This window comes from Aulostomus chinensis, chromosome 11 (genome assembly GCF_037954235.1).
Source record: "Aulostomus chinensis isolate RoL2024-O1b breed Wild chromosome 11, RoL_Achi_v1.0, whole genome shotgun sequence".
Lineage (NCBI taxonomy): Eukaryota > Metazoa > Chordata > Actinopteri > Syngnathiformes > Aulostomidae > Aulostomus > Aulostomus chinensis.
In genome coordinates this window covers 4,846,991-4,968,886 of record NC_141330.1, presented here as the reverse complement: position 1 = coordinate 4,968,886, position 121,896 = coordinate 4,846,991, and the positions used below count along the sequence as shown (strand labels likewise).

General features: G+C 42.4%; 7 protein-coding genes and 2 long non-coding RNA genes across 21 annotated transcripts; 1 reads left to right on the top strand and 8 right to left on the bottom strand.

The window, feature by feature from the left end:
* Window positions 1-874: 874 nt before the first annotated feature.
* On the bottom strand, window positions 875-8,339 carry rpz6 (rapunzel 6). The gene is made up of 4 exons (XM_086217854.1): window positions 7,816-8,339; window positions 7,450-7,694; window positions 4,990-5,486; window positions 875-4,270 (listed from the first exon to the last, which is right to left on the bottom strand). Exons 3-4 carry the CDS (start codon window positions 5,481-5,483, stop codon window positions 3,580-3,582), a joined length of 1,185 nt encoding a protein of 394 aa, XP_086073980.1. The 5' UTR covers window positions 5,484-5,486; window positions 7,450-7,694; window positions 7,816-8,339; the 3' UTR covers window positions 875-3,579.
* On the top strand, window positions 5,495-19,417 carry LOC147252926 (uncharacterized). 3 transcript variants are annotated; one of them, XR_015118510.1, is made up of 3 exons: window positions 5,495-5,866; window positions 14,513-14,571; window positions 15,315-19,417. It is a non-coding gene; the product is annotated as an uncharacterized LOC147252926 (long non-coding RNA). The 3 variants fall into 3 exon arrangements; XR_015118509.1 differs by lacking the exon at window positions 5,495-5,866 and adding an exon at window positions 7,125-7,891; XR_015118508.1 differs by lacking the exon at window positions 5,495-5,866 and adding an exon at window positions 7,125-8,524.
* Window positions 9,845-16,915, bottom strand: rpz (rapunzel). The gene is made up of 3 exons (XM_086217855.1): window positions 16,747-16,915; window positions 15,720-15,798; window positions 9,845-11,994 (listed from the first exon to the last, which is right to left on the bottom strand). The coding sequence occupies exon 3, from the start codon at window positions 11,938-11,940 to the stop codon at window positions 11,260-11,262; it is 681 nt and encodes a 226-aa protein (XP_086073981.1). The 5' UTR covers window positions 11,941-11,994; window positions 15,720-15,798; window positions 16,747-16,915; the 3' UTR covers window positions 9,845-11,259.
* LOC147252925 (uncharacterized) lies at window positions 17,670-22,255 on the bottom strand. Its single transcript, XM_086217853.1, has 4 exons — window positions 21,573-22,255; window positions 20,546-20,848; window positions 20,034-20,124; window positions 17,670-18,867 (listed from the first exon to the last, which is right to left on the bottom strand). Exons 1-4 carry the CDS (start codon window positions 21,952-21,954, stop codon window positions 18,444-18,446), a joined length of 1,200 nt encoding a protein of 399 aa, XP_086073979.1. The 5' UTR covers window positions 21,955-22,255; the 3' UTR covers window positions 17,670-18,443.
* Window positions 22,256-23,038: 783 nt separating this feature from the next.
* LOC147252923 (uncharacterized) lies at window positions 23,039-32,584 on the bottom strand. 2 transcript variants are annotated; one of them, XM_086217851.1, is made up of 7 exons: window positions 31,974-32,584; window positions 31,134-31,370; window positions 25,838-25,943; window positions 25,277-25,524; window positions 24,841-25,052; window positions 24,459-24,618; window positions 23,039-23,550 (listed from the first exon to the last, which is right to left on the bottom strand). In XM_086217851.1, exons 1-7 carry the CDS (start codon window positions 32,344-32,346, stop codon window positions 23,363-23,365), a joined length of 1,524 nt encoding a protein of 507 aa, XP_086073977.1. In that variant the 5' UTR covers window positions 32,347-32,584; the 3' UTR covers window positions 23,039-23,362. The 2 variants fall into 2 exon arrangements, with proteins under 2 accessions (XP_086073977.1, XP_086073978.1); XM_086217852.1 differs by lacking the exon at window positions 31,134-31,370.
* On the bottom strand, window positions 25,954-31,097 carry LOC147252924 (uncharacterized). 5 transcript variants are annotated; one of them, XR_015118507.1, is made up of 6 exons: window positions 30,522-31,097; window positions 30,112-30,158; window positions 27,878-29,271; window positions 27,611-27,697; window positions 27,191-27,326; window positions 25,954-27,108 (listed from the first exon to the last, which is right to left on the bottom strand). It is a non-coding gene; the product is annotated as an uncharacterized LOC147252924 (long non-coding RNA). The 5 variants fall into 5 exon arrangements; XR_015118504.1 differs by having other exon boundaries at window positions 30,112-31,097; XR_015118506.1 differs by having other exon boundaries at window positions 27,878-28,543; window positions 30,112-31,097.
* A 774-nt stretch (window positions 32,585-33,358) lies between the features above and the next one.
* On the bottom strand, window positions 33,359-38,602 carry il21r.2 (interleukin 21 receptor, tandem duplicate 2). 2 transcript variants are annotated; one of them, XM_086217078.1, is made up of 9 exons: window positions 38,490-38,602; window positions 38,145-38,240; window positions 36,319-36,436; window positions 36,029-36,201; window positions 35,237-35,394; window positions 34,962-35,139; window positions 34,712-34,808; window positions 34,448-34,585; window positions 33,359-34,246 (listed from the first exon to the last, which is right to left on the bottom strand). In XM_086217078.1, exons 1-8 carry the CDS (start codon window positions 38,575-38,577, stop codon window positions 34,489-34,491), a joined length of 1,005 nt encoding a protein of 334 aa, XP_086073204.1. In that variant the 5' UTR covers window positions 38,578-38,602; the 3' UTR covers window positions 33,359-34,246; window positions 34,448-34,488. The 2 variants fall into 2 exon arrangements, with proteins under 2 accessions (XP_086073204.1, XP_086073203.1); XM_086217077.1 differs by having other exon boundaries at window positions 34,501-34,585.
* A 692-nt stretch (window positions 38,603-39,294) lies between these two features.
* On the bottom strand, window positions 39,295-49,958 carry il21r.1 (interleukin 21 receptor, tandem duplicate 1). 5 transcript variants are annotated; one of them, XM_086217849.1, is made up of 12 exons: window positions 49,646-49,958; window positions 49,502-49,567; window positions 47,608-47,753; window positions 46,228-46,447; window positions 45,892-46,010; window positions 45,632-45,743; window positions 45,000-45,187; window positions 44,451-44,584; window positions 44,151-44,331; window positions 43,857-43,938; window positions 42,860-42,953; window positions 39,295-41,012 (listed from the first exon to the last, which is right to left on the bottom strand). In XM_086217849.1, exons 5-12 carry the CDS (start codon window positions 45,950-45,952, stop codon window positions 40,299-40,301), a joined length of 1,566 nt encoding a protein of 521 aa, XP_086073975.1. In that variant the 5' UTR covers window positions 45,953-46,010; window positions 46,228-46,447; window positions 47,608-47,753; window positions 49,502-49,567; window positions 49,646-49,958; the 3' UTR covers window positions 39,295-40,298. The 5 variants fall into 5 exon arrangements, with proteins under 5 accessions (XP_086073975.1, XP_086073972.1, XP_086073974.1 ...); XM_086217846.1 differs by having other exon boundaries at window positions 39,296-41,012; window positions 45,632-45,761; XM_086217848.1 differs by having other exon boundaries at window positions 39,296-41,012; window positions 45,632-45,761; window positions 47,608-47,711.
* Window positions 49,959-82,661: 32,703 nt separating this feature from the next.
* Window positions 82,662-105,196, bottom strand: nr2f5 (nuclear receptor subfamily 2, group F, member 5). The gene is made up of 4 exons (XM_086217845.1): window positions 104,095-105,196; window positions 91,740-92,020; window positions 89,530-89,776; window positions 82,662-84,787 (listed from the first exon to the last, which is right to left on the bottom strand). The coding sequence occupies exons 1-4, from the start codon at window positions 104,459-104,461 to the stop codon at window positions 84,468-84,470; spliced, it is 1,215 nt and encodes a 404-aa protein (XP_086073971.1). The 5' UTR covers window positions 104,462-105,196; the 3' UTR covers window positions 82,662-84,467.
* Window positions 105,197-121,896: the final 16,700 nt, after the last annotated feature.

Genomic DNA, 121,896 nt, shown 5'->3' with positions numbered 1-121,896 from the left:
CGATTGATGAAAAGCGTGTGTGGGCAGGCTCACACCTCGGAGTTTCTGGTTTTGATTGTTAAACTGCAACATTTCCTCGGTCTGCGGACGGGTTTTGTGGTTTGTTTGAAGACTGATTTGTTGTCTGGCACTCCTGTGTGTCTGCTCCGCGTTGACTGTTTTTGCAACGTATGACTGCTGATATATGAAAAGCAGAAATGTGAGTTAGTCACCTGTCTGGGGTTTCTATTTGCATAAACTGCGTCGTCTCAAGACAGCAGGTGCATATTCACGGGGTGACACATTTTCTATTGTGAGGGTTTTACCCTCCAGCACTTTTGGTTTGAAACAAAACAATGAAGCAATAAAAAAAAAACAATTTTTCATCCACATGAATAATTTTTAATACTCTAAATATTTGATTTTACTCGAGGGAAAGTTAAGTCGCTGCCAGTTCCACCTGTGTGTTATCAACAGTGTTGGTGAGGTTAGCATGAAGCCTGGAAGCAGGAGGAAACGGTTCATCGGTCAATACACATAGAGAGTGTGAGGATGTCCACTCTTGTAATTGTTATATTTTAATATTCTATGTCAAGATCAGGACTGAACTATGCCTGTTTTCTAGTTATAATGGGATCATTTACCTCATTATCACCCATCATTCATTAACCTTACCTACCATCTCAAAAAAAGAGCTCTGTTATCGGTATTCGTACCGTTGGATACTTTTTCTCTGATAAAAACGTTCTAACTAAATGAAAATTATGTTACATCATAAAACTTTGGATTTAGTTTTCAGCTCCTCGAATCGATTTCACACGATATAAACTGTTGGTTGCCAAGACAACATTAAACCACGCTAACCCTGGATTGTGATCTTTTAATCTGTGTCACATATTTCAGTTCAGGTGCATCAGGCGAAAAAACAAAAAATTGCGAACAAATCACATGATCACCGTGAATATGAAATAATATCACCATCTGATTTAAAGTTCTCCACATTTAGAGCATCAGTTACAAGAATATCAATAAAAATAATAAACAGTTGAATTTTCAGTTGAGGTTTGAGGCGGCCATGTTGCTCCACAAATCACTGCAGGGAGCCAAACCTCAGGAGGCATCAACAACTCGCCTCCTGCTACGCTGCGTTATATATTACAGACAGCGCTTGTTTGATTCTGGCAGGTTTGATCTATGACAAAACCTCTACAGACCCTCCACATCCGCTGGGATATGAAATGATGACAGTCTCCACCCGCTCTGCACCTTCACCAGGCATAATGACTGATCCCATCCTGCTAAGCCAAGCACTTTGCTGCTCGTCTGCAGCATATTAGCTCAGCCAGAGGATATTCATAGACTGTCAAGCTGGGGCTGCGGTCAGGAAACGCTGACTTACGTGTAAATAGCAATTAAATTAGTCGGAGTCCTGGTTGCTGAGGGTGCACTGCCTGGTTTTAATGTGTGCAGACATTAACAGTGTGGCATAAATCACATTTATACAAGAAAAGAGAGGCATATTAAATTACACCTGTTAACAAATCCATTAACTGCTCCCCTGTCTTGTCAATTGGTTGTTACTTTTCATGAAACTATGCTGACTTATCATGCGCTGATTATATTTTGATTGTTAGTATGAACGTGCATGCGGTTAGAGTTGATAAAATGGTGTTTTAAATGTGCTATCCTATAACTTTATCTCAGGTATTTGTGTAATGGATCCCTAGTTTAAAAAGACGGTACATTTATGTAAAAGATGGCCCTGGAAAATTTAAAATAATACATCGGTGTAGATGAATTTTGTGTGATGAAGGAATTTGTCAGACACAAGAAAAAGGACGGAGAGTCAGAGGCGGCTGACGCTGGACACTTGAACGGACGTCCACCACAGATGTACAAGGTTGGCCGTGAGATGAGGTTGAGTCACAACAGCCGAGCTCCTTCCCTCGTAAACAGCCACACTTGCATTGCTGGGCACTATCAGTAATACCTCATCGGAACATTACGCACAGACGTGACCTTCACGCAGTCTGAACACAGCTACGCTCAGTGTCAGCTTCACTATCAGCAGGTGTTCTAGCAGCTAAGTCACAATTAACAAACGACTCATTGAAGACACCTGCAGCCTCACCCCCGGCCTCAGGTCAAGGCCCCGGTGTCGGATTGGCTCTTCGTCTTACAGACAAATTATGACAATAAGACCAAGAAACTTCAAACAAAGGACACCAGTTGAAATTCCTTATCAGTAGAGAATTAGGGATTTTAAGGTTCTGAGGCAGAGTTTCGTGAGAGCCACACTGTTGTAAACCAGAACTCTGGACGTACATTTAAAAAAAATGATAAATACATTTAAAACGATGATTAGCGTCCTTACAAAACCACGAGACTTCACAAAATGAACTAAAAGGTCACTTATGTGTCCAGTGATGCGTCGTACTAACGAAGGTATTAATGAACATGTTATGTAATCATCATTTAATCACACTTAACAGTTGCAAGACTCACAAATGCCTCTTTACATTTACAAAGTGTGGCGACTGAAGGTTAGACCGACCGTCTGCACAAAGACAGATGATCAATACAAAGATGGGGATGAGGGATTTTGTTCTCTGATCTCAACTTTTCCTACTAAATAAGTTTTGGGATGGACGAGTGGACAGACACGCCCTTCGTTATGGATAAACATTGACACGTCTCTCTTGATGCCCAAAAGCCTTAGCTGGGAATTCTGTGTACGTTTACCAGACACATAAAACGCTTGATGAATTCCAACAAAAGAACATTTTTCATCTGTTGTTTTTTTTTTTTTGTGGTGTCAATTCCTTACTGTTATCACACCTGTATTAAGTCAACAAAATTGTTAACATGTCCACCATTAATAAATGATTATAAGACACAATTGTCAACTGATGCCATGTTGTGAAGATGAGATGTTTTCTTTTCCAACACCAACCGTGACATTATTTTAGGCACAGCACTGGTAGTTTTCGGTTCAGCATCGAGAGGCTGAATGTGTAGCGAACACAAGGCACATTGTACCATCTCCAAAAGCTTTTTGTCTTTCATGCCTGGGAAAGTAACCTCTGCACTCTCTTCCAGAGTTATGTAGGCCAGCCTGCCGAGCACAGACAAGATGGAAGCAGGGCTCGGCAGCTGCAGCCTCAGCACAACCATCTCTTTACAGCTGCCGGTGCAGAAGCCATTTCTCACGGGAGACTGGATTATTACCGCATGCAGCCGAGGTAAATGCAGACACTTTTACAATGTTAGTGAAATACCTTGTGGTAGTAAACAAATCGGTTAGTGTGTTACTGAGTGGATACACAGACACGGTTCATATGCAGGCAGTTCATATTAAGACACATCTGTCAAATAATCTACACCAAATAAAGCAAATATCCACTATGTAAGGAGTCGAAGCTTGAAATCTCAAAGGTGCATTAAATATTCAAATATTTTAACAGTAAAAGACGGTATCGTCAATATTTCATGATAACTTAGATATTCTCAGCGCAGGATTGCTGTCTGACAACAAGCACAAACTCTCCTTGACAGCTCTACTTGTTTCGAGATCATCCTAAACCTCTAAATGTGTGAACTCTACTCCGAGTGCACACACACTGCCACATTCTTGTGTCTCTCCCAGTAATGACAGTCTTCCGGAAAGCTCCATGCAGCTGCAGACTCCTTGTGGCGACTGACAGCGTGAACAACAAACCCGCCCAGCTGCTTTTCCAACACTTTGACCACAGCTGGGGCATTTCCTTTCTTCCCCTGGCCCTCCATCAACTGCTGGATGTCGTCTCGCGGCACCGGATGGGGTTTGGTGCTGTACGACACCACCAGGTTGATGTTGTTCACCTGGAGCACCTCGAACCAGTTCTGTCCAGCCACATGATGAAAGTGCTCTCCTGCACGCCAGTTCCGGTAGGTGCTCCCGGAGTGGTTGATCAGCCGCACTGACCAACTGACCCAATCATACTTTTTCACCAAGAATTCAAGAATCTGCTGAGTTGTATCTTGTAGACTCTGGTCCTCCTTTGCTTGCAGGAGGTGCTGAGTGTCTATTTTTGCCTGATCTGGGAAGGCAGCAATGCAGGACTCAATGGTCGTCTTCATTTTGGACTCCACTCCGTCTATTTTTATGCTCCACTCCTCTATTTTGGACTGTTCCTCCTCATGGTCCTCAGTTAGGGCGCAGTGGCCCAACAGAGCAATCAGGCCCAAGAAGAAGAGCTCCTTCATCTGCACGCAGAAATCCTCCAGAAGGCGGCGGTTCCTTGCTACATACCTACAAAACAGATGACATCATAATTAAAAGTACCCACGCATTAGCTACCAAGCATTAGCTAGCCAAGCATTCGCTAGCACCCAAGTATTATCATTTCTTTATCAGTTCCTCATCCTGAGATACCACAGATTCCTGAAGATATTTTTTCCCTTTCATGACTTCTTGGTGAATCCAGAATTCAGGAAACTGCTGACCTCATAAGGGAAGCGAATGGAGAATGATGATTAACAGCAGCCAAATTATACAAAGCACCCAATAACAAACTCTCAAACACGTTCACCTAGTAAGCTGAATATTTCACAAGTCCTTTGGTGAGGGAGCCGCCTGACTAGAACAGGTTTACATTCCACAGTGGAGAGTGGCAAGGTCCCCTTATTTGAGCTTTGTTTGCACATCCAGTTGAAATTCCACCTCGTACTGCTTTCACTTGCCATGACAGCATTGCCGGGTACATGGATTTATTGTACATCACTGTGAGTGCAGTGTACTCTCAGGGTACTTTTGTATACTTTTGCTGATGTTAATCCTGCATGAATATTTATTTTCTGAATCCTCAATTTGCCAAGATGTCACGCAAGAGGAAATAGATATCTAATAATAAGTGATTGATAGTAAAATGATCATTCTGGGGTGACATATTGCTTTGAGGTATTTATTTGTTGCCCCTATCCAGAGACACCTGCAAAACAACATGTATGGACATCATGATTTTGGTTTACCTTTCTACTATCTTTAGAATGGACTCTCCAAAGGTGTTATTCCCCATCAGAGCGTCATAGAGCACAAGCAGGTTCTTCTCTCCACCTGTTTTAGCAAAATGCTCCAGAAAAAGCTGTCTCTTCACCTCCCGAAACTGTTGTTTGGCCTCTATGATGTCAACATATTTCCGGAACTGGTTCCTAATGTTCTCCTCTACAGTAAAGTACTGGGAATCCAGCTGCACCTTCTTGATCTCACTGTTGATGTCTTCCAGTTGGGTCGAGAGGATGTCAAGCTTGCTCCTCACTGTCACAAACTGCTCTTTGACGTAGAGGACCTCTTTGCTCTGGACATTATCCAAAGCCAGCCGTAGAACTGGAGCAGCAGCCTCACAGAGGGGGAAGAGTTCCCCCACAGAACTGGCTAAAACCTCGGCCCCCCTCTCGAACATGTCCATCACCGCCTCAATGGCCTCTTTCTTCTGGGCCACAATCCTTTCCAATGAACTGGTCATTTTCTGAGAGACAAGACAAAGTCTGGTGTTGAATATAAACGAGTCAGGGGAGAAGATGTGAAGTGTAAAATCAAAACTGGGGTGTTAGTCTTTAACCGGCAGGTTTAGGGACACGACAGTCCTTTTTAGCCATGTTTTGCTTTTCCCAGGCAGGTAAATGAGCCATGAGCAGGTCAAGCAAAGGGAGATTTGTTCCTGTCGTTTCTCAGGTCTGTTGAAATGAAAAGGGGATCAATTGAGTCTCTACTCGGTTACACGTTTGTCTATTATCACTGCGCATGGAAGTTTTCTCCGTCAGAACAAATGTCTAATGTCTCCTGATATGAAAGTGGAGAGGTTTTTCGATACGCATTGGAATTCAAGCCAACATCCCGAACCAAAAGGTGAGAAAACGTGAGACTTTTTAAGAAAAACACTGCTTAAAGGTCTAATATATTTTTGTGTCAGGGCAGTGTTTTGTTTGTTTTTTCCTTTTCCCTGATATTTACTTTGAAACCTCTTTGAGGGTCCCCAGTTTGGAATCACTGAATTCCAATGTGATTCCTTGTCTACTCAGGTCGAGGCTTCTGTCACGCTTTATTTGCGGCGGTTGACGATTACAAACAAGTTCAGGGACATTTACAGCTGCGGCTCCGTGCGCTGAATTGACAGCTTGCTTCGCGCAATTCGGCCTCTTGCCGTTATCTTGCAGCATCTGCAGCACCAGGGTTTGAGACGGGTGGGGGATTTGGGGCGACCTTCTTTTGACCCCATCATAATAAACATCTGTGCATTGGTCACCATCAGCATCCTGATGTGCTGAACCTGCACAATAGATTATTTTGGCAAGGAAAAGGGTCCCATCAACAGTGATAATTCAAATAAAATTATGGAAAAGTCTAAAGAAAAAAAAACAGTAATTACAGGGATGTTACTTAAAAAACATGAAAAATTGCAGCAAACATGGAAGTATTGGGTTTGTGTTTGTATTCAGTGAATAATGACCATGGTCCCACCATTGATCACGTGACTCTGCATCGTCAAGCAGCGCCCTGGAATGATTTCTTTTTTAATTATTATTTTTTTAAACCATTCTGGTCTCTTTTCCCCCTCAAAGATCAAATTAAACTACACCACTGAGAAGCTTTTCAGGATTTAACATTGTAGGATATTTCTGCAAATGCTTGCTATCTGAAAAGGTTTGTCACTAAATTAGAAACTTCCAAGAAGCTCCTTGCTTGTTATCATTAAGAAATGAATTTTATTATTATTATTATTATTATTTCAAATGTCTTTATGCTGACAGGTTTATTGTCACTGAATTCAATCTTCTGAATTGCAGAATTAAAAAGAAAACACCCTGAAAGATGCAGGTAGTGATGTCACAAAAGCAAAATGGGTGGCTGGATGAGAAAATGTCCTTGGGTGTTGTGTGTGTGTGTGTGTGTGTGTGTGTGTGTGTGTGTGTGTGTGTGTGTGTGTGTGTGTGTGTGTGTGTGTGTATGAGTCACGTCAGACCAGAGCAGTTCAAGACTAAACTGTGTTTAAAAAAAAAAGAATCCCTCACAACCCTGCTGGTGGCCTCACGCACATAAAGAAGTGATTCCTCCACGTTCACATCTTCATCTACAACTCCAGATGCTGCGTCACTCAACTCCTCCACGAACCAACATTCATTTTGTTCATCTAAAATGCGCCTTTTCTCTTTGTGATAACAACATTCAACGAAGCAAATCGAATCATGAATAATGGCAATGGAGAGAAATGGATGCACTTGCAAAAAAATGAGGAAACGAAAGGGGGAAAAAAAGGAGAAGAGCGTGTTTTTGTCTCCCTGTCATGCGCAACCAGCACCAGAAATGCAGTGGAGGTCTTTTTACGCACGGGTCTGTCGGGAGCAGCGGACACACCTTACAGCATTTTTACCTCTTCAGATGTAGGATAAGGACATGCACAACATTCCTCCAACAACAGCGTGTTTCTGTACCTGAATGACGCCGATCAGCTGGTCGTTCACGACTGATGAGCCTCAGCAGCTGCAAACAAGTTTTTTTGGTGGAGTTTTTTTTTTTCCCCTTCAAGTTTGAGAAAATCCCCACGGTTCTCTTTTCTGCTGTGGAGCTGAGGAGAGGTCTGAAAACAGGTTTGACAGAGAGAGAGAGAGAGAGAGAGAGAGAGAGAGAGAGAGAGAGAGAGAGGGAGGGAGAGAGAGAGGAGATGCGCGCACAATATCTGCAAAGGATAGAGAGACAGACAGACAGACAGACAGAACATGTTATCTGTTTTCCTATCAGTGCTCATGTCACCATTTCGGGGAGCTTTACGGCATCTTTTCCTCTAAACCATCATCTACCTCCTCTGAAAGAAGTCTCCTTTTGCGCACATTTGGCGCAAATATCATGATCTCCAGCAGTTAAAGCATCCGCACGGTAAGATTGCTTCTTGAGAAAAACAAAATCAAAAACAAATGACTGGCGTGTGTGTGTAAAAGTGTGATGATCCTCATCGTTATTTACATTTGCAATCACAAGAGCGTTCCAACTGCTGAACAGATGCGTGACTCGGGGCCTCGCCTGTGCTGAGATGATGGCTCATCCTTCCGAATGGCAACGAATTTGTTAACCGCGTAGTGTTTATTTATAACTCCGGCACAGGTCCGCGTCACCTCTCCCTAGTCACACGTGTCACAGTGTATAAATACACAGTGTTGTTCTGTAACGTCCCCTCAGCGATGGGACAAACGCCGTCACTCTTCATCAGCCTTTCGAGTTTCTGAGGCTCTGAACCTCCTCGCTGGTGCGCACACGACGCGCCCTGCGAGCGCTCAAGCGGATCCTCCCGCACCCGAATTGATTCTTCTCTTCCACGTGTCTTTATGCCATGTTGGTCTACTTTTAACTGAAATATTTTCTTTGGCTTAAAAGGAAAGGATGTGGGGGGGGGAGAGAGAGAGAGAGAGAGAGAGAGAGAGAGAGAGAGAGAGAGAGAGAGAGAGGATTATCTGACAGCGAAAATAAGCTTCATTGTGAGATCCTCCTCGCAGCCTCCAGCCAGCAGGGCAGGTAAGTCTCCCAGATACTTCCTAATCTGCATGTCAAACGCTTGGAATCCGCATTTTACGCTTTTGAGTCGCTATCTAAGAGCTGAGGGTGAAACCTGTTCAGCTGGATGATGACATGAGAGGCGTACACCCCAGGTATTTATTGTATGTGCCCATTTGAATTCTCCTGGAGACGTTTGTGTTTTGTCTCTAATCTCTCAAATATCTTTCATATGGGAAATGGAGTTGTTGTTGTTTTTTTAAACAGGCTTTAGAAAATCGTCAGTTTAGACATGTGATGCTTGAGTCAGTGAATCCTCCTGGAGCTCAAGAAACAGGTGTAACAGCGCATCTATCGGAGTGCTTGCGCCCTCTGGCGTACAATTGGGTAAACTGCTATTTCACGTTTCCTCCTGGATCTGCGGCCTCCTCCTGAACCAGCTGAGGACATTCATGAATACCAGTGTGTTCGAAACCTTGGCAGAAAAGGAAAAACTCGAATATGTTTAACCCAACAACCAACATTTGTGCCTGTTTCAGTAGGTTTTGTTTTTGCTTGATTTATTATCTTTATTTCTATGTTTGGTTGAGCTTCTTTTACCCCTCATTCTGTGTCTACCCGTGCAGGCTTGCCCTCAGTTTAAATACATGTACCATAGCTGCATTTGGGAATTTGTCTACTGCATCTACACTCAAACTGAGCCATGCACTCTTCTGCTGCTCATTTAAAAGGCGCATGTTTCTTTTGCTACTGATATTGCGGTATTATGTCTGACTGAGGCGGTCACTCAGGAACCATCTCGCCATACAGTGGAACATTTATCAGCTGTTGAATTTTTATCAACCACACCAACGTGTTCCCAGTCCGATCACTGTCCTGCTCCTCCTGGGAGGGGCCTCATGGATGCGAATCTTAGGCTATGTTACATAACTAACAGTTCTGGAGGTGGGAAATATTTATGGGTATGTTAGAAGATGCCGGCACGGTGGTGCAGTGGTCAGCACTGTCACCTCCCAGCAAGAAGGTTCAGGGTTTGACACCCGGCTTGGGCACAGGATCTTTCTGTGTGGAGTCTCCATGTTCTCCCTGTTCCTGCGTGGGTTCTCTCTGGTACTCCAGCTTCCTCCACAGTCCAAAGACATCAAGAGGGGACGAGGCTGATTGATACTCTAAACTGACTGTAGGTGTGGCTGTGAGTGTGCACCACCGTGCCGCCACATTCCACATCTCAAAACATGAATTACTTTCAAACATATCTTTTTACTTGTTCTGGATAATTGATTCTGTTACTAGAGTGACAGAACTGGTGTCCCGTTTGTTCATTCAAAGCTTGAAGAGGTTCATTTATTTTGAAGTGTTTCATTTATTTTGAAGCAAATGATGAATATGTAGTGTTCATGACAGACGTGGACCAACACCTGAAACAAAAACTTCCACTTCAGGACAGAACTGTTAACAAGTGAGACCGTCGGAATCTATTCGTATTTTTGATGCAACCCATATGTTACCACTCAATTATACATGCAGAATATAAATCTTAAATTTAAACCTTAAATCTTAACTGTAGAGTATGAACATTCACTCGACACTTCATTCAACCCAAGTCAAAGACTAACATGATAACCCTTAAAAAACACAAGAATACAAAACAGCATTTTAGGCACTGTTGGGCAGAAGAACAGCCAAAACATTTATGATGCAGAGGCTTAAGTGAAAAAAAAAAAAATGAATATAAAAATAATATAAATTCAATTTCCCCTCTACACGTCAAGATCTAAATCCTCACAATGATACAAAGCAGCAGCCCACTGACGATAATGAGTAATAATTGCGACAATTGTTTATGCACGACGCTCAAGCACACCTAAAATATGAAGATATATCAAATTTGCAAAAGCGTGGAAGGAGGGATACACATTTAGTTTTGCATAAACTTTAGAAGACATTGCACTTGTGATTTCTTTGTATGTTGTGTTTTAACTGAAGCTGGTTCAACGGGAGACTGATAACTGTTGGCGTACGCAGCAGTTGATTCACTAGCGTGGATAAGTGATGCCCTCTAGTGGTCACACCTTCATATGACAGTAGTCTGAGCTCGATTTTATATTCTTTTTTCCTTTAAGGCCAACTTGAATGTGTTTTGTTGTAACACATGTAACTGCAATGTTGAATAACTCATTACTTTTGTAAATTTTAGGATAAAAACATAGTAAAGAGGGTGTGTTCCCATTCAGAGTCTGATTTATGGACAGTGTTTCGATGAAGGACATCTACAGCAACGTGATACTGCACGTTATGGCTCAGCTTAGTTTAAAGAGTGGATTTGGAATCAACATAGCCGTTAACGCCAAAGAGACCAGTTGAAACCCTGGTTTATAATGTTTCAAATTGCCTGAAGAATCAATGTCTATGTGAGCTGATGGTCAGGGTAGCAGACATCAGAGACCTCCGCCTGCTGAAGTCTACCTTTATCTCAGTCTTGCTACTGGAAATGACGCTCACCTCCAATTATCCTTGATTGGTTCTTCCCTAATTGCTTCCTTTTGTTTCTTAGCAACAGGAGGACACTGTCCCCCTAAGAGTCCCGCTGTTGTTCTCAAATCTCAAAGACTACTTTCATATGAAGTTAGGACAGGTAGGGATTGAGATAATATATTCAGAGATTTATAACAGTGAATGTAGCTGTGTAGGAAGAGCAGAAGCTAGCAGGAATGTCGACATGCAGGTCCTGAATCAGGAGAGAGGGACCAGCTTCTTCATTTGCACCTGCTGAGAGCCTCTTTCATCTTCTGTTGCACCTCCTCCATCCTATCCGCCCACTCCAGGGTCAGCGTTTCCTCGTCGTCTTGGATGATGGCAGAGTAGCCCATGAAGGCGATGAGCCCGATGCAGAACAGACAGTTCAGCCGTTTGCAGAGGTTTTCCATGATGCAGCGGTTGCCTTGCGAGTGCTCCATGTAGACCTCCAGAATGGGCCTGCTGAAGAGCTTCCGCTTGCCCACCACACCATCAAAAAGCGTGTGGAGATTCTGGTCACCAAAGTCAGTGGAGTAGCCCTCTACAAAATTCTTCTTTCTGCACTCGTGTTGGTCTGGCTCTGCATTCACCATCAACATGAACATCCTGTACTGGTTCTTCAGGTTCTCTTCCACATGGCCATACTGGCAATCGATCAGGCCCTTCTTGATCTGTGACACCGTGTTGCGATTCTGCTCAGAAAGCTGGTTCAGCACCTCGTTGACGAGGCCGAACTGAATCTTTAGGGTGCGGATGTCCTCATCGTCCACGTGGTGCAGCACCACGCGGATCAGGGCACCAGCCACACCAAAAATGGGGTTAATGACGGCTGCTGCTGAGGAGATAGTCGACACACACCTGAGCACATGGCACAGGTTTTGCTTCAGCTTGGCCCGGTCCTCATTGATGTCATCTTCCATTGTGGTTTCCAGGCGGAGCAGATGCCAAGGTCACTTCAGGAGGTGGCGATAAGCCTAGACGTCAGTGAGAGAGACAGAGGAGAGAAAGATTAGAGTTTAAGTGAAACTGTGGCATTCAGGGTTTAAAACAACAATAGGGGTTAAAAACAATATGAAGTTGTAGGGTCAGCCAGTCTCCCCAGCACACCAGTACTGGGAGTTTGCTAGCTCGCGCCAACATTTACTCAAATGGTCCTCATCAGGACTCAAATCTATTCTAATTGTATCAAGTCAGAACAACTTCGCATGGAGGCCTGCCAGCAGTTCCTCAAGGACACTCCGATGCACCTACAGGCATTTCCTGACTGTGCACTTAGATGCTGGTGGCGGTGGAAGAACGTTTGGTTTATTGCTCATTATATTTGAACAACTACATAGGATTTAAATGACCAGATATGCTTATTGATTGACTCGTTCTTCCCCTGGGATGAACATGAGGGAGTTTGTATGCTGGGGCACACAAACCTGCAGGCTCCTCCAGCATGGCCAGCAATGTCGCTGTTATGTTACAAAATGGCACAATCTTTTATTATTATTATTATATGCGTTCAGTTTTGGTTTTGTATGATTACATAACATTTCCTATGAAAGAAAACGGCATATTTGCCATTCCAAACGGGCGTGTGTGAGTGTGGACCTTTAGCACTGCTAATTAAAGATCCCAATTATTAATAAAAAGATCTGCAAGTACAGATTTAAGATTATTTTGATGAGGGTCTGCATGAGATGTCGCTTAGCTGAAAGACACATTGTTTCATCCTTCTGGTGTTTTCCGTCTTTTCTTTATAGTTTTAGCAATAAAATGCACGAGGAGTGTTTTTTTATATATAAACAATTTGATGTCAGCTTGGGCTATGGGAAAATCTAAAAAGGTACTATTTTCTGCTAATTTTCTTTTTGACAAGATATTCGAGGCATGTAACAGTATAAAAAACAAAACAATGACTATTAGAATTAACTGCATCAATAAGTGTGAGATTTGTGTGCAAATGTGTGTGGCCATAAATCTGATGGCCACTGAGACGAGAAAAAGGCCACAGTTAAAGCCTCGTGCAGCTGTCCACCAGCTGATGTCATGTCTGATAAACACATCGTCTTACAGACAAGCAGAACAAATCCTAATAGCAACATTTAGCCGTTGCAAAAAAGCAGCTGACATCCATCTGGCTGGTATGCTATTCAGCTCTTCAGTAGCTGATCAGCACAAATGGATTTGTTCAGCTCTCCAAAGCCTGAAACACTTGAAATGCTTTGACAGGCACAGAGAATGAGCAGTTTCACGGCACTTCCAGCAACATGACAAATGATCGTTACGGCGATGTGCTGGACTGGTTGAGTGTTGGAGGACAGAGGACACAGTTTACACCAAAGTCTCCTCTTCAAACTCACACAGGAAGCCCGTCCTGTGTTGGTAGAGTGAGGAAATTGTCCCGATCAGATGAAATGAAACAAAAACTCAGCTGCTCACATGCAGTCTCTCTACCAGGAAGTGAACAGGAGATTTTTTTTCCTTTGCTTGCCGCAGTTGTCAGCAGTGAAGGAGTTAACAACAAGCCTCTCTGACAGAGTAACGCTGAAGCTTTTTCAGCACCAGACCGCCCTCAATGTGTTTCTATGGGCCAGGCTGATAGCTCCTCAGTCAGCAGCACTATTGGCTTCATGAGGAAGTCGTGCAGGGAGACGCTGCAGGAGAAGCTAATGGGTGGACAACGGCAGTCTCAGCTGCAGTGCAGCTAGAAAACACACGTCACAGTCTAGGAAGCTGGAAGACGTGTTTAATATACAACAGGAGCTGCTATACAAATTGTCTTAAAGGGTTGTATGAGCTGACTGATGGCTGAATACCAAGAGAAAGTACATACTAGTATCCGTGTTATCTTCTTGCACACCTCTGTGTCTGCTCGGCATGCAGCCAACACCCACGACTCAAACATAACACCATAATCTCAACACCAGTGTGGTGCTGACAATAGTGACCCAGACAGCTAGTGTCCGCAAGGCAGAGCACGCCCAGACAGACACCCCTGAGAGGGTGTGCGTGTGTGTCTGTTGTGTTCTCTCCTCTAAATCTATATACCTGTGACCACCAGAGGGGGCTGTAAATGACTTTTAACGACCATCAGATTTCAGCACCACGACTGCAGGACTGAAAGCTGTGACACAGAAGAACGATTTAACCCTTTCATTTCTGATTCAATTTAAATGATGGGTTTAAATGCATAGGGAAAAACACTAGAACAGTCTGAGGTTTAACTCCATTTAATCCCTCTCATAAATCTACTTGAGTTCAATGTTGGAAGAGCAGACCAAAAAGTTCATAAATGATCCCAGAAGGCCTTTTTTACAAGGTTGCTTCATATAAAATTGCTTCATTCCCTATGTGTCAGCCCTACAGTTTATTGGTCCATCTTAATTTATTTCTTTACATGTAATAGTTCCACCCAGCTAGGTGTTTCTGGTTTTTGTATTGGAGCTTCACAGCAACTAAATTACCAAAGGATAATGCATTGCATTTATGTCCTTGTGTTCACAGGTCACGCCATATGATAGACGGAACATGTCTCCACACCATACGGCAAACTACGACAGCAGGTAATTGAAGGGTTAAATTATTTTAAATGATCTAATTGATGCAAAGTAATTCTCTGGAACATCATCATTTTGTGATTCCTACATTTGTAAGGGTTCGTAAATAAGTTGGGCAACACTAAGATACAAAGAAAGGAAAATTAACCCTTTGTGCAAGTTAAATTCTTTATAAACTAGGGTGTCACCAGCAAATACATTTATTTACTATTGGACTTGGTTGTTTAGTGTTTCTTTTTGAATCAATTCAGAGACGTGAGGACAAATGAATGGTCATACAGGTTGATATATTAATAAATTACTATTTATTAAAATATCTAAACATTACAACTGCTGGGTTTAAGACCTCTATGTGAGTTAACCAACCCCAGCATGACCTCAAGAGAACTCCGACTAATCAGCCTGCCAGTCTTGGCCTAAAGTTGTGGTTCTCGCCTCTCCGCTCACCTCCGTTAGTGAGTGCATCATATACACAGAGTCGTGATTGAAGAGATGAACACTTCAAGTTTTATCTGGACGGAATTCACTTACTCTAGATCGTAAACAGAGCAGCTGTGTGTCTCTAATCAGGAAGTGTGAACCTGGGCAGTAGCCATCTTGAATGCTCTCTTTCTGCATAGCAAGGCTAGGCTAATACCAAACTTACACATTAAGTGTCATTAAATTCTCAATAAGTAATTAAATTGTATTTCCGTTGAAATATAATTAGTCATATGCTCTTTTAACATAAGTTTGCTCCCTAATTTCAGGGAAATGAGTGTGAGAGTTGGACACTTCCAAGGAGGCAGACCCTGCAGGATAACGCAGTTCAGACAATAACTGTAGAATGAAGGCTTACATATCACAATGGAGGGTCTTCCGGAGTTTTTCTACACTAGTAAGTACTTAAACAAGCAAAGTATTCCCCCTCCTGAGAGCTCAGGGCCAGCAAGAAGCCTCCCAGCCCCGCTATGGCTCCCCCTAGCCGTCCCTCCATATTTCCTTGTTAATGCACTCCACTGCCCTGACCCTCCCTACACTGTCTCATGGCAAAGTCACCAAAAATACACCTGAAAACCTCCATCTAAGTGACCAAATGTGGAATATAAGGCCTCCATCCTCATCCCAGCCAACATTAAGCACCATTGGCCCAACCAGAACATAGGATTTCTTACCTTTCCAGCAGTGAACCAACCTAGGACTCTCTTCTGAAAGTCCCAATCTCGACAGTCTCTTTCTTCTACCCAGCAACCCCTGCAAAAAAGGACACTTCCATGTATGTTGGATATGTAGGGGTGATCCAATTCTACAAAACCTTTATCTAAGAGCCCAGAGCCCTCCCCAGACCAAAAAAATGGCAATTTTGGACCCAAATATTAAGATGCTCAGATATATTAATTTATAATATCATATTTGTGGCCTGGAACTATAAAACCCATCCTCTAAAACACCATCATGTACCCCTATGATTTGAATTTATTGTGGTCCATCCAATAGCCATACAGTTAGAACTAAGAAGAAATTGTCAGTCAGTGCGCAGCTGAGCTTTAAAAATACTTTCCGCAGCCGCTTGTGTGTTTGCCAAGCCCCGCAGCCTCTATAGGAGGCAACAAATAGCCCATTGATGGGATTTAGGAGTCAAAGAGACCCTTTTCTTGTGGACTGAACCAAATAAATATCAGGATATTTTTCCCACGAAAGTAGAATCCAACAAAGCTCGAGGAAAAGCGTGGATCCACACGAGCCTTTCCAAAAGTGCGCAGGTGTATCCAAAGGCAAAGAGAAGTCTTAACATGCTAAAGGAGATGGAAAAAACAATATTATCCAGCCCACGAGGTAAATATCACGATAATTCTATTCAAGATCTACAAATTGTGTGATTAAATTAAAGCTACGATCAACTAATTCCGTATTGTTTGGCAATTTAACAGCGGAGCGCAACAGAAAAGCAGCCTCCCAGATTGCGCATATTGCACAGCAGATTGCAACTTAGTATTTTGCACGTTGATCACATCCCACTCAAAATTTCTCTGCCACCCCAAAGCACCTTGATAGCCGAAACAAATCCGAGTTCTTGTCAGACCGGGGACGCGACGGTTAAAGCTGTTGAGTTAAAAAAAAGCCACCTGTGCAAAGTGTTTTGGCTTCTGGCAGGAAGTTTTACAGCCTCTCTGAGATCGCACTGATGTTTGTGGCTCCCACCTCGTTTGTTACAACCACAGCCACTGACAGGATCTTTGCGTCTGCCTTCTTTCATGTCATGTCGAGACCTGAGCCAGCGTCAAGAACCCGCATCCCCCCGATGATATAGCGAGCCTCGTGCTACAGAAACCAAGGGGGAGCGCTGACATTCCTCCCCTCCGCGCGGGTTGTCTAGAAGCAGCAGAAAAGAAAAGCAAAACAAGAAATTATAACGCAAAGTCCCCAAGAGAAATAAATAAGTCTTTGTTTGCAGCTTGGAAGTGGCGGTCCTCACCAACCGTCAGACCTGCGGGGTAAACCATGTGCAGTAGTCAGCGCAACAGCCGGACACGCGCCTGTCCTCCTTGCGCATTTGACGCGGCAGCTGTTTAACAGATCGCGTTTCACAATGATGCCACTGCGCCATGCAGACGCTCTGACCTGCAGTAGCACGCATGCAAAGTCAGTTGCGGGTCGGTTGACGTGCGTAATAACAGTCCCTGTGGCAAGACGTTCTTGTTTGTCATGTAAAAATGTGTGTGTGTGTGTGTGTGTGTGTGTTGGGGGAGGGGGCGGGCGGCGCAGGTGTTCTCCAGTGTTGACGGTCTCAAACCGACATTTACAAACCTGCACGTCACCACCCGCTATATTCCCTCTTCACGTGATTATTACCCAGTACCTTTAATCCCACGTCATCATACCCCGCCATGGTCGACCGTCTTTGTCATCATGTGTTTTATGTATAAATGCGTTGTATTGTTTGTGTGTTAGTTTACAATCTGCCAGTGGTGCGCAGATGAAAATTAGCTGAAGCTAAATCTGCTACAGCGCCCTAAATGGCAGCAGTTCCGTTTGTCACATGGTCCCTTCGAAATGAAGAAACGACGCACTGCTCTCATTGGATAGACGGTTTTCTTTTCCTGTATTACTGGAAAACTTGACCTGCCGTTTGTAGCATTTAACAAGCCTAAGAATAAATGAGTACATGGGAAAACTGTCTTTTGTTGTACTTCATAATTTTCACAGTTAAGCACATGTTTTGGACTAAAAAGAAAAACGTCCAGGGTCAGACTTGCACTCATTTAATGATGAAAGGGAAAAAAATCTGGTGTGAATTGAAAACTTGCTGAATAAAACGACAGAAACACTGTTGATAAAGACATGATCTTTTGGGGACAAACGAAACACCAGAGCTGTATTTAAAAAAAAAAAAATCTTGATTTTATTCTTTAACCTCAATTAGAAAAGCACAGAACAATTCTTTGTGTTACTACAAAAGAGTAAAATAACAAAACTAAAAAGGAGATCCAGATATGAGCTGCTGAACACAAAAACATGATGCCTGAATTGTAGTTACAGTTATTGGACTCCAGGGGCGCTGCAGTGGTACAACAGTTAATAGTGTGTATACTGTACAATTTATGAATATACTGCCCTACATTTCCTCAATCATTTAAGTGTTTCATACATGTTTGTGGCGCAGTGAGCATAAGGAAGAGGAGATAAATAGAATTTTGCTCCGAGGTGACATGAATGCAATCAGGTGATTAATGCAACAAAGAAACATGAGAATTTACAAGGCAGTTTCTTTTAAAACAAAACTTATTCGGCCCGAATCAGCAGAAATGTCATTTTCAGAAGTGTATATCAACCAAAATATGACAAAACTCAGTCATGTCGTCTGCTGTTAGTCCTCTGAATTAAGTTCTATTCTTGTATCAGCTGCACAAAATTCCTCCCAGTCCTCCGCTGCTGGTGTGGGACCCTCCTCCGTTGGTTCCCTCCGGGTCTCCAGGAGGCTCCATGTTCTGGAGCAGTTGTTCATACTGTGTGGGTTCCGTCTGGTGGCGAGCCAATTTGCGTGCATAGTATCTCTTCGATGAAGCTCTCCACGCCTCCCTCTGAAGCGCCTGAGACTCAACAGGCAACTCGGATATCAGCGTCCTCTTCCTCTTGTCCACAAAGGAGATGGGATGTGAATACTGGGAGTTCGTATGGTGGTGTAAGGTAGCAGAGGGGCTGGCCTGCTGGCGGGCGATTTTCCTGGCATAGTAGCGCCTGGAAGCTGCTCTCCAGGCTGCTCGCTTCAATCTCTGGGCCTCCTCTGGCAGCTCTGACATTGGGACGCTCTTCTTCTTGTTCCTGAGGAGGACAAGAGAGGAGACGGGAGATGAGGTAGTGTACCGCTCAAAAGCAGCAAACACATTCTCACCTGTCACTATGAGCTGAAAACTATTCTAGTAAAAGGAGATTGAAGATTAGTCGGCCAATTTCTGCTGGATCGGCGTGATAAACGTGTGACGGCAGCCGGCTCAATGAATGGCTGCTCTTTGTATCAGCCGACGCACTCTGAAGCTGCTCGTCTTCACGGCATCTTAGTGTGGCTAAAGAGTTCCACACACATCTCAGACACCGTCAGCTGCTCAGGAATTATTCCATTTACTGATTCTGGTCATTTATTCGACAAAACTGAGAGGACGAGCACCACCGGCAATTCTACAATGAAGTCGTCCTTCAAGGTTTTTTTATCAAACAAAAATGGAACAATAACTGCTTGTTTTCTACTTTTCAAATGTGTTTCTGTTGTAACAATGGGAATAAAAAAAACTGTTTGAAAATGTCTTTGACGCAGAGCCAAAATGATTGAAGTCCTTGTGAAATGTCGGCATGCACTGGATCAATAAAGTATCTCGAAGCCTGACTCTGCGTATGTGTTTGTTGAAAGTAAAAGCACGAGCCTGGAGGCACTGCCAGCAGATTCGGCTGACCTTTATCTTAGCCAATCACAGCAGCTAAAACGGCCACTTTTCTGCTAGCAAACGCGTAGAAGACAATTGAATTGTTCTCCCCTCAGACATCCCAAGTGTCACCGGACCAAACCGCTCAACTTATGCTGTAATTCCCCCACTGTTCAACAGCCTCAACATTACCAAGTTACAGAGCAACATCAGAGCTCTCTGCTAATATGACATGAACATTCATAATGACGAATGTTTTAACCGTTCAGATATTCCTAATGTTATGGGACTAAACGGGTTATTCCACACTCCTTAATGCAGGGGGAGTCATCAGGTGGGGTTTTTTAAATTTTTAATTTACAGGAAGAGGATTCTAAAGTGAAGACATCTACCTTTTTGACACATAGTCTGCAAATAAGGGATAAACAATCACCCCTGAGTTTAATACTGGAAAGATGCATCCCACCTCTGGCATACATACCCTGCTATCAACATCTCTAGTGTTTCTAACTTTACTAAAACACACAGGTACCGACTCTTGATGAGGTCACCGTGGCCTCATGAACCCACCTCAGGTGCTCTGTCTCGGCCGTCTGCGGTCCAGCCAGATCTGCCTGAGGTATCTCCCCGGTTCGTTTACCTTCTCTGTTCTCCAGTTTTTCTGACAGAATCAGAAGGAATACAAGTCTTAGTCACGCAAAGACAAACCACACAAAAGAATGTTGCATGTTTTGGCTCGTCGAGCAGCTCCTCACACGGCTGGAGGCTGGTTGAAGATATCTGCATGACTTTATTTTATTTGACCAAAATAAGCTAAATGCCTCTCAACTCATATTGAATAAATGGATGAGAGGCTGCCAACGTCAACTGAATGAAAATAAAGCTTAAAATGAGCAACATTTGAGTTTAGGTAAACCAGTATCTGATAAGCTCCCAACTGTTAAAGCCAACTTTAAACACTTGATATCCTTGGATGGTGACTTAGACAAGGCTGTGGCTCAACACCCAATAACAGAATCATACATCAACGTGGCCATTGTGAACATTACCATATGATAAATCATCAAACTTAGTTACATTACTTTTGAAACTGCTGCTGTCTTTGTGGTGACATGGACTCGCTGCCCTCTGCTGGGGCTCGCAGAATCTCTCTTCACTCATCTCCCACTTGATTAAGACCGTGTCGATGTCACATGGCTCTTCTTTGATGATGATGCTGCTGGGTGGAGATGGCGGAGGATTCCTGATGACCTCCAATACACCCACGGCTTCAGCAGAGTGGGAGGTGCAGCTCTGGTCCAGATCCAATCTGCTGGGGGACGAGGGGAGAGCTGCCTCCAGGCTTTGGGAGGAGACGTGTGATGGTGGTCTGGCGTAAAGACCCACTGTGGAGAAAGGACACAAATGTGAAATACTCAGGGATGGAGGTTACATATTCAAAACACACACACACACACACACCCTATTTAAAGTATTGCAGTAGAGTTTATCTTATTTGTCCTTTTATTGACACAGATTGAGAACGGATCAGTCAACTGACAGAATATTGATCAGGTACTATTTTATTTATGCAGCAAAAACGGAACATTTTCTTTCAGTGCAGCTTCTCGGATGTAACTCTGATTCCCTTTGAGCACAGATAATGAATAGAAGATCCACTTGAATGATCCTGTCTAATCTGAGGTTAACAATATGTGCTCATCGGCCTCTAAAATGCAGAGTTGAACTTGATCACCGAGGTTTAAACAATGGGCCTGTACAAAATGAGACAAGGATCAGAGTAATGAGGGAAAAAAAGTATTTTAAGATCCTAAATAAGGATGGGGATGAGTCGAGGGGAAGGCTGTGTTTACGGAGCCGAGCATGGACGAAATTAAAGGAACTCTCATTATTGTGATGTCAAAGAGGACTAAGATGGACAACGAAGAGATCATATTTTGAATTCTCACTGGCTGTCAGGCTGTCACTGGGGAGGGTAACTTCACAAATAATTCACTTCATAAAAGAAATAAAGCGTTTAAACTACCGTTACAAACACATACTGTAAAATAAATGAAGCAAAAATGCAGAAAAAATTCCTTAGACTGACAGGATGTTTAACTTACTTACAGGAGCTACTCATGTCACACTGCTGCTCCCCTCCAACCAGCTCAGCGTCCATGCAGTCTTGACTGAAGCCGCTCTGCTCGCCCTTCTGCCGGTCATCGGGGCTCTGTGAGCCTACAATGCTGCTGCCAAACAGCCCGCAGGAACATCCCTGCTGGCGCAGGACCTGCAGATCCTGCTCGATCTCCCCGAGTCTGCACTCCAGCCGTTGGATCTCTTTGTCCCTGTCGGCCACCATCCGCTGGTACTCGCGACTCCTGGCACTGTTGACACCGTAAAGCACGTTTATGATCGAGTCTATCGCCAACCGAATGGCGTTTTCCACCACAAGGACTTCCTCGTCGCGCAGGTGTTGATGCATACTTGTGTTTTTAACTAAATTCATCGTTTAAATCGGCCTGTGTTTATGTGGAAAAGCGTCCAACAAGGAGGCTAAGCTATCAGACGCCGAGACTCACCGAGACGCGAGCTCGTAAAAATACACACATCTAATAAAAAGATCCAAAGCGGTTAGGTGATGTACAAAACGAGACTATGAAGCAACAAATATAGTCTTCTATTTCCCTAGCTGTTTTATCCATCATAGGAGTAACTAAAACATCCACCCATCCACTTTCAAAGATACGGCTTTGCTTCCTGCCTGCGTCTTTCACTTACTCCCCTGCCTGTCAGGGAACGTATGTCCGGTGCCACAGCGCCACCTGGTGGCTCGGAGGACTGCAGGCACGTAAACGAGATCGGTCTGACAGTAGTTATATTTTATCACTTTAAGTACACTGGAATGTAACTCGGTATTAAAAGTACTTTGATGTACCTTAATTGTCATTGATTCTCGCTATACTTTTACTTTTACTGTTAAAAAAAATCAAATCACAACAATGAACAGCGTAGTTAGAACAACAACAAAAAAATCCAGCTAAACCAAACGTGTCCACACAATTCAATCAGTAACACAACTTTAGTGATACACTAGATAATTTGGGCTTTTGTCTATACAAAAATTACCCTTGTTCTACTTTTGTACATTTCATTCATTAACTAGTTTTTACCCTATTTGCCTTCACTCATGTGAAATAACTCAATATTTCTTCCACCTGATGTTTTAAAGTTCTCAAGAAATACTAACATCGCTTATAGTATTGATTACCTCTGACCGTTATTAGGCTAATGCACAAAGTGGGTTAATTAATAAACTAGTGTGTGACATTATGAAAATATCCAGTTTCCGAATACCAAAGAAAGGAAAAATATTTTTCTTGCAAAAAAACACTGTTTTATGAGGAAATGTGTAGGAAGTTAAAAATACCAAATGTGTTTCCTTTTTGTTAAGTAATTCCTAATCCATGTTAATACACTAAATTGCATATTTGTTGATGAAACTTTCAATTTCATTTTACTATCAGACCTGGAACGCATGCAAAGTTAAAAATGGACGTGGACTAAAGTATGACAGGTATAATTTTACTGGAATAATCAGTTAAACAGTAAAAACGACAATCTCCTGCAATAAAGTACACAAGTCACAGGCGTACATTTGTTCAGCTTCATTTCTTACATTACCACTTCAACAATGGCAGTTTATTGATTTATGGTCAATGAATATACAATGTGGTTAAAATAAATATGAAGGAAAACATGCATGCATCTATGTGGCTGTAGCGCGCTTCTATGAGAGCATGTTAGGCAGTCAGACATTAGTTCCAGAGATTCTCCTGCCGTGTCAGTATTTGTACTTAGCGAGGCTGAAAGTGAGTGTGCATGTCTGTATATCAATGATACACTTGCGTGATATTCTAATGTATCACATGAGCAAACATGTCGTCCATACAGTAACTGCTGATGCTATGTGCTTCCTTGCCCTTTTCTTGTCGTCTCTTTCTCCCTCCGTCTCGGTCTCCTGCCAGCTGCAGCCAGCGTTTTATGTATCGCTCAATCTCTTCGTCCACGGCGTCCTTGCAGAAGGAATTCTGCCTGACAGCATCTGCAGGAGGGGACAGACGACAGGGACGTGAAGGCTTAAAACTGCTGGCAGTTGTTGGCTCTTCTGAACAGGAAAATGTGCTCCGATGATGACGACGGCTCTGTTTTACTGAAGTGTACTGCCTTTACCAAACACATGTACATGAAAAGCATGGCTTCTCAACCACTGGAATGTGACCCATGGGTGGACCATGAGCGCCTTCTGGTAGGCCATGAAATGCTTTTCAGTTGAAGCTTGCTTTCAGCCAGGGAAGTAATTTTTTTAGTCTTTTAAAAGAAAATAAATCTACAAATCTTTTGGAATTATATGTTCAACCCTTATAGAGTTAATAAAATAATAAATAATGAGTAGGATAAAATCCACCTTCTACCATCCATCCATCCATTTTCTACCTCTTATCCTGTTAAGGATCACGAGGGGTGGAGCCTATCCCAGCAGCCTTCAGGCAAGAGGCAGGGTTCACCCTGGACCGGTCACCAGTCCATGGCAGGGCCAACACATAGAGACAGACAACCATTGGCTCTCCCAGCCTCACCTACGGTCAATTTAGAGTCTGGATTAACCTGGTCCCTCTTGATGTCTTTGGACTGTGGAGGAAGCTGGAGTACCAGAGAGAACCAACACAGGAACAGGGAGAACATGGAGACTCCACACAGAAAGACCCCGTGCTCCAGCCGGGGCTCGAACCTGGGACCTTGTTGCTGTGAGGTGACAGTGCTGACCACTGCACCACCGTGCTGCCCCCACCTTCCACCAACATCACCAATTTGAGACGCTCAGTTGGGCAAGTAACCGCTGAGCTGTGATGTGAATAACGGTGAAGATTCTGAAGAGGAGCAGCGGCATCGACCCTGCTCATGTTTCAGCAGTAGTGAAAACATCAGAACTCGTAGTTACATGTTACTCACCTACAATAACCCTTTTGATGGTGAGGTTCTCAATCTTCTGCTTGTTATTTGTTCCCCTCCAGTTGATGTTTTTGGCCAAAGTGTTCGTGAAGAGCTTAGCCATGATTCTCCACACACTCTCTTTAGTTGTCATTCCTCCAGTCAGACGGAGGTACGAGATCTGAAAAGCACATTTTCATCAGAACTATTTAACTGATCAATGCGAGTTTCCGTGCATTTATGCGGTCAGCTTCATGACAGAGAGTAGAACCACTCTAAGTTGGATTCCCTTTCCTGCAACAACTTATCCGCTGGTGTGATTGTACTCTCTCGTCTAATTCTAGTTGGTGGTAAAGATGAGCCCTAAAACTCTAAGTGAAGGTGAGGAGTGAGGGGGCTGTACCATTTTCTTCTTCAGCTCTGGTTCCATGCTGAGCCTCTGCTCCAGACTCCTTAGATCCTGTACTGACTGGAGCGGCAGGGCGAGCATCCCCACATCAGGTGGTTCACAAACCACCGGCGGCCCAGATGAGTTTCCTGACTGCAGTATTTGAAGGACGGTTGTGTTCTGTTGTTTGATGGTCTCCAGAGACACCAGGACCTCAAGGAGTATCGCTTTAGAGGAAATACAAACATCTTAGTACGGTAACACACCTCAATCCACTTTCATACATATTTTAACTGCTTCATTTATTGGCATCTGGAAGGCGTCTTCCTCCAGCTACTTTCATGATCTTTAAGCTGCCAGAGCCTTGCAGACACACACACACACATACACACACACACGCACGCACTCTTACACACACAGCGTCCTCAAAGCCAAAGTTGTCAACTCTTACGGTCGCATGTTGGTTGTGGGGCTGACATGGTGCAGTACGTCTGTGGCTGACAGGCGAAGGGGTCTTGCGTGTTTAGATTTGCAGTGAAGGAGCCATCTGAGCTCAGCCTGCTCAGCTGCTGAGAGACGGATTCTGCCAGGCTGCCTTTCAGAGTCGTCAGCCTCGGCGCACACGGCTGGGCCACACGATGCTTCTTCACAACAACCTCCTCTTCCTCACTCTCAGCTGGATGGAAACTCTTTCCTCCTCTGGAATCAAAAGAAGGAAAGTGAAAGAGAAACATTTGAATCCCAGCTGATAGGTGACAGAAACGAATCCTGAGCTATGATTGGTCGAATTCATCATTGACATCTTTTGTTTGTCAGCAGGCAGGACAATCATTTTTTTCACAACTGATCAAACTCAAGTGTGTTTCTTAGAGGCCAATCGTATCATGACACATACAAGTCTCCAGTGTGCCAGTAGGGGTGAACTGGGTACGATACAGAACTGTGATTTGCTCCAAGTAAAACCCCTTTTTGTATTCATTCCTATATTCATGTAGGATGCAAAACTCGATACCCTCCTTTCCTTTTTAGATGCGCGATGTGTTCGTCTTCATCTTGTGTTGAAATGGATTTATTCACCGGGCAATTTTTCATTTCTGCTTCAGTTTCAGGCGGAGTTCCTGCAAGAGAAGAGCGTTTCAGCTCAGCTGTCGGAAAATATAACAAAATGTTAAGTGGCCTGTTTTTATCGGAATCACCGCTGGACATATTCTCAAACGCCATCCTGAGTAGTTCAGTTGTATTCAACATAAAGAAAAGTGTTTGAAATTCTCCCACAGCTCAGTTTCAGAAAGTATTAACCATCTTTGATTTAGACCACCAACAAAGACGTATTTTAATTTATGAGGTTAGATTTCAGGACCCTAAAGTCCTGACGTTTCCAGGAACACTTGCAGCATCCACCGCTGGAGCCCCTTCCCATCACAACAAGACGTCAGTTTCATTTGGAGATTATGACTAAGGTTACCTTCACTCTTAGTTGGAAAAGAAATACGGGCTGTGATTATGCATCCACATGGGAAACAGGGTCGATAAAATGATTGCAATTAAATGTATTTTTTTCTCCCTCTCTTCTTCCTCACTGTATTTCTGGTGCATTCATCAGTTCATTTCTCCCGAAAGCTTGATTTTCTGATCTATTCCCCAATCTAAATAATTCATTGGAAGATATTCATTTGTCCATAAAGGTGTCAGCAAAATGTAATAAATATTTGTATAGATTCTGACTTCAGTTTCTGATTTCCCAATGTTACTGCACTTGAAAACAATGAAACCCAGTATAAACTAGAAATCTACCCAGTAACACAATGTTTCATTCCATGATTGTTCTTTAAGGCCTGAAGTGAGAGAAAATGGAACTGTTTGTTCTCTCAATGTGGAAAAAAATGTGGCTGCGTCGTTAACAAGGGGGACGTGACTCAAAAAGACTGAGAACCACATCAACATATATGAAAGTTTCCACAGCAAAACAGCAGTGCAGCAGAAGTTTTCACGTGTGACTCAGTGCTGTGGACCTTTGTAAGTGTTCACAGGAGGACAAATTCAACAAAAGACAGAGACGCAACAAAAGGCCTTTATTTGAGGAAAAAAACCAAACAGTTGAGGCAAACGCTCTCTTAAGAAATAAAGCCAAAATATGGACATTTCCTGTCCAGACTGGGGGACACGAGAAAACATCAAGGAACAAAAACACAACGTCCATTTCTGCTTCTCGACAGCGCTGCTCGGGGACTGGGGGTTGCCAATGGACGTCCCCCGCACGCAACTCTTTCCAACATCAGATATCTGGAAGAAAAGAGAATTTGGTTTATCACAAAAAGACTGCAAGATCCATTTTCATTTTCTTTTATGTCTGCTGTCATCTTACCTTCTACTCTCGGCACTCAAACTCTGCAATTTTGGGAATGAGCATCAGCAGCACCTTTGGGTTGACTGCGTAGCGGCGCCTTTCCTCTTTGCGTGTGACTTTGGTCTCCTGGACCAGATTGATTTTAAAAAGGCATCTGTTGGGAAAACAACAATCCTTGAAAAGTAAAGCTTTCAGAGGGATAACAAGTCAGCATGTCTGTGTATGCAAAGTTAATTATTTAAGTTTTCTTGAAGCTGCACTAAGACATTTCTGACTACGTAGTGTTGACAGTTAATAAACTAAAAAACCAGGAATGTTTAATCTTACATGACTCCTGTTCAATGATATGATTTTGTCTAAGAGATCAAATTTTGAAACAGACCGATCCAATTTATTCAATATTGTTTACTGCAGCGTTGCAGTGCATGCTGACTGTACCGCTTTGAGAACTCCACTGTAGCTGCTGGCTGACGATGACTCGCGCCACCGCAACCGTGAACCTTCTGGCCGCCAGTGGGTCGTTACCTGGGAGCAGAAGACGGGCAGGATTAGGTGAGGAACAGCAAATGCTTGCGTGAGCACGGTGAAATGAAAGTCATGGCACTTTCGGATCACGTAACGTATTTTGCAGAAGCAGCTGTGTTGTGTCTCTTGTCCAACTGGTGCCTAACCAAGAAATAAGAAACATTTATAGGCACAACCTACCACAGGCCACAATCCAAGGTGTCCATGGTAACTTGGTGGTCTCAACATCTGCTGACATTCAGGAGCATCAGAGAAGCCGCACAGGTTTCATCACCGCTGCCAGGATTTGGCTCTGAATCACTCTTCCTCTGCAGGTTTGACTGAACTGAAAGTATCGCAGGACCCCTCTCAACTTGGTGGCCAGCAACTCCTCAACACTGGCATCACTGTGGACTCCTGTTAGATCCCTGAAATCAGGCTTCATCCCCGTTCCTGGAAGAGGAAAGGCCAGTCCCTGAGGACATCTGCTGTCTCCTTCTCCACCGAGACATCAACCGCTTCAGAAGCAAACCGTGTCTGGCGCCGACAACCTGGCCCCCAATCTCATCTAGGAAGGATTTTGGGTAGCGAATAACCATCTTCCTTGCCATTTCATGGATGTGCTTCTTTCCCGGTTTCTTGCACACAGGCAGTATCAATCCTAGTGACTTGTCTTCTACCTGCAGCAGAAGGCCTCTTCTCAGAATCCAACAACTCTCTTGTTTTGCAGGGGATCTCAATTTGTAATGCCAGCCACTCTCTCCTGTGGAGACGGAGGAAGACCAACTCGGCTTGATCGGGCTCGGAGGGTGAGGTGATGACGCAGGCTGAGGTCCTCGCGGCGGCGCCTACTGCGAGGGAATCATCCTGTCATCACAAGGGTTGAAGCTAAATAACACAGATGTGCATTCACAGCAAGATCGCCGTCACATTTCAACTAAATAGTTTTGATTTATATGAACAGAATCATGTCCGTCTTCAAGACAGGCATCATACATGCCACTTAGAACTGTACATTTCAAATGAAAAGGAAGTTGGATTATTTTCTCACTATTCAATTTAGGGTTAATACAGGCAATAGCCTTCTGGATGTCTACGGGGTTCAGGGTGCCTATAAAGTCACCCCCCGCCTCAAACTTCAAGTCGTCAGCTTTGCAGACCCCAAGGATTTTGAGGAACTCAACCACTCGCTGTATGAGATCCTCTCTTTAAGAACCCACAACTGAGGGATGAGGTAAGGTCACCCACCCATCCATGACTGCAAGGAGGGGGGGGTACTGGTGACTGGATTACACAGCAATCAGCACATTTAACTGGAATAGTTCCGACCTCAGGACTTAGGTTCATGACAATTTATCTTCGGCGTGGTTAAGAATATCAAATGTTAGTCATTTACAGTTTGTACCAAAAAATGAGGAATGTTTGATTGCAGGTTTTTCACCTTACATTTTTACATATTGAATCACTAAAGATGCAGATTACAGTTACAAGTGTCTTGAATCTGTTCCGCTAAGCATTAAGAGACACATTTCATCATGGCTTCCAAAATGGCCTTCTGCACGTGTTAACACTTTCCATGGGACTGACGGCAGGAGCTGAGGAGAAAATGAGATGATTCGGATTGTTATTAATTTTTTTTTTAAACTGATCTTTTTCTGGAAATAACTGATTGACACTTGAACTCGGGCCAGGCAATTTAGCTGGAAAATGTACCATATGTTTAGTCTAACTTCACAATTGTTTTTTTTTTTTAATCATTTTTTTAATGATCCAATTTTATTTAAAAAAAAAAAGAACATGAGAAAAAGTTTAATTGAACAGTTCATTGTGATTGTTTTTTTAAATCATGGTACAGGAGAAATAATTTTGAATGCAAAAACAACAATGCAAAACACACACACACACACACACACACACGCTCAAAATTATTATTTTTTTTAATTAAAACCCATGAGGATAAAAGAATCAACTGATGTGATGGGTGTATTTGTCATATTTGAGGGAGGAGTGTGGAATGCTCTCAGAGGAAGAGGCTCCTACCAGTACTTTAGAATGGGATACTGGAAAACCCCATTCAGACGATCTAAAATATGTGCTAGTTGCTTGTAATCATTGGTCACAAGCATTGCTGGACGGGATCTGGTATGTAGACCAGCCCGGACTGACATCTGGATCGGATGTGATCAACAAATATGGATTATTGACCAAAAATGTCACTGTTGAATATCTCTGTGTGTCTGTTTGGTTTGATAGTCAAGAGAGACATCCAAGAACAGTCAAACCCAGTGTCACGATGAGATGTACCAGGTTAGATTTGAGGGTGCCAGGTCAGTTTGTCTTCTGATAACAGATCAAAAGTATTTAACGTATGAAACAAAACAAAAAAAAAATCACATTATGCAACTGAAATCAAAATATGGGAAATCTTGACTTACCTTAAGAAAATATTAAAGCGAGGGCTGCCACCCAAATGTTCCCACAACTATAAAAGTGAAAGATAAATGATTTTACTCAGGATTGTCAGACGAAACACAGAATATCTTTGGTGACCGCTTGTGCAGTCGTGTTGCTGCTGGGAATAAAACGACAGCCTGCCGAAGGAAGCGGTTCTAAACCTCTAGAAATCAGCAGCACTACTGTTCAACTACATAAAATATTTCTCATTTGATAAAAAAACAAACTAGAATATCAACAACCAAGTTTGGGTCATTACCAGTACAACAATAAACTGGGCTGATCGGCTTTGCAAAGCAAGGAACATCAAGTGTGGCAGTTAAAACAAATTCCCGCGTGATTTTAGTGGTCATGTTAAAATTAGGCATCTTGATACAAGCATTCGACTTACCTCTCGCTGCCTCAACAAAGACGAATGAATTGCAGCAGGAAGACAAGAGTGCTCCAGCGGCGGGAGGGGAAAACGCTCCACGTGCTTCCTAGTCAAACTACCAGAGTCTTGAACTCCAAAATAATGAGCCGCGACCAGGCTAACTGCTAAACTGACCAGTGGTCAGCTGGTCTCTGAGGATCTCAGCTGACTAATACACAAGTAGAGGCGGGAAGGGAATCTATCTTCCTGTGTGATTCCCAATAAGTTGCTGTGTTCCATTAAGCTGTACTGAATACGGATATTTTAATAACAATTATTTATGGACTTTGTGCATCCAAAACCATCAAAGTGGTATTAATGTGTGCAATTGTGTTAATCCAATGCTAACTTCCAGATTTGACCTTCAAAAATCTGTCATTCCCACAGCACTCTGTGTTATTTGGGATATTTTATATGAGCAGTGGGGAAAATTACATTTTGATGTCAGCTGCTAAAATCAAAACCGCCACTTATCAGCCAATATTTGCCCTCCCCCAATGAAAGCTGGGGCCAGATATTTGGCTGGAGGGCAGGATGCATCCCCCAGGCTGCAGTTTCCCTGAAACTGCTGTGAGCCCTGACAGAGCTGACCTTTTACTGAAGCTTCTTCTTTGTGTTGAGACTCCGCTCCTTGTTGACCCCCCTGCTGGTCCTGCGAACTTCCCTCACATACTTCTAATTTAATCTCCAGGTCAGATGGTTCCTCCTTCACCACGGGGGTCCTGATACCAGCTGCTTGCTCACCCTCCCTTGAATTGGTCTGTTTCCGGGAGTGTTGGTGGGGAAAAGCTCCTGCTGGGGAAAACTGTGAGGGCCCAGCACCCCCACCTGATGAACAGATAAACGGATGGTGGCAAAATGAGGACTCCGCATCCGCATGTAGCTGAGCAGGATGTTGTGGCCTGCAATCTAGGGATTCACCATACCCTTTTGCTGATATTTAACAACCAATTTGACAGACAGATTTTGACATTATCAATATTAAAAAATGTAAGAGCCACATCCAGTAGCATGCACATGCACGCGCACACACACACACCACAGGCTCAGTATTGACAGGTGAATGCTGTAATGTTTTATTGCGACATCGTGTAGATTTCTTGCATGCAGCTCAACTCATTTAAGACCACTGGTGATGATTTCGCTGGATATGATACATCAGTGCTCCAGCCAGCTCAGTAACAGTCAGACACCCTTGTGTGGCTTCAAGTTTAGTTTTAACAGCTTTACATAAAACAAAGATATCAACATAATGTCTGCATACTGGGAAGTACATTCAAGGTAGCATTTTATCTTAATTCCAGCAGCCCATAAATCATATTTACTGGGCATTCTTTGCTTTTCGGTTGATATCTCGGCTACAGGACCAATATCTGCCGATACTGATGACAAACCGATATTATCGTGAATCGCTGGTGCGACTCTGCTTACCACAAGTCTCCGGGGCAGGCTCGTTGTCCGTGTTGTCTTCGGAGCCACTGAAAACATCATTTGAGGCTACTTCTCCAGCATTATTCGAGCCCGGGGAGGAAAGTTGGTCCTCAGGCCTTCTGTTTAACTGCAGCCGAAGAATCTTCAGCTCATGCTCACTTTTCTCCAACTTACACTCTAGTCTTCGGATCTCTTTGTCCCTGTCTGCTACCATCTCCTGGTACTCGCTCACTCTGCGGCTGCAGGCGTTGTAGATCACCGTCATCACGGTGTTTACAGCCGTCCTGATGGCGTTTTCTATGGCCACAGCTTCGTCTTCATTGTGCAAACTTGGGGCCGACACTGACACATTGTGGCTATTATTTCTACTCATTGTTAATAACGGTAAGCAGCTCCGCTCTACTTGTTTGGCTCACTTTCTAACGAGCGATCAAAGGAGATAAAAATCTTGACTCTGCGGTTATTATCCACATGCACCGTTTTGTTATTTTTTTGTTAAATGCTTACAGTTTCCACAAATGTCGTCTGATAACTTGTTCTAGCATCACAACACACCCAAGTGATGACCGTCTCTCAGACTTCACCCCAAGTTTATAGCTTGCTAGCGTACTTCTTCTTCTACTGTGTCTCGTTCATGTTGGCGGCATAAAATACTCACTACCGCCATCTAACGGAGTCCTGCGTAATTGCAGATTTTGATGCACGCCAGTAGGACAACATCGAAGGAAAAAAGGAAAGAGAAATTGATTTTGGGGCAAGAATATTCTTATATAACATTTTTTTCCTCTAAAATGTAAATGGCCTTTTACTTGAGTTTTATGGGCTCTTCTTTTTTAAATGAATCTCTGCGTCACCACTGACTCTGTTACACAGAGTTCAGCTATGTCCCTCCCAGGACCCAGACAGCAGGCACATTTTGGCCTAATCTGGTACAGTTCTACGCTCAGTTATGGTATTCTAAGAGTGCAGAGTAGTCCAAACGAGACCAAGATGTATTCCTGATCGCATAGGCTTTGTTTGGGTCATATATGGGCCATATAAGGTGGAACTGTGGCTCACTTCAGACAGCCACACCCCCGTCAATGCCACCATTCAAGACCTAATATGGGCCAAAGCAGAAAAGAACAGAAACCAGATGTGGGCCATTTTTGGGTCGAATGCTATTCCCCCCTAAAACTACAGATGCTTTTACTTGCTGTGATAGATGGAGAAATTAATCAAGACTTCTCTCTTTTTTTTTGTTTTGTTTTGGCTGTTTTCATATTTTATTACTCCCTGGACATTAATATGAACACATCTTTTACCCTACGAGTCTTCTGGTGTCACCTGTACAACGTGGCCTCACATGAACTTAGAGGCATCTTTACGGACATTTTATTGAATGTTCTTCATTTAAAATTTAAATGCAAACACCAATGCCTGACAAAATTTCAGCTATATATAAAAAAAAAAAAAAAACAGTTCCTTGGGAAAATGATGGCAAAGTCAAACACGTTCATTTTCTCACACTCAAGTGTAGCAAATGCGCCAAGAATGCAAGCTAGCAGAAGCCTATCATGTATGCTGCATGTTCTTCACTTAAAAGAAGAGTTTGCATCATAAAATCACATAAAACCATCATGTGGCTGATTAAGAAGTCTTATCTCAGTACAGTCAGGTAGCACGACAACGCAAGAGGCCTGTGGCCACCCGTCCCTAAGAGTTCCCTCCCTCCGAACAACCTGACGGCATCATTCAGATTTTTAACTTTCATCAAATGGGGTATTTAGACAACTTCCTGTGGATACGAAAAGAGGAAGAACACCCTCTGCTGTTTTTTTTTTTTTTTAAGGATATTAGTAATCATTTCAGTGACATGTTGGAGGATTGTCATTGACAGGACTATTTGGTAAACTGCACTCTGGACTTTGGCTCAGGTCCTCACAGCTGCAGCCAGAATCGGCATGGCTGATGTCAAAGAAATCTTTCGGTGGAGTGCAGACCTCTTCTCCTTCTCCAGTGCCGACTCCCCAGACGCCACAAGGCAGTTGCATGTACGACATGTCAACTGGACAGGCTACAGGTAAAGAGGAAGCCTCATGTAACAGGGGCAGGCCAACATAGGGATTCTGCCTCTGAGCAAGTGTTAGATGCATTGCCAAAGGACTGTTGAAGTGCAAGTTCTCCTCTGAGTCCTTTGAGATCGGTTTTGGTACAACAGTCACAGCCGTGGTTGTTGAGAGTTCCTCAGTTGTGTGTATTTGTACACATTTTCCATCAGGTGAAAGCCATTCCTGTAAATCAAGGAACATTTTAACATGATACCCTCCCCTGGCACACATTGCAACAACCTGGAGCCCCAGAGTGGTCCAAGAGAGAGGCAACAATGATTATCATGTGCACAACACAACAGATTTTAATTATTCCCATGTTTTGAACATGACCATAAATCAATAAATTGAACAACAAAAACAAAAAGTTTCAGTTTCCCATACGATAAGTGAAAATGGCACCAGAGGGTCGGAGGGACATCGTATCACCACTTAACCTTGAGATTGCCGTCGTGTTGTTGAAACAAAGGCTTGAAGAAAGGAGCAGGAGACGGTGTGTTGGACAGCATTTTCATCTTCATTCTGTCAAATATTGAATGTTCAGTGAGATCGGATTGAATGTAGGCACACAGTTATCATCCAGAGCAGAAAACAGAACGGGACTATTTCTCTTTTTTTTCTTTCTTTCCATAAAACATGGGGAATTACCTCACAGTAGGACTCTGGAACGCAAACAGCAGAATTCCAGCAACCACACACAGGGGGCTCAGGTACTTGGTCAGTGTGACTAATATCAGTTTTAGTTCTGAGAGAATAAGAGAAGAGTTTGATTCAGAGATGGAATCAGAGCAACATCTGCTCTGACTGACATCAAAAACGCTCCTGATGACAAGACTCACACTGTATGTCTTCATTTACATTGACAAAGCTCTTCTACTCAAGTAAGGAGGCTGTTTACCCATTGGTTCATTGATTTTCCAGCATGTCTGCTTACTCCATTCACTCCAAGTTGCAGTGTAATCACTTACACCAGGTTTGGATCTCACTTGAAAGCAGTATGCAGCATCGGCTTTAAGCTGGGATCTTTGAATCAATATCGATTTCCTTGATTTCTCTTCCGAAGTTGGAGAAAAAATCTGATAAAAAAAAAGAATAAGAACAATCGAAGAAACAGTTACTGTTTGATCGCAAAACCAAACAACAAATGGACAACGGATACATGTTCAAGCTCACTTTGTCTCTGTTAATTTGAGACGCAGTGCGATGAAGCACGAGTTCGTAGTCGAGGGCTTCTTGGAGGAACATGTGTCCCTCGTACCCGCTTTTCCAAGAGATGTTGTAATTCCCAGACGTTAGTTGGACTTCAATGTCGTGTGGGGGCGTCAGCTGAACTGGTCACACACATTCATCCAATTATATTCATACATTTGGATCTCAGAATAAAGCACATTATATACATGAAAGCACAGAGCCCTGGAGTGGCCATCGACTGAGTTTCTTTATTTTAATGTGATGAGATTTTTATGATCATTTTGAGGCCACGAGATGTAACTCGTGCCCGTAGTTTCATTATTTCGAGGTCACAAGATGTATCTTGTTCCCTCAATGTAATTCATTTATGGCTACAAGGTATACCTTGTTACTTTAATCTTGGGGGGGGGGGGGGGGGGGTTTGTTTTGTTTTTTTCTGGTCCTGAAGATATGACTTATTCCCACAGTTTAGAAATTTTGAGGCTGTGATTCTATTCCCTCTTTTTAATTAACTTGTGACCACAATATAAAGTTGCTACCTCGTTTTAATTAATTACTGGCTATGAGATATAACTATTTAAAAAGTGCTTTTTGATCAAGATATACCTTGAGGTCACGATTGTTTTTCTCTCTCTGTAGCCACCAAAAACCCCAAAAGAAAACCACCAAAATCCCTCTATGGCCACTTCAGGGTTTCGTAGGAATTCATGCATCGATGCATTCATGTCACTCAGAAACTATAATCAGAATGAGTTACCATCCTTTGACACTTACTGCCCTCCGATGGTTTAAAATCCCTTGTTAGGTTTTGACAGTCAGTGTCATGACAAAGGTTTATGTCATAAGCATCCTCACGTATGAAGGTATCAGAGTCGGATTTGACCTGGCAAACACAACTGTAGCTCTGATTCATCGCCACCACGGGACACAAATAACTTTTGTTCTCCCTAAAGGATGAACAAACAACCAGAGCAGATTATTATCATGCATTACATTTGAAGTTCTGAGGCAAAAAAAAAAAAAGAGGACGTGTATTCACATCATTCAGGTAGAAGTGCAATTACCACAAATCAAGGAATTGCAGCTTGTAGCTGTTGTTGCTCTCATCCACAGCATCGCCAGAGATGTTGAAGACACAAGTGATTGTGTTCCTGTAGGAGCTCACACATAAATGTCCATCTACTACAAGAGTGGAAACACAGGGGGACAGTGTCCAGCACAGTGAGACATGTAAATGTAAATGTACACGCAGAGCGGCGCCTACCTCACCTCACGATAACAAAGATAAGGAAAGACCACAAAACAAACAAACCCCAGATGTGAAACTGTTGCTATCATTTCCCTACAAAATGAGTTACAATGGAGCGCAGCAGCACCCGCAGCTGTGACAGCGCTCTGTCTTACACTCATGATGCAGGAGGAGCCGGACCAGGAGGGTACGTTTAAACTCACCCCACATAAACTTTGTGCGTACAAACTTCTATGAAATCGACTCATGAGCCATCCTGATGACTCAAATTTAAAAAAAAAAAAAAAAATCACAAGTAATAACAATAGTGAGGTTTAAAACCTGGTTTTTAGTGCATGAATTTAAACCTGTAAGAGAGCTGTCTGTGAAACGCTTCAAAACTGAACCCCCTTTCGGATTTATTTTGCCATTTTGAACTTGGATGGCAAATGTCTGGTTTGTGAAAATGTTACCATCTCACCGCCATATGAACTATGACAAAGGGACAAATACATCAAGCGTTTTTTTTTTTCTGGTCTTTTTCTGGAAAGCACATCAAAGATGAGGCGTGAAAGAAGAAATGTCAGGTTGTATTATAGAATCAGCCCAGCGGGGCACCTGGAATCCTCCCGAGATGTCACAGATAACTCTGGCCTGCCAAGAAAAAAAGGTCAAGCATGTGATCGGTGATCCTCGGGTAGTTTGCTCTGCAGAATCCAAAAATCATGCTCATTTTGTCCAATCAGGTCAAGTTTTTGAGATATGGGGTTGTAAAGTAATTGTTATTAACTCCCTTTATTACTATTTCCTACCTTTTATTCTGGATAATGTGCTTCACAAAAAGCAAGCATTTCATCTAACGAACTTCAGAAAATAATGACGATACATAACCTAAAAGCTAATCATGGACGAAGGGCCTTTTGAGTGACTTTCTCCTGTGCTGAGTAGCCACCACGTCCCGTTTTCAACACCAACAGTAGTCGGCAAGAAAATTCACATCCCACCGGCCTTGGTTGCGTTCCACCATGACACGAATGTCCTGGTGGAGGCGCTCTCCCTGTTCCTCACTGAAGTCTCCGCAGTTTTGAGGGAAATAGTCCAAGTGAGACCCTAGAAGGTGCATTTTGACTGACATGCGAGCCCCCAATTTTTGAAAGTTCTTCAAGAGTTCGTCAACTTCTTTCTCGTATTCTGCACTCCCATTGTTTCCACGAAAGTTTGTAATTACTGACTTAAGCGACAACCAACCAAGATGGGGCCGGCTAAAGCCTTGTTTTTCTTGAATTAGTACTACCTGAGGGTCAAAATGTGCACTTATCATATCTCAAAAACTTGCCCTGATCAAAGAAAATGGGTGTTCGTTTTGGATTCAGCGCACCAAAATATACACAAATCAGGTGAAAAACCTTTGACCTTTTTCAAAAAGTTTTTAAACGCAGGCCGGTGTAATCGGTTGAGTTACCCTCCTACTCGACAGTTCTGAGATTTCCATTGAACTTTCTACTTTGACAGGCAAATTCCAGTTATGACTAAGTGCAGTGGTATTAGTCATGCAGAGGGTAGAATTTGACCACATGAATAAAGAAGATGAAATACAAGTGGGCTTATTGAAACGTTCCTTGGAAATACGGCAGCTCGGAGGGAAACATCAGTGAGCCGTACCTCTGGCGCAGCGCGTCACCACGAGGATGTGGAAGCAGCAACAAACAAACAGGAGCTGCGGAGTCTTCATGTCACCAAGAGTGTGTGACATCCACGCTGTGGAAATCAATACAAAATTTCTTCTCATAGCCTGCTTTTTGTTTGTCTCATTCTTTCTTTTTTTTTTTTTGTAAAATACATTTATCATTCCAGTTTATACCCACATTCACACGAATTCAACACATAGTAAAATAAGTCTGTAAAATGAATTTGATAATACATGAATAAACCTCAAAATTAGACTAAAAAGGCAAGAATTGTCAAATGTTTGATTCAGTCGTATAACATAAGGAGGTATGGTATTACCTTTGAGCTGCCCGCCTGCTCTCGCTGTCTGATCGTAGATGACAGATGGCACTGAGGAAACTGAGGTAGAATTTATCACTGCTTGCATCACAGGAAGTCAACCTTCTTTTTACATGACATTTTTTTCATTGAGCTTTTGGTCCTTGCTTGTGTTTGCAGAGCCAACAATAAAAGCAGGTGTTCTAGGCTTAATTTGAGTCGTAAATGGGATTTAGAAATAAGACCTTTTCCTTGAGGGCAATACTACTTAGACTGAGTCCTCTTGGAATCCCATGTTTTCATTTATGTTGGAGTCACTTAGCGAGAAGATAAAAGCCCTTTTTTAGGCTTTCATAAATGATTATTCTATTAAAAGATAGTCCTCCTTTGGTGTTCTGGCTCACATTCATTTGGGTCTTTAGGGACCACAGGCAGACAAATATGCAAAATATGCACATGTAAAGCAACAAAGCACTCAGTGAGTTGATACCTCTGCCATGGTGGACCTTCAGCTCCTGGTACTTGGGTGTTCAGGTCCTAATCAAAGTAGCAATAAGAAGACCTACACACACACACACACACACACACACACACACACACACACACACACACACACACTGGAGTGGAGTAAGAGGCTGGTGAAAATGATAACGTTTGGATTTCAGAGCAGGTTACTGCGTGCGCTGTGGTGAAAATATCCCTTTGTGTATCCACTGGTGGTACTAGAAAACACTGTGCTACTCCTGCAAACACGATGATGTAGCACCAACATAATAAACATTTATGTATTGATGTTATGTATTTATTTACGGTGCCGCTGTGACTAATCGGCTTTGAAATTTAATGAGTTCTCCCTTGGGCCGATTCCACGATGCTCCATCAAGTTTGGTGAAAATTGGCTTCATAATATTTTGTTTTTGCAATCCTGCTGGCAGACAACCAAATGCTTCTGAAAAATTACCTCTTTGTTACAGGGAACGAGTAAAAACGTATACCCAGAATCTGTGAAATACATTACACAGCTGCAGATGCCTAAACACAGAGCATTTACTTTACTTCTGCGAGTGTTTCCCCAGTAGAATACAGCACTGCGGGTTGCACACTGAGAGAGCAAACGTTCTCTTCTCCAGGTCTAACAGCAGAACAACTCGTAAAAGCCTTCAGAGCAGGTTCCTCTTCCTCCTTCACAGGAATGAGGTCAAGCCAGAGAAATAATCAGTCTATCAAAGATAACGTTTGGCCCAAGTTTAAACTTTTTACTGACACTGCAAAGAACAGGATGGTTACAGTACTTCCTGTCAACAACGTATGAACATGTAAGGAAAGCAATCATTATCAGACAACGAGATCTTGATAAGGCCGCGTGCGTGCTGATACTACAGCTAACAAGCAAATTAGAACAAATACATCTTCCAAAACAACGCTGTTATCACATCCTGGAGTCTGCAGTGCCTCAGAACCACGAAATTAAACACACGCGCATACAAAGCAAATGGTTACATTTACATAGCAAACATACAACTTTCTGAATGACGATTTAAAAATCTGTAAATTGATAAGAGAATTAAATTCTTATTTTTTTCCCCTCATACTATCAGTTAATAGTTGTCTAATTATAAACTGCACACTTTAAAGAGCCATGAAATTTAAAAGCTAAAGCAGAAACTTTGAAAACAGACATCAGACTTCATTTTCGGTACAAAGTACAATTCAAAGCATGTAAGAAGAACGAAAGGACTAGATACAAAATCTGTTCTGGAAAGAAGAGCAATAGTTTTTTTGTTTTTGTTTTTTTTTTACGTGTCCCATAGTTGTGAGGGTCACAGTGTTTCATTCATCTCTAATGTCCATGTTTTCTGCCTTGCTCAAGTCTTCTGGAATGGAGCTATCGATCATCCACTGCTTAACATAGTTCGAGTTTTTGTGCTCCTGAAATAAATCATTGTTTCTGTGTCCTGCTGGATCTGAAACTCCAGGGCTGCTGCACTCTCCAAAACCACTATCAATGGTGTCCAAGTCCACCTGAGGGTAGCCGTCTTCTGAATGGTCATTTGAGGCAAAGGAGTCCAGTGAAACCCTCTCTGGTTCATTGAACTGAGCACCAGGATCTTCAATGTGGTTGTCAAGTTGCGCTACCATCACGGACACCTGAGGCTCCTTTAAATCATAACCTGCAGCCTCACTGTTGTATGAACCCAAGCCTTCTCCATCCTGGAAATTTCGGATGGTGTTTATAGAGCTCTGTGCCACGATGTCCTCCTCAAACTGTACATCTCCATACAGAGTTACAGTATGGATGGATATGTGTCCGGTGGAATGGATGGTACCCTCCGAACTGCTCCCATTCCCGAAGAGCAGTGACGGAATGCTGTCAGGTTGCAGGACATGGAGGAGACAACGACCTTCCTTCATCTCACTGCCCCCGCTGTAGATTTGACTCCTGTTGTTCAAATCCAGGACACCATGCTGCCTCTCACTTAACATCTCGGCATGTGTGTTGTTCCTGAAGTAATCATACTCTTTGAAGACAGGCTTCACCCACTCCTGCAACAGAGCAGATGGAAGGGAATCAAAGTACTAATTAAAGTAAGTTGTGGTACAGCGCAGCAACTTGTGTACAGAAAGAAGACATGAGAAATGTGTCAGGAAGAAGATGATAGGATACGAGGTGCCTGAAGTGAATATGAGTTTCTGGAGGTTTATTTTTTTTTGTATATTCTTTTCAGGTAGAACTAAACGTTTCTAACTGAAAATATTGACATAGTGACAGAGAGACATTTAAGGCATATCCAAGCACGATTTTTGAGGCCTTTCAGAGTCTTCAAGGCTACTGACTAACCGGAGTATCAGTAGTACACGAAGAAGCTGCAAGGTATGTCTTTGAGTTCATCAAGATATTTGGGGAAAACTGCATTTTTTAAAAAAAATTTGTTGTTGATTATCTGCAAGTGTTATGCAGCATTTTTTGCAGACAGTCATAACCATAAGCAAGGTGGTGATGCCCAGATAAGCACAAGTCATCGTCGTCATGCAGAGGCCACCACATCCTGGGGGAGTGACCTCATCAACATCTATGAGATCTGCACTCTGATCGGAGATAGTTGGCATGTCCGTACCTCGAGAGAACGACAGCTCAGTCTAACTAGAACAACGATGTCTGAAAGAGCTGGTGGAAGATTGGTGGGAAACCAAAGAGCTGCAGTGGCGTCATGAAGAATTTAGTACGAAACACCGACTCAGATTTCGTGAAAATCCAGATGCTTCTTTTGAGAGGAAAATAACGGCATCTGAGCCATTTGTCCATCTTTAGTTATTTCAGTTGCATAAAGACTTTACATATTATTATCTTTTTAACAGTTTGCATGCTGACTTGCTGATAAAGTGACACATATCAGAAGGTGTGAGATTAGTGCAAATGCCCTAAGTTCGTTGTGCAGCACTGCAAACAGCAGCGGCCTGAGGAACTGATCAGTGCTTCCCCTCTTGTGCTTTCGGCTCCCTCTGCTGACTGATCTTCGTAAGCAGACACAGATTCAGTTTGTTGGTTAAAGACGTTATTGGCGAGACCTATGGTGTTTTAGCAGATTTTGCGTCTCTTGGGAATCTTAAGTGGACATGTTTGCCAAACTACGGGGACTTATTACGTCTTTCACAGAGCCATGATGTCAAATACATCCAGACGATTGTGTACTTTTAAAGTTATAAAGTTATTATAATACCACAACATGCTCTGTATATTACTGACAACATGACATGATAGTGATAACCTCTAGTGCGCAGCACAAGAGCACGACTCAACTTGGAAAAGACACTCATGCCAAGTACACGTCTTTTCATTCTGACTTTTGAACTGTTCCATTCTATAAAAATTAAAATGGTAATTTGAGGCAAAATCTCTCAGACTCTGTGTATTTTTCTTTTGGATGGGTTTTCCTCAGCAGACTAGCGCTGAAATATGGTTAGCAATCATAAAGAAGCTGGGGTATATTTGTTTTCATCTTTATCTCTGAATGTTAAGAAATTAAAAAAGAATTTAAAACCTATGATGGAAAAGGTTAAGGATTTCAACCACACACGTCTCACAAACATGCTGTTTTGAACACATGAAAGAGCTGAATTGGGCATTCCAGGGGTATTTTCCACTGAAGGGGAACATGACATGGCTGTCATACACAAACATCTGCCCACAGCATGATACATAGATGAAAATGAAAAGTCTCTTGAAGCCCCTGCACACTGAATCACACTTGATGAAGGCCCTCACACATGAATTCAGGGGAAATTCCCAGCAAACAGGTCCAGATGTACTAAAAGTCCCCTCTTCTGCAACACCTGCTGGTCGTCATTTGGAAATACACCCAGATCCTGAATTTACTTGCACTTTCTCTTACCTTAAAGTTCCCTTTGTGGTTTTGGTAGAGGGGCTTGAAAAACTCCTCTGGCTTGGAAACATAAGTATACAGATGGAGCTTTTTCTGCCAAAAGCTGAAAAAAGTTGACAAGAATAGAAAGGGAGACTTAGAAACAATGCAGGTTCTTCAGATACAGGAGCACTTTCCTTTAAGCTCTTCAGTTCTGCTTTGTGTTAACCAGCAATGCTGAAAGCCCAAAATGGATTTGAGGTGAATTATTACCATAAGCACAAGTCATTAAAGTTGAAGTCATTAAATATGAAGTCATAAGTCAGTAGATGGTTTCATTGATACATGGGGGTTAAAACCAACATTCATGGCTTAGGCTACCATTATGCAAAGATTACTTCCACAAAACGAATCATGCTTTTGCCCAAATTTGTTTGTATTCATTTAAGAGGCTTAATTGAGAAGTGTTCTGATATTCTGCGTGACTTCCTATTTTTGCTAGCCAGTTCAGTGCAACATGTTACTGCATGTACAGCACACCAGTGGTTTCTCTACATGTGGGAGGCGATGGCAGGAAAAGCGTGTGCTGAAACAGTGTCAAGTTTTGCTAATCACTTACTGGAAGGCAGCGTTTGCGACCTTCAGTCTTAATTTGCTGTCACTCTACTTCGTTTTGTGTGATGACCAGGGATGCTGTTTAATTTATGTGTGATTATTTGATTCTTCAGTCCAAACATGTTCATCACAAGTTACTCAAAAAGCGAGTTTAGGACCACAGGTCTCAAGAGACAAATGAGGTCCTCTGGTAAACATTTTCAAGTAGAAACAGTCTTTGTCCTGTAAACATAGAAATGTGGTACATGTAATGTTCAATTGATTTGGACAAGTTATTCTAGTTCTGTATACAGCTGGAAGCCTAAAACAGCAACAGAGACCAAATATCTCTGGAACCACGCAGGCTTTATAAGAGCAAAAATCTCTCACTTGAAAAGAAGATGAAATACACTGCAGCCATGAGAATACTCACAATTTTTGTGAATAACCCAGCACCAGGAGACTGAGGACAAGAAAGATGGACAGGGGGACGTACAACCAGCATCTATTAAATTCTGCGTAGGACACAGAAATGCGAATTACATGAAATGAAAAAATGAGCAAAACTCAAGATAAGCAAACTTCTAACTTCAATTAGTCAAGTATAAAGAAATGCAGTGAAACATATTTTTATGAAAGGGTAAATAATAAAAACAGACTTATTTAGCCTGCAAAAAGGTTGAAGTGATATCCTGGTTCCAGGTCGGAGGGTATAGTTCTCTACTACCTCTGATCTCTGAAGAGGTCTTCATCTCTGCAGCAGAACTCCACTCGCTCCACGGACCCAGGTAAAAAAAATGTGGACACATCTTGGCTTGAATATCTACCATATAGTTTTGGTGTGGTGGCAGTTTCTTGTGGTCTAACAGGATATAATTTTGATCCACTTCAAGGACGTGGGCTGGATCCTGCAGGGAAGGAGGCAGAAACCATTTTGCACAGGAGATGTCAGTAAGAAACACAACGATGTTCCGCAGCAGCACCGGAGATCAAATCTTCATTTTCACGTGTTTCTTGTCCACGTTACCTTTGACAGGTCTTTGCTGTCTCTTATGCGCACCCTGTAGGTGAGGCAGTGTCGTTGGTTGTTGCTGTCCCATGTAATGTTGTAGAAGCCATCGATGTTCATCACATGAACATCAAAAGGTGGCAGAGGTTTTACTGTCAAAGGAAAGACCCAACAGGGGGCAGGGAAACATTCAGAATTTAATAAGGTGTTCCACCAGAAGTGATGGTTCTAAAACTTTTTTTTAAAAATTGTAAAACTTTGTCTTGAAACTTGATGGATGTGCTTTAAGAGGTGTGAGACACATGAGCAGAGGAAGGCTCAACATGTGAGGAAAATGTAAGACATAGCTGGAGGTTTCATCTCTAAGAGAACCATAAGCATGGTGTTGATACAGTGTCACGTGCTAAATTCAAGAAAAAAAATCACCTTTTTTTTTTTTGCTTCATTATACTTTTATCATGAAGCTGATCCAATCATCTCTGTATAGATAAGTTCTCCCCGACTTGAAGTTGTATTCCTGTACACGAGGATCTGATCAGTCAAAATGATGTCCTCAGTTCAACTTACCCACATCACTCAGGGCCCAGCTGGATGACTCACTCGCTTTGGTTATGACTCCATCACGTTGATGACTAACTGTAGCAGTACACATGGTCCCGATGACAGCAACATCATCCAGCTTCTCCGGATACATGGCGCACCAGGACTGAGGAGGATTGACTTGACAGCTGTCGCTCACGTCAAGTTCCCCATCACTAAAGCAAAAACAGAGTCGATGTTACAATCAATAATTCCTGATGACATCGGTCAACACCTCAGCAGCGGATGTTGCAGTTGCTGTGAGATGTTTCAGTGCAGAAATGATGCAATGCGGATGTACGGAAGTCTCGCTAGTTCAAGCTAACCTTTTCTGATTCCACACAGACGGAGACTTCAAGTTTCTTTCAGTTTAGAACAAGAGCCTCTCCACCTGCATACAGGTGCTTAAATGTCCTGACAAGGATCTGAAATCAACTGATCGGTATTAAATATATCAGCCCAAGACGTCACCCCAGCATTTTTAGCTTCATGATCAAATAACTTAACAGCTCAGCTTCACTTTCATCTGAATTAAAGTAACAGTGCTACAACAAAGCCACGTAACTTTATAATATACTCAGATAATAACAATGAACAGCCTTGCGGAGGGCGACCCGTACCTGCAGTTGACTGTAAGAAGGACAGGCGGTGTCGGAGCCGAGTCCAGAGGACAGGAGCAGTTCAGCAAAACTTTGTAGTCCGTCGAACAGGTGACGTTGCAAGAGGATGCCACTACAGCGGAAAATAAAGCTTCAAAACACATCAAAATAAAGATTACAAGAGTAAAAAAAATGCTCTTCTAAAATATTTAAGTTTATAAATGAAATTATCACCAAAAATTTCATTTCAATTCATACAAGTTGATGAGGAGATGACTTACCGGCATGAATAAATAAATTTAGGTTCCAGAGCAAAACCAGGGAGACGGGTGTATGAGCCATGGGGACGACCCACAGGTCTCAGCTGCTGGGGGGAAAATAGGAGCCACAGCAGCTGAAACTAGAAATACAACAACACAATCAGTATGAATCTGTCTTGAAAATGAAATTTAAAAGTGTATTTCACTCTAACAGAAAAGCAAATGTGTGACTTATTCTGAGGCAAAGCCTTGAATCAAATAACAAAATCAAAAAATCTATAGCAATCCAACGAGTGGCACAAACAGTTCAATACATCAGCACAAACTTGATGTGAATTGTAAAGTGAAGAATCTTACCTTCTCCAATTAAAAAATTCTGCCACTGAATTAATCAACAGAGGCGACGAAGCTCTGATGTGTATGAGAAAATGTTTGGTGGAACAATGTTCAGCCTTCGCATCAGCGCAGGCGTTGACACATCAGTAGCATGTTGGAGGATGTGGTTTCAGACCCTTTGAGCGGTGTCTGTGCGGTGCCTTCCCACCACATCCACGCCGATGCTAAGAATACGTAACAGCTAACCAGAGGAAAGAAACAAGTCATTAAATGAAGGTAGACACACGACTGCAGATGGAATGTAGATGTCTTCTATATCTGGTGCACACAACTTTTTATTCCCTGCGAATAATTAATCTTAAATTAAACACTGTCCTTTTCTAAATAAACTAAAAAAAAATACATTTCAAACATTACACCTGGAGGAAATTCTATTAAGACACGTTGTTTAAATTCCATTTAGCAGTAAACTATCCCTACAAGTTCAAATATTTTGGTCTATTTACTAGGAACACAACCCCCATGTTTCAGTACTGAAATGATCCAATGAACTGACACCTGTGTTGTTTACTTTTCAAAAGACCCTCATCATCCTCCTGTGTGAGGCAGATTATCAGGGGTTTCACGTCTGTAGCCGAGCGTCTCATGATTGAAGCTAAATGAGTCATGCTGCCTCTGTACAGCCCCTCGCTTGCTTGTAAATGTTAATTCAGTCCGTGACTTTGATCTTAGGAAGGAACAGTTTAGCCACTTTAGTGTACCGGGATTATTGTGCACGGCAAAACAATGAAAAATGTTCCTGCCGTCGATCCTGCTGGAAGATTTCTCCATGAGAACAGATAAATCTTACTGTACGCAGGCTAAATGTTCCAGATAGGAAACATAAAATGATATCAGAATTCCTTCAGGTATTTTTTTTGCAGGGCGGCACGGTGGTGCGGTGGTCAGCACTGTGGCCTCACAGCAAGAAGGTTCTGGGTTTGAGCCCCATGGAGCACAGGATCTTTCTGTGTGGAGTCTGCATGTTCTCCCTGTTCCTGCGTGGGTTCTCTCTGGTACTCCAGCTTCCTTGATACTCTAAATTGACCGTAGGTGTGGCTGTGAGTGTGAATGGTTGAAGACAGACTACAGTCTCGTGCAATCATTACTAGGCCAAGGAAACCTAAACCGTCATGAAATACTTGATTAGTGGTGCATGGTCGAGCGAGCCCATGGCTCAACTGTGTCGCTGTTTTTGGTTTCAGTTCATTTGGAACATTAAAGAGAAAAAAAAACACACACAGCAAATAACCATAAAATGCACAGACACTCAAACTCAGATGAAATGAACTCATGGAATGAACGCAGAACATTTTCACCACTGTGTTTTACTATCATTTATGTGCAACTCTATGCTAATACCTGTATTCATGTTTGTGCTTTCTGAGGAAGGGCAGAGCTGACAAGCCGATCGTGGTCATGACTTCTGTGATCGACGTTTCCATCAGCAAACGGAACCTGCACTTCTGTATTTAATGGTTGAATTCCTTAGGTTTGGTTTTGCATCTCTAACGCCAAATGGGTTGACAAAAATATTCATACATGTAAAAAGAAAAAAAAAACTGATTCACAAATGGAAATTGCACTGAAATGCGAACAACCTAAATCACAGGAGTCTTTGTCTGTCCCCAGGACAAACACAAATGTGAGGACACGTTTCTTCGGTAAGAGTGAAATTAACATTTAAACAAAGCAAATATACAGTTATCACAGGGAGTATCTTTTTAAACAGACATTGCTGTTCTGACAGAAATGTCACATGATTTTTAGTGTACATGGCAACACTTTCATTTAATTTTCACTGATAAAGAAATGAGCACGATGCCAGTTCTGCTGCAGTCTGTACCAAACAAGCACGTTGGCTCATATTTGCAGGGTTGGATAAGAAGGATGAAACATCTCTGTAACGCTCTCTTCGCATTGGTGTGTTGGGACTCTGTCATAAAACTTGCATCTCGTGTGATTTGCAAGGAAAAGTTTTAATAATGTTTGAATTTATTATACAAACCCACTTGTGACTGACAACAAGGAGGATGCATAGAAGCTCAGGTGCAGTTTAGAGTCTAAAACACTCGGGAGATTTCAAATGGGTTGCGTGTCTTGCAGGCTCACTTCACGGCCACTAGAGGTCCCTGTATAAGAGGTTTAACTCTGAGGTGGGAAGTTTCTCAGACCTCACTTTGAGTGGTGTTTCTCCATGTGAAGGGCCTTTTTTTTTTGCCTTGATAATCCTAAATGTTCCATCGTGTCAGGTATTGAGGTACATGAACTAAAATAATGATGCAGGCATTTCTGTCTCCAGACAGACACGTGATCGTTCTCCATTAGTCAAGTGACTTCATGCAACAGGAAGAAGGTCTAGGCTAAATAAAACCTTCTCCTTCAGTGGATGTCAGGGTGAAATGCTACATTTCATCTAAAAGGAGGCTTTAAATAAGTCCACTGGGTTTTCTGCCTCATCCCAGGCAGGATATTTATGTAATTTTTTGGAACTGTACACTATGAAAATAAATTACATATATATATCATACCATGCATTTTTACCTCACTTTGCTGTCTAAGTCAGTGCTACAAATTAAATACTGACTCAGATGTCTCACAAAATGATTTCTTAAATGTAAATGTAAATATGTAAAGTGAAAATTTAAGTTTCAATTGACTGTATCACACCTATTATTTCAGTGACCAGCACTTACAATGGATTATCTGGCATGATTTTCCAAAATAATAATAATAATAATAATAATAATAATAATAATAATAATATTTTATTTAAAGGCACCTTTCCAGTCACCCAAGGTCACCGTACAGACATTAAAATTCAAATAATACATTAAATACATGGAATACAAAGTATCACAATAAGAATCAACAGGTTTAACCATACTATAGCAAACATTATAATGATATATAAAAGGGCTTATCAATGTCGTGATAATACATTTTCTCCAAATCTCCCAGCCCCATATGGAGGTGAGGATTTAACAGAACAATTTCCAGTTTGCAGAAAACATCATTTAGGAAACTTAAATTAATAACAATAAGCCTACATTAAATTATCTTTATTTTCACGTTTTGTGGCATTCCCCCTTGTAAGATTTTATTTCAACTCTTGTTTTTTTTAAAAAAAAATTTTTAAGCAATTATCAAGAGAATGTTCAAAGGACAATTACCCCAAATGACACACACACACAGAGCTGATCTTATTAAAAGGGAATATACAGTGTAGAATAATATTATCCCGGAATGTACTCACTGGGGAACTCCAGTGTTGCTTGTTTCGTTTTCACATCATGTCCTCCTCTGAATTAGATGAACAAGCCTGAAAGTAAAGTCAGTCTCTATAATTCTAACTGAGATGATAATAATAACAATAATTATATTAGTAGTAATACTCAACTCCATGTCCTTCTCGACCGCTGATAATCATGGACTTCCACTGACTGAGCTCATTCTGGATTATCGCCGCCTCCCCCACCGTTTACAGCTGTTAGTCGTCTTTAACTGGCAGCTAACAAACGCTCGCCCGTTTAAAGTTCTGTTTGCTAGCAGCTAGCAGCTAACGCGAACTGCGAAGGTTTAATCTCGTTTAAAAAAAAAAAAACGTGCAGAATGTCAACAGGCGCTAATTAGAGCCTTTTTCACGTGTGTGACGATTTTGACATCGGACAAATCAAACTAAATTGCCATTTAGAAACTACAGACCAGCCCGGTCTTCTTCGTGCTAATGTTCTTGTTTTGAGGCGTTGTAAAAATGACAGCGCCACGGTGTGGTAAAATGATAACGGTGCAACACCTATCTCAGGTCTATTTTGTGCCCATTGTGTCTTAATCTCACATTTATTAGATAAATCCAATATGAGACTTCACACACAATTTTGGGAGTGTGTGTGTATATATATATATATATATATATATATATATATATATATATATACACACACATATATGTGTGTGTGTGTGTGTGTGTGTGTATACATATATATGTACACACACTGCTTTCTACCTCTCATCCTGTTAAGGGTCGCAGGGGGCTGTAGTCCATCGCAGGGCCAACACACACACACACACACACACACACACACACACACACACACACACACACACACACACAGATATTTATATCTCTATCTAGTTATCTATCTAACTATCTATCTATATGTTATATATATTATATTACTATTTTTAACAGATATCAATTTCATTGATTTTTCGGATAACAAGATAAGAAAACTAGAAATGTGAAAAATGAGAGCAGCAATAGTACTGCAGAAGTTATGCCACTAATCCACATTCTGACACCTGCATGTCAGCTGGACAGAAAATAACACAAATCATAAAGAGAGTAAAAAAAGGTTACAACGTGTTTCTGTGTGACCTTTTGCAAGTTCCCTTCATTTCTCCGAGGGTGTTCCTGGGGGCAGGGGGAGTCGGGGGGTGGGAGGGTCTTGCTCTTTTCAGTAGAGGTGGCTGAAACAGCTCTCCTCAGGTTCAGAAGGGGGTTTTATCCCTCTGGAGGGCTGCAGGCTCTCGTCAAGTTGTTCTGTGAAGTGACCCGCACACTGAGGCAAAGTGGTGGAGGTGTCTTTACTGTGGGGGGTAGCAAGGGTGGTGGTGCAGTTTACATGTTCAGAGGTGGTGGTGATGGTGGGGGTGAAGAAGCTGACGATGTATATGTGTGTTGGGAGGGGGGGTGGAGGGATCTGAGTTGTAGTGGGTGGATATGCAGTCTTGCAGCTGTGCATGTGCTTGTCCATGTCTGAGTGAAGGGGCAGGGGTGGAGGGAAAGGATTCAGGTTTAGAAGTGTTGAAGCATAAAATCTCTCTCTCTCTCTCTCTATCTCTCTCTCTCTCTCTTTCTCTCTCGCTTCCTCCCTCTTTCTCCTTCACTGTCTATCTCCCCCCTCTGTTGCTGGGCCAGACGCAAAGCAACAGCAATTTGTGCGATTTCACAGCTCACCGGATCCCTAAAACTCTGACAGCCTTGTGCTAAGGTGGGGGGTAATGAGGGAGGGGAGGGAGCGATGGATGGAATGAGGAAGAGCGCGGTGATGGAGGGATGGAGCAGCAGAGACGAGTGCAAAAGTGACAGCGGAAATTGAAGATGGACAGATTGGAGGATGAGCAGGAGAGATGAGGAGCTGATGGCTGATAAGATGGTAAAGAGGTTTCAAAGAACAGACCGGGTCAGGAGGGGTGGGAGTCCCTCAGATGAGAATAGCTGGTCCACCTTTAGTGAGACTGAGGGCCCTTTGACATCAATGGTTCGTTTGATGAGTCTGCCAACTTGGAACCTTTCCCCCTTGAAATGGTTTGTTTTCACACAGAGAAAAATCCAAGTGAACGTAACACGTCACTACAAACCACAGTAGGAGGCGGTAGCACACCTACACACAGAAATAAAGGTACTGGTTTACTATTTAAAGAGATTGAAATCTCAATGGGAGAAACATTTTTGAAAGACAATTATGTCCCCTTAAGTTTATTTGGTGGCCTTTCAGTCTGCATAAAGGAAGACTTCAAGCCTCTGGAGGACCAATATTCAACCTTTGAGGTAACAAATGTACCTTTCAGGAGACATTCTTCAGAAATGCTCCTTTAAGTACAGAAGCAGGCTTGAGTTTTGAAAAGTTTTACCATTTATTCGCTGACAAATAGCGCTTAGCATTTGTGTCACTAATTGATCTGTAGAAGTTTTATTTCAGGAGATTCAGATGTGCTCGGATCAATTAAATAGACATGCTAATGAAAGGCTGTTTGATTCAGAAACTAGCAACTGAGCGCTGCAGCTGCTGCTAAAAAAACTGTTGAACACACTACACCGCTACAGTCGCAGCTGTGAACATACACTGACAAAACCCACATTCACTGAGTTGCTAACAAGAGGGAGTGGGGACTTACACAATGCAATTAAAACTTCTTAAAATGCATTTTTCAAGCAGTAATAACATGTCATGCAGTTGCCACTTCACGTGAGAAAAACTCTCTGTCCTCTTTAGCAGGAAAGGACAGTCCCATGCTGCCCCGTCCTTCCCTCTGTTTAGTCTTTTTGGGAAATGAACGCAGTATCAGCCCACCAAAGAAGGTATGAATACAGAAAATAATTATCTAATCTCACATTTGAATTATTCTCAGAGGATCTATGAGGGTCTTTACTGGTTGAAAGCAGCCTTTGATTGTGCCCTGAGAATGATCTTAATCCATTCATTGTCCATCGCGCCCCTCTTAGCCTCAAATGAAGCTGATTGGGTGGCCGTTATTTTGAGCAAGACATGACTTATAGCCTTAAAAAAGGGTCATAACCTCGAAGGACCACCAGCGACCTCAGAGGACCTCTTGGCAATCTCCATATAAAGTGTGTACTTCCTATTTTGACTGAGATGATTCATCCAAAATCTCACGTTCAGTGTCTTTGCTAGTGCCTTTTGACCTTTGGTCTGAAAACACTCCATAATCAAAGGGCAGCAGTGTATAGAGATGGAGAGAGTCATTTCCATCCTAAGGTCATTCAGAAGTCTGACCATGCTCGGTGTCATAGTGACAGCTGACACCAGACGGGAGCCCTCTCAGGACCGGAGGGCAGACAGAGGGACCAAGAAGGAGAAAGATGTACTGCAGTGGAGATGAGATACTTGAGATACCAATTCAAAGAGTGGCTGAGTGCTCTTGTGATAAGAGATGTCACCTGAGTGCTTTGTTTTGGTTGTGGGGTCAAGAGAGAGTTCGAGTAGAGGGGTGTGTGTGTGTGTGTGTGTGTGTGTGTGTGTGTGTGTGTGTGTGTGTGTGTGTGTGTGTGTGTGTGTGTGTGTGTGTGTGTGTGTGCGTGTGTGTTGGTGAGAGGTGGGTGTGTGGAGGGGGATCAGGACATCTGTGCATGCTTTGAAGAGGTCAGCCACAGGACAGGAACCAGTCTTAATCCTCCCAGCTGGGCCTGCAAGAGAGGATTTGGACCTCTACGCGCTCTCCGCCTCAACCCACAACAGTAGCTAATTGAGCTCCAGAGCTCTGATCGCAGTGCTTCCATGTAAAGCCCTGCATGCTTTCACAGGGCTTTGGAGTCTGACCAGGAAATCCCTTTTACTGTCTACCTACTATCATCGGCACTACCTGGCATGGAGATTATCCCCATTTTCCAACACATGTCGACATTGGTCCACGCCTCATAAGTGATTGATAAATAATCTCCAGAATGTCTCGTTAGAGAAAGACCAAGTTCATGGCATGTATGTATGCGTGTAGTTCACTCAGATAGGATTAAAGGTACTATTTGTAAGCACCTGAACAAAGGAGGCAAGTCTCTACTCCAATCTTTCCCCAGGGCGCTTTAACCAGCTAACAGAACCTGGAGTTACAGTGTACAACTCTGTGCGGAGCTCTTCATCAAATGATAGTGAGCCCCTATAGCGTGAGGGAGCAGCGGCCCAGGCCAGCCACGTGCCAGAGGAATGTCATTTTGGCCACTTCTTCTTGACTATTGAAAAGTATGTTGCCATAGTTTTGAAACAATTTTTATCCCTCAGCTGTTAAAGAAGTTAGTAATTCCTTGTTTCTTACACCAGGTGTGGACTACCGACCTTCTGGAAGAATGAAATGTGAAGTACTAGAGTGTGGAGATTACCTACAAAATGTACTTTTAAGCAACTGAGGAAGTTTAAGGGGGTAATTTTGTACGCTGTTAATAAAAAACAACAACAACACACACACACACACACACACACACACACACACACACACACACACACACACACACAAGTCTACTCCAGGACTATTGGGACACACTGACTCACATCTCCTGCAATGGAGGCTTGCACACATTCTGCCCCTTTGCTCTTTGGCCCATACTTATAGGACACAGGAGCACATGCTTTGTTATGTGTGGCCATTGATTATTTGAGAGCTGTAAAATTGTTAAGGACATGCGAGCGTCATATTAGAACACCTCAAATTGAGGGCTGGTCGATGATGAATGTACTGTCTCCCTCCATATTAATTCCTCTAGTCCGTAGTTTCCATGGGTTCTAATTATATTCACACGAAAACGAAGTGTGACCACAGGCCATTTGAGTGGTGTTGCTCTTGTCATCAGTGTCCCGCCACCAAATATGACATTACCATACAGGCAGAGGGGGTCAAGTGAAGGTTCTAGCCCTGATCAGCCAACTGGAAAACCCATAAGTTCAGAGGTCATGGATAAGCCGCCCTATTGGCTGGTTGGTCAGACAAATCAAATTAGCATATCCTGGTGATCCCCGCTTAAACTGCCACCCATGAAGAATTAAATGAGGTGAATGTGCATTTCATTTCATTCATCATGGTACTATTTGGTAAAGTACTCACAATGTAAATTGTTATTATCTTACAGGTGAATATTAGTGATTGATATATATTGTACATAAACTGTGTACCAGGATTACGTTTATTCCTCGACCTAACCAGTCACAAAATGAGAGCATTTCCACAGACAATAAACGGATGACTGGCCTTTTGCTCAGGTTTCTCGCAACAGAGGTTTGTGCAAGCAAAGTAATTGCTTGTGTTGCAGGACATTCATGGGATTATGCACAAAACAAATTGCTGATAAATTTGTAAATTTATATTTATAAAGGTACCTTGAGTATCTCATGAGAATAGGAAGAAGGTTAAGCTTGTTAGAGGTTGGCAAAACAATGGGCTGTTTGGCACCAAGTTGGATTAGCTCCTGCCGAATTAACGTTAATCTACGCTCAAGTGAATACAGTCACCTTGCATTATGACAAATGTAGGTATCAAATGCTGGTAAGTCTGAATTTGCTGAAAATAGATTTTCCACAGCTGCACCACATTTGATCCTGTTTATGTCCCTAAAGAGACGGAAATAAAACTAAACTGTGTACTTCCTCTTTTGTGGAAGTTTTTACAGAAATAAGAAGCGCTAACTGTGTGTTCATCTGCAGCTTAAATGTGTGGAGAATGGAAAGCCGGAAAGGGAAATCCGGGTGACAAAGTGGTGCAGTGGTGAGCACTGTCGCCTCAAAGCAAGAAGGTTCTGGGTTTGAGCCCCGGCTGGAGCACGGGATCTTTCTGTGTGAGTCTCCATGTTCTCCCTGTTCCTGTGTGGGTTCTCTCTGGTACTCCAGCTTCCTCCACAGTCCAAGGACATCAAGAAGGGACGAGGTTGATTGATACTCTAAATTGACCGTAGGTGTGACTGTGAGTGTGAATGGTTGTCTGTCTCTATGTGTTGGTCCTGCGATGGACTGGTGAACCCCGCCTCTCGCCCCTTGCCGCTGGGATAGGCTCCAGTCCCCCCACCACCCTTTACAGGAATAAGTGGAAGAAGATGGATGGTGGGAGAGCCATGGGATGATTCCTCTAATTACCACTATGTATTATGAAAGTCTAGATATTTTCATGCACATGAACAAATAAAGAAAGATTCTAGATCACTTTATGAAACCACTTCTCTAAAAAGACACTGGCTGTGACCTTCTGCCTGCTCCGTGTGCAACTCCTTTAGATAAACCCATGCAAGAAAATTCAAATCTGCATCTAAGTTGTGTTTACCAACTCAGAAGACATAGATGTTGGCACTCATCTTGACCCACTATCTCTTAGATTTCATTTTTATCCCCTTCCGCAGCTTTGACCTTGCACTTCCACCAGCATTTCATAAGCAGTGATTTATCTGGCAAATAAATGTGTTGGCTCCATTGGAATATGTTTAAAGTGTGGGGTCATTCACTAGGTCAAAATGGCAGCTCATAAATTGAAGCTAAGCATGACTTTAAAAAAGGGAGGGGGGGGGTGGGGATTTTCGAGGAAAAAGGTTTCGGAATGAAAAATTTTATGACTTTAAAACAAAAAACATAAAACAATCAAGAGTAGAATATGGTGCAATTTTGAGATGCATAAAAGCACGACACATAAGGCGACATCATTGGACACCTTACCTTGAGTGAGTTCCGGCGCTAAGATGGTATATCACTCATTTTGACAGTGTGAGGTTAGAGGGCTCATTTAAGACGTGAAGGCCAGTGTTCCTCCTCGTCTTCTCGTGTTGCTTTAGTTGCAACTTACCTGCCTGCAAAATCGACTCGGCAAAGGCTCATTCATACATTTAAGCCTCGTTGGAGTGGGAATAGATTGATGATTCACTGTAAACCACTAAACACATTCTGTGCATTGATTAATTAGTTTTTGTAAGTCCTTGATTGGAAACAAAACTCCTCCAAAGGGCTGTGACGCATTGTTCTCTAGATTTTTCTGAGCTCTGCCTGCTGTATGCAAATATTGTTGCTGGTGAAATTAAATCATGATTGCAGTTATGACATTTACCCCCATATTCTTCTTTTGCTAGGAGGTATAGTGCATCAATTCTAAGGTCATTGCTTACATTTAATAACATATGGAATTTGTATCTATGGCGACATTCGTGTGCCCCCGGGAGGACGCCTACCTATCTGATAGAAGCAGACACTACAGCACCTTTTAAATAAAGCTTTTTAAATATACGAGCTAAAAGATTCTTCCAATTTATGTTTGGTAATATTTGCATTTATAACTTCTCTCACGGACCCATATGGCAAACAGTTGCATCCCTGATCATTTTGATCTTTAAAAAGAGACGGACAAACATTCATTTAAAGTTTTTTATTTATTTCTAAAACAGCTTTGCAACAAAGTATAAAGCAAACTAAAACAGGAGGTTTCTTTTTTGCTTCTTTTTCCTTCGATTATTTATGATGGCAGGATAGAGTGTGGGGGACGGATTCAAAACAAACTGCCCAGATCCTATTCATGGTAATAAATTGTAACAGTGTGGTTCATTTATCTCTTTTTACTAGTTTTTGGAGAATAATAGAGGTCTCTGGCATGGAGAAAACACTGTAGAGAGCTTTGGTTACACAGACACTGTTACAGGATCAATTCATATTTTGCTCTTGTGATGGGATTTGCTGATGATAAAGTGACAGAATATCACCATATCTGTCCTGTATCCAAAAAATAAAAATCCAAAAACACCATGTTTTCACAAAGACGTAATGCTTTTTAGCAACTTACAACAGCTCACGTGCAGGTCGACACTGTCCGTTGGGCTATTTAGAAAAAAAAAACCAACCAGATTGCTACTTGTGCAATTAAGTTCAATGGGATCGATACATTATTTTGTGATTCTCCTAGCTTGCATTTCATTCATTTTCAGTTTTGCATGCACTGCAGATAACAATTACTTCCACACACTCCTGTCCAACACCAAGGTGCTGCTTTGCAGAGGTAAGCACAACAACTGCAAAAGGAGTGAGTGTGCACATAAAGACGGTATAGATGTTTCAGATTGTCAGTTCTTGTATGTAAAAGTCATTACGCATCCTTTGACACGTATTCTATCTATACAGCTTTCTAGGTGGTGTGATAAGTTTTCTTTTTCATCTCACCTCATTAAGCAATATTCCATGCATTTACATAAAACCAAATGATTCTTTGTAATGCAAATGTATTTAATATTAGAGCCGTTCCCACTGGGAATCATCACCTTCATCCGCACAGAGCTGAGCCGCCAATCTCAGGTTGCCCTCATGCCCGCCCTGATGTAAAGCTGATTGTACTCCACATAACCTGCTCAGCATAAAACGTTTTGAAGATTACATGAAAAAAGGTAGAGAACTTCTGAAATGTTTATGTAATTAGCGGGGAAGCTGTTTAAGCCTTGGATGCAACATGAAAGCCAAAGCATTTACAGGGCATTAGGCTTTTTGGCATGTGAGCGCAGCCTCAGTCAGCCAGCGAACGGGCCTTTGTTTGCTCTGATTTACCACCTGCAGTCTGGCCAAAACTGAAGTGGCTACAGTGGTGCTAGGGGTCGATCGACACAGCTCAAGCCAGACTATTTTGCCATGGGAGGGGATCAGAGAAAGTGCACAAAGCAGATGTTGAGAGCTGTACATTAACAATGCCTAATCACTAATTAGGGTGGGGTTCTAATTGTGCTAATAAAAGCCCCAGTGTAGGTTTTACTCTGCCATCAAAGAGGGCAGAACTGTAATCATGCAAAAATAATTGCTTTGTGGCTGAGGTTAGCCACATGCTAATCTAACAAACCAACATACACACAGGCTTTAATAAATGGAAGGAAACTCAAGGAAGGAAAATAAAGCTAATGCTCTCCATTGTTGTCTTTGGGTTGAGTCATGGGTGCTGTGACTGGTGGGGATTTGAACTGTACATGACCTCAGGGTCAATTTCACTGTTTGTTTGTGTTGGAATATGACTGACTTTGGTCTGATGATGCATTTGCCCTGTGGACCATTCACAATAAGGAAATCAAAAGTGGGAGAGTGCGAGAGAAAGAGAGGACCAGATGGGAGACTGAGATGGATTGGCTGGGCTAACAGGCAGATGTTTATGGGCCATTATTTACAAGCTCTTTAATCTGGGCTATTTCCTCGCCCTTGGCAATGGATAGGTCTATGGGTCATGCTGCCTGAACCCCTCCACCAGTGGTCATCCATCTCCTTCTCTAAAAGGGAGGGAGGGAGGAAAGGTGGGAGGGATGGCAGTTGTGAAAATTAAAGGATTGCTGTTATTTCATGGGATGTTTGAATGATTATGGTTATTCGTCAGAGCAATCTAAGAAATGTGAAACTATGGATCATGTTTTCGTCCATTGTAATAGACGCGGGGTGAAAAATATCCCATCGTGCTAATTTTAAACGACATCACATGTAAGGGGACACCAGACCTCAGCGCCAATTTTTGTTGTTTATTACTAGAAAACAAACCATGCAAGGAACCAATTGAATACCTTACAACAAAATCCCTCTGGAAAGGGTGGATACAGGAAAAGAGGGAAAGAAATACACCCATGAGGAAAGAGAGAGATGAAGTTATTATGCATGATGAAAAGAAGGAGAATATCAGGAGAGGAAGGCGTGCCAAAGTCTGATGAGATGTTGCTTCTCTGAAAAGCTTGTCACTGCTATTTCCCTGTTATGCTTTCCCCCATATTCAGAGCTTTTCCTGTGCAGTGCATACATTCAATTAGAGTCGGAGTGATGCTATGACCGTTAGGCCAACAACGTGCCTCTTCTCTATCTCCTGCAAGCAGACTTGCCCCTAATTTTCCCATCTGCTCGATGAATATTAGCCCAATTGCTGTCTATGTCGATTTGTGCTAAGGTTAAAAGCTTGCAAGACCTTGGCTTGAAATGGGTTGCCTGGCAACTGCTCCATTCAACCCCCTTGAATCCCACCCTGCTCCAGGCTGCATGGACAGCTTCATGTGGGTGACAGGGGGTGAGGCAGGAGGTGATGGGGTGGGCGGGTCAAACCCAGCCAGATAGCAGAATCCCAGGCCTTGATTTCCAGCCCCATCAGTGATTAAAAGTTACCCCTTCTGCCTGACATTTTGACCTTCACCCCTGGACCTCCATGCACCAGGGTCATTTAACCTTGAACCCAATTACAAGATAAGGTTACTTAAGTGTGACCCGCACCGTGCTCCTCCGTCATTTAATAGGACAGGCTCTGGGAGAAAAGGGCCAGCGCAGCTGATACGCCTCTAGGTTAATTCGCTGGGTTGAAAAAGGTCGCGGGCAGTGGCCATAAAGAACGGGACGGCTCTTCGATTTCTCATGCAAAGTGAGACTCAGCAATACGATATCGCAACGGGAGCCAAAGAGCAGAGGCAGCAGAGCTTGATAAGATGGTTTCATCGCCATCACCAGGTGCCATTGCTGAGCCCACAGTTCAGTGTAATATGCAAAAGAGCTACCTGTCCCACAACTTCCTATGTTTCCCCATGCGCACACCATATGAATCTTCAAAAATGTATCTGTTTCTACTCGGAATAACTCAAATTATATAATTTAGGTGAAAGAAAAAGGTGGCATCTGATCAGCCACAAGCTCCAAACCTCCACTGCTCAAAATCCTCGCACCAAAATATTGATTTCAATAAAGAAACATGAATGGATAAAGAACATGTGATATGATCAGGAAGATTAGGAGGAAGTTCTTTGGCTTTACCGTGTTTCGTCTGGGAAAATTCTGGCCAATATTATCCCTCAATTTCTTACCAAATCTATACAGCACAACATGTGTAGAAGGAGTCTGTGCTTTACTAAGCCTATAAAGTGTAACTGCTTTGTTTTGTCCGGTGTCACGTCCGGGCTGTATCATGTGCTAGGCCTAAACTCTTACCCTGTCTCTAACCCCTTCAATCTGGCATTATCCCTGTTGGATCAAAGCCAATGGGCTGGTTTAACAAGCTGGGCAACATCAGAGCACACAGGCAGGGTGGTGGGGAGGTGGGGGGGAAGGGTCGACTACGGTGAGAAAACAAGCACCGTCAGTTATGGCAAAGCCCGCTGAGAGATTGGCTGTGGTTTGGTGAAACCAAAACAACACTTGATCACATCCTAGCAGTTGCCTTTGTTCTTCCTGTGGGAGTCCACAACAGAGCTGCGGCTAAAAATGACACATAAAACAAGAATTTAAACAGTCAAATTGAATTGATGTCAGTGAAAACATTTGCTTGATGAAAATAATCAAGCTGCAACTTATTTTGGACTTATTTAAGATATTTTTCAGCGATTTCTGGTGGTATTGAGTCACACAGCCAGGGCAGACAGGACGCATCTGCTTAATAACAATAACGATGATTCAAAAAATGTTTATAATAATATTATTAAGAAAGCAAATGCATTCGTATAGTACTCTCCTTTACATAATATGCTCAAAGTTCTTAAGCATGTCAGTGCACAAAAAAAGATAAATATATACAGGCAAGTTTTGTCGTTTAAGTAGCCACAGACTGACAGACAGACAGACAGACAGACAGACAGACAGACACACACACACACACACACACACACACACCAACAGACGTAAGGACAAAATACATAAAAAACAACATTGTTATTAAAAGCTAAATTAAAAAGTTTGTTGTTCTTGTCCTCCATTAATTGTGTTTCTAGTACTTTTTGGCACGTTGATCCCCATTTAGGTGTGTAGTGGATGAAAGTAGCTTCCTAATTTGTGTTCTGGGAGACTTCTGGAATCTTTAGAAGACCTGCGTTAGTTGACCCAAGCTCTCATGATGGATTATAAAACAACAGAGCGTCGGTGATGTCAGAGGGACCACGACCATCCAGAGCTTGAGGTAGGACTGGAGCCGATGCGATGCGGTTAAAAACTGAGTGATATTCTGTGTGTTCCTTGTTAAAAATCTAGCAGTATTTAATGACCTGAACGTAATCATTCACTACGTGCTAAATTTATATTTTGAGAAGATCAAAAGTGACGTCAAGGCCAGTCAGGATGAAAGCAGTTTCTGAACTTTTTTATTTTAAACAAGATCAGTGTCATTCCTGATAATCTCACCGCCCTTAAAATCAAATTACATCAGTGTATGTGACCGGATGCAACATGATGTCATTTAGTGTTGTCAATAATTCTAATTCCTCTGTGGTTTTAATGTTGTCAGTCTAAGATCGTTCACTTAAATTTCCCCACAAAAAAAGGGGCTCGCAAATGGAGACGCAAAACTCTTGGCACGGTTTTATTCGAGGTCAGCTGCTGAAATAGGTCATCCTTTTGCTGTAATGAGAGACAAAGGGTTTCTGATTAAATTTTGCAGACATAATGGTCATCAGGCTCACGGCACATGCTAGTCAAGCAGAAAAGGACTCATCAAAATTCCAATCATAAAACCAAAACAAAAGCTCTCAGGTTAATTTATATGAAGTGGATAAATGACCTGAACGAAAAAGGATTAATGAGTTGAGTCAATTCAAGCCAACGATCAAAATCTTGGGTTTTCAGTGACAAGCGAGTTGCCTTTTTAACACAAAAAGGGGAAAAAAAGGGGAAAGAAGAGCATTCAAAAAATTTCAATAAAGCAGTGAAATACTTTTTGAATCTACACGTTTTCATTTTCCTCTTCCACGACAATATTTAACTTTTTAACTTGATCTGATTCTGTATAACTACTCTAAAATGATAATGTGATTGTCAAAAACAATATGATGCAATTTGACCCTTGATTTATCCCTCGATGCAATTATTTGTATTATTTTTAATTTATTTTTATGCTTGAGCCAAAGTATGAATAGTTTCAGGCAAACTATATACTCCATATACACTACTATACTCTAAGTGAAAGTATTTCAAAGTGTAGAGTTAAAAATAAGCGGGCGTTTTGCCCCCTTAAGAGAAGTTTTTCAATGTATTTCTGTAGCTGTGTGAATTCTGTTGGTAGGAGGTAGAGCACACATCACATGAGTTAAAGTGTAAGCAAAAATAATTTAGGATTCAAAAATCGTATTTTTTTTAAATGTATTTTTGAATACTTTATTCCTTTCAACCCCTGTACTGTAACTGGGGTGGTGTACTTAAGCATCCCTGCTTTAGAGCAATTTGTTTTACACAAAACACAGTTGCATACAAACATACAGACAATGTAAATTAAAAGAGCAAGAGAGAATAATCACCAATTATATTAAAAACATATGGACCATAGTAGTAGTAGTTGCAATGCAGGGGGATTTAGATTTCTAGTGAGTTTCCTAAGCTGGTAAATGATGCAACAGAGAACATTCACTTGCAAGAACATGTTCAGGATTCACCAAACACAAAGTCTTGTTTTTATAAAGCTGCTTTGGCACCTGACTGCTCCAGCCAGGGTCAAACAGAAGGCAAAAGATCAGCTAAGTTAAAGAGAGACAGGAAGCATGTCAGTAGAGAGCTGGATGTAAAGAAAGGGAGAGTGTGTGTGTGTGTGTGTGTGTGTGTGTGTGTGTGTGTGTGTGTGTGTGTGTGTGTGCGTGCGTGTGTGTGTGTGTGTGTGTGTGTGGTGGTGGGGTATTAGAGAGAGAGAGAATGAGGCTGCTCTACCAGTGGCCCGCTGACCGGCCGTTGAACCTATCTGTGAACTGAGGATGAACCCTAAACTTGAGGATCTTCGGTCATGGATCTCCCTGGGAGCTATGAACCACGGCAGCTAGCCCACAGAATGATGTGCTAGTGCACGCGCACACAAACACACTCGCACACACACACACACACACAAAACAAAGTCAAAACTTGCACATGCAATATTACATGCTAATCCACATCAAACAATTCTGCAGTTGTGATGTTAGTGCACACACACACGCACGTGCGCGCGCACACACACACACACACACACACACACACACACACACACACACACACACACAAATACAAACATCAATGGTCTGAACATACAGGTTAACCTTGCCCTTTGCCCAGCAAGTGTTTTCTAGCTAGCACAAGCTAATCCACAGGGATTTGCTATCATGTAGAAAAGTAATGCACATAACCTGAAATGTACACACACTGACACACACAGGAAGAAATTAAACCTCTCATATACTGGAGCAGACATGTCACACACACACACACACACACACACACACACACACACACACACACACACACACACACACACTCAGCAGAGGGCACAGCAGAATACCCGTCGGGGTCACGGACAGGTCACAACAAAGCATTATGGTCCTGGATCTGCCTTGTGCTCAGCAGACAGACGGAGTTAGAAAAGGGGTGGGGGGAGTTGGTGGTGGTGGTGTGATGTGTATGTGTGTGTGTGTGTGTGTGGGGGGGGGGGGGGGGTTGGGGGTGTTGTCTGATGTGTGAGCAAAAATAGAAAAAGGGCACATTACTGTTTTTCTTGAGTGAAACCTGCAAGCCTTGCTAATTTTAATACCAAAAGAGAAGCTCAGGTCTCAAGTTGTAAGTCAGACAAGTAAAGAATATTTGGGAAATCCTTCAACTCTGTGTGTCTGAGTCAGAAAAGGTTACATGAATCTTTACATTCACTGATTTAACACTGATCAGAACTTCTCCTCCTTTTTAAATCTTACTGGATGTAGCTGAGCTTAATGCTCATTTATTTTAAGTAAAAACAAAAAAATCAATCGCGGATGAAAGCAGGCCAATTTATATTTGTGCTGAAGGACAAGAAAAGATAAAGAAAAAATAATAAATTGCATTTTTTTTTTGCATGAAATAAACTGTGTTACCAGGAACCTTGGCAAAACATTGTTATTTCTGCCAGTGAGGTGATGATTAACATCAGTTTGTGTGTCTGTTCGGGGGTAGCACACAAAATTGGGAACTGATTGTGACTGAATAAAAGTGGGTATGAATATGTTACCCCCCCCCCAAAATTTTCTCCCCGACTTTGCCAATTCACCCGATCAACACCACGGACAACCACGTGCTTCCCCTGTCACAAGCGAAGTCTTCGGCCACATCTACTGTCCAAAAGCATGGGAAGATCATACTATTCTCTCCAGTTCCTCACCCTTAAACAGGCGCCTCAACTTTCCAGAGGTGGTGCTAGTACAGCAACTAAGACACCCGATCACATCTGGCTCCCCACCTGCAGACCCATCCCATAGAGCAGGTATGGACCCCCATCCAGGCCAGAGGAAACTAGAACACCAGAACTTCGGTTAAGGAAAAGCTCGTTTCAGAACTGATCTTGATCTGATGACATCATAGCGCTTTGGAAGAGGTATTCATGTGTGTTTTCTGCCTGCAAGTTACGGCTGTGAGCGTGACCCATTCATACAGTTGGGCAAATGTTGCGTTAGCTTTAATTTACCCACTATTTCCCATATAAGTCCCCTCTGTCCCATCAGTATTTTTGCTCACACCATAATCACATTAGCTGCCCACACTCGTGTTCTGCAGCTAAAAAAAACAGTCCCTGGCATCAAAGTAAGTCACTGAACTCTGAATTATGAATGAGTGCTATATCAAACACTATTTTTGACCTGGTGGGGGTTATGTTGTACAATTACAAGGAAGTAGAATTAAAAGTAAATAAAAGAAATTTCACAGCAGCAGAAATGCAGTAAATGGCTCCTCTTGTGGGACAAAACCTCCCACTTACCTTCCACTCAGCTGGGGTGGGGAGGGTGGAAGGGGGGGGGGGCACCAGCGTTTAACATTCAGCTGGTTGACAAAATAAAGACTTTTCCTCTGATGACTTATTCATATCCCACAGGTACAATGTGAGGAAGAAAAGTGCCAGGAGTGGAAGTCCATATTCCTACAAATGGACCTTAAAAGGAAATGTAAAGTCACTTGTCAGTGTTAAAGAATTTTTTAACCTTTAACCACAGCAGCACGCATGCTCATTCTCAGCACCAGCATACCTCACAGTTGTTCATTTACACACACACACACACACACACACACACACACACACACACACACACACACACACACACACACACACACACACACACACACACTTACTCCCCGGTGCTGCTGCGAACAACCGAAGCCAACGGCTGAGAAGCTCCAGCAAAGCAGCTGGGGGTCAAGGGCATCTTGACGGCAGTTGTTCGGGGGCAGATTGGCATTTTGGTTAAACAAACATTTCTGAGAGGCAGAGCTCCTCTGGAAGCAGATATAACGTCCTTGGCTGGGTTAACCCCTGAAGTAGAGTCGGAGGACTGCAGTTTGTTATGTTTGGGCAGCAAACATTAACTACTGGGAGCAGTGAGAGAATAATTTCACGTTGACATTTGATTGAATCTATAGTTGACTGCATTTTACAGAAACTAACGAGTGAACTGTTAATGTATGATTTCATTGTTGAGGGCAGATATTCCGAGGAAAACGTTGGCATTTTGAGAAATTCTTTGAAAAAGATAATCATAAATCCTGTCCGACTTACCTCAACCAATTAGAACCATAGACTGGTTAGGAAAGGGATGAGGCCAGTTTCACTTCTTTTAAGAGTAACTCATTACATTACAGCGTTACTGCCATTAAAAGGTAGCTTGTGACAACACTCTTGAGTTAACAAACTTGAGAAGCTCTTTGCAGTCCATATCCTATGACAGAAGCAAGATTCAATACAACAATGATTACTTGAGACAAGTAATCATAAAATCCTCCCCTCCCCAGTCACGCCATCCATCATGGATTTCTCTTTTGGAGCTTTGAAATTTTTTTTTTAACGTTTTGCAATCGTATTTGGACTGAGAGAGCCAGGCGTGCTGGTTACTTACTCAAAATAGGGACATAATTAACAAACTGCTGCGGGTTCGAGCCCCGGCTGGAGCACGGGGTCTTTCTGTGTGGAGTCTCCATGTTCTCCCCGTTCCTGTGTGGGTTCTCTCCGGTACTCCGGCTTCCTCCCACAGTCCAGAGACATCAAGAGGGGACGAGGCTGATTGATACTCTAAATTGACCGTAGGCGTGGCTGTGAGTGTGAATGGTTGTCTGTCTATACGTGTTGGCCCTGTGATGGACTGGTGACCCGTCCAGGGTGAACCCCACCTCTTACCTGAGGGCTGCTGGGATAGGCTCCACCCCCCCCCCCCCCCCCCAACGACCCTTCACAGGATAAGCAGCGGTAATTAGAAACATCTACAGGCTGTGTTCCTGTCACACCTAATATTTGGGGGTAGCTTTACTTGGATGGCGTGTTAGGGCATCCATTTCACACAAGCTAGTTTTTTGTGTGTGTGTGTGTGTGTGTGTGTGTGTGTGTGTGTGTGTGTGTGTGTGTGTGTGTGTGTGTGTGTGTGTGTACTATGAACATGAAGAGACTGGGCTTAATTACTGCATGTTTGCTGTGATGTGCAGTTGTGGCCTACATGCCGCTTATTTTAGGCAGGAAAATTGTGTTCCAGATTGTGGTTCGAAGTCAGGACCGTGTGAGACTGAAAGCTGCTGTTCCCTCAGTGCTCACAGTCGCTTCATCGGTTCCACAGTGAAGGATATTCTGAAATGATCACTCCTCAGTCTCCATTCCCTCATTTAATGTATTCTTTGCTCTGGCGCCAGGAAGCAGAAATGCTCACAGGGTATTGCATACACTTAAACTTAACACTTTGACACAGGCAGCTTAGATAATAAAGAACAACAAGGTCAAGCCCCGCTTACTGCCATGCACACTGGGAACACCCTGTGACCAGGAGACAGCAATATCTTAGATGACGTTCTTTGTCCAGCATAAAGGCCGTGTTATCATAGAGATGAGGCCATTGTCTCTCACCCAGGTCACAATGCAGTTAAATTTACATAGAAGTCCTGAGGGGGTTTTAACATACGTAAGAGCCCATAAGAAGAGAGTCATGACCCAGGGCATGACCCAGACTGGGCTGATGAATTGTACCACCCTCATGCAGCTACTCCTGGTGCCGGCAGTTACAACTATTACAGATCCACCAGAGATTCAGTGCAATCAAAACATGTGTTGAAACCATTTTTACAAAAAATAAAAAAATAGCCGGCATATCGTACCAGCATCTATGCTGATATAATTTAATATTCTACCTAGTGAGCCATGTGCAGACACAGCTCTGGGTAGAACAAGGAATAAAAGGGAAAAAAAAATCATATCATTCTACATAAATATTCTGTAATTAAAGTAAAATATTATTGTAATACAATATATGATATATATTTATGCATGTTGTACGAGTGTAGTTTCTTTAGTGGCACCTAGGGGATGCAGGGACTGATATTAGCACCACAGTGCACGCATTAGCCTGCTCCCTCACGCTAAACCCAAATATCAGGTTCCACCTCCCTGGATGGAGTTCAATATGTTCACAGTTACAGTCTGTAGAACTTAAATGTTGTCTGACAATATCCTTGCCTCCAAAACCCCCCAACTGCCAAGTCAATTACGTCTCACTAAAGTCACATGTGTGTATTAATCTTTCTCACCGAGACCCAACACCCATGAGAATCTTCTTTTCCAACACTGAGGAAAAGAAAAACAAATCTCACGAATGAATAAAAATGACATCTAGACGGCGATGGATGGTGTGACCGGCCGTCTGCAGCTTTCACATAAACATTTGTAAACAGTGACCCTAAGCTAATTACTGAGGTAATTGAGAGTCAAAACCTGTTACCATTTCAAGGCCGTATTGAATCCATTAACCCAAATGATAATCAGGATTTTTGCATCTCAAACAGGCTGCTGGTTATTAAGTCAACTACTGTGTGGTATGAAAAGAGGATTTCCCATTGATCCCTTGTTGTTTACTAACTCGACATTAGCACTGTTCTCTAAGGTCACAGTGTGCCAGCCACAGATCGCAGGAACATTGTGTGTTTGTCTCTGTGTTTACATGCCTGTCTGTATGTCACATATGGGCCACCTGCTGGTGTCCAGCCTGGAGGGAGTCACAGAGCTCTGTTACCTCTGCTACTCATCACAGCGGAAGGAACTTTGTAGCCTACGCAATAATCTAAAGGATGCTAATGCTGAATGAATACATCATCAGACATCAGTCCGGAACATCTAAACTGTTATTTGAAGCTTGTTTTAATGCTTCGACGCAACACAGCCAAGGACCGGGGGCATCACATTTGCCTTTCAGACCCCTTTTTTCAACACCGTATCTCAGGAACACCTTGAGAGAAAAGCTTCAAATTTGGCACAAACGTCAACAGAACTCAAAGATTCACTTACAAGTCGTGGTGGTCAAAGGTCAAAGCCCTGTAATCTAACATGAATGCTACATCTCAGGAGGAGGTTCTTGTTTTTGTTTTTGTTGTTGTTTTTTCAAATTTGTCACAAACATCCACCGGTACTCATGGATAAAAATACTAGTGGTCAAAGGTCAAGGTCACTGTGACCTCTTCCCATTCTTATAAAAGTGATATCTCAGGAATTATGTCATTAAATGGGCCTCACAAATGACAACTACTCATAATCGCACCAGGCTATAGTCTATCTTTGAGTAAAATTAGGTACACTTGAACCACAGTAAGCCACACATCATGGAGTCATCCAGTCGCAGTGCAGAGTTTCTAGTTTCTTTTGTGCCATTGTAAAATTTGTCATTCAAGAACTGACTCACTAATTTCTTTAGCTCCGTCCATGTTATGTTTCATCTTACACGCACAATGGCCGCCTTTCGCTGGTGTCCAACTCTTACAGCTCCTTATAACAGGTTCAATCGTCTATTGTTTGTGTTCAAATAATGTGATTCTTTATTACTTTATTGTTAGAAGTGAAAACTAACCCTCAGCACTCGACCGGTAAGAGAGAGCTGTAGAGTTATTGGGTCTTTTTTTCAGCAAAAGTACAGAAAACATGATTGGGATTCAATTTAAATCTTCCATTCAGTGCTATCTTTGACATCATGCTCTGGTTAATGATCACTTACTGGAAGCTGACAACCAAACACTTCACTCTCATGAGCAAACTGTAACCGAAATCGTCCTTTTGATGTTTCATCTTCTGAAGCCGAAACCCGACTGTTATGACTCACCTTTGAAAGTTAAACACATGGAATGCAACAGTGATTCATTACCAGACTGACTGATCTCTCTTTTTACAGGAGTAAATAGTTGACACACTTTGTTCCTCAGAAGACATAAAATATGTTTCTCAGCCTTTCAGACGAGAGATACAGGTTGCTCTGTTGTTTTAATTAAAGGATTTCTCCCCAAAAGTATAAATCTACATGAGACCAAACCCTGGAGCGCACACCGGAACGCCCAGCTTGTGTGGTGATGACCGGTGTCTGAACTTTGTTGACAGTGTTGAGTAAATTGGCCGGAGCCATGGGTCAAATCTTTGTCAATATCCCCGGTTAAACCCAGGTCCAGTAATGTAAAGAGGATTAGTCTCCATCTGGGAAATCATGTCTCTATCTCTCAATGAAGGATTTAGAAGTGATCATGCCAAACCACTTGAGTGCAAAACATTATTGGATTTAAATTCCTAATTCCAACACCAATACCTCAGTACCGCTCTCAGAGTACAGGTGAGTAATCCATTCAACAAAGAAACAAGGAATTTATCCATTCATTTATTTACTTTTCCAAGCAGTGCTCCCTGAGGTCATGACAAGCAGCTGCGTCTTGAGGGCAACATCGGTGCAGACAACTGTCCTGGAGACTAACTGGACAGCTTCTAGACGGGTGGTCAGGTGGTGGTGGTGTGGGGGGTCTTGTCGGTGGCACCTATCATGACCTGGGATGGGGTTTCAACCCTGGGGTCAAACTGAGGTCACTGTCTCCAGGGATCATGCCATTATGTCAAGGAGGTCCTGTTTTCACTTGCTGGGTTTGCTTGTCTATATTTCTGTTAACAGAACTGCACAAAAACTACAAGGGTGATTTTATATCAAAATTGGCGAGAGCCTTCCATATAACATTTTTCTCATTTTATACCGGCATTTGCAATTGTCAGCAGGTTTATGCATAATCTACCCCGCAAACTGTCACAAGATGTGGTGGGGAGGTGGAACACGGGCCAAGGAAGATCACCAAAGATTTTGGTGTTTTAACATTGACAGAAACTGCACATTTTTAACACTGATGCTTGCAAAAACCTATGAGCAGAGTGTTCTTTAGTCAGTTTAGTCAAATTTCTTGGACAGTTCTTAATTAAGGTGGTGGAGAACACAGGGGCAGACCTGTTGAAGTCATGATAAACTGCATTTTTCCACACTGATCTTGGATTTTTCCTTAATCTCTTCACACACTTGTCTTGTTTTGAATGTAATTTTGCTGCACATCGATTCATTTCACTTTTGCTCCTTTTTTATATTTTGCTCTCGTCAGATGCGACGGTAAAAGAGTTGTCAAATTACAGAGATTTGTTAGGGAGAGCTAATTTTTACACTCCACTGATTAACACTCCACTCCACTTAGAAAAAGGATTTCTAATGATGATACAAATAAATCCAATTACATAAAAATAAAAAAGATTAGATTTAAAAATATAATGAAAAAAAAGATGTATGTAAAAGACTGAGTTGAACAAATATGTGGGAAATTAAATAAAGATTCTTATGATTATTGCTTCTATTTTGGTTCTTGACCTTTCGTTTCAACATTTAATTATGTTTTTAATTCTGTTACTTTTTGCTTTTAGTCTTTTTACCCCTCAAACATGATTTGTCCTCTTCTTTTACATTTTTATATACATTTTAATTTTAGTATAATGAGACAAAGATCGAACGCAAATCCTCCTTGGTGGACGTAATGAACAAAGTGAAACAATTAAATTGTTTAAATGTGAAATGTTGTATGCAGCTTCTTATTATTTTATCTTTGGACTGCTCATGGTGAGGAGTTGTGTGTGCGTTCCACGGTTTGTGTGTTTATTTATACCCTTAACCTTAATCTGGAGTGCCCTTCACTGCTGTCAATGTGACAACATGCAGAGTGACACTCGGTAATGCAGAGCAGGTGGAGAGGAGGCAGTTTGGGATCCAGCCAAGCTGAGTTTTTAAACTTCTCCTACCTAAGAGGTACATTACTCTTAAATCCCTTTCACACATGCTCCATGAACCTGAATGTATCTAAACAGTACCTGGAGAAGCTGTACATGAGAAGGCAAACATTTTAATCAGTGGGACCGGACATGAGAGACCTGCCAGCGCGTGATGTCTGAATGAGTCCATCTGTGAATAGAGACGGTAATTGTCTGGAGTATTTAGAGGGAACGGGTGGGTGTCTGGATTACGTTCCTGTTGTTCAACCGGCTCAAAACCAGTAGAATACAAACATCCCAGTGTGAAGAAAAAGGGCCATTCACTCTAAGATGTTTCCTAAACCCTTAGACTTACAATGTATCACTGTTTCAAACTCAAAGTGAAGCAAATTTTATGCAGCTTTAGAAATGTTGAAGGACCAGAAATTGGGCACATTTCCATCAACTGGAAACTAATTATAGGTTATCCAACGCGCATATTTGTTTAGGATGCAATGAGACACGTGACTTTCACAAAGGAGATGAAGAGCCACCTTTGTTTTTAGTTGGTAACTTGTATTTGTTCTTGCATGCACTCGTATTGGACAAGTTGCATGTTTTCCAGAGATATGCGTAATAGTACAATGGGACAGTACCTGTTCGTGAAACAGATTCATTCCATTTGTTGTTCTTCCATCCTTTAAAATCCCAAATGTCAATCGAGGGCTCCGATTGTGGGGATCAGATGAGGAGGTGAGACGTTTTCTCACTGACACTGAAAAACATACATCGGAAACACACAAACACGTCACAAAAGAAGCTGCTAACACTGATCATACATCATCTGTGTAATCCAGAACAATGGCACATAGAGTGTACTGTATACACACACATACATACACACACACTCACACACACAGATGCACGTACAGGCAGCTCCATCACCCAGCACCAATTACTGCAGCTGTGACCTCACATGTGCGGGTCAGTGATTCCCACAAAACAGACAAAAAGAAACTTGTCCTGGAATCTCTGCTCCCAATTACTCTGCACTGAGCTCCCCAGGCGGACAATACTGCAGGTGAGAAGTTGGACGGGATGCTGTCACAGTTTGGCAGAGACACACTGGGGCCCTGTGGCATCACTTGAAACGGCTGCAAGCCTGTTTACAATGAAGTGAAAGGATGAAAGGAGCCACTGTCACTACAGTAGCAAGGGAACTCTTCAACTAGTGATAGGGAAGTACTACATTTCAAGTAACATCATGTAGTTTTGCTGAGCAGCAAAGTTGTTAATGCCAAGTGGAAAAATACCGGACGATGATTCACTCATAATTGAGAATTAGCAGAGTTCCATAAAAGAAGGCCGACCCTCATCTGAGTATCCACCGTAAGCACTTCTCTTCTCTTTCCTGCCACAGTAACAGAACTAACAGTTCCAAGCTACAGCCTCAAGTTCATGAAATAAACACCACAAACTAGTTCAGAGCCTGACGGGTCACCTTAGATTACATAGTGCTGGATCAGATGTACGGAGCACGGAGGAAAGAAAGAGGCTCCATTCTCCTGATCTCGAGTCAATGTGGCTTTGAAATGATGATGAAACTTTTAACCCCACAAATACCCCCAATTTCATGTAATGATAATTGCATGATAATTATAATAATAACAATAATAATACCACACCACCACCACCATATTCATGTCATGAATGTTGACTTCAATGCAGAACAAGTTGGCATGTTAATTCAGTTTGGTAAATTCAATAAAACATCACATCAGTTGATTTATAAGTATGTTCTGTAACTCAGAGCTTCCATAGATTGTCGGGGAGCAAAAGGGGGTCATTCCCCCTTTTAGGATTAAAACATCTCAAGTAAGTTCCAGGAAAGATCCCAGTGTTGGCGTTCGGTAATAAAAACATTACGGACCATCATTATTCACATGACTGCAGAAGGTCAAACACAGCTTGTTTTAAGCCCTTGAATTCATAACTAGTGTTGTAATTCTACTGCTAAAGTTTCTCAAAATTAGTAATATTTCAACTTGAACTTAGTTCAAAAAAGTCCCCCCCCCCCCCCAAAAAGATATAAATTAGCAAAAAGTACCTGAATGGAATCAGACAACACAGTAACATTTGACAGACAGCTACAGACACACGGGTATGTGTAAACAAACGCTGGCCCTTGGCTTCATTTGGCAGACAGCTCTTTAAGACTCTCCAATGAGACAGGTCATTATAGCCACTACAAAAGCTGAAGTATGTAAGGGAAAGGTGAAATGTGGGATGAGCAGAGAAACTGTTGGACTGCTGTCTTTGGTAAACAGAACGTAGTATGTGTTGAACAGAACGGCTAAGGTCAACAACAAAGCTCTGCATTGATTCCTCTATGTGATAAGGTCAAAAACTGTCATGGGACCTTTGCCCCTGGGCAGTTTCCAGTCATTCTGTTTCTCATAATCTGTGGAAAATTTATTTGCTTTTTACAGTTCAATGACCACTTTACTCTGCAGCAATTACAATGCCCTCTTTGCACCCTGACGTTTCAATGTTCAAGTGATCTAATGTGATGTTGTTCCCCCGCGGCTCTAAATACTCTGGATGTATTAAAGAGTTGGGAAAAAATATGTGCAATTAATATGTGTCTAATTCAAAGGGAGCTCCACAAGGAACAGCGCTCTTCAGCCAAAATTTGAGAATCTTGAAAGCTGTTCAACTGGATCGGTGATATTCCACCAAACAAAGCCTGGAATGTTTGATCATCACGTAATTGCTTGAAGTGAGGAGGGATCGGCCTCAGTGCAAATGAAGCTCACAAACAATGGTCCTCCGCAGCAGCAGAACAAAGCCATAGACAAGACAGTAGAAAACCACTCGCTAACTCGGATTTAGAAACATGAAAAACTCATGTCATGAGCAATATTGGATTATTTTATTCAATGTTTTCAGTCCACAGGATTGTTGCAGTTAAGGATTTACAGCAACTTAGTTTAAGCCAGGACAAGAAAAACAATTTGGCTTGTTTACCGGGAAAAGTTTGACCTGTCGAGTCTAACAAACTTTCTGTGACTTTTTAACACGGCAACAGGAAATCCATGGTGCTGGGACGCTGGTCTCAGCGCTCATTCCTGCTCCCTGACACGTGTCTGAAACTAGTTCAGTAAACAACTTGAAGGTAAAAACACCTTTCTTGCCCTTTTCATTGATGTCTTGTGGCTCTATTTCAAATATTTCCAAATTTTGATAATACACTCGTTAAGATTTTATTAAGAACCCCCCCCCCCAAAAAAAAAGCCATCTATCAAATGACGGAAAGAAGATCAAAAGTTACAACATGCAAAGAGCACTGATGTGGTGAAATGACCCGTCACTCAAACACATGTCACTCAAACATAGATTATTGGTAGAAAATGACTTCAAATCTTAATATTTTTACAGTCAAAAAAACAACAAATACATTTTGGATATTTTAACCCTCACTTGGTAACTCATTCCAATGGCTCCCTTCTACACTCAACACTCGATTGATAAACGCCGCGGGCCATGTGAAGATGACTTAGTGGGTCAAACGCAGCCTGCAGACACCACAGATAGGAAGCGAGATGCATTAATGTGTGTACGTGTGTGTGTGTGTGTGTGTCTGTGTGTTTGCGCATATATACACACACCAACGTGCAGAGCACACACAAAGTGGGAACAGACGGCGCTAAAAATAAACCATCTGAAATATTTAACTTAGTGACCCAGAAAACAACCTCAGCGTAATCATTGTGTTTGCACAAGAGGAGGACACCGCGACAGCAGGGCCATGATATCATTAGGGGCTACTGCCGTCTGCAGCTAAGGTTAATGTAACAACGCCACATGGAAATGAAGCATGTGTGTCTGATATCGTTTGATTAATTTAACAAGTAGGACTTAATAAATTAAGTCATCAAGCATCAGGTCATACCTCGGAGGGGCATTATGTGCAACAGAAAATGCTGGAAATAGCACGTGGAGTAACATTTTTAAACATAGCAAATAATTGCTTTATGCTCTGTTTTTGCAGAGCTTCTGGGTCAAATATTTTCCATTCCAGTTCTCCTGAGCTTTATTTTATGACATTTCATCTGCAGAGGCTGAATGGCATTGAAAAATAAAACCGTTGTTGCCACATGAAATTATTCAGTAATCTCGATGAATCCTCCTAAAGAAAACAAAAAGCGGTGATGAACTGAGACGGTGTACTTCGATTTTAAAGTGCTCACAAATAAATGTTTTGAGTTCTTAAAGATGTTTTTTTTTTTCTCATCTGCATGACTTCTTTGTGTCTCCAGAATACAGAATGAGCCAGCTACTCCAGCTCAAAGCTAATGCTAACATCAGCTTCTGTATAACAACCAAACAACAGCAAGTGTCAAGTTAATCAACTCTCGTGTACATCTTCCAGTATAATCCACATCTCTTCCATCCAGCTGTATGCTCGGTAATCCACAAATACTTTTGTCATACTTTGATTTGAGCTAAAAACAAACAACTGGTTATCTGACCAAGCACAGGGCTGGTGTGAATGAGCACCGAGCCTGAAGAAATGTAATTTTTGTTGTTGTTGTTGTTGTTGTTGTTTTTAATGTAAAATCAAAGTGATTATGGACAGCTGAGTTTATGGCTGGATGGAGAAGACATGGATTATACAAGATGATGCGTTTTAGAATTTGTAAGAGGACATTTTAGGGCAGTTTTCCTGTTGTTTTGTTGCTGTAGAACTCTGTTAGCTGTTAGCCACCATTAGCTCCCAGCAAAATAATAATTGCTCGCTTTTTTCTGTGTTCTGGAGTCACAAAGAAGTAATGCAGGAGGGAAGGAACATCTTTGTGAGCTAAAGACACCTACTGTATTTGTCTTCTTTGAAATATAAATTAAAGACAAAATACACTTTTGGGGTGAAGTATCAGTTCTAGCAGGGTCCATCCTTGCTTAAGTGTATTAGGAGATTAAAATTAAAATGAAGTTAAAATTCCTTGGTGGCCCCAGACATGCTTTTCCTCAGCTGGTCAGGTGGACGAGGAGGACATGGTGATTGGCATGGCCCCCTGTCCTGCTTGCAGCTAAACAGCCATGTCCATATTCAGCAATGGTATTGGCCTCTAACCCCCAGACCAGATGCCATTACCATTTTAGAGTCACACCAAGTGTCCAGGCTGGTGCACAACACTATCAATATTAATGTTCTGTGACTGAGGCGGCTTTGGAAGAACTTTCTCCCACATCAATATTGATGGTGTTGCTATACATTGGAGTCAGCGCCCTTTTTAAGGATTTATAAGAGGAACGACAGTGGGGGTGGTGTCTGTACGTGAAAGGGGCCGGTGCCATTTTTGGTCAAAAACTAAATGATGTACATTTTCCTGCAGAGCAATTTCCATGGGAGAGGGGTGACTCCTCCTGCTTGATGAGATCTGAGTGGAAAGGGGTTGTGAGGAGACAGATCCAATTCCCCTGCAATGCTTTGCCGGAGATGATAGCTATGGAAAAAATGAACGTTTCATTTCAGGGCATCAGGGAATACTAAATGGGGTCTGTTGATTCTGGAAATGGGGGTATTGCTTTTGGGACATCTTCACAAACAGTCCACTTTTGGGCCACACACAGAGACACAGATCCAGTTCATTATAATATTAGCTTTGGAGATGCATGGCTCTATATATCAAGTGTCAAGAGGGCGTGTTTGGCAGATAGTTTCATGCTAAGTTCTTTTGTCATGCTTTCGAATACAAATCATAGATAAGGGAAAAAGGGAGAAAATTATTGAAGTTTGGCTTTGTCTAGTTCTCATAACCCATTTGCTAAGCCTTTCTGGTGAGATTTTCAGCTGCATTTGTCATAGTATACAAATAATAATAATAAAAAAAGCTGACTGACTAAAGACAGATAATGAGTATTAAAATGAGAAAGCAGCACATTAGCTGAAAATGGTCACTTAATTGGACTGTCACTGACTATCATTCAGGTTGACAGAACACACGTCCCCATCGATAGGGTTAGCATGTTAGTGCCCGGCTGATAATAAGTGTTGGTCAGCTGTATAAAAATCTTTAAATGTAAAGGAACACTTAACAGCTGAGCATGGCTTCCCAAAACTGGTGGGGACTGAGGCCTGTGGCTTCCTGAGGAGGAGAAGGATGCCGCCAACGAGGCTAATGGCATCTCTAGACAACATAATCACGCACAAGGAATGCAAAAGGCATGGCAAGAGTTATGCAACAAGTTTTTTTTTCTATGCAGTAATGCTTCATGTGAAAAAAACCCTTTTAAAGTAACATTATCTAACACTGGTCATGGGTCAATTTAGCTCTCTTAGGTCATTTTGGGTTCATCCAACTCATGTTAGTAGGAAACAGAACTTTTAGCACCACTCGCTCAAAACCTGATGACGTGACATTTGGATCTGATACTGAGCCAGCCATTGCTAAACTGGCTCAGTGCTCTGATGTGTGTTGCCTACACACAAAAACTGTATGTGTGCCTGTCCAGCAGTGATAGATAGGAAGAAACATGGCAGCTAAACACTAGGCTACATGTTGCACTTCAGTCATGCTAATGCTGCAAGCTAAGTAGCTGTCAGATGCTGTGCAGGAGACAGCGCTCCACACCTATCAGCTCATGGATACAATGATAGTCATGTCCTGATTTCCCTCTACTGACACTGGTAATGACAATCACTCAGTTATACCATGAAATCTGGAAGTGCATTAACTCTTGTGCTTTCTTTTAACTGGATCAGTTCATGAGGATACTTAGAACATTTTTTTTCTATTTTATCAAAGAAACTACTTTTTGACCTCGTGGGGCTGAAACATTAAATCCACTGTGTGCGTTATCTATCTGGCTGAGCAGAAAGACTCGTCATGAAGAAAGTCTTTGTGTTTAACATTTAGATAGAATTGAACAACAATGGTCTGATCAGATCTCATCAGATTATTGATCTCTCAGAAAGAGCCGAGTGTACACCTTCACTCTGGACAAGTGACAATGAACATGTTGCAGAACAGAAAGCACTGCTTTGCTTTGACAAGGTATGGGTCACTAGCGTCCAGCCACACACACACACACACACACACACTTACCAGCCCGCTATTTTGATGGTAAGCCAGTAAGTGAACAAGACAAAGAGTGACCTCAATTCAATCTGACATCCCACCTATTGATCTGAGCAGCCGTATCCCCCAGAGATGCACGTCTAGCTTGCCCTTGCTACATTCACATCTAGCGACAAGACAAAACACACCTTTTTATTAAACAAAATCCCTCCGCACGTCTCGCCTTGTCCACCCAGGTCTAAATTACACCAACAACGACCTGCTTTTACAAGCCTTCCTCCCACATAGGGCACTGTTCATCTTTGGTGGGGCCCTTTTGCTAAATTGAAATTGTGTCATAACAAATAGAGGAGGTGTCTGGCATAAATGCATGTGACTGCCGCCTGTGTCATCTCTGTCAAAGGAGCATCCCTTGTATCTTTAACAGGGGGACGGTGACATGGACCCAGGACAATTACTGTCAGAGCACAAGGGGTGATGAATCTGCTCCTTTATTGTGTTTGTCATCTCGACCTCTGGCTGAGATCTGATTGCTATGGCCGTCTAGCCTCAGACGGCTCCGACAGATGCATTGTTTCTGTCGTGTATGTGTAAATGTGTGTATCATAATGCTACAATGCAACTCTTGGTGGTAAAATTTAGCATTTAGATTTGTTCAGAAGATCATAGTGGGATACCGTATGGAATACCATGTCTGGAGCTTATTGTTTTCATGTTATATCTACATTTCAAGGGATCTGATTTACTCTGATGACTGTTCAGTCTGTTTGCTAATCACTATGTCTAGCTAGTGGCCTGGAAAAGTCTTCAGGATCCAAGATCTCGGATTTGATCCAGATCACCTCCAAAAGTACATTACATTACATTTCTTCTCACTACATTTAATCCAAATCCATTCATCAGATCTTGAGATATCCTGGTAAACAAAAAAACGTACCAATGATTATATTATCTCTTTGGCAGAAGTTATATGTAGAATAACAAGTCAGAGTGGCTCTATTGCAAATGTCACTTATTATATTGAGAAAAATATACACAACCTGTTCCAACGCAGCACAAAAGTTACCATAAATGCACTCGGGTGCAGAATATTAACAAACAATGACAATCTACTGTAATATCCACACATTTGTATGCAAAGAGGTAATTTACCTGCCAAGAAATATCCTGTGGTAGCTGTACCTGGTTCTGTAGATTTTGATATTTACTGGCTCTGATTTGTATATTGAAGCAACGTATTTTGCTTTTATGGTTTATGCTGAGCCCAGTGTTTGCCATAAATGGCAGGTGTGCAAAATTGAAGTGCAGAAGTAATTCAGCTCCTGCCATTCAAAGGAGCTATGGCAGATTGATTTACCTGTACATATAAACATGCACGCACGCACACACACACACACACACACACACACACACACACACACACACACACACACACACACACACACAGAAGCACACACCTTTGGGCCACATGTGTTTTTTATATTCATATGGTGAAGGGAAGGGAGAAAAAAAATGCACGCCTCCAAAATGGAGGTTGAGGGGTCATGGTGTTTGGCCAGGAGTGACAGCTCTGAAATGAAGGCATAAGTCATTCGGCTACTCTTCATACACATACACGCACACACACACACACACACACACACATACACACACACACGCATGGATTTGAACAAGAGGCGGGATGGCGGTGGGCGGTAGGACAGAAGGTGGGGATTGAGGAGTTGGGGGGTGGTAGCTGGAGGAGGGGAGGTTGGGAGCAAAGGGCGCAAGTTGCCATGTGGAGGGTGTGTGTTTGGCCTCTGTATGTGTGTGTGTGTGTGTGTGTGTGCATGTGTGTCAGCAGGGAGAAGAAGGAACACAAGATGAGAAGAACTTCATGTTTGAGATACAAAAAAAGAGGATCTACAGTCGTCCTCTTTCACGTCTCTATCTGAGACCTACTCCGGCTATATTTACCCAAACTTGAACACACACACACACACACACACACACACACACACACACACACACACACACACACACACATCTAGTGACACACCTTGAACCCAAGGGTCAAAGACCATGTGTGTTCTTTCTCTGCCTGTCACACACACGCACACACCCACACTGGGGGATCCTGCTTGTTTACTTTCTGTCATGCACCAATCAGCCCTTTATTAACTTTTGGGTTGAATCCCAGCATGAGCTCAGGGAAATCTTCATTAGGTTTAAAATAATTAACTGATCTAGACTATTGATCTGAACATAGGCCTTCTAATACACATAGATAGAGGAACATGTCACCAGACAACTGCAGGCAGGTGGTCAAAGCAAAATCATTCTTTGTGATGGTGAGTTTTATCATATTAACATTTGAAGATCTTTAAAAGACAAGATGAAAAACTGCAGCCAAATTTACCACAGTAGTACAGAATAAAGGTCCTATATCCAAGTAATTTAGTTTAAAGCATAAAAGTTAAAGACAGAATGTGAAGAAATTACAGCAAAGAAATTATGTCAAAGATGTTTTTTTTTTTTTTGCTGGATATCTACTGAGGTTAGCATGCTAACCAGCTAGTGCAGTCCAATCACATCTTGCAATTCCTCTTTTAACCTCAAGGGCTGATTGTCCCTGTAGTCTTTACCTACTTAATTGTGTCCCTTCAACTCAAGGCCTGCTTGTCTTGAGTTGCTGATGTTTAAACAGAGCAAGCTGAACCTGTACACACTCAAAAGTCTAGAAAAAGACAAGAACTGTTTTATACTTACAGGTAAATTTTGGAGCGGGTTGGTTGCATGTTCTCCCTGTGTCTGTGTGAGTTCTCTCCTGGAGTTCCTCTTCAAGTATCCATAAAATGGTGGATGTACGTTCGATTTCCTATGAATTCGTCATGAAACAGCATAATCAGAAAAAGGCTGAGTTTTCATCAGTAACAACACAAATTCTATACAGCTAAAAGTGAGTATGACTCAAAGCGTAAATCAGTGTGGTATAATTTGGCATGGCGCTGCAACAGTGCTTAGGGGCCTCTTTTAAGTGGCAAACAAACCAGGTGTTACTGACCTTGTTTAGACAACTCTAAACTGAGCTTTAGCCAAAGGCATCCCTGAAAAAAACATAAACGGTGTCAAATAGTGGTTTTGCTGGGGGTGTTTCTCGCAACTGTGATTACTTTCTAAAATCTGAGTGAAAAGGAAATTTCACAAGAGACAATAACAGCTTAATCTTGGCTGACTCAGATTTTCTGTGGTTGGGGTAAGATTTTAGCATTAATAGCTTTCCTTTTTTTAATAACTGCTTCTTATAATCTGAGATTTATTGAACCAATAAATGGATCAACTGTCATATGCTGATTCATATTTGTTAGATTAGCACACATAGCTGCAGTGATTGGTGCGCCTCATGTCTCATTATGCTGTGACGAGGGACGGGTTGCAGGTGATCTGATGTACCGACAGTTAATTGCCTGCAGTGAAGGACAAGCTGAAATCCAAGCTATTTCAGAAAAAAATAATTTATAACCGTTCTGTGCGTGCGGTAAGATGTACTTGTGCAGAAATCTGCTTTTAATTAGTAAAACATTAAAATATTTAGAAATGGCACAAGTGAAGATTTGTTCATTCAATTTCTTAAAATAATTACTTAAAAGAAGTCTTTCTATCTGGAAATGCTACCTGTTAGGTGATGGCTGGAGGGATTGGGGAGTGCAATTAAATATTAGCAGTTGTTGCCTGGCCACAGATTAATAAAGAAGCAAGAGTATGTAAATATAAATGGTCTCTAAAGTGTTTTGCACTCTCCCCTCCAAAGCATGTCACCCTCCCAGTCAATCAACCCCTCCCTCCCCTGCTGCAGGCTTTGCATGCATGCTCAAATACACACACACACACACACACACACACACACACACTGGAACTTTCCTGGCTGCATCTGAGACACGAAGGCATTTTGAGGACACATCATTTGAGGTTTAGGTCTCAAACCCAAGCTGAGATAACCCTGATGACATCATCAAACTTTAATAAGCTCCGCTCGAAAACCTCCTCCAGGCGACATTGCACTCTTCCTGATGAGTTGATTCCCCTTGCGTTCTAATCACAAGACAGCAAAAGGAAAGAGAAAACTTACTGTGAACAACAGCGTTTTATTTCAATAACTGGATAGTCCATAATTCCAAACAAAGGAAGAGGGGATTAAAAAACAAACTCATAGAAACTTTCTGTGAATTCATTTATCAACAGACCATGTTCTAAAAGTCCCAGATGGCTTTTCCAATACCAATACTGGATTTGATACTACAGTGCCATGTTGGAAATGTGAGACAGGTTGCCAAATCAAACATGCTTCCACCAAAGGGAAGGGAAAAAACAACTTAAAATAGTCCTAAACTAAGTCACAGTCATAAGTCCAACTGGGAAAATATTGTAACATAGACTGAGGTTTTCAGAGGTTAGTGATACATTTCTCTATTGGTACGATAAGCTCCAATGACATGAGTCGAGGGGGTTTTCTCTACATGACAATATCATCAGGAAGTGGAAAAGAACTCGTGCACGGTGCGAAAAATGATCACAGCAGAAACATCTGCTGTAATTTTGTCAATTGAGACATTCAAATCAAACATTTCTGTATTTTACGCCTCCTTTTCTGTTGACTTTATGTGCATATTAAGTCATTTTTACACCGCATGAGTTCATTTCCTTTTCTGACAGGACATAATACCTGTTATAACAGGTAACGAGAGATTATGGCACAGTCATAAGATAAATGTTCAGTGACAAAATCTTTGTTCTAAGGCAAGTACAGCTAGTTTGGTAAAATGTTCCCTCCCTCCCACCCAACCAAAAAAGTCCAAAAGGTCCATTCTTGACAATCATAAGTAAAAAAAAAAAAAAAAAAAACGGGAAAAAAAACAACAAGGATGAATTGTATCACTCCTGTGTTAACATTACAGTTACGATTGAAAAACTTTGATCAATCCAACAGGATTTGGTAGCAAGAACCTACCAGTGCTGAAGTTTTACAGGAGTGAGTAAGTGTCGGTCCTGACTACTTTACAAAGCAAGTGCCTAAGCTTTTAATTGTATTTTATTTAATTCCTCTCACCGCCCCCCCCCCCCCAAAAAAGTCAAATTATAGACAAACAAAAACCAAAAAGAATTTTTCATCACCAATATGCCCACAAAAATTTTCCAAATAATGTGTGTTTTGTAGCTTTGGCACAGGCTGCTGATAAGTGTAAATTTAGCTGGGTTTTTGCTCTTGATTTGATGTTGGTGTGTCTGTCTGTCGTCTGTCCACCCTTTGAACCTGAGCTTTTCCCATTGAACCCTAATATGCTATAGGTGCCTATGAATCAATGATATACTGTACATATGGACACAATCATGAGTTTTCTCTCCATATAAACAGTGCTAATACAAACACACACGATAAAACATGTCCTCTGCAACAGTCCAAAACATTTTGGCATTTGTCCTTTTTTAATGGCTTCTGGTTTACTTTTTCCAAAGTTGGTGAATATACAACGGGCCTTGTGCTCTTGGTTGTAGAGTCTCAGTGGCAAAGCCCTTGCTCAGTATTCGTAATACTGGGATGCTTGTAGGCATAGCACCGTGATGTAAATGTCTTCTGCCGCCCTTTTCGTGGGGTTTGATTCTGACATCTGAAGTGAGTCCAACAGACCTGCTGGTGAACTGCGCAATAACCCGTTCTACCAGCCCGCCTATCTCTCGCCACGTCACAAATATAGGCTGCACCATTGGCTGAGGGCCACCGAGTATCTGCGTTGGCCCAGTGGATGTATAGCTGGCTTGGACGATAACTTATTACATCGTCAAACTGGGTTTTTGAGTGGAATGGTGAGGGAGAATGAAGGAAAGGAGGGATGAATGGATGAGTATTCAGATGTTCAGCCTGCAATTCTCCCGCTGCTTCTCCTTCCTCGGTCTTTCTCAGGGCCCGTTCTCGTTGTAGTGGAGGGAGATGGGCCGCTCGCGCTGTACGGCGGGCATGTAGGGCCAGTTATAGCTGGAGCCCGAGAGCAGCATGTCACGGAGCAGCGTCTCGATGGGTGTCTTCCCAACCAGGCGAACAAAAAACAGCTGCTCGATGACTGGGGAAGAGACGATACGCAATGAGGGTAAACGGAGGAGGAGGCGTCCGAAGCGGTTTGGCTGGCTGGGGTACTGGTTCCTCACGTACTCCTCCAGGGCGCACTGGGACTTCTCTTGGATGCTCTCCACATGGGCAACATCTGACAGCCCCATAGCATCTGGACAGGAGAAGGCAAAGGTTTATGGTTTGTCAATGGAACATTTGAGACAGTTAACAGCTTTGAAAACAATTTGAAACAACCAGTCTGATACTGACCATGGCTACTAACTTCATATTTTATACTGGAAGTCATGGTTGTTTCAGTGGTCACTATTCTAAATCATTTGCTCCAGTCTGATTTCATACTCCATGTAGAGCAAATGCAAGATGTTAGCAGTTGTTAGCAGGTTTTCTAGCCAGCTGGAAAGGATTCCGATGGCCGATGATGGTTCGGTTTGTCTGATCGTGAGTTCGCGGCATGTTACACGAGATGCTGAGCACCGATTAAAGGTGAGGGAAGAGAGGCGACTGGAGACAGAACTCAAGGAGTAGGAACATGAACAATCAAGGATCACAATATCAGGTAAAAAGGAAAATTAAAAAAAAAAAAAACTTTGACATTTTTGAATCCTCTGCGAAGCATCCAGTACAATCGTTCAATCATTACAGCATTAAATAACAAAATAAATAATATCCATGAAAGGTTCTCAAGAACTGCAGAGAATGGCTGCACGGCAACTGAAAAAAAAAAAAAAAAACTACATTTTTAAACTACTTTTAATCACGCACAACCACAAATGTTACGTATTTTTAAACACATTTCCCAATGATCTAACATTTGAAATTTGATTTGTGTAGTTAAAGTAGCAGTTTGAACTAAAGAGCAACATCGGAAAGTTTGATGTCGGTGGATTTTTCACAACCCGGCAAACCCAAAACACTTTTTTTTTTTCTCATCAATGGCTTAAAGGCAATTGAATGATGGCGTTTCACCTGTTTCAGTACAATTAATCTCATTAAGCTGGTATAAAGAGATGAATGAGAAAGATGAAGGACGGTGATAAAATGCAATGAAAGGTTCAAATTTTAAGGTTCAAATTCCTTACCGAGGCACCAATTTATATCGAATTACATTTTATAATGTCACTTCTAATGATTACCGCCTGACTGTGCAGCTCCCTCAACTTTTTTGTAGCTTTATTGTGAGTTTCCCCGCTTAAGATGTATCGTTTCTGGCTGCAGTAGGCAGCTGTTTTCAGAGAAAAAGCCCCAGAAAATCCAGCGTACTGAGCCAGATCCGTCTCTTCTTCTTCCTCTCAGAAGTTCATACAGACCAACAAAAGGAGAGTAAATATTGGACTTAAATTCGAGCAGGTGGACAGAAACACGACTCCAATAACTGATTATACTGCTTGAAAAGGTCAAGTATTGTATGTCAGTACATGTGTCAGTGGTATATTCACAGCATGTTTCCACGGCTCCCAAGTGGCAAAAAAAAAAAAAAAAAAAAATCAGTTAATGCAGCTTTAATCAGCAAAATCGTACTCGTACTTGAGGTAATCGTGGTTGTCACTTCAAATATATGTATCTACCACACCCCTGTGGTCTGTGTTCACAGCAGAGTACAGCGTTCCCTCTCCCTCAGCTGGAGGTCATGTTCTCTCCCCCCCGCCTTGGCAAGGGTCTCGCACAACTGAGAGAGTGTGTAACACTGTGCACGATACTTTTCGCACCTTCTATGTGCAGGGGGATTTATTGAAGGAGGTCAGAGATGTGTGAACTCAAAACAAAGACACATTTTACTGTACTCTGCCACATACTGTATGTTCAGATGAGAGCTCTTTGACTCTGCCCGCTGGATGAACTCTCATTTGGAAGGCAGGTTTTTGATGAGGGCAATTTCTTCTCAAGCATTCTTTTAGTCTAAAAGTGCTGGCCCGTAGGTTTTAACCTGTCACCTTGCATCGTAGGTCCCCTTTGTCATCGCACACTTTGATCTGTCCCCTGTGTAAACCCTGCCCTTCCAGGCCCCAGTTCCGCGCAACAAAAAAAAAATTTAATTTACCTCATATTTTAATCGAGCGTGTCAAGCCCACCCCACCCCCAGTGGCCACTATTCTCATCACTCCGGGTGAATAATTGCTCCCACTTCAGCTGTATTTTTCGCCACTCAGGGGACAGCTGGAGTGCTTTTTTTTTTTTTTGGCCACCATTTTGGGTCCTGCGTGACAAGGCAGTCACTGCCTGGTTGGGATTAGCGAAGCTGTCTGTGCGACTGAAACCACTTCGCGTGCCGAAGCGACAGCTCTGTGGGCGCCCTTCCACGCCAAGCGCTGTGTTCTTTTGTCTAATCCTTGGGCACACACCAGGTCAGTGGGGGTGAGGGATCAGGGTGGCAGGACTGAGATGCCCGTTCTCTGATGTGGCTTGATAGGACTGGGCTTTACAGGGGGAGTGAGAGGGAGGCAACTCAGAGGGAGGTGAGAGACGATTGGTGTTTTTCTGAGCTTGTTAGCTCATCTTGCCAGGTCTGCAAGAGTCAGGTTTGGGTCAGTCCAGTGTCTACATGTCTGTCTCCATTACATTTGAATTTCTTTGTTGGTATCTCCACGTTTCAGTAAACATATTGTCTTTGGGAGTCTTTCATTAAGATGGGCTGGATTTGGTGATGTGTGTACAAGTGGGTACATCTGCCCATGTACAGGGAAGTCACATGGGATGCTCAGGGCTACAGAGGTTATGTAGGTCACGGTCGGGACTGTGGCCAATCCTCTGTCTCACTGAAACCCACCATACATAATTCAAGTCCTGTGGTGGGGGGCAGGGGTCCTGGGGCCTAGGCTGGGCTTGAGGTTCGGTTTAGGGAGCATAGGGAGGAGGGGTGGATGATTGGTTTTAATAATAGATGGGCTCATGAAGGAGTGATGGCTGATGAATGCATGGAAACGAAGGAAGAGGTGGATCCAGAGTCACCCACATACATACGTGGTGGAGAAACACGAGGAACACACAGAGTGAATCTGACAAGCCATGCAAGGGAGAAGAAAAGCAATAAAAAAACAAGAGACATCTCAGTGTTGGCTTCTTCTTTTTCCCCCATGGGTCACAAGGCATGATTTCTTAGTGAAGCATCCCAGATGTGACAGTATTTTGGCTGCGAATGGAGCCCAGTGACTGCTGAGATAAACCTCAACAGACTCTGTGTGTAAGCAGTATCAAAACAATGTCTTTCTCATGGGTTTCCTCAAAATGTAAAACCGTTGTATTTTGATTCAACCTTGTTGGTAGCTCAGCGGAAGCTCCAGTTACTCTGGTTTGGTAAAGAGCTTTAAAAAAATATTTTTTTTAAATAAAACTCAGAATAGGTTTATTTGTAATACATATACCCAATAAAAAAACCATAATGGCTCAGGTAAGAAATGAATATCGTCAAATATTTCTGTCAGAAGCAGGCTATCTTTGCAGATCACGGCTTTTTTGGTATCATTTTTGGGAGGTGTTAAAAGTATTAATCAGCAGGTTTGGAAAGACATGTATATTTTATTCTGTCTGTATTGCAAAGAGTTTGTATATCTTTTTAATGACAACATGTTCGGAATAATCCATTATTTAATTTAAGAATCAAAAACATTCCTCAGAACCCTAAAAAAAATGAATTTGATATTGTCTTAAAATCAGTAATTTATTGTGTCCATCAGTCATTCTCCAACAGACTTTGTATACGTTTAAATACAAGAGCAGTCAGACATCAAAGTATTTGTTTAGCAGCCAGGATAAAGATAACATTTTTGGGTTAAGGATGATTTAAGTGAGCTATGAGCAGCTAGTCAACGGGGTCAATAAGAGCTTATTTTGAGCAAATGAAGATGTTCCAGTAGAACTGGGTGTAGGTCCCCTGACTGACCAGCGTAGCGCTGCAGCAGCAGCGTTTACATATGGAGCCAATGAGAGAATATCTGGTGCAGCATTAGAGGTCACATCTGGGTCAGGCTGAGAGGAGGTGAAAAGGTTGCGGGGTTAAGTACAGTTGATGTTGCCTTCATGTGTCTGTGACGACTACCTGTGTTTCAGTTCCTGCGGAGGAAGGGAGCGGAGGAAGGGAGCGGCGTCTGGAGCGATGACGCGTTGTGGCGTAACTTCAAATGTTTGCTGACTGAGTGAAGGTTATCATCAGGGAGTGTGATGCAATCAGCCATGGATTTTAAAAACCTTTTTTTTTGGTTGTTTGTTTGTATTTGAAACTTTAGTGAACACACTGAGTGTGAGGAATCCTCACCTCCACTCCAGCAACACGAATGTCGTAAGTCATTCTGCTGCTTCCTAAATTAACGATTGTAAAGATCCCCATCAGTTTGGGACCTACCTAATTAACAGACTGATACTCACATTACTCAAAAGAAAATGTTCTGGTGACAGCAAAATCTACCAATAATCCTGAGATTCTGGCTTTGGAAAAAACATATGTGATAGAACTGGTTCGTAAAATAGTGGGATTTCTCAGCATTTCCTCTTTCTGGATTTCTCTCACTTTCTTCCCCCCACGTTTTCCCAAAGCCCTTGTTTTGTTTTCGGATCTGGATCCGTTGCTAAAGTGAGGCTTCAAAGTCCATGATGTCTAACTGCGTCGAAGGTAGAGTTGAGTGATCCTAAAACTTTCGACTTTGGTAGTTGCATGGATCAGTTCACTTTTCAGCTTGAAATGATAGAAGCATGAGAAGAAGCAAGTTCCGTTCCTCTCTAACATCCCTCATTGACTTTTGAGCTACAGTTGACGGTGTGATCGGTCATCTGGATGTGTTGTCCGATTTCACTGCTGTTCAAAATTAAAAAAAAAAAAGTAATCGCTCCAAAATCATGTTTCAGAAATAATCTCTAAAATATCATGAGTTTCTCTTGTAACACGTTTCTCTTCATACTCACCGGACGTGAAGAGCACAATGGACTTGAGGCAGGAATATTCAGCCGTGTCCACCTGCAGGGCCTTCAGCTTCTCCACCTGTTCCTGGAAGACCCGGATGTGGTCCATGAAGGCAACCACCCGTTCCGCCGACATGGGTGAGGCATGCAGGCCCGCTGCCGCCAGCAGAGGGGCCACGTGAAGCGGCATGGAGCACTGGGCGGCGTTGAGGACGAAGAGCTCACTCCATGACATTCGCAGCAGCGCCACCTAAGAGGCAGGAAAGACATTATAATAATTCATTTTATTTATAGACACCTTTCAGGACACTCATGGTCAAAGAAATCAATACATAATACAAGTGGTTATTAGAGCAGGAAATTATTTTATCCCACACGAAGGTCGTGATGTTATGTAAATTTATGTGTCAACAGGAAAAGTTAATTATAAAATCAAATTCACACCAGACAGAATATCAGACAGGGACTTTTTTGATAATTACTTTATCTATCATTAATGGTGACAACTATTAAGTGTATGTTCACAAGGGGCAGATAGATTCCAACTAAAATACATTTGTGAAGAATAAGTGATACAAAATTATCGGAGGAATTTTTTTAAAGGTCGTATCACAAGTACATTACTCAAAATGTGATCAGTTTAGCAACATGTACACTGGGAAGAAAGTGCAAAGGGACATGAGATGCATGACATGATTAATGAACTGAGCCACCTCGGAGATGATCAGAGGCGGGTCACATGACCAAAGATCAACTGCGGTGCAAGAAAATGACTCAGACACAAAATGATCAAACATGTAATGAGTTATTTCAGTGAAGGAGGAAGGAAATGCAGTCATACCAGCTCACGGAGAGCTCAGAACTGTCTCAAACTGATGGAAAGGAAGTGCCAGTGTGATAAAGTGTTAATTATCAGGTTTAAATGTCACAAAAGAGAACAGCACAGGATGTGACAACCTGAGTCCGAACAAGAGGTGAGAAAAGTGTTTTTATGTGTTTTATGGCAGCGCATTGATCCGGATGTACGTGTTGACACCTAACGGACCCCGAAGTGATCATAGAAAACCTCATCGATGGGTCATGATGAGTTCACGGCCAATGACAAGAGCATTTCTTGTCTATTTTGTGATACATCGTGCTATCACTGCTATGAGAGAGAGCAACAAGATAAAAGCTCACACACTCTTGATAATCTAGCTGAAGATTCTTAGATTTAGACGCTGTCCAGTCACAAACTACTCAGTGTTAATGGAGCCAAGTAGGTTAGGGAAAAAAAGCCACAAAGCATTTTTTAAATGTTGACATGACATTAATGATATATTAATGATTTGTTGCAGCTACGGCATGACATATTGTGATGAGACTTTATACCCCAGGTGCACCGAAATATTTATAGGTCAGGCGATTACTTCGTGCCACTTTACAATTGATGTAAATCTAAATGTGCAGGGTTGATGTGCCATTAATCCAGATTCCCTGTGAATATGTTCCTTTCTACAGTACAGAGAGTAAAGATGAACAGAAATGGGAATAACAAGCGATTTCCCTCATCATTTAAAGATCTTTATCAAAGTGTAAGGAGAGAGTGAAATGTGGAAAAAGCAGTTTACTGATGGAAGTACATGCAAGAAAACAACTGCTTGTATAATCCTTGTTTTTAGCTAGATTATGAAGGGGAAAAAAATCTGGCTGTTCGTTCACAATCCACCGCTTTCTTTCTGGAAAATTTCTAAAATTAGACTTTGAACAATCACTCCCCACAGATGATCTCCTGACTTTTCATTGGCACCATAATTTTTTTTTTGTTTTCTTTTTGTTTTATAGAGAAATATCTGCTACAGATACTCAATATCTCTTGTGGATGAATCCTAACAATTTAGGGGAACCTCTGACTTTACATCTAGCGGTATTATTTTCTCTAAATTTTAATTTGCCCAGAACATTGGTTAATGACTAAATGTGTGAGAAACAAATGCTAGTGTGTTGTGTTCTTTTTCTCCATTTCCTGTAAAAGTAGAAGTGCTCCATAACGGATTTAGGAACAGCTTGCATGTACAGTTTACATAAATTCTGTTTTTGGACTTTCAGAGTTTCTACTTTTGGATGCCAAAAGCAATATCCTCGTCTTTGTATGTTTTGTTTGCATGCTTCATTTACACTGTTTTCCTAAGTGTAAAGTAAATTCTAGACAGGCATCACAGTGGCAGACTCACCTGATCCATGAGCTGCAGATCAGGGAAGAAAGGGATGTTCTTGGCCCACTCGACAGCGCTGAACAGCAGTCTGGCTGCCAGCTCACAGATGTTCTCAATTCCCATCAGGTTGTTTCCCTGCATGCACTGGGCCCCGTAGCGAGATGTGGGGTAGGGTTCCGCACGCAGCAGCAGGGAAATGAAGCCGGACAGGTAGGGCTGGCTGTTGTATGGATCAGTGCCATTGGTCAGGTACTGTCCTGGGCTGCTCTGAGAGTTGGATGTACGTCCTCGTTGTACAGCTGATTGAAAAGGAGACAGTTAGAGGTCAGAAATCAGTCACATAAATCGTAACTTTTATTTCAGGAACAGTGTGACACTTTTAGGGTCTCTGTCTTTTATTTTTTTTGTTTTGCATGCGTCTTCCTCTCAGACCAGCTGTTAACTTTTAAGAGACAGTAAATGTCCATCATTAGGTTGTTGTTACACTTAGAATTGAAGAGACCAATGCAACTTGAAAAGTGAAGGACTGCTGGAGAAACAGGAGGCAGATGAGACGAAGACAGAAAAGCTGGGAGTAAATTGGCCGCATCAGCTGTGTGTTTGCTGGAGAATAAGGTTGAAGGTGCGAAAATTGTAGCGATGAGAACATCTTTAAAGACTCCTAAATATGTCAGTGCGAGCGGGGGAGAGTCGCCAGGCCAAGGCCGTTCTCCACTGCTACGCGGCATCAGTGAGTAATGACAAGCAGCAGCTGGTAAAGATATAACACTTCTTCACACCTACATGTGTTATGCACCCGCATATGCATACACATACCACACATGAATACTTATGGTAACATCTCCCCTCCTCCCTCCACTGGCAAATGGCTCAGCCTGAGGCAAAAAGGGCACACAGAGGCCAAGCTCTCATGCACACACACACACACACACACACACACACACGCACACGCGAGCAAAGATGATGCGGCGAGTGCTTAAAGGCCTATTTGGAAAACACCTGTTCAGTCATCCCCACTGTCTGACTAATAACTCCATCTACTGTTACACAGAGCAAGGGGGGGGGGGGGCAATGAAAATGCAAAGGGGGCCACGTGTGAGGAAAAAATTAGGTAAAAGGGTGGAATGGCAAGATAAGACAGTGAAGGATAGAGTGAGAGGTGATAAGTTGAAAAAGGGAGAGCGGGGAGGGGGGAGAGGAAAAACTGTCGGCAGGGAAACAGAAAAAAGGCACACGGTTCAATATGTTTGACTATAGCCTGAGATGAAGCTTCAGATAGAGAGAGCGGTGGTTTACATAAGGAGACAGGTGGAGGGGTGAGAGACAAGGGGAGAAGGAGGGGGTTGGAAAATGCTTTTCAACTCGGCATCACCTGTCACCTCAGACTCAGCAGCTGTGTCAATTGAACGTACCACGGCGTCTGAAAAAACTAGAGGTCAAATCATTCAAGAGCGTTATAAAAATGCCTTTAATGCTGTGGTCTGTTTTCTGGGTAGAAAAAACAAAACAAAACACATGTGCACTAAGGACCTCCAAACACCAGTTTTCCCTGTGAACTTGTGTCAACTCATGTTCCAGGAAAAGAATGCGGTCTCCTTTGGCAAACAGCAGCAGTCTTGCTAGGCTGAGCGAAAAGGTGTTGCCTGTCACAAAGACAACGTTGCACAATGGGACATTCCTTGTAACTCTAGCAGCTCTTGTCTTGCTCTGCAAAAGAGCGAGTGTCAGATTAGCCCCACGTGCCAGCCTTTTTCTGCTGGATTTTATACAAAACAAAGGAAAATAAAACATGGCTTTGAGGTGCTCCCAGAGCTCTTTTCCGCAAAGATGATCAATGTATTTTCAAAAAGAAAATCGTACAGCTCTGTTGATGTCAGTCAGAGATGTTACTGTGATGCACTTTAGTCCAAGACTGTCCATACTGAAGTCGGAGCACAGACATGACCTCAAACTGTCATTCTGTCCTGGCCTGTTTTATTTCACAAAGCAACCTGTTTCCAACACTCTCGGACCTCTTCTCTTCTGCTTAGCAAATTCATCAAAATTCTACGGCATTCCACAAATTCCACGACCTGTTGGAACCCCGCTGCTTGTCACGTCTCTGATTTGTGAATTCACAGCTATTAATCAGCTCTCATATTGATTGGTGGTTAATCCTGCAGATGGTGGCGAATCTACTTGATCCACTTGACTTTTAAAAAGCCTCATTGTAGGGTTCACCCGTGGCTGAGAGGCAGAGCACTTAAGTACATCTGACTGAGTCACATCGCTCTCTCTTTTCCGTGCTTACAGTTCGCTGACAAGTGAAGAGAAAGAAAAAGGAGAGAGGAATGATTATGGGGAGGTCCAAAGGAATAGAGAGGAAGAGATGAAGTATTTTGACATAGAAGAGCACAGCAGGAGAGAAAGTAAACAGACGCCTGAGGATAAGAAACAAATGGAGGGATGGAGAATAGAGGGGGATGGGAGTCTAAAGTCCGATTTGGGTGTCTGCCATAATCGGTTTCCTGCTTTTTAATTGGTGCACTGTGTGGCTTAGCTTAATGTAATTGACTGAGAGTGTCATCTGACAACAAGGGGAGACAGCTAGAAATCGTTTCTGAAGATATACAAGTTCTTGGCGAATAAATTCAAACTTAAATGGGTGCAGAAAAGGCAAGAATGACACAAATCCCAAAACAAAACAGTATCCGATGTAGCTAGGACATAAAATGAGGACACAGGAAAGGGGGAGAGGAGGAAAGTGCATGCAAACAGAGGTACCATGGGACCTTTCAGCTGCGACATTCAAAATGCCACTTCAGCAAATGGCAGCTGGCAGAGAGCACGGTTCGCTGCCTGGATGCCCTGGATTAGCCTCTGGGTCAGACTGTTAGTGGAATTACAGCAGCTAAATACAATTAAGGCCTATCAACATTTGGACTAAAAGGTCACGGTGCCGGGGCACCGCAGACGCATTATAGATTTGGCTCAGTCTAATAGTTGCGTTTAATAAGTAGCTTTTCTACTTCTAAAGCTTCCATTGGAGAGCGAAAAATAAACAGGTTACCTCACATGAACCTGTGTCTGATGTGATCCCGCATCATGCAGTGGCACAGCTCAACTGAGTGGGCGCACGTGTGTGTGTGTGTGTGTGTGTGTGTGTGTTTTGAGTGTATCAGCGAGATTTACAAGATTAGAAAAACCATAAATAGCACCTTTCAAAACACATATCTGTCAAGCTGAAGCACTGCTCGTTTTATCTCCTGAAAAGACATGTTGGTAGTAAAAGAGGGATTGTTTTATTTGCTTCATTCAGTGTACAGATACTCTCTTACTTCATTAGGTCCACATGTACTGTCTCATGTGACCCAATTCCACAGCCTTGCCATAAATTATGCTTTTACAAAGATATTAATGTTCAGTTTTAAGTGACACTGTGAAGGAGTTATCAATGTAAGTACATTTTATTACTGAGGTTTTAGTTGGCAGTAATGTTCTGCTGGACTGAATTATAGAATCCTACAACACAAAAATACTTTAGCATTGTTAGCATTGTCTATGGTTAATGGGTTTTTGGTTATAAATGCCTGAAATTAGGCCCCTGGGAAACATTAATCTAATATGTTTTCATTATTTTTTTTTTTTTTCAATGTAGGGAAATACCACAATCCTTAGCTTGGGCGCTTTTCTTTAATGTGTTGTTTGCTTAAAAGCATGTAAATGAGAACGGGGTCGTAAAGGACATTAACCGTCATCATCATTCCAAACACATAAAGACAGGAGGAGCGGGAAGCTTAGTTGTGGTGATGTTGGATTTTTTTATTGTTTTCACCCGAACATATTTGCCATTTTGATCTCGCGACTTCCTCAGTACCTCAATATATCACTTAATTTAATTCATAAACTTTTGTTTACCTCAGACTGTAAATTCTGCACCAATCCAAATGCAACGCCAACCACGTCACTCTATTCTGAGAGGTGATTCAAATATTTCGGTCACACTATTTACCTTTGCCGGTACACACAACCTCGATGATAAATTACCTTTCTGGCAGTGTTAACAATTTCTGCAAAAAATATAAACATTGTAAAAATAGAATTCATGAGAGGGCCACTGTATTGGATTGCATTACTTACTTTCTACTTAATAAAGTGGCCCGTGTGTGTGTGTGTGTGTGTGTGTGTGTGTGTGTGTGTGTGTGTACGGGTGTGTGTGTGAGTGAATATTTTAGTGATACAGTACAGCAGTACATGGGCCTGATCCAGCTCAGAGGATAGTGTGTGATGTGATACCATAATATCCCTGTGGCTCTCGTAGATTTATTTTGGCCCTGATCTTTAACCTGCAGGTCGGTGCTTTGCAGCAGGGCAAAGCTCCACGCAGCGACAGAGGAGGTAATGTGTAAACCAGGAGAGAGTTGGAGATAAAGACTGAGAGAGAAAACTTCGACAAACATCGGATACTGAACGGCAAAGTTTTTTGCTTTTGAGGAAATAATCAAGCGAACTGACACCCTGATGAAGTCATGAGAAGTTTGAATACTTGTGTTGTATCTATTAACGTTACAAAGATTTATTGCGTAGAAATTGTGAACCCAAGTGTGTTGTTGTGCAAGAAGAGCCAGTCGTGCTTTTCCACGTTCTTTCTCTGTTTATTCAACATTTTCTGCTACCACAGCAAACATTGCACTTCTCTTGTGAAACATTTACCCAACACTTGTAGCGTCCTCATTTTGTTGCAGCTTTAAATTGAATTAGGGATCATGATTTTGACCTGCTCTATTTAGGAAGTGTCATGAGAAAAAACTTGTTGTTTGGCATTATATAAATAAAATAGATTTCACTTGACTTGTGGATCACAAATTGAGTTGGCTGTGGAATTTCTTAAATGTTGTCTGCTGTGGCAAAAATAGGAATTTCCACAAATTTAAGTTGTTAGCTAAAGTAAAGCAAACTGAAATACAAGAACAGAGAGGAAGAAGCATGCAAGGCCAAAAGCCGTGTGCTTCCAGTTAACCACAACCCTGCCGGTTCTTCCTCCTGCTTAAAACCCTTTGACCTACTGAGGATGGACGCTCACAAATCAAAAAAATAAAACAAAAGAACTGTTATGAATCATCAAATTCATGGCACCAGCTGCTTATTCAAGAGGGAGGTTAATACCAGTGACTGCAAAACACTGACTCTTAAGTTTCACAGCAACATTGTGTAACATAACTTGTTTCATTTTGGTGGTAAACTGGCTTGTGAATAAACTGAATGGTGCCGTTTCATTCCTCCTCCGAGCTCTGTGCGTCACCCTCTGCCAAAAGTAATTGAAGCTAACCGGGCCCAAAGATTGTCGCGCTGCTTTCAGGTACCAGAAGCCAGCTTGGAATTCTCAGTACAGCACACGGAGCACAGTATGATGTCTCATTCGAACGTCCTTTCAACTTTTTATGATACAGTGAATTATTGAAAAGTGAAGCCCTTCACGACTGTAGTCATACAGTGCTGCCATGCTAGCTGTTCTTTACTACATACACAACAGCTGCAGATCCATAGCAATGCTCATGGCAATGAGCTCAGCATTAGCATGACGCTGATGTTGACGTCTGCTACTGTTCCTCTCTGTCCAACAAATCATGTTTTAATAGTGCAGCACACGGATAATTCTAAAATTAGATAGAATTACATGGCATCAGACAGTTTTTTTGTTTTTGTTTTGTTTTGCTTTTTGGCCACCTAGGGGCAACATGTAGAAACTGTAAGGAGAACACTGACATGTTCATGTAAGTGTACACATCCAGCAGATATGGAGCAACATAAACAATTATTTGGGTCGCTTCAGTGAACCAGAATAAAAAACTAAACCTTCTTTTGACTCGTTCTTGTCTGTAACTTCTGTGGGAGGCCACAGTCGGTGCACAGTTGTCTTTTAGAGCATTTTTGGATGAAAACAGCTGTCTGTTTAGCCTTAAAATATGCCATGAGGGCAGTCACAGCAAATCAGAGTGATGTTCCATCTGCACAACCAAAGTTAGCGGATGAACGTCACTGGAGAGCTGAGGGGAACGGCTGAAGATTATCTGTAGATTTTTCATTATGAGTGACATATTTCTCATTACTTGTAGCCCCGCAATGTCGGCATACAAACAAAGCCCATATCTGATTTAACAGAGTACGTAATACACTTAAAAGAACAAGTAGTTATGAAGTAGATGTGTGTGTGTGTGTGTGTGTGCACGCATGTGTGCACGCATGTGTGCGTGTGTGTGTGTGTGTGTGCGCGTGTCAATCAGAGAGACAGGCCGAATCAAAATGTTTATTTGTTGATATAAAAGTGTTGTGAATAAAAAATTTACTCCAGTCTCCTCTCAACTACTGAGGAAGTCCTGAGAGCGAACCATCTGCACCAGTTGTGTGTCAAACATGAAAGCACAGAGGTACACAACGACACAACAACAAGAGCGCAGACAACCGGAGGCAGTGCAGGAGCGGGAGGGAAACCAGTGACACAGACAGAGAGAGACAGAGACATGGAGGGAGGAGGAGGAGGCAGCTTTGCGTGAGGAAGTTTGGGTGGCTTTTGCTATGTGGATGCTGTTGCCTCAGTCTTTCAGACTTTGATGAGGCAGTTCCTGAATTAATTAGTAAACCAACTTCAGCCTGCACTCTGCGACTCTGATTCACGCTACCCTTGTATACACTTCTCTGCTCACACAGAAGGACACCCACGTTTCTGGAGAAAAACAATATGCTCACACTTTTTTCTATCTTTAACTGGGTTTTTTTTTAATCATCATACAGTAAAAAGATAAACAAGACATCCACTCTTTCACTGGATCTTATATTTTTGAGGACACATCTCATCATGTGTGGTGTCTGCTCACGCACGTTCAGGCTCTTTCACCGTTTGTAAACACAAAGTAATGTACTATAAATCTAGAATTCTCTCTATAACCCACGTAAACCAGGGGAGAGGTGTTGGGACTTTTGCAGCCAAAGAAACAAAATGTTTTTGGTTTTTTTTAATGAAATGTCAGGAAATTTGCAATCATTAAAAAAAAAAAATTATATATATACACATGTATATATGTGTGTGTGTGTGTGTGTGTGTATGTATTTATTAGCATTTTATCCTAAAACCCAGTCGACCTCTAACCCCTGACTACGGCTGGATGCCACTCCAAAATGTTTGACGGCAGCGCCGTTTCCACATCCTGAACAATAGTTTTTACAGTGCAGATTAAAATCAATTTAACTAAAATTGCATTCGAAATCTTTGGTTTATAAAATGTTTAACTCCTTGGCATGGTAACACTTTAAGTTTTGCAACATGAATGAGCCGATTTACCTGAGTTCATGAGTTTCAGCTCTTTAGTTTTATGTTTTGGCACGTTGGCGTTTTTCACGCAAGCCGTTTAAGAACGTGAAAAAAAATAAATCCCAACTTGGAGATTTTCTCCTCAAGTGTTAAAATTTGATCAACAGTGCACTACAGTGTTGTTGCAATTATCATAAATATTGAATTTTTCACCACGAATCTCACTGCAGGGATTTGCCCGGATGCACGGATCACTCATGTTGCTGGACAGTTGTAGGATTGTTCACCCAAAAAATATTATTTTTATGTCATATGAGAATACTTTGACATGTTTTGGGTGAATGCGGGTGAATGTCTAAGTCTCTGATATTACATCATATCAAATACTTGTCCACAATATCTTTCTGTAGAACGAACAAGGCAAAAAAAATGAATTAAAAAAAAAAGACCCGCAAAAGAGAGGACTGTAAGAAGGACATTTGGGCGACCCGACTCTTTAATAAAAAGAGGAACTCCTGTCACACTGGGAGTGGAGGACATGAGGTCGACGTGATGTTTTTCTTAAAATATCAACATGAAATTGATGCCTCTTAGTGCTTTAGAATGAGGGGACCAATAAGACTGGTGCTCATATCTAACTGCATCTCTACTTCCACTCAGTGACGCTACATAAGATCATAAGCTACCAGCCTAAAATATAAATGCGCCTGGATTCCCCTGCAGGGCTCCAGTAGAGAAAAGATGCATGGGGTTAAATGTTCCTGGCAGCGACTGACAAATTGTGTGCCTCTTGTTTCCTCACAGGTGACCTGAGTGACACACGAAAACAGGTTGAGCTACTTAGCCAAACAGTCCAGAGTCTTACTGACTAAATACACCTGAAGGTCACGTTACATTTACCCTCGTCATATACTGCGGAAACAATAGCATTAAAAATAAAAAACGCCTTCATCGGCAGGAGGTCATTGTATGCTACACTGTGACATGAATCCTCCTCGCCTTGGTGTGTCCACAAGCATTAAAAACATCCCTCATCTATTCACCCGCATGCCTTTCTGCAATATTCAAGTCAGCCTTGGGGATAACGTCATGGGCTCCAGTGTATCACTTTAATGGAGGCTGGGCAGTGCTGAGCGATATGTCAATGGCAGCCATTTTTCTCTGAAAGGCTTCTGATAATGACTTCGCCTGCTAGTGCGGTGACAAGGGTTAAGTATTTGAATTTGTCAATAGCTAAATTACAGGGATAAGTAAAGGATTTCAGAGCCAAAGGAGGCCAGACTGCGGTGTTTTGGTGTTAAATTGCCCACTGTTACAAGCCCTCCGTGGAGTATGGATTAGTCAATACAGACTTGTTTAGCGCTCCAGTGGGGTATTTACTGACCGGAGAGGCCCTGGCCGGTTCACACATTTGGACTTTGACTCGAGTCAGTCTGTTATTAATGTTTTAGTTTTGGTTGACCTATATTTTCCGCTGCTGTTTTGTCAGAGTGCAATATGGGTCACAGGAGGCAGCAGCACATCCCACTGAGCGCGTTGAACTTGGGTATTATTGAGCTGCAGATGATTGTTGGGACAATCTCGTGTCTGATTCTCCATGCGTGCGTATGCGTGTGTGTGTGTGTGTGTGTGTGTGTGCAAACAGGGTGAATGACAGACAAGAGACACACAACAGACCTTGTGTACGCATGCATTAATTCAGCTATCACACGTGTCTTTTAGTAAATTCAGTATAGCTTGTCCTTGTAGGCTATTTCAAAATTAACACATTCCCTCCAGTTCAAAGCAACTGTCAGGCTAATTCTCTTTGCCTGTAACAACAACACTGACACAGAAACAAGAGGAGCTGCATGGTAAGACAATGACGCTAATGCTGCCAGGGTTCTTAAGGGTTTGATTCCCACTTAGGCTGTTACAGAAATGTTGACTGTCATGGCACTGAGAGGTGCACAGGAAAAGAAGGAAAAAAAAAAGAAGTCTCCATCAAGTGATATTATTCTACACAACAGAAAGAGGTCAAACGTCCCCTCTGGAAACAAAAAGAAACACTTGAAATAGAAAATCCCCTAAATCTGAAGCAGCCCACCCATTAAACTTTAATGATGTCTTCCCAGGCAGCTAAGTATTAAGTTAGGCGAAATGGGAAAGTCACGCAGCAGTGTTAGTGAGATAAAACCATGCTGTAATTTTAATAACCAAAACAAAACTTGCTCATTTAATTTATGAGGAGATGGTGAAATTATTAATGCTAACTGAAGTCAGTTTTACACAGCCAGATCCCTCAAATCAGTCAACATATACCACTAATTATAATTTTCTATTTTAGAAGCCGTTTCCTGTCAGCCTCAAGATGACCTCTGTGGAGGACAGCGTATCTCCCAAGTAAAAAGCTTCCTAAATGATTAATAGCATGTGACACTCTTTTCGCTCAACAAAATTTCATTTCCACGTGTGAATCATCCCCATGTGTTTGCATCTTTGCAGGACATTAAATCCAGATTTCAGCCGGCTCACACCTGATAACAAACACTTACAGCCTGACGTGAACCTGTTGAATAATTTAGAGGAAACATGACTTATGTATGTCCTGCTTCCTTTTTACTTTCCGTCTGCGTTGAATTCTTTAATTTACTGTGGATGTTCACAATGAAATAAAGATGCCAGTATTTTTAAAATATTAACGAATATTGTGTTCTTGCAAACAGTCCCAATATTTACAGCTTTGTGTATTTTGGAAATCATAAATAAATAAATTTCATTTGAAACAATGAAATAATAAAATATATGCTCACCGCTTGCTTGGAGGTATTTTTTTTTTGATTACAGCATCAATATTTTAATTCAGATTCTGTTTTTTTCTGATGCACTAATATCTAATGTTGCTGCCCCCCCCCCCAAAAAAAATCATCCTAAGTAGACAAATCACCACTGACAAACAGAAGTCAGTCAACAAAGAGGATTTGAGGACAACGTTTAATCCCGCTGACCTCAAATGCACCAACAGATGAGCTCAGCCAATGTAAATTGACCTGCTCCACATTTAAGCATTTTGTGCACAACTCTAATCCAGCAGCCCTGCAGAACATTGTTTCTACCAGGTAGACAATGAATCCTCAGAAATGTGCTTCAACTGTTTGCTTGTTTGTTTTTTTTAGTTTTACATCAGCATGAACTGAACTGAAGGGAGCCACTTAGAAGAAAATGCCAGACATTCAGATGTTCTATTTACATTAAGATAAAAATGACTGAAGACTTCCCAGAGTGCGCGCAGCAGCACCATGGCCCATCTTTAAAACTTCGTTTTCATCACCACAGCTTTCCATCTGACTTGTGTTGCAGGGACTTGGAGTTTTTACGGTCAACAAGCCTATAACAGCTCCCTTTTTTAAAGGATGAGCTGATTCTCTCGTTCTCCTCTCATCTTTTCACCTGCTTGAAATGGAAGTGTCATTGCCAGACTCGTGGTTTGTTTGGTTTTTAAGTTGTTTTTTTGTTTTGTTTTGTTTTTGTTTGTTTTTTTTGCAGTACACAGCACGTCAGGTGATTTCCTCGGGTTCATTCAGTGTGAAAGGAGAATGACGGAGCTGGTGTGGCTTGCGGGTGTTTCACACGCAGTAAGAGTGTACAGTGCTCTCTCTCTCGCACGCACACACACACACACACACACACACACACACACACACACACACACACACACACACACACACACAGAAAGGCATGGCGCGGCGCAAACGGGAACCCTTCAGGGATCTCGTCTCCGGCTCGGGTATCTCTGCGTTTATACTTTGTCTCGGTTAGATGACAAAGGGCGGGCTGGGTCTTTGTGGACACGCTGCGTCCTCAAGAATCCCCTGCCGAAGTGTCCTAAAGCAAGAACGTTCATACTCTATTATCCCACTGAGTGTGAAGAAAAAAATCCCAATTCAAGCCTGATACACCAGTGAACGTTTGATTTGCTCTCACGTGATGATTAAAGTATTTACGTCATCTGTGGCTCACCTGTTGCCAAAGCGTTCATGAAACTGTTTTTTTTTTTTTTCCTTCCCCTGAATTTTCATTGTTTACATCAAAACGTTTGTCTCCCTCTTTGCTTCTGACCCTTGTTCGGAATCTAGAGGATCTCTAAATTCTATCTCGATGAACTGCAGAAATCCTCTCTGACCTACATAAACCAACACACACACACACACACACACACACACACACACACACACACACACACAGAGAGAGGGAGAGAGAGAGAGAGAGAGAGAGAGAACTGATCCACGCCATGTTGCAATATTTGGTGCACATTCGTAAATATGCGCCTTCTCTCATGGGCTGGGGGCGTCAAAGCAGCTGAATGATAATTAATAAGGGAAGAGCTCTCCCTGGCCTTCACTGCTCCTCTTTGGCACTAACTGACCCGTTGTTAATCCGACACAATACAACAAATGTAGCGGCATCCTCTTATAGCGGCTCTGGGTGTCGGTGAGCAAACAGCATCATTAAAAAAAAGAAGGACAAAGGAGGGATTTGGCAAAGTGCGCCAGGGTGAATGGTTCAGGTTTGGTGCATGAATGTGAAATAAGTTTAGTGTTGGCGCAGGTGGTGCCTGGTTAGTTGCCCATATTGGTTAAGTAGGCCTATAAAACATTAACATCAACAGGCAGACACACGTGTGACGCATAGTTTTACGCACAAAAATATTAAGCGCCCTTTTTTTTCCTCCCCGTTTTCACACCCACTATGTTTATTTACATAAAAAAAGTGTAGCCTGGAAATGTGTTGCTCTGTGGCAAGAGTTAATGTTTTGGAACTTTTTCCTTCCCAATGAGTTTTCCAATTTGTGTCAACAAAGCATGAGTTTGGGTTTAGAATGTGTTTTATTCTATTGATTTAGACTGAAGGGAGGGATCAGCGAATGATTAGAGTTTGTCAATTGTTTTAAAAAATGTTGAACGTGATTCCACATGAACTGGCTCTTGATCGTCATATCTCAACGTGACCATCCCCCGACAGCTTCATACATTACGTTTCGTAAACACAACTTTGTCGCACCAGTGACATCGTCCACCATGAGCACGGAGAACAGTCCCGACTTACCTTCTCTCCTCATGCCGACTTTGAGGCACTTCTTCAGCCGGCAGTACTGACACTGGTTCCGGTGGTGTTGGTCGATTGGACAGTCTCGGTTCCCCCGGCAGGTGTACGTGAGGTTCCGCCTCACCGAGCGCTTAAAGAAGCTTTTGCAACCCTCGCAGGTGAACTGGCCGTAATGCTTCCCACTGGACTTGTCCCCGCACACCATGCAGTCCACGTTGGGGATCTTGTCCCCGGAAAGTGCATCGTTCCCCGGGGTGGAACCGTTGGGAGTCCCCGGTGCCCCGCCGGGCTCCTGGCCGCAAATCTGGAGCTGGGACCCCGGATCTGCAGAAATGTTCTCTGGCCACTGGTTTACTACCATTGCCATGCTATCCCCAAACACTTTGGTCTTTGTTTAAATCACAGAAGGAAAGTCAGACTGATCAAAATCCGTCCTGACGTTTTGGGAGGAAACAAAAAAAAAGGAGGGAGGGCGAGATTCACACTTCCTCCGGAGGTCAGGGTGCGCTTATCTGGTTTTTATATTCAAACCGCGTTTTTAAATGGCTGAGTTCTTAGAGTAAACATCTACCAAAGTTCAGAGCAACAACGAGGAATCATCATGCGGGGTGAACAAGAGCTTAGCCTACAACTCCCGGTGCTCCTCGCTGTGCAGCAATCCATAAACACGCTGTTCTTCGGGAAGGAAACCTCTCAGAAAAGTCAGTCCAAACCTGGTAGATCAAACATCGAAAGTGAAAAGGCTTTATCCTCGCCACAGGACCGGGAGGGAGTCAAACAATATCAATACTGCAGATCACAATATTGCGTTTGTAAGCCGCTCGCTCCGCTCAACCTCGCACTCAGGATCGTTCAGCCTCTGACACGATTAAATACTAACCAGAATTCAAAAGGCTTCTGAAGGTTTTTAGTCCCATCAAGCGGTTGGAAAGACAATCCTGGCTCCTCTCCCTGCTATTTTTTCACCCAACATCACACAACCTTCAATATCCTCGGCGCTGTTTTTGGACTGTCGTCCCCTGCGTGGAGCAAACACCGCTCTTTTACGCACAGGACGCTCTTGGTATGGCTCCAGCCGTCGCTCGACTGTCTGTCCGGTCTCTCGGATTCAAAGCTACAATTTGGGGAAAGTGTCACTGGCAGGCTGCCTCGGCACAGCTGCCCCCCTGGCGGTGGCTCCATATACGGGCATAACGGCCAAATAAGGTCCGACCCCCCTCCCCTCAGCGGGAAAGGTGAGAGAAGAAGGGCCGGCCGCGATTGGACCCGATAGTCTGGTAAAAAGTAAGGAGCTTTGTGATTGGACGAGGGTCGATTAAGGGACGGGTTTGACTGACAGGAGCGGTTGTTGTCATACTTTAAAGCGGAACATCAGCGTCCCCACTGAAAATAAGATAGTGTGCGGTCCAGACTTAATCAAACAGCAGGTTTGTTTGTTTGTTTTTAATTAAAAAAAACAACTTTATAGTTTTAAAAAAGACTGTGGAAGTTTAAACTTGTTGAATCTGTGTTATGTGGAGAAATGTCTGTTCTATTGTAGTTTTGAAGATTTTTAAATGGCTGATTAAGGACGAATTACCGATTCCTTCTGAGGAATCACGCCAAGTCACTCCTTTTGGCAATGGCTGGTTAAAATCTGTTTTTAGAACGAGCAAAAAGTGAAAGTTTCAACGGGGTTTGGCCTTTTTTCCCCTTAAAACTTGATTGGAATATAAGATACACAATACAATTAAAATGAGAGGAGAAAAAAAATGTCATTCTTACGTTTCGGAATATTTCAAATAAAAATAAAAGTTATTATTTCTTGTTTTGTCATCTAATTGCGACCGTAAGGAGCAGATGTATTGTTGCTCTGCCTTGCCAACAGAAAGTCCCAGACAGGCGATTAATTAATGGGCCAAACTAGAATAAAATTATTGCCTAATATTTACCTGCTACCCAATTGTCACCTATCGCGCACCCGACACCAACAAAAAAGGTGCCAAACTTCTCCCCAAAACTCCCTAACTCGTTTACCATCTGAGAGAGTGTTGATTTTGAGGGTTTGTGGTGGTAAATAGTCCCTCACAAAAGGCCTTTGCGTCAATGACAAGTGACAGTGTTGTTCTCCAGTGGGGTTTTTTTTCATGTCGAGAGCTTCGGGGACCTGATTATTTTTCCAGATAGACTCTTGATTTGTCATGTGTTGGTAATTCCGACAAGCTGGTTGTGAGGGGGGCCGAGGGGTTCCATCACCGCCCCGCTCTGCTGCTGCTGGCGCTGCTGCTGCGGGGACCAGGAGGATCTGACGGGAGATAACGTGTTTAGATACGCTGTCACGCTTCCCCTCTCGATGACACGCCTAAATGGGAGAAAAATCCCCATTCAAACCTCTTCAAATCTGTGTATTAACTCGTGAAAATAATCATTGTTGCAGTAAAACGTTTAATCCCAATTTGAACCGCGATTAATCCAACATGTGACTCTTTCCCTGCACTCTTCTGTTGTCTTCTTGCTTTGTTCTACTTCGTTTTTACCTCCACGCTCTTTATCAATTCTATAACAGAAGTAATAAATTTCCAAAATAAGCAGAAAAGAAATTATTTACGCATCGCCGCAGTGCGCACAGGAGCATCTGAATGCAGCACCAGATGAACTGATCGGCTGCAGCTTCTCATCTCTGCTCGAAACTGAAATCCCCAACTTTGCATCTACCAAAAGCAAAGAAAGCGCCGAGGCTCACGACCTCACTCAGGGGTGGGGGGTGGGGTCCCGAGAGCAGCTCCGGGCTCGCTAGAGGCTATAAAGTTGGCCCCTGCGCTGCGCGTAATTGCTGTCACATGTAACCTTACCTGTCCTCCAATTAGCCCTGTGACTCGCTATTAGGAGATTCCACGAGCTGTGGGCGAGTGACCAAGGGCACCTCAGGGTTTGAGGTCTCATAATTAAAGTGAAATTCTATACAGAGAAACAGGCTTATGATGAATTTGACCAGGATTTCACCTTAAAAAATGAGCTTATAAATGAGGGTTAACTTGAGGTGTAGTGATGCCCACATTAGTCACTAAATACAGAGAAAACACTCACTCCTTTGGGGGTGCGGGGCGTTTTTTTTCTCTCTTTCCTTCTTCAAGTCCCCAAAGAGTGAAGCAAAATTAAGATGATATACTGAAATGACAAAATCCGCGAGCGTCCTGCCTAAGCCCAACATGTTTAAATGAGGATTCCAATTCTTCATGTGCACCGATATGAGGATTTTGACCGATACTGATGACCAATATCAACACCGATGTTGTCGCCCTGTATCGATTTGATCTGTGCTGCAAAACAAGTTGATATGACACACACATTTTGTACATACACTATACTTCCAAAACCTTTGGAAAATATTTACAAACCCTTAAGAATTAAAACCAGTGCAGGCAATATCCTGCATCCCAGATGCTTGTATTAAGTCTGCTTAAAGATTTCAAGGTTAAAATAATAAGGAAAGAACAAATTTCTGTTTATTAAATCAGCATTTAAGAATTCAGGAATTTGCCTTTTTTTTCTTTTCTTTTTTTTTTTTTTAGAAAATGCTGTACTTTTTATCATTTGAACAAATGTTGAAAACTGAGCTCTGCAGCATGACACAAAAATAAATAATTCCTGTGTATGTATTTTTTTTTTAAGGAATATTTCAGCCAGCACTGACAGAGTTGGTAGCTGTAATCATGCCGTCTGTGCAGCCTGGCCGAGTAGGAACCCCTCCTTAAAGTGATTCCGTTAACACTGATGGAAAACAAAGTCTGAACTCTTTGTTCTGTTTTTAGAAGAGGAAGAAGAAAAAAAGCTGAAATGAGGATTCATCAGTATTTCTTGGTCTAAATAAGTGGGTGTTTTTCAGAGGTAAAGATAAAAATTCTCAAATTGTGTTACAGTCCTCCGTCACAGGGAAAATACTCTCCAGGGAAGCAGAATTTTCCAGTAAATAGAGTTGGCAACTTCCCTGCTTGATGTGGATAAATCAGACTGCTGAAGTTGAACCTTTTTGCACTCATTCGGCTTACTGGAGTCTGAGATTTGGATTTTTATAAATAAACCAAATAAAATAAGTTCAGCGAGTGATGTTTTTCCACCAATTCTGGATACTTGAATAACAAATTGATTGAATTTATCATATCGCATTCATTTTTCAAAACAAAAAAGTAAGTGACAGACGATGTGCTTGTTCATGGGGAAGTGTTGGGTGTAAATTGATTAAAAGAGTGTCGCTGTGGACCTGCACATGAAATGACTTTAGTTGTGATTTGGCTCGATACAAATACTTGACTTGACGACATAAATTGCCAGTTTGATGCCGAGAGAAGACTCAAGGGCGGTAAACCTGAAAATGTATTTCAGGCACCGAGGAAGAGTCGTGCTCGGCTTTTCTTACTCTAGAATCACATCGGGCAGCGATCGTCCCACCTTCTTGCCCCAAATGTTCAGAGTGAACAGTTCCAGCAACCAAACAACGCCGATACAGGTGGCATTTCTAATGCATCTCAAAATATGGTTTTAAATGCAAGCTTTTGATAGAAAAATATACATTTGTTTATGTAAATGCACGTTTCAAACTCCACTTTCAAATTCCATCCATCCATTCATTTTCCATACTGCTTATCTGTTAAGGGTTGGGGGGTGGCGGGGCTGGAGCGAGCTTTACCCTGGACGGGTCGCCAGACACAGGGCCATCAGGAGTTATTAGGGGCTCAGTATCTTGCTCAAGGATACTTGGATGTGAGGATCGAACCAGCGACCCTTTGGTTGCTCGACGGCCACTCTACCTCTGAGCCACGCTGCCCCTCACTTTTAAATTCCCCTTGTTAAAATACGAGGTCATAACTTCTGTGTGCCAAGCAAAGTGGGGTCAAGCAGCTTTTGCGAGGTTTGTCTCATCCTACATCCGAGCTGCCGTGGGTGTCGAAGGCCACATAGCACCGTTAAAAAATGTTCCAGGGAGTCCAAATGATGAAAAGACTGAATTCAACAGCTTGATTCACCTGACACAACCTGAACTAGCTGACTGTGGAGAGCACCTGACTGATTACACCTGTAAGAATGAAACAAATGCAAAGAATTGGCTGCTATTTCTATTTGATGCTGGGTGATGGATGGCGCGACCAACTGGTGCAGGACGCCCTGACACACGAGGGTGTCAGGGAGGGGGCAAGGGGTGGTAAACATGACCGCACTGGATGGCCTAGGAAATGCAGAGGCCACCAGTTTACTTGCTAATTTATGGACGGCCTGACAACACCATCGCCCACAATGCAATGCTCCAGCTGGAAGGGATGCTAAATATGATCCCATTGAGGAAAGGAGCCATCAAGTGACCAGGTATGTAATCTGAGTGTGCTACCGAAATAGAAATTCAAGGCTCAGAGTGACATGTTTGTTGAGAGGTCTCGGACGGTTTACGTCCGCAGTCCGCGTCTTGCGTGACCTGTGAACAGATACAATCTGGATGCTCTTGTGCTCTCTGGAGGTTAATCGCTGACTCTCTGCCTCAGAAACACCCGTTGATGGATAGACAAGGAAGAAGTACATTAGTTCTGTGGAAAATGTGCTCTTGAATGCAAGTGTTTGTACACCGTATCGAGTGGAAAACATGAAATACATGGTTGACAAAAACTATTTTACCATGTGTTTCTTCAGAACGTCATGCTTGTTTCATTTTTTTTGTAATTGAACTTAATACACAGTGGTGACAAACCCAACATTTTAATCTGTACAATTGTGCAAAGGTGTTTACTTACTGCAGAGCCGATCATTTTGAAAGTCAGCGCTGTTTCCTTTGGCCGATTGGGGTTGATTAAGAGGTTAACTGTGGAAAGGCATGGCGTCTTTAAGGGAGATTTATCTGTTCCTGCTCTGACCCCTGGGGGGTAGCTTCCCTCACCCCCAGTGTCCCCAGGATTTATTTAGTTATTTGTTTATCTGTTGGAAAGGGGTCACCATTTTTCTGCGCTACACATCAGTCCTGTTTGTGCATCTCAAGCCCATTTTTCATCTTGTTTCTTGTGGGATTATGTCGCTGGTTCCATTTGCTGACTAAGCGAAGAGGACACGAGCGAAGGCCCCGCCGAGTCTCGTGACCTTTAACATTTGGCAGCGATACGGTCCTAAAATTGGTTGTTTTCATTTAACACATATTTTGCTATCTGTTCAACTTTGGCCCCCATTCGGAGGAATTATGGTGTTTTCCTAATTGCTTCCTGACAGTTTTAATTCAACTCCACTTTAATTTATTGGTGTTTATTTCCGATGTTCACGTTATTTCATTAAAGTGCTTGCGTATGTTTCACGAAAGGCAGTGAGTGGTGGCTGAGAATCCTGACAGATGAAACATCAGTTAATCATTTAGGAAAATGAATGATCCTTCCAGAGTTTTTATTTTAAAAACATCATCAGCACACATCCTTAATTTATTAGGCAACACAGCATTTTAATGTTTATTCACTTCTTCCTATTTAGATTTATGAGTGTCGGAACATGCAATATTAGAATTGAGTGTATTTATTTAGGGTCATCGTGTCCTGTCAACATTTAAAAGGATTACACTCTCTAATACTTCAACCACAGCTTCCTGGAAGATTAAACCTCATTTGGAATTGAAATGTTTTTTTGAATGAAGCTCTGTGTTTTCAAAAAGCACCCTCGACGACATAAAATCCTCAAGTGATTGCTAGTACTCACTATCTCTCAAAATGTCACACACACGCTTACTCAGCCGTACATACTCTCACACCTCTTGTGTAAGGGGGTTTGTCGCTGTTAAGAGGTAGTGGGCCTTTTGCTGGGGCGAAGGAGAGGCGGCGGGGGGGGGGGGGGTAGGTGGGGGCTATACAGGGAATGCTATGTGGCTTGCATGACCTGACATGTCTCTGAAGCTGGAGGGGGTCTTGACCTCTGACCCAGGGCTCCAAAACTAGGAAGATGAAAAAAGGGGATAGGGTGGGAGGGTTTCGCCTCTAAACAAGGGCTTCTGTTTCGACCACTCCAGGAATGTCAGTTCCATAAAAAGATGCCTACAGAGAGGAAAAGAGACAGAGAAAGAAAGAAGGTATAGAGGGAGTAAGAGAAGGAGGGAGACGATTATCTATCTATCTATCCATCTATAGAGGAGTTATATTTGCTTGTTTGGTCAGTTGCGGTAAAACAGCCCTGATAATAAATCTGTGACCGATGCACTTAACCATGCAGGGCACTCAAGGCAGACTCCAGACCCTCCTCCTCCTCCCGTTCCCTCTCCTCCACCTTCATAATGCAACATTTACTGACATTTTTACTCCAAACTGTGGTCATGCGATCAGGCAGTAAATTAACCTCTGGACCCTGGCTGAAGGCTGAGCCCTTGTGACTCGGTGAGCTGCAGCAGAACAGTGTTGACGCTGCACTGCAGGGGTTGAGTCAGGAGATAACCTTGTTTTTCACAGTGTGTTCCTGGTTGTGGACTGGAGCCTGGACAAATGCCCAACTGGACCCAGAGAGAAAGTCTGTATTCTGTCTCCCTGTAGAGAGAAGCTCTGACATGAGGACTGCTGTGTATCTCACAGAGGACTCATGTCATGACGGATGTCATCTTTGTTCCGTACTCAGGTTATGATAAGAGGGCTGGTATAAATTAGTCAGCTGGGGAGATCCATGCAGGGAGGTTAGAGATAGTGAGGACGGCTGACCTGATTCATCTCCAAGTGTCTCCCGAGTGGGCTGAACCATCTCCAGATCCATCGGTATGGACTGGTTGGAACGAATGCTCTTTTTAAATTTTGTTTTATTTGTTTGCGATTGCTTTGCACTTATAAGAAAAAGAGAAAAACTTTAAAAATTCCATTTTTAAACACTGATAAAATTATATATTAAGCATAAATACACTTTCAGCTGTTGGAATTGTTCTTCCAGTCCAGCTATTATTGGACATGTTGCCTCCTGTCCAGAGAGGAAGACAAAGTTTGGGAATATCTATCAACAGAAGTGAGTGATGACTCCTGATGATTCACTACATCAAAGCTTATTTGAGAGCAGGGTTTCCATTCCCTTATTTTTGTGCACTTACTCTTTTTTCCAAAAAAAAAACCCTCCAGGTGGTTAAAAACTATTTTTTGCCGTTTCTAACCTTTTCTTCTAGATACTACATTGATGGAGACCCGACTACTGTAGGATGTGAAGGGTGACCGCTGGCATTTTATCATGAAACAGAACAATTTTGGTGAGGCAACCACCCGAAAGTGACAACCCGAGTAGTTAGAAGCAGCGGTGAGGCTGACCAGTGGTCAGTTGGCATCTTGATGGTGATTTTGATGAAAGGTCAGAGGAGCTAACTTCTTCTTACAGGATCTATTTGTGGATCATGAATCCCACTTTAACCATGCCAGCAGCTAATCAGAGGCTCATATGGGTTTTCAGACCTGCCTCAGACTGATTGTAACTTCTGATTGGATCAGCACTGATCCTCCAGTGTGACGTCTTTCTGATGGAATTTTCATAAGCCTACACTCAACTGGTAATTACATGACCTGAGACATCTTCAATACCAGCGGCGTGAGGATATTCTCCAAGCTGATACTCAACTTTGCTCTGTGGTTACTGAGGAGCACCAGTCAACACGCAGTATACACCCTCCAAAAACATGCACTAAAGCTGTTCAAGTTTAAATGACCCAGCAGTGCCCAAGGGGGTCACTTCACTTAACTCCTCTGTACTTACACATTAGGCCGCTGGCACACAGGTCTACTCAGAGCCTGTCCTCTAACTGCTAAATGTGTGTAGGGGTGGAAAAAGGCCAAATTCCCCTCCCTGCAGTTAAAATCTCAGACGGTGGTCTTTAACGCATTCTCCCACTCCTGCTCCCTCCCTCCTGCACTCCCAATAAAAACCTCTGACCAACAGTTGACCTTTTGCGTGGCCCCCTCTCTCTGCTCCCAGTCTTCTCTCCCTTCTTTCGTTCTCTCTCCTTCTCTCTGTCCATTCCCTCTTCCCTGCCGCCACAGCGGCCCACGGTGGACCAATGGGAACCAGCAGCTGCAGGGAGAGTGAGGTGGGGGTGTCAGGGTCAAGGGAGGTCACAGTACTGGTAAAGTCATCGCAGGGGCTCCAATGTGGGGGCATCGCTTCCCCCTTCAAAGGCGGCGCGGTGACGTCCGTACACTCTTTGCAGCGTTTCTCCTCTTCCACCCCCCGCTCCTCACTCCCTTGCGGCCCCCTTCGGCCCTACTGTTCCTTGGCTCTCAGGGGTCAATACTGCTGAGGGTTAATAAAGTGATACCAGGTGTTGGCCAGAGAGAAGCGTTTCCCCCCTTCTCTCTTAACTCCCACCAGCAGCAAACTGTGGGCCCCCCATTTCACACCACAGAATCCTGCTGGGACATCGAGCCTGAGAGCGAGCCCATTGGAAGGGGTGGCCGTGCATGTCAAAGTATAAACAAGCTTCAGGTAGCGTGCAGGATATGTCCTCATGGTGTTTGTGTGCTTGTGTGAGTGTCAGCCATTTCCTGAATTTGTGCATATGTGCATGTGTTTGCACATATACAAAGCTGCCACCAGAGGCAGCGAAGGTGGGGTGGGGGGTTACTACCAAGCTGAATGGCACTGAAGCTCTAAGGGGCCTCCGGAACAATATGGGGTTAACCGACCCAACAAACTGGCCGATTATGTCTTAGTGGAGGAAGCTTGAAAGCAAAAAGATCTCAAATCCTACCACTGTCATTCTCCTGGATCAGTGGACACACAAACACACACATTTGAGGGAGGGGGGTACATTTGGCTCTAGGGCTGTGCAAAGAGTCGAGGTGCAGTGGTGGTTTCTTCTCTTGACCACAAGCAAAGAGGAGGCTGAATAGCTGCAAAGATCAAACCCAGTGAAAGGGAGTCATTGTGGCGAGAGCAAATGGCCTCTGACAACGAGCAAAGAACAAACAGAAGGAAGCTGTCAGCATACGAGTGCTAGCACTGACGAGATGCTGAAATTAACGAGAGAGCGCCTTGGCTTGTGTTTGCAAGTGTGGATGCATGGGAATTTCACCATGTGTGCACAAACATGAGCCAGGACATTTGCAAAAACACCAACAGATCGCCTCCGCTTTTGATTCCCAACCTGCTAAATGAAGGGTGTCCTAATTAACGCTAATTAACATCAATGACAAGTTGGGGCCATTAGTCCGGCTAATCCCCCGTTTACGTTTTCCCCTCTCGGTGGAACCCTGCTGGCCAATTCTTAGCCAGACACAGAAAGGATGCATTGTTAACTGGCTTGGCATCAAAGATACAAGCCCCCTCGAAATGAGTTGCCTCCATTAGGCCCTGATTCGAACACTCCGCTCAAACAGCCCGGGGAGTGGAAAAAGGGAGGGGCAGGGAGGTCAAGCCCCACGTTTATGCTGCTCCATCCGATGCATCAACGACCCATTTGCACTCTTTCATGATCCATGGCCGTGTCACACACAAAAAAGAAAACTACAGTGAGTCTTCAAGAGGGCAGTAAGGGATCTGATCAAGTAAAAGGACTTAAGTGTACGGGCATTATCGTGTTCGGTGTAGTAGAAGAAGTACAGGCGGGGTAGTGTGTGTGAGAGCACAAGTGTTTAATGGGTTCTTGCACAGGTGCTGGTGTGTGTGTGTGTGTGTGTGTGTGTGTGTGTGTGTGTGTGTGTGTGTGTGTGTGGGCGGTGCTAGATTTAGAAGCGTAGAACTGATAGAAAATGTGATTGTGGAAGAAGGCTATTTGTTAACGTAAGCACATAATACTACAGCTGGCTGTTGTGTATGATATATGTGTCTATGTAGTTTGTGAAGGTATCAATAAATAAGTCCAAGAAGGAAATATTTTCATAACAAGGAGGAAAACTATAAATGTGTGTATTAGGAGGGTTCAGACAATTCCCGCCATTACTGTTCATGTTTAACTTAAACTGAAGATTTGATGACAGAATCTTGCAAGTCTTTTTAAGTGAGATGTCAGGACACATTTAGCCCTTATTTATTTACATATGTCTTTGGATTTTATCTTACGATCTGCTGTCATCTGTTGCAGACGCATTTCTTATGATGTTGAAGGGTGAGATTTACTGTGCATGGCAATGTACGCCCTCGTGACTTTTGTAGAGGCAAACTTCTCTCGTGTTAGTGGAAGTTTGCAGGATTATGCACGAATAATTGCACTGGACTTTTCCTGAGATACAAATGTTTCATGAAAATACATGAGTGTAAAATTCGTCCTGTAAAAGGCGATTTTTATTAATGGCCACACAATTCCATCTGCAGACATTTCCTGGATTTCCTCATCATTTATAGAAATTTCCCCCAAGTTCCCCTGTGATATATACAGTAGTGGAATTCATGTAAGCTTCTAATGACCAATGGCCAGTGGCATGCTTATAAAGCTGTTACAAGAATTTACATACAGTACTGGCATACAATATAGGTTCTGTGTAATTTTGCTGATTTTTTGACCCTGGTTTCTTTTTTCCTTGGAGACAGAGAACAGGGCAGAAAGAGATCTACTTGTTCTGGATGCTGCTGTCAGTGCAAAGTGAATAAGTGTGGTACTTCCTCTGACAACCACAAAAAACACAAAACCCGCAAGAGCACCAAAGGAAGAATTCTACAATTCATATACTGTGAAGCAAAGGAATTTGGCTCGCTTTCTTTGTCACATTAAACCAGCTGACAAAGAGCTTTTAGTGGGACTTCAGAAATGTGGAGCATTTGTTACAACTCATTCAGATGTCTTTGCAATGCACTGAGGCGTCTGCAAAGAGCTATTTACAATATCTAATGAGAAATGTTGTGCACTAACGCAATACTTGGCCTAATTTACAGCAACAAAACAACAGCCAACAAAACAACAGCAAAACTGGACAAAAACATGTGTTTCCAGACAGTCAAATGCATCATGCAGTATAATCCACGCCCTTTGATTCAAAACTGTGTTGTAGTTTGTTTGTTTTTTGCTCAAATTAAACTGTAGACTACTGGGCATACAGCTGGAGAGAACACATGGATCACACGGGAAGATGCGTTCAACGGTTTGCAGAGATTTGGGTAGTTGTGTTGTTGTTAGCAATCAGTCACCATTAGCTAAAGCTAAATATGAATGGCTGGCTCTTTCTGCATTCTGGATTCACAAAAAGTGATGCAGGATGGCAAATATTTCTTTCTGAGTTCTTGAAATATAAAAAAAACCTCTTGATGGGTGACCTATCGCTTTTAAAAGTGATCCAATCTTTGCACCTTTTATATATTTTTCTCAAATCTGAGAGACAGTTGCACTCATCAAGTGTTGTTAAACCTACCTGACAGGACCCAATCACTGATTATTTTGTCTCAGGAGAGAAATACTTGAGTTACTGCCACCATCCCTTCAGATTTTCATGTAACATTATCATCCCCAAAGAAACGTACATCATGCTACCATAAATCACTCCCTCTTTTTCAGTTTCTGAAAATCATGCTCGTTACCGTCGATACCTCTATGAACTGGACCACTGCGGTACTCCCCCCCCCAACCTTGCTTCTTTTTTACGCCTTGGAAAGTAAATACAATAAATTCCAGCACATAGCCAGAGCAGGGGTGTTGTGTTATGTTTCGGCACCGCGGGTAAGCACAATAGAAACACAGCTGTGGTAATCAGTCCAGGCTCCCCAGGAGCCACCGGAGGCCCGGAGCACATGTTCGTTAATGATCAGTTACAAAGGCCACAATGGGAGCCGCTAGTCACTGAGGTCTGTACTCCTTTGCATCTCAAACCTTTTGAATGACTGCACCTTCTGCTAAATGTTTAAACCGGGGACGTGTCTGCCTAGATTGATTGGGGTTGAGTCGGCAGTTGATCTTCTCAGAGTGAGGTGTTGAAGGTTTTCGCTGGTTAGTAAGAGACTTGACACTCATTCAGTCAGTCACACCCCAGATATTCTTCATTATTCTAAGCTTCTTTTTTAAAATTAATTATTATTTTACTTATTCTAAGCTTCAAATGCAGATTTGCATAAAAGTTGAAAACAAAAAAACAGTTTTCTTACTCCATTTTAAAAGGAAATCGTCAAATATCCTCCTTTCCTTCTGTTTTTGGCAGATCAATTGGGGTAATTCATCCTATCAAGATTGCATCATCAGTCTCTAATGCAAATAAAGAAAATGTCTGAAAGCATAAACATCAAGTCTGACAGGTTTGAGAGGTTTTTCACACATCCTGTTTTGTTTCACATAATGAAAACCCCAAAATGGATCAGAAGCATATTTGGAATAGAAGTCTTAAAACTGCAGTCAATGTGACATTGAGGTCAGGGAGTTTAGGTGTTGCCTCATGATGGGTGATCTCCAAACGACTGCCATGAAGTAGTAAACATCAAGAGAAAGTTCCAAATGCTCTGAGTTCTAAAGCTAGGTGTTTTTTAAAAAAGGGGGCTGCCTGAACAAGCTCGCACATAAACACGTACATGTGCTACATGTACGCTCACATAAATATATATACTCACGCACACACTCTCATAAACAACACACACACACACACACACACACACACACACACACACACACACACACACACACACAAGCACCTATCCCTCTAGGGCGATCCACGACCCTCCCCCACCCTTGAAACCCGATCTGTCGGCATGCAGCGCGGAATTCTCCAATCGCCCTGACTTTTGACCTCTGCCCTTTTTGGCAGTGCACAGAAGAGAAGATGAAGTGCCCAAGCTTCTCTCTTCCCCAGCACAAAAAATCCCCTGTTCTAGCAGCCCTCCCACACATGAACGGGCACGCATACACACAAACATAGTAGAGACACACACATTGATTCCCATTCGGGATGCCTTGAGGCCAAACACTGGTTCCCGTGAGGCACATGATCAAAATAATTACGAATATGAAGGTAGCAGATATGTCTGTGCTACAAAGAAACACCACGGCAATCAAGGGACGAACTTCTGAAATGCTTCGTTGCGTCTTTCACATAGCAAAGACACACAGGCCCAGTTAAAGCTTCAAGGGTTTTATTGAAGGGGCAAATACCAACATAACAGCCAGTGGTTGTTATCATTATACCATCATCATCATCATCATCATTATCGTCACAATCCTCTTCATTGTCCCGTCAACAGAGGGGAAGACACTGATGAGGGACTCTGAGAGAGAGGCAGACATGTGTTTCTGTCGTCTGCCCCCTGACACTGTGTTAATGTGGTGTCAGAGTGTGTTTTCCGTCTCTGTAAATAACACTTCTTGTGTGTTTGGAGACTCACCTGCTCCAAATCATGACTCAAAGTGCAGTCTCAGATGCCTGAGACGTGTAACACAGAGAAAATATGTTTTTATGCTGATGGCGATGATGTGTAAGTGATACTCATTAACTTCCATGTTAAACAGAGTGATAGTTGTAAAAGGTGCAGTATAAGCGAGGTAAATACTCCTAGAACAGTTATTTTTTTTGTTTTTTTACAAACTAAACCCAAATAGTTTGCCCCTGTGTCCTTTTTGACATCTAGTCCCTGTCGTCATACAGGTTTTGCTAGTTTTTAGACTCTAAAATTTCTTCTCCCACCAAATTTACTTTTGTTTCACCTAAATTCTGAGAACGTTGGTTTTTTTTTTCCCATCTTTTGCTTTTCATTCTGGACAAAGCAACAACCCACTAACGTCTTGCATTTTCCTTTAGCAGAAAACGGTCCGGTCAGTATTCATTCCCAGGTCAGCTGACCTTTGCAGTACTAACAGGTATTCATCAACTCCAAACCAGCAGTGATGTAAACATGACACCTGGTTGGAAACACAATGTTACTCCTTCTCTCTAGTATGATGCTATGATTCATATCCCCGAGTGCTATTTAACCAGAAACATTATTTCTGGAGCTAACCAGGTAACAAGTGTAACTAGCAATGCATGCTAATAGCAGGTGGGTCATCTCAATGCTCCCCCACTGCTGTGCTCCATCATTGACATCAGTGACATTTTCCCCATCAAAATGGAGCCAGTGTTGGGCTAAAGGGGTTAGGGTAAGAGGGAACATGGCTGCTAGGCAGGTCTGCTGAGTTTAAACACACTTACTGTCCACAGCATCACAAACACATGCATGCAGGCTCCGACACCAATATGAACCAACCCATACATACAGAGAAACATGATGGATGCACTGTGGCTCTCGGTCTGTTCTGCTATTCCAGCACAATGTTGAACGTGACTGTGGAAAAAAAAGAGTCAAACTCATCTGGCAATTAGAAAACAGGTTTGCTCATGTTTAAACACTTGCATATTATATCCAGTATATGTGTGTGTGTGTGTGTGTGTGTGTGTGTGTGTGTGTGTGTGTGTGTGTGTGTGTGTGTAAACAAGAGATTATTCTGTTTTGCCCTCAGTTTTTGTCCTTGCTTATGCATCCTCGAGCTGAAGCTGTCACCATCTCACTTTTTTCCGTGGCTTAGAGTGTTTTCTTTTTTTCAGTTAGTAGTAAAGCTACATTCAGCACTACTGCCAACCTAAGAGCTCTTGGAGTATAAAAACTCCATTTGAAGAGAGCCACTTCGTTGTTTCGACTCACCCAGTATCACCATAGCTTCTGTGCCAGCCAGTCTGAAGCTGGAGTCACTTGCTATGTCCATTAAAAAACTTCCCTCTGTGGGTTTAGCTTGAGGAGAAACTATAATGTCAGACAACATATCTAACATCTAGAGAGCATCTTGATGACTAGCAGCAAACATTAACACCGGATATTTCTCATTCATATTAATAACAATGTGAAAGATACTTGGAGACATTGCATAAAGTAATGATTCCTTAGTTCTGCATATTCAGCATAGAATTTTCTCAGTAGCCCACTGAACTGAAACTCAGTCTGATATTCCTCTTTGTGATATACTTCAAGTTGGGTATGAGAGAGTTTCCCATACATCTGACCCTCCATCCAAAATGCGTCTTTTAAAATCCCCGGAGCACCACCTCTCTCCTCCACCATCTGACCGCTGCCATTTGTGCATTGTGTGTGTCCGGCATAAGTGCTCTCGTCATTTTCCCCTTTGATTGGCCTTCACACAATGTAATCAGTGTTGCAGTTGTCTGAAAAGGCCCCTTATGCAGTATCTGAGCAATGCCGATCACCCCGATGCGTCCACAACTTTGCTTTTAGGCCCATTCAGGCGCTGTGACAAACGGCAAACTGTCTGGTGAGCATGTGTCAGGCCACTTGATTTAGTGCTTTGTTTGACTGAACTGGCCCTTCTGTGAATGTCCCCTCCGTCTTGTATGGCCTTACTGTATTGGTAAGAATTGCCATGGCCATAAGCTTGAAATTCTAATGTACAGACAGACTGAAAGAATTGGACCTCTGTATGTGGCACTCGCTTGATGTACTTCCATCACACAAAAGCTGACTTATTTCCTAATTTTCTGTTTTGTGAACACGGTTAAAATGATTGACTGATGAATCGATCAAAATCATCTTTGGTTCTGACTGGCTCGCACGTTAAAAAACAGATAAATAACTGAAAAAATATTCAAACCAAATGCATTTGCTATTTTTGGATGTGAGAGAGAGAGTCAAGGGGTTATATTTCATAGAAGCGCCATGTGGTTTGAGTTATATTGTTAGCAAGTGATGTGCTAGGTATAACTCGGTGTGCTGGACCCCTAAACTGTAGCCAATCCATTACTGCAAAGCTCTCTTGATCCCCTTCTTTAAATCCTCCACCATGGCTGATTAAATGTAGCCGATTTTCACGCCTGTGCTGAGGACGCTGCAAGGCCTGAATGGCTCCTCACAGCACGGCCACAGTATGCTGTCACTCCGAGAACCACAGCCCGAGGAGCGAAATCGCAGATAACCAGCAGCCTGCATAAAAACTCAAAGCGTAGGGGTAAATATGACGTCCTGATTCTCTCAGACTCTTTATGACACATGTCGAGTGTTTTCACAAAAACCTATTTCTCCAAGTTGGTCAGTCCTGCAACACTACCAGCAGGGAGGGTTACGACTAGTGCTTCCAATTATTTGTCAAGCAAATTTTAAGGGGATTTTGGGGATGTTGAATAAAGGAAATGCAAATTAATCACGTTTCCATCAACTTGTATGAAGTGAATTCCATCCATATTTATATCAGAGGATGAAAGTACAGGCAGCATTGTCTGTTTCAGGGTTGAAAAAGAAGACGTCGTCTTGGCCATCTTCAAATGAAGAAGGAATTACTTCAGTTGGGCAAGTTGTAATTGTCCTATCACGCCATCCTGCATGCCGTATGGAAACAAGACGAAATTTCAGCGACCAGGAGGATGCCAGTAGCAGAAATGCTGGTCATCCTTGAAAAAAGGAGTTTCCTTCTCCCATTTTGTTAAATCACTCTTTTTTTCCAGAAGTAAAATAACCACCTCAAGCTAACATGAAAAACTGAAGGCAAAACAGAGGGAGATTTTTTCAAGTTTTGCAGCAAAATCCACATGGAAACACCACAGAACACAACTAATGAGCCAGACTCAAAAGTTTAACACAAAATTCACCCGACAGGTCTGTGTAATTAATGACTTTGTCCAGTTCCTTTTTTAAATGAATATTATCATATCATGACCAATAGTTTGATTGACATATACATGTTTGAGTGCCGTGTTATTAATGAAGATATTAATGGCTTCAAACCGATTGCATCATCGAGATGTGTATGAGAGGCAGCTCATTACTCAAAGTAATACATGATGAAACGAGGTCACACAGAGAGCACATACCTCCACCAAGGTGATACCTCTTCAGTAAACTTTCAGACAGAGAGCTGCTTGGAGATGAAAAAGATCAAGGAAAGATCTCAGCCAAACCCGGTAG

What these genes read in the sequence shown, in the direction of transcription:
- rpz (XM_086217855.1), bottom strand. Translation starts at nt 11,940, where the DNA reads ATGGAAGATGACATCAATGAGGACCGGGCCAAGCTGAAGCAAAACCTG.
- il21r.2 (XM_086217077.1), bottom strand. Translation starts at nt 38,577, where the DNA reads ATGCAAGCAGTGATAAATTCTACCTCAGTTTCCTCAGTGCCATCTGTC. An exon ending in GAAAATCAATGAACCAATGG is followed by an intron (nt 34,809 to 34,961) that starts GTAAACAGCCTC and finishes TTATTCTCTCAG; the next exon opens with AACTAAAACTGATATTAGTC. An exon ending in TTCCAGAGTCCTACTGTGAG is followed by an intron (nt 34,586 to 34,711) that starts GTAATTCCCCAT and finishes AATATTTGACAG; the next exon opens with AATGAAGATGAAAATGCTGT.
- rpz6 (XM_086217854.1), bottom strand. Translation starts at nt 5,483, where the DNA reads ATGACCAGTTCATTGGAAAGGATTGTGGCCCAGAAGAAAGAGGCCATT. An exon ending in ATTCTAAAGATAGTAGAAAG is followed by an intron (nt 4,271 to 4,989) that starts GTAAACCAAAAT and finishes TCTGTTTTGTAG; the next exon opens with GTATGTAGCAAGGAACCGCC.
- LOC147252925 (XM_086217853.1), bottom strand. Translation starts at nt 21,954, where the DNA reads ATGAATTTAGTTAAAAACACAAGTATGCATCAACACCTGCGCGACGAG. An exon ending in AGACAGCAGCAGTTTCAAAA is followed by an intron (nt 20,125 to 20,545) that starts GTAATGTAACTA and finishes TGATTCTGTCAG; the next exon opens with AAAAACTGGAGAACAGAGAA. An exon ending in GCCGAGACAGAGCACCTGAG is followed by an intron (nt 18,868 to 20,033) that starts GTGGGTTCATGA and finishes TGTCCTCCTCAG; the next exon opens with GAACAAGAAGAAGAGCGTCC.
- il21r.1 (XM_086217846.1), bottom strand. Translation starts at nt 45,952, where the DNA reads ATGGCTCATACACCCGTCTCCCTGGTTTTGCTCTGGAACCTAAATTTA. An exon ending in GACCTCTTCAGAGATCAGAG is followed by an intron (nt 43,939 to 44,150) that starts GTAGTAGAGAAC and finishes TGTCCTACGCAG; the next exon opens with AATTTAATAGATGCTGGTTG. An exon ending in ACCACAAAGGGAACTTTAAG is followed by an intron (nt 41,013 to 42,859) that starts GTAAGAGAAAGT and finishes GCTCTGTTGCAG; the next exon opens with GAGTGGGTGAAGCCTGTCTT.
- nr2f5 (XM_086217845.1), bottom strand. Translation starts at nt 104,461, where the DNA reads ATGGCAATGGTAGTAAACCAGTGGCCAGAGAACATTTCTGCAGATCCG. An exon ending in AGTCGGCATGAGGAGAGAAG is followed by an intron (nt 92,021 to 104,094) that starts GTAAGTCGGGAC and finishes CTTTTCAATCAG; the next exon opens with CTGTACAACGAGGACGTACA. An exon ending in CATTGTGCTCTTCACGTCCG is followed by an intron (nt 84,788 to 89,529) that starts GTGAGTATGAAG and finishes TCTCCTGTCCAG; the next exon opens with ATGCTATGGGGCTGTCAGAT.
- LOC147252923 (XM_086217851.1), bottom strand. Translation starts at nt 32,346, where the DNA reads ATGAGTAGAAATAATAGCCACAATGTGTCAGTGTCGGCCCCAAGTTTG. An exon ending in CATCTAAAAAGGAAAGGAGG is followed by an intron (nt 25,525 to 25,837) that starts GTATCGAGTTTT and finishes TTTTGATTCCAG; the next exon opens with AGGAGGAAAGAGTTTCCATC. An exon ending in CATCAAAAGGGTTATTGTAG is followed by an intron (nt 23,551 to 24,458) that starts GTGAGTAACATG and finishes CCCCTCCTGCAG; the next exon opens with ATGCTGTCAGGCAGAATTCC.